Source organism: Colossoma macropomum, unplaced genomic scaffold, assembly GCF_904425465.1.
Source record: "Colossoma macropomum unplaced genomic scaffold, Colossoma_macropomum, whole genome shotgun sequence".
Taxonomy (NCBI): Eukaryota; Metazoa; Chordata; class Actinopteri; order Characiformes; family Serrasalmidae; genus Colossoma; species Colossoma macropomum.
In genome coordinates, this window is record NW_023494792.1 from 34,561,413 (window position 1) to 34,696,580 (window position 135,168).

General features: G+C 40.9%; 2 protein-coding genes across 2 annotated transcripts in view; one reads left to right on the top strand and one right to left on the bottom strand.

The window, feature by feature from the left end:
• Positions 1–83,840: 83,840 nt before the first annotated feature.
• cmah (cytidine monophospho-N-acetylneuraminic acid hydroxylase) lies at positions 83,841–120,456 on the bottom strand. Its single transcript, XM_036576963.1, is given in 16 exon segments — positions 83,841–84,341; positions 84,343–84,421; positions 85,569–85,684; positions 87,316–87,432; positions 89,004–89,178; positions 90,099–90,236; positions 91,548–91,683; positions 92,447–92,584; positions 99,920–100,001; positions 100,600–100,666; positions 101,154–101,234; positions 102,210–102,400; positions 104,237–104,346; positions 104,736–104,827; positions 109,062–109,268; positions 120,363–120,456. Coding segments are annotated over 15 exon segments (1,767 nt in total). The 5' UTR covers positions 109,262–109,268; positions 120,363–120,456; the 3' UTR covers positions 83,841–84,296.
• Positions 120,457–132,952: 12,496 nt separating this feature from the next.
• Positions 132,953–135,168, top strand: part of ccdc107 (coiled-coil domain containing 107) — a 13,666-nt gene continuing 11,450 nt past the window's right edge. Inside the window, exons 1-2 of the mRNA XM_036576965.1 lie at positions 132,953–133,208; positions 135,084–135,168. The exon at positions 135,084–135,168 is cut by the window's right edge and continues 121 nt beyond it. Of these exons, the coding sequence (XP_036432858.1) occupies positions 133,091–133,208; positions 135,084–135,168 (203 nt within the window). The 5' untranslated portion in view covers positions 132,953–133,090. The remainder of the gene's footprint in view (positions 133,209–135,083) is intronic.

Sequence of the window (135,168 nt, forward strand, 5' to 3'; positions counted from 1 at the left end):
GTTTACAAACAGGGCTAGTTTTAAGAATAACCCTAGGGTTAGGGTTGTTCATTAGGGTTAGGGTTAGGGTTAGGGTTAGGGTTAGGAAAATGATGACATGTAGGCCCAACATTAGGGTTGGGATTATGTTTGGGGCCCATTTCAAGAACATCACACGGGGTTAGAACTGGGACAAGGGTTATGTTTACAAACAGGGCTAGTTTTAAGAATAACCCTAGGGTTAGGGTTGTTCATTAGGGTTAGGGTTAGGGTTAGGGTTAGGGTTAGGAAAATGATGACATGTAGGCCCAACATTAGGGTTGGGATTATGTTTGGGGCCCATTTCAAGAACATCACACGGGGTTAGAACTGGGACAAGGGTTATGTTTACAAACAGGGCTAGTTTTAAGAATAACCCTAGGGTTAGGGTTGTTCATTAGGGTTAGGGTTAGGGTTAGGGTTAGGGTTAGGAAAATGATGACATGTAGGCCCAACATTAGGGTTGGGATTATGTTTGGGGCCCATTTCAAGAACATCACACGGGGTTAGAACTGGGACAAGGGTTATGTTTACAAACAGGGCTAGTTTTAAGAATAACCCTAGGGTTAGGGTTGTTCATTAGGGTTAGGGTTAGGGTTAGGGTTAGGGTTAGGAAAATGATGACATGTAGGCCCAACATTAGGGTTGGGATTATGTTTGGGGCCCATTTCAAGAACATCACACGGGGTTAGAACTGGGACAAGGGTTATGTTTACAAACAGGGCTAGTTTTAAGAATAACCCTAGGGTTAGGGTTGTTCATTAGGGTTAGGGTTAGGGTTAGGGTTAGGGTTAGGAAAATGATGACATGTAGGCCCAACATTAGGGTTGGGATTATGTTTGGGGCCCATTTCAAGAACATCACACGGGGTTAGAACTGGGACAAGGGTTATGTTTACAAACAGGGCTAGTTTTAAGAATAACCCTAGGGTTAGGGTTGTTCATTAGGGTTAGGGTTAGGGTTAGGGTTAGGGTTAGGAAAATGATGACATGTAGGCCCAACATTAGGGTTGGGATTATGTTTGGGGCCCATTTCAAGAACATCACACGGGGTTAGAACTGGGACAAGGGTTATGTTTACAAACAGGGCTAGTTTTAAGAATAACCCTAGGGTTAGGGTTGTTCATTAGGGTTAGGGTTAGGGTTAGGGTTAGGGTTAGGAAAATGATGACATGTAGGCCCAACATTAGGGTTGGGATTATGTTTGGGGCCCATTTCAAGAACATCACACGGGGTTAGAACTGGGACAAGGGTTATGTTTACAAACAGGGCTAGTTTTAAGAATAACCCTAGGGTTAGGGTTGTTCATTAGGGTTAGGGTTAGGGTTAGGGTTAGGGTTAGGAAAATGATGACATGTAGGCCCAACATTAGGGTTGGGATTATGTTTGGGGCCCATTTCAAGAACATCACACGGGGTTAGAACTGGGACAAGGGTTATGTTTACAAACAGGGCTAGTTTTAAGAATAACCCTAGGGTTAGGGTTGTTCATTAGGGTTAGGGTTAGGGTTAGGGTTAGGGTTAGGAAAATGATGACATGTAGGCCCAACATTAGGGTTGGGATTATGTTTGGGGCCCATTTCAAGAACATCACACGGGGTTAGAACTGGGACAAGGGTTATGTTTACAAACAGGGCTAGTTTTAAGAATAACCCTAGGGTTAGGGTTGTTCATTAGGGTTAGGGTTAGGGTTAGGGTTAGGGTTAGGAAAATGATGACATGTAGGCCCAACATTAGGGTTGGGATTATGTTTGGGGCCCATTTCAAGAACATCACACGGGGTTAGAACTGGGACAAGGGTTATGTTTACAAACAGGGCTAGTTTTAAGAATAACCCTAGGGTTAGGGTTGTTCATTAGGGTTAGGGTTAGGGTTAGGGTTAGGGTTAGGAAAATGATGACATGTAGGCCCAACATTAGGGTTGGGATTATGTTTGGGGCCCATTTCAAGAACATCACACGGGGTTAGAACTGGGACAAGGGTTATGTTTACAAACAGGGCTAGTTTTAAGAATAACCCTAGGGTTAGGGTTGTTCATTAGGGTTAGGGTTAGGGTTAGGGTTAGGGTTAGGAAAATGATGACATGTAGGCCCAACATTAGGGTTGGGATTATGTTTGGGGCCCATTTCAAGAACATCACACGGGGTTAGAACTGGGACAAGGGTTATGTTTACAAACAGGGCTAGTTTTAAGAATAACCCTAGGGTTAGGGTTGTTCATTAGGGTTAGGGTTAGGGTTAGGGTTAGGGTTAGGAAAATGATGACATGTAGGCCCAACATTAGGGTTGGGATTATGTTTGGGGCCCATTTCAAGAACATCACACGGGGTTAGAACTGGGACAAGGGTTATGTTTACAAACAGGGCTAGTTTTAAGAATAACCCTAGGGTTAGGGTTGTTCATTAGGGTTAGGGTTAGGGTTAGGGTTAGGGTTAGGAAAATGATGACATGTAGGCCCAACATTAGGGTTGGGATTATGTTTGGGGCCCATTTCAAGAACATCACACGGGGTTAGAACTGGGACAAGGGTTATGTTTACAAACAGGGCTAGTTTTAAGAATAACCCTAGGGTTAGGGTTGTTCATTAGGGTTAGGGTTAGGGTTAGGGTTAGGGTTAGGAAAATGATGACATGTAGGCCCAACATTAGGGTTGGGATTATGTTTGGGGCCCATTTCAAGAACATCACACGGGGTTAGAACTGGGACAAGGGTTATGTTTACAAACAGGGCTAGTTTTAAGAATAACCCTAGGGTTAGGGTTGTTCATTAGGGTTAGGGTTAGGGTTAGGGTTAGGGTTAGGAAAATGATGACATGTAGGCCCAACATTAGGGTTGGGATTATGTTTGGGGCCCATTTCAAGAACATCACACGGGGTTAGAACTGGGACAAGGGTTATGTTTACAAACAGGGCTAGTTTTAAGAATAACCCTAGGGTTAGGGTTGTTCATTAGGGTTAGGGTTAGGGTTAGGGTTAGGGTTAGGAAAATGATGACATGTAGGCCCAACATTAGGGTTGGGATTATGTTTGGGGCCCATTTCAAGAACATCACACGGGGTTAGAACTGGGACAAGGGTTATGTTTACAAACAGGGCTAGTTTTAAGAATAACCCTAGGGTTAGGGTTGTTCATTAGGGTTAGGGTTAGGGTTAGGGTTAGGGTTAGGAAAATGATGACATGTAGGCCCAACATTAGGGTTGGGATTATGTTTGGGGCCCATTTCAAGAACATCACACGGGGTTAGAACTGGGACAAGGGTTATGTTTACAAACAGGGCTAGTTTTAAGAATAACCCTAGGGTTAGGGTTGTTCATTAGGGTTAGGGTTAGGGTTAGGGTTAGGGTTAGGGTTAGGAAAATGATGACATGTAGGCCCAACATTAGGGTTGGGATTATGTTTGGGGCCCATTTCAAGAACATCACACGGGGTTAGAACTGGGACAAGGGTTATGTTTACAAACAGGGCTAGTTTTAAGAATAACCCTAGGGTTAGGGTTGTTCATTAGGGTTAGGGTTAGGGTTAGGGTTAGGGTTAGGAAAATGATGACATGTAGGCCCAACATTAGGGTTGGGATTATGTTTGGGGCCCATTTCAAGAACATCACACGGGGTTAGAACTGGGACAAGGGTTATGTTTACAAACAGGGCTAGTTTTAAGAATAACCCTAGGGTTAGGGTTGTTCATTAGGGTTAGGGTTAGGGTTAGGGTTAGGGTTAGGAAAATGATGACATGTAGGCCCAACATTAGGGTTGGGATTATGTTTGGGGCCCATTTCAAGAACATCACACGGGGTTAGAACTGGGACAAGGGTTATGTTTACAAACAGGGCTAGTTTTAAGAATAACCCTAGGGTTAGGGTTGTTCATTAGGGTTAGGGTTAGGGTTAGGGTTAGGGTTAGGAAAATGATGACATGTAGGCCCAACATTAGGGTTGGGATTATGTTTGGGGCCCATTTCAAGAACATCACACGGGGTTAGAACTGGGACAAGGGTTATGTTTACAAACAGGGCTAGTTTTAAGAATAACCCTAGGGTTAGGGTTGTTCATTAGGGTTAGGGTTAGGGTTAGGGTTAGGGTTAGGAAAATGATGACATGTAGGCCCAACATTAGGGTTGGGATTATGTTTGGGGCCCATTTCAAGAACATCACACGGGGTTAGAACTGGGACAAGGGTTATGTTTACAAACAGGGCTAGTTTTAAGAATAACCCTAGGGTTAGGGTTGTTCATTAGGGTTAGGGTTAGGGTTAGGGTTAGGGTTAGGAAAATGATGACATGTAGGCCCAACATTAGGGTTGGGATTATGTTTGGGGCCCATTTCAAGAACATCACACGGGGTTAGAACTGGGACAAGGGTTATGTTTACAAACAGGGCTAGTTTTAAGAATAACCCTAGGGTTAGGGTTGTTCATTAGGGTTAGGGTTAGGGTTAGGGTTAGGGTTAGGAAAATGATGACATGTAGGCCCAACATTAGGGTTGGGATTATGTTTGGGGCCCATTTCAAGAACATCACACGGGGTTAGAACTGGGACAAGGGTTATGTTTACAAACAGGGCTAGTTTTAAGAATAACCCTAGGGTTAGGGTTGTTCATTAGGGTTAGGGTTAGGGTTAGGGTTAGGGTTAGGAAAATGATGACATGTAGGCCCAACATTAGGGTTGGGATTATGTTTGGGGCCCATTTCAAGAACATCACACGGGGTTAGAACTGGGACAAGGGTTATGTTTACAAACAGGGCTAGTTTTAAGAATAACCCTAGGGTTAGGGTTGTTCATTAGGGTTAGGGTTAGGGTTAGGGTTAGGGTTAGGAAAATGATGACATGTAGGCCCAACATTAGGGTTGGGATTATGTTTGGGGCCCATTTCAAGAACATCACACGGGGTTAGAACTGGGACAAGGGTTATGTTTACAAACAGGGCTAGTTTTAAGAATAACCCTAGGGTTAGGGTTGTTCATTAGGGTTAGGGTTAGGGTTAGGGTTAGGGTTAGGAAAATGATGACATGTAGGCCCAACATTAGGGTTGGGATTATGTTTGGGGCCCATTTCAAGAACATCACACGGGGTTAGAACTGGGACAAGGGTTATGTTTACAAACAGGGCTAGTTTTAAGAATAACCCTAGGGTTAGGGTTGTTCATTAGGGTTAGGGTTAGGGTTAGGGTTAGGGTTAGGAAAATGATGACATGTAGGCCCAACATTAGGGTTGGGATTATGTTTGGGGCCCATTTCAAGAACATCACACGGGGTTAGAACTGGGACAAGGGTTATGTTTACAAACAGGGCTAGTTTTAAGAATAACCCTAGGGTTAGGGTTGTTCATTAGGGTTAGGGTTAGGGTTAGGGTTAGGGTTAGGAAAATGATGACATGTAGGCCCAACATTAGGGTTGGGATTATGTTTGGGGCCCATTTCAAGAACATCACACGGGGTTAGAACTGGGACAAGGGTTATGTTTACAAACAGGGCTAGTTTTAAGAATAACCCTAGGGTTAGGGTTGTTCATTAGGGTTAGGGTTAGGGTTAGGGTTAGGGTTAGGAAAATGATGACATGTAGGCCCAACATTAGGGTTGGGATTATGTTTGGGGCCCATTTCAAGAACATCACACGGGGTTAGAACTGGGACAAGGGTTATGTTTACAAACAGGGCTAGTTTTAAGAATAACCCTAGGGTTAGGGTTGTTCATTAGGGTTAGGGTTAGGGTTAGGGTTAGGGTTAGGAAAATGATGACATGTAGGCCCAACATTAGGGTTGGGATTATGTTTGGGGCCCATTTCAAGAACATCACACGGGGTTAGAACTGGGACAAGGGTTATGTTTACAAACAGGGCTAGTTTTAAGAATAACCCTAGGGTTAGGGTTGTTCATTAGGGTTAGGGTTAGGGTTAGGGTTAGGGTTAGGAAAATGATGACATGTAGGCCCAACATTAGGGTTGGGATTATGTTTGGGGCCCATTTCAAGAACATCACACGGGGTTAGAACTGGGACAAGGGTTATGTTTACAAACAGGGCTAGTTTTAAGAATAACCCTAGGGTTAGGGTTGTTCATTAGGGTTAGGGTTAGGGTTAGGGTTAGGGTTAGGAAAATGATGACATGTAGGCCCAACATTAGGGTTGGGATTATGTTTGGGGCCCATTTCAAGAACATCACACGGGGTTAGAACTGGGACAAGGGTTATGTTTACAAACAGGGCTAGTTTTAAGAATAACCCTAGGGTTAGGGTTGTTCATTAGGGTTAGGGTTAGGGTTAGGGTTAGGGTTAGGAAAATGATGACATGTAGGCCCAACATTAGGGTTGGGATTATGTTTGGGGCCCATTTCAAGAACATCACACGGGGTTAGAACTGGGACAAGGGTTATGTTTACAAACAGGGCTAGTTTTAAGAATAACCCTAGGGTTAGGGTTGTTCATTAGGGTTAGGGTTAGGGTTAGGGTTAGGGTTAGGAAAATGATGACATGTAGGCCCAACATTAGGGTTGGGATTATGTTTGGGGCCCATTTCAAGAACATCACACGGGGTTAGAACTGGGACAAGGGTTATGTTTACAAACAGGGCTAGTTTTAAGAATAACCCTAGGGTTAGGGTTGTTCATTAGGGTTAGGGTTAGGGTTAGGGTTAGGGTTAGGAAAATGATGACATGTAGGCCCAACATTAGGGTTGGGATTATGTTTGGGGCCCATTTCAAGAACATCACACGGGGTTAGAACTGGGACAAGGGTTATGTTTACAAACAGGGCTAGTTTTAAGAATAACCCTAGGGTTAGGGTTGTTCATTAGGGTTAGGGTTAGGGTTAGGGTTAGGGTTAGGAAAATGATGACATGTAGGCCCAACATTAGGGTTGGGATTATGTTTGGGGCCCATTTCAAGAACATCACACGGGGTTAGAACTGGGACAAGGGTTATGTTTACAAACAGGGCTAGTTTTAAGAATAACCCTAGGGTTAGGGTTGTTCATTAGGGTTAGGGTTAGGGTTAGGGTTAGGGTTAGGAAAATGATGACATGTAGGCCCAACATTAGGGTTGGGATTATGTTTGGGGCCCATTTCAAGAACATCACACGGGGTTAGAACTGGGACAAGGGTTATGTTTACAAACAGGGCTAGTTTTAAGAATAACCCTAGGGTTAGGGTTGTTCATTAGGGTTAGGGTTAGGGTTAGGGTTAGGGTTAGGAAAATGATGACATGTAGGCCCAACATTAGGGTTGGGATTATGTTTGGGGCCCATTTCAAGAACATCACACGGGGTTAGAACTGGGACAAGGGTTATGTTTACAAACAGGGCTAGTTTTAAGAATAACCCTAGGGTTAGGGTTGTTCATTAGGGTTAGGGTTAGGGTTAGGGTTAGGGTTAGGAAAATGATGACATGTAGGCCCAACATTAGGGTTGGGATTATGTTTGGGGCCCATTTCAAGAACATCACACGGGGTTAGAACTGGGACAAGGGTTATGTTTACAAACAGGGCTAGTTTTAAGAATAACCCTAGGGTTAGGGTTGTTCATTAGGGTTAGGGTTAGGGTTAGGGTTAGGGTTAGGAAAATGATGACATGTAGGCCCAACATTAGGGTTGGGATTATGTTTGGGGCCCATTTCAAGAACATCACACGGGGTTAGAACTGGGACAAGGGTTATGTTTACAAACAGGGCTAGTTTTAAGAATAACCCTAGGGTTAGGGTTGTTCATTAGGGTTAGGGTTAGGGTTAGGGTTAGGGTTAGGAAAATGATGACATGTAGGCCCAACATTAGGGTTGGGATTATGTTTGGGGCCCATTTCAAGAACATCACACGGGGTTAGAACTGGGACAAGGGTTATGTTTACAAACAGGGCTAGTTTTAAGAATAACCCTAGGGTTAGGGTTGTTCATTAGGGTTAGGGTTAGGGTTAGGGTTAGGGTTAGGAAAATGATGACATGTAGGCCCAACATTAGGGTTGGGATTATGTTTGGGGCCCATTTCAAGAACATCACACGGGGTTAGAACTGGGACAAGGGTTATGTTTACAAACAGGGCTAGTTTTAAGAATAACCCTAGGGTTAGGGTTGTTCATTAGGGTTAGGGTTAGGGTTAGGGTTAGGGTTAGGAAAATGATGACATGTAGGCCCAACATTAGGGTTGGGATTATGTTTGGGGCCCATTTCAAGAACATCACACGGGGTTAGAACTGGGACAAGGGTTATGTTTACAAACAGGGCTAGTTTTAAGAATAACCCTAGGGTTAGGGTTGTTCATTAGGGTTAGGGTTAGGGTTAGGGTTAGGGTTAGGAAAATGATGACATGTAGGCCCAACATTAGGGTTGGGATTATGTTTGGGGCCCATTTCAAGAACATCACACGGGGTTAGAACTGGGACAAGGGTTATGTTTACAAACAGGGCTAGTTTTAAGAATAACCCTAGGGTTAGGGTTGTTCATTAGGGTTAGGGTTAGGGTTAGGGTTAGGAAAATGATGACATGTAGGCCCAACATTAGGGTTGGGATTATGTTTGGGGCCCATTTCAAGAACATCACACGGGGTTAGAACTGGGACAAGGGTTATGTTTACAAACAGGGCTAGTTTTAAGAATAACCCTAGGGTTAGGGTTGTTCATTAGGGTTAGGGTTAGGGTTAGGGTTAGGGTTAGGAAAATGATGACATGTAGGCCCAACATTAGGGTTGGGATTATGTTTGGGGCCCATTTCAAGAACATCACACGGGGTTAGAACTGGGACAAGGGTTATGTTTACAAACAGGGCTAGTTTTAAGAATAACCCTAGGGTTAGGGTTGTTCATTAGGGTTAGGGTTAGGGTTAGGGTTAGGGTTAGGAAAATGATGACATGTAGGCCCAACATTAGGGTTGGGATTATGTTTGGGGCCCATTTCAAGAACATCACACGGGGTTAGAACTGGGACAAGGGTTATGTTTACAAACAGGGCTAGTTTTAAGAATAACCCTAGGGTTAGGGTTGTTCATTAGGGTTAGGGTTAGGGTTAGGGTTAGGGTTAGGAAAATGATGACATGTAGGCCCAACATTAGGGTTGGGATTATGTTTGGGGCCCATTTCAAGAACATCACACGGGGTTAGAACTGGGACAAGGGTTATGTTTACAAACAGGGCTAGTTTTAAGAATAACCCTAGGGTTAGGGTTGTTCATTAGGGTTAGGGTTAGGGTTAGGGTTAGGGTTAGGAAAATGATGACATGTAGGCCCAACATTAGGGTTGGGATTATGTTTGGGGCCCATTTCAAGAACATCACACGGGGTTAGAACTGGGACAAGGGTTATGTTTACAAACAGGGCTAGTTTTAAGAATAACCCTAGGGTTAGGGTTGTTCATTAGGGTTAGGGTTAGGGTTAGGGTTAGGGTTAGGAAAATGATGACATGTAGGCCCAACATTAGGGTTGGGATTATGTTTGGGGCCCATTTCAAGAACATCACACGGGGTTAGAACTGGGACAAGGGTTATGTTTACAAACAGGGCTAGTTTTAAGAATAACCCTAGGGTTAGGGTTGTTCATTAGGGTTAGGGTTAGGGTTAGGGTTAGGGTTAGGAAAATGATGACATGTAGGCCCAACATTAGGGTTGGGATTATGTTTGGGGCCCATTTCAAGAACATCACACGGGGTTAGAACTGGGACAAGGGTTATGTTTACAAACAGGGCTAGTTTTAAGAATAACCCTAGGGTTAGGGTTGTTCATTAGGGTTAGGGTTAGGGTTAGGGTTAGGGTTAGGAAAATGATGACATGTAGGCCCAACATTAGGGTTGGGATTATGTTTGGGGCCCATTTCAAGAACATCACACGGGGTTAGAACTGGGACAAGGGTTATGTTTACAAACAGGGCTAGTTTTAAGAATAACCCTAGGGTTAGGGTTGTTCATTAGGGTTAGGGTTAGGGTTAGGGTTAGGGTTAGGAAAATGATGACATGTAGGCCCAACATTAGGGTTGGGATTATGTTTGGGGCCCATTTCAAGAACATCACACGGGGTTAGAACTGGGACAAGGGTTATGTTTACAAACAGGGCTAGTTTTAAGAATAACCCTAGGGTTAGGGTTGTTCATTAGGGTTAGGGTTAGGGTTAGGGTTAGGGTTAGGAAAATGATGACATGTAGGCCCAACATTAGGGTTGGGATTATGTTTGGGGCCCATTTCAAGAACATCACACGGGGTTAGAACTGGGACAAGGGTTATGTTTACAAACAGGGCTAGTTTTAAGAATAACCCTAGGGTTAGGGTTGTTCATTAGGGTTAGGGTTAGGGTTAGGGTTAGGGTTAGGAAAATGATGACATGTAGGCCCAACATTAGGGTTGGGATTATGTTTGGGGCCCATTTCAAGAACATCACACGGGGTTAGAACTGGGACAAGGGTTATGTTTACAAACAGGGCTAGTTTTAAGAATAACCCTAGGGTTAGGGTTGTTCATTAGGGTTAGGGTTAGGGTTAGGGTTAGGGTTAGGAAAATGATGACATGTAGGCCCAACATTAGGGTTGGGATTATGTTTGGGGCCCATTTCAAGAACATCACACGGGGTTAGAACTGGGACAAGGGTTATGTTTACAAACAGGGCTAGTTTTAAGAATAACCCTAGGGTTAGGGTTGTTCATTAGGGTTAGGGTTAGGGTTAGGGTTAGGGTTAGGAAAATGATGACATGTAGGCCCAACATTAGGGTTGGGATTATGTTTGGGGCCCATTTCAAGAACATCACACGGGGTTAGAACTGGGACAAGGGTTATGTTTACAAACAGGGCTAGTTTTAAGAATAACCCTAGGGTTAGGGTTGTTCATTAGGGTTAGGGTTAGGGTTAGGGTTAGGGTTAGGAAAATGATGACATGTAGGCCCAACATTAGGGTTGGGATTATGTTTGGGGCCCATTTCAAGAACATCACACGGGGTTAGAACTGGGACAAGGGTTATGTTTACAAACAGGGCTAGTTTTAAGAATAACCCTAGGGTTAGGGTTGTTCATTAGGGTTAGGGTTAGGGTTAGGGTTAGGGTTAGGAAAATGATGACATGTAGGCCCAACATTAGGGTTGGGATTATGTTTGGGGCCCATTTCAAGAACATCACACGGGGTTAGAACTGGGACAAGGGTTATGTTTACAAACAGGGCTAGTTTTAAGAATAACCCTAGGGTTAGGGTTGTTCATTAGGGTTAGGGTTAGGGTTAGGGTTAGGGTTAGGAAAATGATGACATGTAGGCCCAACATTAGGGTTGGGATTATGTTTGGGGCCCATTTCAAGAACATCACACGGGGTTAGAACTGGGACAAGGGTTATGTTTACAAACAGGGCTAGTTTTAAGAATAACCCTAGGGTTAGGGTTGTTCATTAGGGTTAGGGTTAGGGTTAGGGTTAGGAAAATGATGACATGTAGGCCCAACATTAGGGTTGGGATTATGTTTGGGGCCCATTTCAAGAACATCACACGGGGTTAGAACTGGGACAAGGGTTATGTTTACAAACAGGGCTAGTTTTAAGAATAACCCTAGGGTTAGGGTTGTTCATTAGGGTTAGGGTTAGGGTTAGGGTTAGGGTTAGGAAAATGATGACATGTAGGCCCAACATTAGGGTTGGGATTATGTTTGGGGCCCATTTCAAGAACATCACACGGGGTTAGAACTGGGACAAGGGTTATGTTTACAAACAGGGCTAGTTTTAAGAATAACCCTAGGGTTAGGGTTGTTCATTAGGGTTAGGGTTAGGGTTAGGGTTAGGGTTAGGAAAATGATGACATGTAGGCCCAACATTAGGGTTGGGATTATGTTTGGGGCCCATTTCAAGAACATCACACGGGGTTAGAACTGGGACAAGGGTTATGTTTACAAACAGGGCTAGTTTTAAGAATAACCCTAGGGTTAGGGTTGTTCATTAGGGTTAGGGTTAGGGTTAGGGTTAGGGTTAGGAAAATGATGACATGTAGGCCCAACATTAGGGTTGGGATTATGTTTGGGGCCCATTTCAAGAACATCACACGGGGTTAGAACTGGGACAAGGGTTATGTTTACAAACAGGGCTAGTTTTAAGAATAACCCTAGGGTTAGGGTTGTTCATTAGGGTTAGGGTTAGGGTTAGGGTTAGGGTTAGGAAAATGATGACATGTAGGCCCAACATTAGGGTTGGGATTATGTTTGGGGCCCATTTCAAGAACATCACACGGGGTTAGAACTGGGACAAGGGTTATGTTTACAAACAGGGCTAGTTTTAAGAATAACCCTAGGGTTAGGGTTGTTCATTAGGGTTAGGGTTAGGGTTAGGGTTAGGGTTAGGAAAATGATGACATGTAGGCCCAACATTAGGGTTGGGATTATGTTTGGGGCCCATTTCAAGAACATCACACGGGGTTAGAACTGGGACAAGGGTTATGTTTACAAACAGGGCTAGTTTTAAGAATAACCCTAGGGTTAGGGTTGTTCATTAGGGTTAGGGTTAGGGTTAGGGTTAGGGTTAGGAAAATGATGACATGTAGGCCCAACATTAGGGTTGGGATTATGTTTGGGGCCCATTTCAAGAACATCACACGGGGTTAGAACTGGGACAAGGGTTATGTTTACAAACAGGGCTAGTTTTAAGAATAACCCTAGGGTTAGGGTTGTTCATTAGGGTTAGGGTTAGGGTTAGGGTTAGGGTTAGGAAAATGATGACATGTAGGCCCAACATTAGGGTTGGGATTATGTTTGGGGCCCATTTCAAGAACATCACACGGGGTTAGAACTGGGACAAGGGTTATGTTTACAAACAGGGCTAGTTTTAAGAATAACCCTAGGGTTAGGGTTGTTCATTAGGGTTAGGGTTAGGGTTAGGGTTAGGGTTAGGAAAATGATGACATGTAGGCCCAACATTAGGGTTGGGATTATGTTTGGGGCCCATTTCAAGAACATCACACGGGGTTAGAACTGGGACAAGGGTTATGTTTACAAACAGGGCTAGTTTTAAGAATAACCCTAGGGTTAGGGTTGTTCATTAGGGTTAGGGTTAGGGTTAGGGTTAGGGTTAGGAAAATGATGACATGTAGGCCCAACATTAGGGTTGGGATTATGTTTGGGGCCCATTTCAAGAACATCACACGGGGTTAGAACTGGGACAAGGGTTATGTTTACAAACAGGGCTAGTTTTAAGAATAACCCTAGGGTTAGGGTTGTTCATTAGGGTTAGGGTTAGGGTTAGGGTTAGGGTTAGGAAAATGATGACATGTAGGCCCAACATTAGGGTTGGGATTATGTTTGGGGCCCATTTCAAGAACATCACACGGGGTTAGAACTGGGACAAGGGTTATGTTTACAAACAGGGCTAGTTTTAAGAATAACCCTAGGGTTAGGGTTGTTCATTAGGGTTAGGGTTAGGGTTAGGGTTAGGGTTAGGAAAATGATGACATGTAGGCCCAACATTAGGGTTGGGATTATGTTTGGGGCCCATTTCAAGAACATCACACGGGGTTAGAACTGGGACAAGGGTTATGTTTACAAACAGGGCTAGTTTTAAGAATAACCCTAGGGTTAGGGTTGTTCATTAGGGTTAGGGTTAGGGTTAGGGTTAGGGTTAGGAAAATGATGACATGTAGGCCCAACATTAGGGTTGGGATTATGTTTGGGGCCCATTTCAAGAACATCACACGGGGTTAGAACTGGGACAAGGGTTATGTTTACAAACAGGGCTAGTTTTAAGAATAACCCTAGGGTTAGGGTTGTTCATTAGGGTTAGGGTTAGGGTTAGGGTTAGGGTTAGGAAAATGATGACATGTAGGCCCAACATTAGGGTTGGGATTATGTTTGGGGCCCATTTCAAGAACATCACACGGGGTTAGAACTGGGACAAGGGTTATGTTTACAAACAGGGCTAGTTTTAAGAATAACCCTAGGGTTAGGGTTGTTCATTAGGGTTAGGGTTAGGGTTAGGGTTAGGGTTAGGAAAATGATGACATGTAGGCCCAACATTAGGGTTGGGATTATGTTTGGGGCCCATTTCAAGAACATCACACGGGGTTAGAACTGGGACAAGGGTTATGTTTACAAACAGGGCTAGTTTTAAGAATAACCCTAGGGTTAGGGTTGTTCATTAGGGTTAGGGTTAGGGTTAGGGTTAGGGTTAGGAAAATGATGACATGTAGGCCCAACATTAGGGTTGGGATTATGTTTGGGGCCCATTTCAAGAACATCACACGGGGTTAGAACTGGGACAAGGGTTATGTTTACAAACAGGGCTAGTTTTAAGAATAACCCTAGGGTTAGGGTTGTTCATTAGGGTTAGGGTTAGGGTTAGGGTTAGGAAAATGATGACATGTAGGCCCAACATTAGGGTTGGGATTATGTTTGGGGCCCATTTCAAGAACATCACACGGGGTTAGAACTGGGACAAGGGTTATGTTTACAAACAGGGCTAGTTTTAAGAATAACCCTAGGGTTAGGGTTGTTCATTAGGGTTAGGGTTAGGGTTAGGGTTAGGGTTAGGAAAATGATGACATGTAGGCCCAACATTAGGGTTGGGATTATGTTTGGGGCCCATTTCAAGAACATCACACGGGGTTAGAACTGGGACAAGGGTTATGTTTACAAACAGGGCTAGTTTTAAGAATAACCCTAGGGTTAGGGTTGTTCATTAGGGTTAGGGTTAGGGTTAGGGTTAGGGTTAGGAAAATGATGACATGTAGGCCCAACATTAGGGTTGGGATTATGTTTGGGGCCCATTTCAAGAACATCACACGGGGTTAGAACTGGGACAAGGGTTATGTTTACAAACAGGGCTAGTTTTAAGAATAACCCTAGGGTTAGGGTTGTTCATTAGGGTTAGGGTTAGGGTTAGGGTTAGGGTTAGGAAAATGATGACATGTAGGCCCAACATTAGGGTTGGGATTATGTTTGGGGCCCATTTCAAGAACATCACACGGGGTTAGAACTGGGACAAGGGTTATGTTTACAAACAGGGCTAGTTTTAAGAATAACCCTAGGGTTAGGGTTGTTCATTAGGGTTAGGGTTAGGGTTAGGGTTAGGGTTAGGAAAATGATGACATGTAGGCCCAACATTAGGGTTGGGATTATGTTTGGGGCCCATTTCAAGAACATCACACGGGGTTAGAACTGGGACAAGGGTTATGTTTACAAACAGGGCTAGTTTTAAGAATAACCCTAGGGTTAGGGTTGTTCATTAGGGTTAGGGTTAGGGTTAGGGTTAGGGTTAGGAAAATGATGACATGTAGGCCCAACATTAGGGTTGGGATTATGTTTGGGGCCCATTTCAAGAACATCACACGGGGTTAGAACTGGGACAAGGGTTATGTTTACAAACAGGGCTAGTTTTAAGAATAACCCTAGGGTTAGGGTTGTTCATTAGGGTTAGGGTTAGGGTTAGGGTTAGGGTTAGGAAAATGATGACATGTAGGCCCAACATTAGGGTTGGGATTATGTTTGGGGCCCATTTCAAGAACATCACACGGGGTTAGAACTGGGACAAGGGTTATGTTTACAAACAGGGCTAGTTTTAAGAATAACCCTAGGGTTAGGGTTGTTCATTAGGGTTAGGGTTAGGGTTAGGGTTAGGAAAATGATGACATGTAGGCCCAACATTAGGGTTGGGATTATGTTTGGGGCCCATTTCAAGAACATCACACGGGGTTAGAACTGGGACAAGGGTTATGTTTACAAACAGGGCTAGTTTTAAGAATAACCCTAGGGTTAGGGTTGTTCATTAGGGTTAGGGTTAGGGTTAGGGTTAGGGTTAGGAAAATGATGACATGTAGGCCCAACATTAGGGTTGGGATTATGTTTGGGGCCCATTTCAAGAACATCACACGGGGTTAGAACTGGGACAAGGGTTATGTTTACAAACAGGGCTAGTTTTAAGAATAACCCTAGGGTTAGGGTTGTTCATTAGGGTTAGGGTTAGGGTTAGGGTTAGGGTTAGGAAAATGATGACATGTAGGCCCAACATTAGGGTTGGGATTATGTTTGGGGCCCATTTCAAGAACATCACACGGGGTTAGAACTGGGACAAGGGTTATGTTTACAAACAGGGCTAGTTTTAAGAATAACCCTAGGGTTAGGGTTGTTCATTAGGGTTAGGGTTAGGGTTAGGGTTAGGGTTAGGAAAATGATGACATGTAGGCCCAACATTAGGGTTGGGATTATGTTTGGGGCCCATTTCAAGAACATCACACGGGGTTAGAACTGGGACAAGGGTTATGTTTACAAACAGGGCTAGTTTTAAGAATAACCCTAGGGTTAGGGTTGTTCATTAGGGTTAGGGTTAGGGTTAGGGTTAGGGTTAGGAAAATGATGACATGTAGGCCCAACATTAGGGTTGGGATTATGTTTGGGGCCCATTTCAAGAACATCACACGGGGTTAGAACTGGGACAAGGGTTATGTTTACAAACAGGGCTAGTTTTAAGAATAACCCTAGGGTTAGGGTTGTTCATTAGGGTTAGGGTTAGGGTTAGGGTTAGGGTTAGGAAAATGATGACATGTAGGCCCAACATTAGGGTTGGGATTATGTTTGGGGCCCATTTCAAGAACATCACACGGGGTTAGAACTGGGACAAGGGTTATGTTTACAAACAGGGCTAGTTTTAAGAATAACCCTAGGGTTAGGGTTGTTCATTAGGGTTAGGGTTAGGGTTAGGGTTAGGGTTAGGAAAATGATGACATGTAGGCCCAACATTAGGGTTGGGATTATGTTTGGGGCCCATTTCAAGAACATCACACGGGGTTAGAACTGGGACAAGGGTTATGTTTACAAACAGGGCTAGTTTTAAGAATAACCCTAGGGTTAGGGTTGTTCATTAGGGTTAGGGTTAGGGTTAGGGTTAGGGTTAGGAAAATGATGACATGTAGGCCCAACATTAGGGTTGGGATTATGTTTGGGGCCCATTTCAAGAACATCACACGGGGTTAGAACTGGGACAAGGGTTATGTTTACAAACAGGGCTAGTTTTAAGAATAACCCTAGGGTTAGGGTTGTTCATTAGGGTTAGGGTTAGGGTTAGGGTTAGGGTTAGGAAAATGATGACATGTAGGCCCAACATTAGGGTTGGGATTATGTTTGGGGCCCATTTCAAGAACATCACACGGGGTTAGAACTGGGACAAGGGTTATGTTTACAAACAGGGCTAGTTTTAAGAATAACCCTAGGGTTAGGGTTGTTCATTAGGGTTAGGGTTAGGGTTAGGGTTAGGGTTAGGAAAATGATGACATGTAGGCCCAACATTAGGGTTGGGATTATGTTTGGGGCCCATTTCAAGAACATCACACGGGGTTAGAACTGGGACAAGGGTTATGTTTACAAACAGGGCTAGTTTTAAGAATAACCCTAGGGTTAGGGTTGTTCATTAGGGTTAGGGTTAGGGTTAGGGTTAGGGTTAGGAAAATGATGACATGTAGGCCCAACATTAGGGTTGGGATTATGTTTGGGGCCCATTTCAAGAACATCACACGGGGTTAGAACTGGGACAAGGGTTATGTTTACAAACAGGGCTAGTTTTAAGAATAACCCTAGGGTTAGGGTTGTTCATTAGGGTTAGGGTTAGGGTTAGGGTTAGGGTTAGGAAAATGATGACATGTAGGCCCAACATTAGGGTTGGGATTATGTTTGGGGCCCATTTCAAGAACATCACACGGGGTTAGAACTGGGACAAGGGTTATGTTTACAAACAGGGCTAGTTTTAAGAATAACCCTAGGGTTAGGGTTGTTCATTAGGGTTAGGGTTAGGGTTAGGGTTAGGGTTAGGAAAATGATGACATGTAGGCCCAACATTAGGGTTGGGATTATGTTTGGGGCCCATTTCAAGAACATCACACGGGGTTAGAACTGGGACAAGGGTTATGTTTACAAACAGGGCTAGTTTTAAGAATAACCCTAGGGTTAGGGTTGTTCATTAGGGTTAGGGTTAGGGTTAGGGTTAGGGTTAGGAAAATGATGACATGTAGGCCCAACATTAGGGTTGGGATTATGTTTGGGGCCCATTTCAAGAACATCACACGGGGTTAGAACTGGGACAAGGGTTATGTTTACAAACAGGGCTAGTTTTAAGAATAACCCTAGGGTTAGGGTTGTTCATTAGGGTTAGGGTTAGGGTTAGGGTTAGGGTTAGGAAAATGATGACATGTAGGCCCAACATTAGGGTTGGGATTATGTTTGGGGCCCATTTCAAGAACATCACACGGGGTTAGAACTGGGACAAGGGTTATGTTTACAAACAGGGCTAGTTTTAAGAATAACCCTAGGGTTAGGGTTGTTCATTAGGGTTAGGGTTAGGGTTAGGGTTAGGGTTAGGAAAATGATGACATGTAGGCCCAACATTAGGGTTGGGATTATGTTTGGGGCCCATTTCAAGAACATCACACGGGGTTAGAACTGGGACAAGGGTTATGTTTACAAACAGGGCTAGTTTTAAGAATAACCCTAGGGTTAGGGTTGTTCATTAGGGTTAGGGTTAGGGTTAGGGTTAGGGTTAGGAAAATGATGACATGTAGGCCCAACATTAGGGTTGGGATTATGTTTGGGGCCCATTTCAAGAACATCACACGGGGTTAGAACTGGGACAAGGGTTATGTTTACAAACAGGGCTAGTTTTAAGAATAACCCTAGGGTTAGGGTTGTTCATTAGGGTTAGGGTTAGGGTTAGGGTTAGGGTTAGGAAAATGATGACATGTAGGCCCAACATTAGGGTTGGGATTATGTTTGGGGCCCATTTCAAGAACATCACACGGGGTTAGAACTGGGACAAGGGTTATGTTTACAAACAGGGCTAGTTTTAAGAATAACCCTAGGGTTAGGGTTGTTCATTAGGGTTAGGGTTAGGGTTAGGGTTAGGGTTAGGAAAATGATGACATGTAGGCCCAACATTAGGGTTGGGATTATGTTTGGGGCCCATTTCAAGAACATCACACGGGGTTAGAACTGGGACAAGGGTTATGTTTACAAACAGGGCTAGTTTTAAGAATAACCCTAGGGTTAGGGTTGTTCATTAGGGTTAGGGTTAGGGTTAGGGTTAGGGTTAGGAAAATGATGACATGTAGGCCCAACATTAGGGTTGGGATTATGTTTGGGGCCCATTTCAAGAACATCACACGGGGTTAGAACTGGGACAAGGGTTATGTTTACAAACAGGGCTAGTTTTAAGAATAACCCTAGGGTTAGGGTTGTTCATTAGGGTTAGGGTTAGGGTTAGGGTTAGGGTTAGGAAAATGATGACATGTAGGCCCAACATTAGGGTTGGGATTATGTTTGGGGCCCATTTCAAGAACATCACACGGGGTTAGAACTGGGACAAGGGTTATGTTTACAAACAGGGCTAGTTTTAAGAATAACCCTAGGGTTAGGGTTGTTCATTAGGGTTAGGGTTAGGGTTAGGGTTAGGGTTAGGAAAATGATGACATGTAGGCCCAACATTAGGGTTGGGATTATGTTTGGGGCCCATTTCAAGAACATCACACGGGGTTAGAACTGGGACAAGGGTTATGTTTACAAACAGGGCTAGTTTTAAGAATAACCCTAGGGTTAGGGTTGTTCATTAGGGTTAGGGTTAGGGTTAGGGTTAGGGTTAGGAAAATGATGACATGTAGGCCCAACATTAGGGTTGGGATTATGTTTGGGGCCCATTTCAAGAACATCACACGGGGTTAGAACTGGGACAAGGGTTATGTTTACAAACAGGGCTAGTTTTAAGAATAACCCTAGGGTTAGGGTTGTTCATTAGGGTTAGGGTTAGGGTTAGGGTTAGGGTTAGGAAAATGATGACATGTAGGCCCAACATTAGGGTTGGGATTATGTTTGGGGCCCATTTCAAGAACATCACACGGGGTTAGAACTGGGACAAGGGTTATGTTTACAAACAGGGCTAGTTTTAAGAATAACCCTAGGGTTAGGGTTGTTCATTAGGGTTAGGGTTAGGGTTAGGGTTAGGGTTAGGAAAATGATGACATGTAGGCCCAACATTAGGGTTGGGATTATGTTTGGGGCCCATTTCAAGAACATCACACGGGGTTAGAACTGGGACAAGGGTTATGTTTACAAACAGGGCTAGTTTTAAGAATAACCCTAGGGTTAGGGTTGTTCATTAGGGTTAGGGTTAGGGTTAGGGTTAGGGTTAGGGTTAGGAAAATGATGACATGTAGGCCCAACATTAGGGTTGGGATTATGTTTGGGGCCCATTTCAAGAACATCACACGGGGTTAGAACTGGGACAAGGGTTATGTTTACAAACAGGGCTAGTTTTAAGAATAACCCTAGGGTTAGGGTTGTTCATTAGGGTTAGGGTTAGGGTTAGGGTTAGGGTTAGGAAAATGATGACATGTAGGCCCAACATTAGGGTTGGGATTATGTTTGGGGCCCATTTCAAGAACATCACACGGGGTTAGAACTGGGACAAGGGTTATGTTTACAAACAGGGCTAGTTTTAAGAATAACCCTAGGGTTAGGGTTGTTCATTAGGGTTAGGGTTAGGGTTAGGGTTAGGGTTAGGAAAATGATGACATGTAGGCCCAACATTAGGGTTGGGATTATGTTTGGGGCCCATTTCAAGAACATCACACGGGGTTAGAACTGGGACAAGGGTTATGTTTACAAACAGGGCTAGTTTTAAGAATAACCCTAGGGTTAGGGTTGTTCATTAGGGTTAGGGTTAGGGTTAGGGTTAGGAAAATGATGACATGTAGGCCCAACATTAGGGTTGGGATTATGTTTGGGGCCCATTTCAAGAACATCACACGGGGTTAGAACTGGGACAAGGGTTATGTTTACAAACAGGGCTAGTTTTAAGAATAACCCTAGGGTTAGGGTTGTTCATTAGGGTTAGGGTTAGGGTTAGGGTTAGGGTTAGGAAAATGATGACATGTAGGCCCAACATTAGGGTTGGGATTATGTTTGGGGCCCATTTCAAGAACATCACACGGGGTTAGAACTGGGACAAGGGTTATGTTTACAAACAGGGCTAGTTTTAAGAATAACCCTAGGGTTAGGGTTGTTCATTAGGGTTAGGGTTAGGGTTAGGGTTAGGGTTAGGAAAATGATGACATGTAGGCCCAACATTAGGGTTGGGATTATGTTTGGGGCCCATTTCAAGAACATCACACGGGGTTAGAACTGGGACAAGGGTTATGTTTACAAACAGGGCTAGTTTTAAGAATAACCCTAGGGTTAGGGTTGTTCATTAGGGTTAGGGTTAGGGTTAGGGTTAGGGTTAGGAAAATGATGACATGTAGGCCCAACATTAGGGTTGGGATTATGTTTGGGGCCCATTTCAAGAACATCACACGGGGTTAGAACTGGGACAAGGGTTATGTTTACAAACAGGGCTAGTTTTAAGAATAACCCTAGGGTTAGGGTTGTTCATTAGGGTTAGGGTTAGGGTTAGGGTTAGGGTTAGGAAAATGATGACATGTAGGCCCAACATTAGGGTTGGGATTATGTTTGGGGCCCATTTCAAGAACATCACACGGGGTTAGAACTGGGACAAGGGTTATGTTTACAAACAGGGCTAGTTTTAAGAATAACCCTAGGGTTAGGGTTGTTCATTAGGGTTAGGGTTAGGGTTAGGGTTAGGGTTAGGAAAATGATGACATGTAGGCCCAACATTAGGGTTGGGATTATGTTTGGGGCCCATTTCAAGAACATCACACGGGGTTAGAACTGGGACAAGGGTTATGTTTACAAACAGGGCTAGTTTTAAGAATAACCCTAGGGTTAGGGTTGTTCATTAGGGTTAGGGTTAGGGTTAGGGTTAGGGTTAGGAAAATGATGACATGTAGGCCCAACATTAGGGTTGGGATTATGTTTGGGGCCCATTTCAAGAACATCACACGGGGTTAGAACTGGGACAAGGGTTATGTTTACAAACAGGGCTAGTTTTAAGAATAACCCTAGGGTTAGGGTTGTTCATTAGGGTTAGGGTTAGGGTTAGGGTTAGGGTTAGGAAAATGATGACATGTAGGCCCAACATTAGGGTTGGGATTATGTTTGGGGCCCATTTCAAGAACATCACACGGGGTTAGAACTGGGACAAGGGTTATGTTTACAAACAGGGCTAGTTTTAAGAATAACCCTAGGGTTAGGGTTGTTCATTAGGGTTAGGGTTAGGGTTAGGGTTAGGGTTAGGAAAATGATGACATGTAGGCCCAACATTAGGGTTGGGATTATGTTTGGGGCCCATTTCAAGAACATCACACGGGGTTAGAACTGGGACAAGGGTTATGTTTACAAACAGGGCTAGTTTTAAGAATAACCCTAGGGTTAGGGTTGTTCATTAGGGTTAGGGTTAGGGTTAGGGTTAGGGTTAGGAAAATGATGACATGTAGGCCCAACATTAGGGTTGGGATTATGTTTGGGGCCCATTTCAAGAACATCACACGGGGTTAGAACTGGGACAAGGGTTATGTTTACAAACAGGGCTAGTTTTAAGAATAACCCTAGGGTTAGGGTTGTTCATTAGGGTTAGGGTTAGGGTTAGGGTTAGGGTTAGGAAAATGATGACATGTAGGCCCAACATTAGGGTTGGGATTATGTTTGGGGCCCATTTCAAGAACATCACACGGGGTTAGAACTGGGACAAGGGTTATGTTTACAAACAGGGCTAGTTTTAAGAATAACCCTAGGGTTAGGGTTGTTCATTAGGGTTAGGGTTAGGGTTAGGGTTAGGGTTAGGAAAATGATGACATGTAGGCCCAACATTAGGGTTGGGATTATGTTTGGGGCCCATTTCAAGAACATCACACGGGGTTAGAACTGGGACAAGGGTTATGTTTACAAACAGGGCTAGTTTTAAGAATAACCCTAGGGTTAGGGTTGTTCATTAGGGTTAGGGTTAGGGTTAGGGTTAGGGTTAGGAAAATGATGACATGTAGGCCCAACATTAGGGTTGGGATTATGTTTGGGGCCCATTTCAAGAACATCACACGGGGTTAGAACTGGGACAAGGGTTATGTTTACAAACAGGGCTAGTTTTAAGAATAACCCTAGGGTTAGGGTTGTTCATTAGGGTTAGGGTTAGGGTTAGGGTTAGGGTTAGGAAAATGATGACATGTAGGCCCAACATTAGGGTTGGGATTATGTTTGGGGCCCATTTCAAGAACATCACACGGGGTTAGAACTGGGACAAGGGTTATGTTTACAAACAGGGCTAGTTTTAAGAATAACCCTAGGGTTAGGGTTGTTCATTAGGGTTAGGGTTAGGGTTAGGGTTAGGGTTAGGAAAATGATGACATGTAGGCCCAACATTAGGGTTGGGATTATGTTTGGGGCCCATTTCAAGAACATCACACGGGGTTAGAACTGGGACAAGGGTTATGTTTACAAACAGGGCTAGTTTTAAGAATAACCCTAGGGTTAGGGTTGTTCATTAGGGTTAGGGTTAGGGTTAGGGTTAGGGTTAGGAAAATGATGACATGTAGGCCCAACATTAGGGTTGGGATTATGTTTGGGGCCCATTTCAAGAACATCACACGGGGTTAGAACTGGGACAAGGGTTATGTTTACAAACAGGGCTAGTTTTAAGAATAACCCTAGGGTTAGGGTTGTTCATTAGGGTTAGGGTTAGGGTTAGGGTTAGGGTTAGGAAAATGATGACATGTAGGCCCAACATTAGGGTTGGGATTATGTTTGGGGCCCATTTCAAGAACATCACACGGGGTTAGAACTGGGACAAGGGTTATGTTTACAAACAGGGCTAGTTTTAAGAATAACCCTAGGGTTAGGGTTGTTCATTAGGGTTAGGGTTAGGGTTAGGGTTAGGGTTAGGAAAATGATGACATGTAGGCCCAACATTAGGGTTGGGATTATGTTTGGGGCCCATTTCAAGAACATCACACGGGGTTAGAACTGGGACAAGGGTTATGTTTACAAACAGGGCTAGTTTTAAGAATAACCCTAGGGTTAGGGTTGTTCATTAGGGTTAGGGTTAGGGTTAGGGTTAGGGTTAGGAAAATGATGACATGTAGGCCCAACATTAGGGTTGGGATTATGTTTGGGGCCCATTTCAAGAACATCACACGGGGTTAGAACTGGGACAAGGGTTATGTTTACAAACAGGGCTAGTTTTAAGAATAACCCTAGGGTTAGGGTTGTTCATTAGGGTTAGGGTTAGGGTTAGGGTTAGGGTTAGGAAAATGATGACATGTAGGCCCAACATTAGGGTTGGGATTATGTTTGGGGCCCATTTCAAGAACATCACACGGGGTTAGAACTGGGACAAGGGTTATGTTTACAAACAGGGCTAGTTTTAAGAATAACCCTAGGGTTAGGGTTGTTCATTAGGGTTAGGGTTAGGGTTAGGGTTAGGGTTAGGAAAATGATGACATGTAGGCCCAACATTAGGGTTGGGATTATGTTTGGGGCCCATTTCAAGAACATCACACGGGGTTAGAACTGGGACAAGGGTTATGTTTACAAACAGGGCTAGTTTTAAGAATAACCCTAGGGTTAGGGTTGTTCATTAGGGTTAGGGTTAGGGTTAGGGTTAGGGTTAGGAAAATGATGACATGTAGGCCCAACATTAGGGTTGGGATTATGTTTGGGGCCCATTTCAAGAACATCACACGGGGTTAGAACTGGGACAAGGGTTATGTTTACAAACAGGGCTAGTTTTAAGAATAACCCTAGGGTTAGGGTTGTTCATTAGGGTTAGGGTTAGGGTTAGGGTTAGGGTTAGGAAAATGATGACATGTAGGCCCAACATTAGGGTTGGGATTATGTTTGGGGCCCATTTCAAGAACATCACACGGGGTTAGAACTGGGACAAGGGTTATGTTTACAAACAGGGCTAGTTTTAAGAATAACCCTAGGGTTAGGGTTGTTCATTAGGGTTAGGGTTAGGGTTAGGGTTAGGGTTAGGAAAATGATGACATGTAGGCCCAACATTAGGGTTGGGATTATGTTTGGGGCCCATTTCAAGAACATCACACGGGGTTAGAACTGGGACAAGGGTTATGTTTACAAACAGGGCTAGTTTTAAGAATAACCCTAGGGTTAGGGTTGTTCATTAGGGTTAGGGTTAGGGTTAGGGTTAGGGTTAGGAAAATGATGACATGTAGGCCCAACATTAGGGTTGGGATTATGTTTGGGGCCCATTTCAAGAACATCACACGGGGTTAGAACTGGGACAAGGGTTATGTTTACAAACAGGGCTAGTTTTAAGAATAACCCTAGGGTTAGGGTTGTTCATTAGGGTTAGGGTTAGGGTTAGGGTTAGGGTTAGGAAAATGATGACATGTAGGCCCAACATTAGGGTTGGGATTATGTTTGGGGCCCATTTCAAGAACATCACACGGGGTTAGAACTGGGACAAGGGTTATGTTTACAAACAGGGCTAGTTTTAAGAATAACCCTAGGGTTAGGGTTGTTCATTAGGGTTAGGGTTAGGGTTAGGGTTAGGGTTAGGAAAATGATGACATGTAGGCCCAACATTAGGGTTGGGATTATGTTTGGGGCCCATTTCAAGAACATCACACGGGGTTAGAACTGGGACAAGGGTTATGTTTACAAACAGGGCTAGTTTTAAGAATAACCCTAGGGTTAGGGTTGTTCATTAGGGTTAGGGTTAGGGTTAGGGTTAGGGTTAGGAAAATGATGACATGTAGGCCCAACATTAGGGTTGGGATTATGTTTGGGGCCCATTTCAAGAACATCACACGGGGTTAGAACTGGGACAAGGGTTATGTTTACAAACAGGGCTAGTTTTAAGAATAACCCTAGGGTTAGGGTTGTTCATTAGGGTTAGGGTTAGGGTTAGGGTTAGGGTTAGGAAAATGATGACATGTAGGCCCAACATTAGGGTTGGGATTATGTTTGGGGCCCATTTCAAGAACATCACACGGGGTTAGAACTGGGACAAGGGTTATGTTTACAAACAGGGCTAGTTTTAAGAATAACCCTAGGGTTAGGGTTGTTCATTAGGGTTAGGGTTAGGGTTAGGGTTAGGGTTAGGAAAATGATGACATGTAGGCCCAACATTAGGGTTGGGATTATGTTTGGGGCCCATTTCAAGAACATCACACGGGGTTAGAACTGGGACAAGGGTTATGTTTACAAACAGGGCTAGTTTTAAGAATAACCCTAGGGTTAGGGTTGTTCATTAGGGTTAGGGTTAGGGTTAGGGTTAGGGTTAGGAAAATGATGACATGTAGGCCCAACATTAGGGTTGGGATTATGTTTGGGGCCCATTTCAAGAACATCACACGGGGTTAGAACTGGGACAAGGGTTATGTTTACAAACAGGGCTAGTTTTAAGAATAACCCTAGGGTTAGGGTTGTTCATTAGGGTTAGGGTTAGGGTTAGGGTTAGGGTTAGGAAAATGATGACATGTAGGCCCAACATTAGGGTTGGGATTATGTTTGGGGCCCATTTCAAGAACATCACACGGGGTTAGAACTGGGACAAGGGTTATGTTTACAAACAGGGCTAGTTTTAAGAATAACCCTAGGGTTAGGGTTGTTCATTAGGGTTAGGGTTAGGGTTAGGGTTAGGGTTAGGAAAATGATGACATGTAGGCCCAACATTAGGGTTGGGATTATGTTTGGGGCCCATTTCAAGAACATCACACGGGGTTAGAACTGGGACAAGGGTTATGTTTACAAACAGGGCTAGTTTTAAGAATAACCCTAGGGTTAGGGTTGTTCATTAGGGTTAGGGTTAGGGTTAGGGTTAGGGTTAGGAAAATGATGACATGTAGGCCCAACATTAGGGTTGGGATTATGTTTGGGGCCCATTTCAAGAACATCACACGGGGTTAGAACTGGGACAAGGGTTATGTTTACAAACAGGGCTAGTTTTAAGAATAACCCTAGGGTTAGGGTTGTTCATTAGGGTTAGGGTTAGGGTTAGGGTTAGGAAAATGATGACATGTAGGCCCAACATTAGGGTTGGGATTATGTTTGGGGCCCATTTCAAGAACATCACACGGGGTTAGAACTGGGACAAGGGTTATGTTTACAAACAGGGCTAGTTTTAAGAATAACCCTAGGGTTAGGGTTGTTCATTAGGGTTAGGGTTAGGGTTAGGGTTAGGGTTAGGAAAATGATGACATGTAGGCCCAACATTAGGGTTGGGATTATGTTTGGGGCCCATTTCAAGAACATCACACGGGGTTAGAACTGGGACAAGGGTTATGTTTACAAACAGGGCTAGTTTTAAGAATAACCCTAGGGTTAGGGTTGTTCATTAGGGTTAGGGTTAGGGTTAGGGTTAGGGTTAGGGTTAGGAAAATGATGACATGTAGGCCCAACATTAGGGTTGGGATTATGTTTGGGGCCCATTTCAAGAACATCACACGGGGTTAGAACTGGGACAAGGGTTATGTTTACAAACAGGGCTAGTTTTAAGAATAACCCTAGGGTTAGGGTTGTTCATTAGGGTTTAGGGTTAGGGTAGGGTTAGGTTAGAAATGATGACATGTAGGCCCAACATTAGGGTTGGGATTATGTTTGGGGCCCATTTCAAGAACATCACACGGGTTAGAACTGGGACAAGGGTTATGGTTACAAACAGGCTAGTGATGTAGTTTTAAGCATACCCTAGGGTTAGGGTTGTTCATTAGAGGTTAGGGTTAGGGTTAGGGTTAGGTTAGGAAAATGATGACATGTAGGCCAACATTAGGGTTGGGATTATGTTTGGGGCCCATTTCAAGAACATCACACGGGGTTAGAACTGGGACAAGGGTTATGTTTTACAAACAGGGCTAGTTTTAAGAAAACCCTAGGGTTAGGTTGTTCATTAGGGTTAGGGTTAGGGTTAGGGTTAGGGTTAGGAAAATGATGACATGTAGGCCCAACATTAGGGTTGGGATTATGTTTGGGGCCCATTTCAAGAACATCACACGGGGTTAGAACTGGGACAAGGGTTATGTTTACAAACAGGGCTAGTTTTAAGAATAACCCTAGGGTTAGGGTTGTTCATTAGGGTTAGGGTTAGGGTTAGGGTTAGGGTTAGGAAAATGATGACATGTAGGCCCAACATTAGGGTTGGGATTATGTTTGGGGCCCATTTCAAGAACATCACACGGGGTTAGAACTGGGACAAGGGTTATGTTTACAAACAGGGCTAGTTTTAAGAATAACCCTAGGGTTAGGGTTGTTCATTAGGGTTAGGGTTAGGGTTAGGGTTAGGGTTAGGAAAATGATGACATGTAGGCCCAACATTAGGGTTGGGATTATGTTTGGGGCCCATTTCAAGAACATCACACGGGGTTAGAACTGGGACAAGGGTTATGTTTACAAACAGGGCTAGTTTTAAGAATAACCCTAGGGTTAGGGTTGTTCATTAGGGTTAGGGTTAGGGTTAGGGTTAGGGTTAGGAAAATGATGACATGTAGGCCCAACATTAGGGTTGGGATTATGTTTGGGGCCCATTTCAAGAACATCACACGGGGTTAGAACTGGGACAAGGGTTATGTTTACAAACAGGGCTAGTTTTAAGAATAACCCTAGGGTTAGGGTTGTTCATTAGGGTTAGGGTTAGGGTTAGGGTTAGGGTTAGGAAAATGATGACATGTAGGCCCAACATTAGGGTTGGGATTATGTTTGGGGCCCATTTCAAGAACATCACACGGGGTTAGAACTGGGACAAGGGTTATGTTTACAAACAGGGCTAGTTTTAAGAATAACCCTAGGGTTAGGGTTGTTCATTAGGGTTAGGGTTAGGGTTAGGGTTAGGGTTAGGAAAATGATGACATGTAGGCCCAACATTAGGGTTGGGATTATGTTTGGGGCCCATTTCAAGAACATCACACGGGGTTAGAACTGGGACAAGGGTTATGTTTACAAACAGGGCTAGTTTTAAGAATAACCCTAGGGTTAGGGTTGTTCATTAGGGTTAGGGTTAGGGTTAGGGTTAGGGTTAGGAAAATGATGACATGTAGGCCCAACATTAGGGTTGGGATTATGTTTGGGGCCCATTTCAAGAACATCACACGGGGTTAGAACTGGGACAAGGGTTATGTTTACAAACAGGGCTAGTTTTAAGAATAACCCTAGGGTTAGGGTTGTTCATTAGGGTTAGGGTTAGGGTTAGGGTTAGGGTTAGGAAAATGATGACATGTAGGCCCAACATTAGGGTTGGGATTATGTTTGGGGCCCATTTCAAGAACATCACACGGGGTTAGAACTGGGACAAGGGTTATGTTTACAAACAGGGCTAGTTTTAAGAATAACCCTAGGGTTAGGGTTGTTCATTAGGGTTAGGGTTAGGGTTAGGGTTAGGGTTAGGAAAATGATGACATGTAGGCCCAACATTAGGGTTGGGATTATGTTTGGGGCCCATTTCAAGAACATCACACGGGGTTAGAACTGGGACAAGGGTTATGTTTACAAACAGGGCTAGTTTTAAGAATAACCCTAGGGTTAGGGTTGTTCATTAGGGTTAGGGTTAGGGTTAGGGTTAGGGTTAGGAAAATGATGACATGTAGGCCCAACATTAGGGTTGGGATTATGTTTGGGGCCCATTTCAAGAACATCACACGGGGTTAGAACTGGGACAAGGGTTATGTTTACAAACAGGGCTAGTTTTAAGAATAACCCTAGGGTTAGGGTTGTTCATTAGGGTTAGGGTTAGGGTTAGGGTTAGGGTTAGGAAAATGATGACATGTAGGCCCAACATTAGGGTTGGGATTATGTTTGGGGCCCATTTCAAGAACATCACACGGGGTTAGAACTGGGACAAGGGTTATGTTTACAAACAGGGCTAGTTTTAAGAATAACCCTAGGGTTAGGGTTGTTCATTAGGGTTAGGGTTAGGGTTAGGGTTAGGGTTAGGAAAATGATGACATGTAGGCCCAACATTAGGGTTGGGATTATGTTTGGGGCCCATTTCAAGAACATCACACGGGGTTAGAACTGGGACAAGGGTTATGTTTACAAACAGGGCTAGTTTTAAGAATAACCCTAGGGTTAGGGTTGTTCATTAGGGTTAGGGTTAGGGTTAGGGTTAGGGTTAGGAAAATGATGACATGTAGGCCCAACATTAGGGTTGGGATTATGTTTGGGGCCCATTTCAAGAACATCACACGGGGTTAGAACTGGGACAAGGGTTATGTTTACAAACAGGGCTAGTTTTAAGAATAACCCTAGGGTTAGGGTTGTTCATTAGGGTTAGGGTTAGGGTTAGGGTTAGGGTTAGGAAAATGATGACATGTAGGCCCAACATTAGGGTTGGGATTATGTTTGGGGCCCATTTCAAGAACATCACACGGGGTTAGAACTGGGACAAGGGTTATGTTTACAAACAGGGCTAGTTTTAAGAATAACCCTAGGGTTAGGGTTGTTCATTAGGGTTAGGGTTAGGGTTAGGGTTAGGGTTAGGAAAATGATGACATGTAGGCCCAACATTAGGGTTGGGATTATGTTTGGGGCCCATTTCAAGAACATCACACGGGGTTAGAACTGGGACAAGGGTTATGTTTACAAACAGGGCTAGTTTTAAGAATAACCCTAGGGTTAGGGTTGTTCATTAGGGTTAGGGTTAGGGTTAGGGTTAGGGTTAGGAAAATGATGACATGTAGGCCCAACATTAGGGTTGGGATTATGTTTGGGGCCCATTTCAAGAACATCACACGGGGTTAGAACTGGGACAAGGGTTATGTTTACAAACAGGGCTAGTTTTAAGAATAACCCTAGGGTTAGGGTTGTTCATTAGGGTTAGGGTTAGGGTTAGGGTTAGGGTTAGGAAAATGATGACATGTAGGCCCAACATTAGGGTTGGGATTATGTTTGGGGCCCATTTCAAGAACATCACACGGGGTTAGAACTGGGACAAGGGTTATGTTTACAAACAGGGCTAGTTTTAAGAATAACCCTAGGGTTAGGGTTGTTCATTAGGGTTAGGGTTAGGGTTAGGGTTAGGGTTAGGAAAATGATGACATGTAGGCCCAACATTAGGGTTGGGATTATGTTTGGGGCCCATTTCAAGAACATCACACGGGGTTAGAACTGGGACAAGGGTTATGTTTACAAACAGGGCTAGTTTTAAGAATAACCCTAGGGTTAGGGTTGTTCATTAGGGTTAGGGTTAGGGTTAGGGTTAGGGTTAGGAAAATGATGACATGTAGGCCCAACATTAGGGTTGGGATTATGTTTGGGGCCCATTTCAAGAACATCACACGGGGTTAGAACTGGGACAAGGGTTATGTTTACAAACAGGGCTAGTTTTAAGAATAACCCTAGGGTTAGGGTTGTTCATTAGGGTTAGGGTTAGGGTTAGGGTTAGGGTTAGGAAAATGATGACATGTAGGCCCAACATTAGGGTTGGGATTATGTTTGGGGCCCATTTCAAGAACATCACACGGGGTTAGAACTGGGACAAGGGTTATGTTTACAAACAGGGCTAGTTTTAAGAATAACCCTAGGGTTAGGGTTGTTCATTAGGGTTAGGGTTAGGGTTAGGGTTAGGGTTAGGAAAATGATGACATGTAGGCCCAACATTAGGGTTGGGATTATGTTTGGGGCCCATTTCAAGAACATCACACGGGGTTAGAACTGGGACAAGGGTTATGTTTACAAACAGGGCTAGTTTTAAGAATAACCCTAGGGTTAGGGTTGTTCATTAGGGTTAGGGTTAGGGTTAGGGTTAGGGTTAGGAAAATGATGACATGTAGGCCCAACATTAGGGTTGGGATTATGTTTGGGGCCCATTTCAAGAACATCACACGGGGTTAGAACTGGGACAAGGGTTATGTTTACAAACAGGGCTAGTTTTAAGAATAACCCTAGGGTTAGGGTTGTTCATTAGGGTTAGGGTTAGGGTTAGGGTTAGGGTTAGGAAAATGATGACATGTAGGCCCAACATTAGGGTTGGGATTATGTTTGGGGCCCATTTCAAGAACATCACACGGGGTTAGAACTGGGACAAGGGTTATGTTTACAAACAGGGCTAGTTTTAAGAATAACCCTAGGGTTAGGGTTGTTCATTAGGGTTAGGGTTAGGGTTAGGGTTAGGGTTAGGAAAATGATGACATGTAGGCCCAACATTAGGGTTGGGATTATGTTTGGGGCCCATTTCAAGAACATCACACGGGGTTAGAACTGGGACAAGGGTTATGTTTACAAACAGGGCTAGTTTTAAGAATAACCCTAGGGTTAGGGTTGTTCATTAGGGTTAGGGTTAGGGTTAGGGTTAGGGTTAGGAAAATGATGACATGTAGGCCCAACATTAGGGTTGGGATTATGTTTGGGGCCCATTTCAAGAACATCACACGGGGTTAGAACTGGGACAAGGGTTATGTTTACAAACAGGGCTAGTTTTAAGAATAACCCTAGGGTTAGGGTTGTTCATTAGGGTTAGGGTTAGGGTTAGGGTTAGGGTTAGGAAAATGATGACATGTAGGCCCAACATTAGGGTTGGGATTATGTTTGGGGCCCATTTCAAGAACATCACACGGGGTTAGAACTGGGACAAGGGTTATGTTTACAAACAGGGCTAGTTTTAAGAATAACCCTAGGGTTAGGGTTGTTCATTAGGGTTAGGGTTAGGGTTAGGGTTAGGGTTAGGAAAATGATGACATGTAGGCCCAACATTAGGGTTGGGATTATGTTTGGGGCCCATTTCAAGAACATCACACGGGGTTAGAACTGGGACAAGGGTTATGTTTACAAACAGGGCTAGTTTTAAGAATAACCCTAGGGTTAGGGTTGTTCATTAGGGTTAGGGTTAGGGTTAGGGTTAGGGTTAGGAAAATGATGACATGTAGGCCCAACATTAGGGTTGGGATTATGTTTGGGGCCCATTTCAAGAACATCACACGGGGTTAGAACTGGGACAAGGGTTATGTTTACAAACAGGGCTAGTTTTAAGAATAACCCTAGGGTTAGGGTTGTTCATTAGGGTTAGGGTTAGGGTTAGGGTTAGGGTTAGGAAAATGATGACATGTAGGCCCAACATTAGGGTTGGGATTATGTTTGGGGCCCATTTCAAGAACATCACACGGGGTTAGAACTGGGACAAGGGTTATGTTTACAAACAGGGCTAGTTTTAAGAATAACCCTAGGGTTAGGGTTGTTCATTAGGGTTAGGGTTAGGGTTAGGGTTAGGGTTAGGAAAATGATGACATGTAGGCCCAACATTAGGGTTGGGATTATGTTTGGGGCCCATTTCAAGAACATCACACGGGGTTAGAACTGGGACAAGGGTTATGTTTACAAACAGGGCTAGTTTTAAGAATAACCCTAGGGTTAGGGTTGTTCATTAGGGTTAGGGTTAGGGTTAGGGTTAGGGTTAGGAAAATGATGACATGTAGGCCCAACATTAGGGTTGGGATTATGTTTGGGGCCCATTTCAAGAACATCACACGGGGTTAGAACTGGGACAAGGGTTATGTTTACAAACAGGGCTAGTTTTAAGAATAACCCTAGGGTTAGGGTTGTTCATTAGGGTTAGGGTTAGGGTTAGGGTTAGGGTTAGGAAAATGATGACATGTAGGCCCAACATTAGGGTTGGGATTATGTTTGGGGCCCATTTCAAGAACATCACACGGGGTTAGAACTGGGACAAGGGTTATGTTTACAAACAGGGCTAGTTTTAAGAATAACCCTAGGGTTAGGGTTGTTCATTAGGGTTAGGGTTAGGGTTAGGGTTAGGGTTAGGAAAATGATGACATGTAGGCCCAACATTAGGGTTGGGATTATGTTTGGGGCCCATTTCAAGAACATCACACGGGGTTAGAACTGGGACAAGGGTTATGTTTACAAACAGGGCTAGTTTTAAGAATAACCCTAGGGTTAGGGTTGTTCATTAGGGTTAGGGTTAGGGTTAGGGTTAGGGTTAGGAAAATGATGACATGTAGGCCCAACATTAGGGTTGGGATTATGTTTGGGGCCCATTTCAAGAACATCACACGGGGTTAGAACTGGGACAAGGGTTATGTTTACAAACAGGGCTAGTTTTAAGAATAACCCTAGGGTTAGGGTTGTTCATTAGGGTTAGGGTTAGGGTTAGGGTTAGGGTTAGGAAAATGATGACATGTAGGCCCAACATTAGGGTTGGGATTATGTTTGGGGCCCATTTCAAGAACATCACACGGGGTTAGAACTGGGACAAGGGTTATGTTTACAAACAGGGCTAGTTTTAAGAATAACCCTAGGGTTAGGGTTGTTCATTAGGGTTAGGGTTAGGGTTAGGGTTAGGGTTAGGAAAATGATGACATGTAGGCCCAACATTAGGGTTGGGATTATGTTTGGGGCCCATTTCAAGAACATCACACGGGGTTAGAACTGGGACAAGGGTTATGTTTACAAACAGGGCTAGTTTTAAGAATAACCCTAGGGTTAGGGTTGTTCATTAGGGTTAGGGTTAGGGTTAGGGTTAGGGTTAGGAAAATGATGACATGTAGGCCCAACATTAGGGTTGGGATTATGTTTGGGGCCCATTTCAAGAACATCACACGGGGTTAGAACTGGGACAAGGGTTATGTTTACAAACAGGGCTAGTTTTAAGAATAACCCTAGGGTTAGGGTTGTTCATTAGGGTTAGGGTTAGGGTTAGGGTTAGGGTTAGGAAAATGATGACATGTAGGCCCAACATTAGGGTTGGGATTATGTTTGGGGCCCATTTCAAGAACATCACACGGGGTTAGAACTGGGACAAGGGTTATGTTTACAAACAGGGCTAGTTTTAAGAATAACCCTAGGGTTAGGGTTGTTCATTAGGGTTAGGGTTAGGGTTAGGGTTAGGGTTAGGAAAATGATGACATGTAGGCCCAACATTAGGGTTGGGATTATGTTTGGGGCCCATTTCAAGAACATCACACGGGGTTAGAACTGGGACAAGGGTTATGTTTACAAACAGGGCTAGTTTTAAGAATAACCCTAGGGTTAGGGTTGTTCATTAGGGTTAGGGTTAGGGTTAGGGTTAGGGTTAGGAAAATGATGACATGTAGGCCCAACATTAGGGTTGGGATTATGTTTGGGGCCCATTTCAAGAACATCACACGGGGTTAGAACTGGGACAAGGGTTATGTTTACAAACAGGGCTAGTTTTAAGAATAACCCTAGGGTTAGGGTTGTTCATTAGGGTTAGGGTTAGGGTTAGGGTTAGGGTTAGGAAAATGATGACATGTAGGCCCAACATTAGGGTTGGGATTATGTTTGGGGCCCATTTCAAGAACATCACACGGGGTTAGAACTGGGACAAGGGTTATGTTTACAAACAGGGCTAGTTTTAAGAATAACCCTAGGGTTAGGGTTGTTCATTAGGGTTAGGGTTAGGGTTAGGGTTAGGGTTAGGAAAATGATGACATGTAGGCCCAACATTAGGGTTGGGATTATGTTTGGGGCCCATTTCAAGAACATCACACGGGGTTAGAACTGGGACAAGGGTTATGTTTACAAACAGGGCTAGTTTTAAGAATAACCCTAGGGTTAGGGTTGTTCATTAGGGTTAGGGTTAGGGTTAGGGTTAGGGTTAGGAAAATGATGACATGTAGGCCCAACATTAGGGTTGGGATTATGTTTGGGGCCCATTTCAAGAACATCACACGGGGTTAGAACTGGGACAAGGGTTATGTTTACAAACAGGGCTAGTTTTAAGAATAACCCTAGGGTTAGGGTTGTTCATTAGGGTTAGGGTTAGGGTTAGGGTTAGGGTTAGGAAAATGATGACATGTAGGCCCAACATTAGGGTTGGGATTATGTTTGGGGCCCATTTCAAGAACATCACACGGGGTTAGAACTGGGACAAGGGTTATGTTTACAAACAGGGCTAGTTTTAAGAATAACCCTAGGGTTAGGGTTGTTCATTAGGGTTAGGGTTAGGGTTAGGGTTAGGGTTAGGAAAATGATGACATGTAGGCCCAACATTAGGGTTGGGATTATGTTTGGGGCCCATTTCAAGAACATCACACGGGGTTAGAACTGGGACAAGGGTTATGTTTACAAACAGGGCTAGTTTTAAGAATAACCCTAGGGTTAGGGTTGTTCATTAGGGTTAGGGTTAGGGTTAGGGTTAGGGTTAGGAAAATGATGACATGTAGGCCCAACATTAGGGTTGGGATTATGTTTGGGGCCCATTTCAAGAACATCACACGGGGTTAGAACTGGGACAAGGGTTATGTTTACAAACAGGGCTAGTTTTAAGAATAACCCTAGGGTTAGGGTTGTTCATTAGGGTTAGGGTTAGGGTTAGGGTTAGGGTTAGGAAAATGATGACATGTAGGCCCAACATTAGGGTTGGGATTATGTTTGGGGCCCATTTCAAGAACATCACACGGGGTTAGAACTGGGACAAGGGTTATGTTTACAAACAGGGCTAGTTTTAAGAATAACCCTAGGGTTAGGGTTGTTCATTAGGGTTAGGGTTAGGGTTAGGGTTAGGGTTAGGAAAATGATGACATGTAGGCCCAACATTAGGGTTGGGATTATGTTTGGGGCCCATTTCAAGAACATCACACGGGGTTAGAACTGGGACAAGGGTTATGTTTACAAACAGGGCTAGTTTTAAGAATAACCCTAGGGTTAGGGTTGTTCATTAGGGTTAGGGTTAGGGTTAGGGTTAGGGTTAGGAAAATGATGACATGTAGGCCCAACATTAGGGTTGGGATTATGTTTGGGGCCCATTTCAAGAACATCACACGGGGTTAGAACTGGGACAAGGGTTATGTTTACAAACAGGGCTAGTTTTAAGAATAACCCTAGGGTTAGGGTTGTTCATTAGGGTTAGGGTTAGGGTTAGGGTTAGGGTTAGGAAAATGATGACATGTAGGCCCAACATTAGGGTTGGGATTATGTTTGGGGCCCATTTCAAGAACATCACACGGGGTTAGAACTGGGACAAGGGTTATGTTTACAAACAGGGCTAGTTTTAAGAATAACCCTAGGGTTAGGGTTGTTCATTAGGGTTAGGGTTAGGGTTAGGGTTAGGGTTAGGAAAATGATGACATGTAGGCCCAACATTAGGGTTGGGATTATGTTTGGGGCCCATTTCAAGAACATCACACGGGGTTAGAACTGGGACAAGGGTTATGTTTACAAACAGGGCTAGTTTTAAGAATAACCCTAGGGTTAGGGTTGTTCATTAGGGTTAGGGTTAGGGTTAGGGTTAGGGTTAGGAAAATGATGACATGTAGGCCCAACATTAGGGTTGGGATTATGTTTGGGGCCCATTTCAAGAACATCACACGGGGTTAGAACTGGGACAAGGGTTATGTTTACAAACAGGGCTAGTTTTAAGAATAACCCTAGGGTTAGGGTTGTTCATTAGGGTTAGGGTTAGGGTTAGGGTTAGGGTTAGGAAAATGATGACATGTAGGCCCAACATTAGGGTTGGGATTATGTTTGGGGCCCATTTCAAGAACATCACACGGGGTTAGAACTGGGACAAGGGTTATGTTTACAAACAGGGCTAGTTTTAAGAATAACCCTAGGGTTAGGGTTGTTCATTAGGGTTAGGGTTAGGGTTAGGGTTAGGGTTAGGAAAATGATGACATGTAGGCCCAACATTAGGGTTGGGATTATGTTTGGGGCCCATTTCAAGAACATCACACGGGGTTAGAACTGGGACAAGGGTTATGTTTACAAACAGGGCTAGTTTTAAGAATAACCCTAGGGTTAGGGTTGTTCATTAGGGTTAGGGTTAGGGTTAGGGTTAGGGTTAGGAAAATGATGACATGTAGGCCCAACATTAGGGTTGGGATTATGTTTGGGGCCCATTTCAAGAACATCACACGGGGTTAGAACTGGGACAAGGGTTATGTTTACAAACAGGGCTAGTTTTAAGAATAACCCTAGGGTTAGGGTTGTTCATTAGGGTTAGGGTTAGGGTTAGGGTTAGGGTTAGGAAAATGATGACATGTAGGCCCAACATTAGGGTTGGGATTATGTTTGGGGCCCATTTCAAGAACATCACACGGGGTTAGAACTGGGACAAGGGTTATGTTTACAAACAGGGCTAGTTTTAAGAATAACCCTAGGGTTAGGGTTGTTCATTAGGGTTAGGGTTAGGGTTAGGGTTAGGGTTAGGAAAATGATGACATGTAGGCCCAACATTAGGGTTGGGATTATGTTTGGGGCCCATTTCAAGAACATCACACGGGGTTAGAACTGGGACAAGGGTTATGTTTACAAACAGGGCTAGTTTTAAGAATAACCCTAGGGTTAGGGTTGTTCATTAGGGTTAGGGTTAGGGTTAGGGTTAGGGTTAGGAAAATGATGACATGTAGGCCCAACATTAGGGTTGGGATTATGTTTGGGGCCCATTTCAAGAACATCACACGGGGTTAGAACTGGGACAAGGGTTATGTTTACAAACAGGGCTAGTTTTAAGAATAACCCTAGGGTTAGGGTTGTTCATTAGGGTTAGGGTTAGGGTTAGGGTTAGGGTTAGGAAAATGATGACATGTAGGCCCAACATTAGGGTTGGGATTATGTTTGGGGCCCATTTCAAGAACATCACACGGGGTTAGAACTGGGACAAGGGTTATGTTTACAAACAGGGCTAGTTTTAAGAATAACCCTAGGGTTAGGGTTGTTCATTAGGGTTAGGGTTAGGGTTAGGGTTAGGGTTAGGAAAATGATGACATGTAGGCCCAACATTAGGGTTGGGATTATGTTTGGGGCCCATTTCAAGAACATCACACGGGGTTAGAACTGGGACAAGGGTTATGTTTACAAACAGGGCTAGTTTTAAGAATAACCCTAGGGTTAGGGTTGTTCATTAGGGTTAGGGTTAGGGTTAGGGTTAGGGTTAGGAAAATGATGACATGTAGGCCCAACATTAGGGTTGGGATTATGTTTGGGGCCCATTTCAAGAACATCACACGGGGTTAGAACTGGGACAAGGGTTATGTTTACAAACAGGGCTAGTTTTAAGAATAACCCTAGGGTTAGGGTTGTTCATTAGGGTTAGGGTTAGGGTTAGGGTTAGGGTTAGGAAAATGATGACATGTAGGCCCAACATTAGGGTTGGGATTATGTTTGGGGCCCATTTCAAGAACATCACACGGGGTTAGAACTGGGACAAGGGTTATGTTTACAAACAGGGCTAGTTTTAAGAATAACCCTAGGGTTAGGGTTGTTCATTAGGGTTAGGGTTAGGGTTAGGGTTAGGGTTAGGAAAATGATGACATGTAGGCCCAACATTAGGGTTGGGATTATGTTTGGGGCCCATTTCAAGAACATCACACGGGGTTAGAACTGGGACAAGGGTTATGTTTACAAACAGGGCTAGTTTTAAGAATAACCCTAGGGTTAGGGTTGTTCATTAGGGTTAGGGTTAGGGTTAGGGTTAGGGTTAGGAAAATGATGACATGTAGGCCCAACATTAGGGTTGGGATTATGTTTGGGGCCCATTTCAAGAACATCACACGGGGTTAGAACTGGGACAAGGGTTATGTTTACAAACAGGGCTAGTTTTAAGAATAACCCTAGGGTTAGGGTTGTTCATTAGGGTTAGGGTTAGGGTTAGGGTTAGGGTTAGGAAAATGATGACATGTAGGCCCAACATTAGGGTTGGGATTATGTTTGGGGCCCATTTCAAGAACATCACACGGGGTTAGAACTGGGACAAGGGTTATGTTTACAAACAGGGCTAGTTTTAAGAATAACCCTAGGGTTAGGGTTGTTCATTAGGGTTAGGGTTAGGGTTAGGGTTAGGGTTAGGAAAATGATGACATGTAGGCCCAACATTAGGGTTGGGATTATGTTTGGGGCCCATTTCAAGAACATCACACGGGGTTAGAACTGGGACAAGGGTTATGTTTACAAACAGGGCTAGTTTTAAGAATAACCCTAGGGTTAGGGTTGTTCATTAGGGTTAGGGTTAGGGTTAGGGTTAGGGTTAGGAAAATGATGACATGTAGGCCCAACATTAGGGTTGGGATTATGTTTGGGGCCCATTTCAAGAACATCACACGGGGTTAGAACTGGGACAAGGGTTATGTTTACAAACAGGGCTAGTTTTAAGAATAACCCTAGGGTTAGGGTTGTTCATTAGGGTTAGGGTTAGGGTTAGGGTTAGGGTTAGGAAAATGATGACATGTAGGCCCAACATTAGGGTTGGGATTATGTTTGGGGCCCATTTCAAGAACATCACACGGGGTTAGAACTGGGACAAGGGTTATGTTTACAAACAGGGCTAGTTTTAAGAATAACCCTAGGGTTAGGGTTGTTCATTAGGGTTAGGGTTAGGGTTAGGGTTAGGGTTAGGAAAATGATGACATGTAGGCCCAACATTAGGGTTGGGATTATGTTTGGGGCCCATTTCAAGAACATCACACGGGGTTAGAACTGGGACAAGGGTTATGTTTACAAACAGGGCTAGTTTTAAGAATAACCCTAGGGTTAGGGTTGTTCATTAGGGTTAGGGTTAGGGTTAGGGTTAGGGTTAGGAAAATGATGACATGTAGGCCCAACATTAGGGTTGGGATTATGTTTGGGGCCCATTTCAAGAACATCACACGGGGTTAGAACTGGGACAAGGGTTATGTTTACAAACAGGGCTAGTTTTAAGAATAACCCTAGGGTTAGGGTTGTTCATTAGGGTTAGGGTTAGGGTTAGGGTTAGGGTTAGGAAAATGATGACATGTAGGCCCAACATTAGGGTTGGGATTATGTTTGGGGCCCATTTCAAGAACATCACACGGGGTTAGAACTGGGACAAGGGTTATGTTTACAAACAGGGCTAGTTTTAAGAATAACCCTAGGGTTAGGGTTGTTCATTAGGGTTAGGGTTAGGGTTAGGGTTAGGGTTAGGAAAATGATGACATGTAGGCCCAACATTAGGGTTGGGATTATGTTTGGGGCCCATTTCAAGAACATCACACGGGGTTAGAACTGGGACAAGGGTTATGTTTACAAACAGGGCTAGTTTTAAGAATAACCCTAGGGTTAGGGTTGTTCATTAGGGTTAGGGTTAGGGTTAGGGTTAGGGTTAGGAAAATGATGACATGTAGGCCCAACATTAGGGTTGGGATTATGTTTGGGGCCCATTTCAAGAACATCACACGGGGTTAGAACTGGGACAAGGGTTATGTTTACAAACAGGGCTAGTTTTAAGAATAACCCTAGGGTTAGGGTTGTTCATTAGGGTTAGGGTTAGGGTTAGGGTTAGGGTTAGGAAAATGATGACATGTAGGCCCAACATTAGGGTTGGGATTATGTTTGGGGCCCATTTCAAGAACATCACACGGGGTTAGAACTGGGACAAGGGTTATGTTTACAAACAGGGCTAGTTTTAAGAATAACCCTAGGGTTAGGGTTGTTCATTAGGGTTAGGGTTAGGGTTAGGGTTAGGGTTAGGAAAATGATGACATGTAGGCCCAACATTAGGGTTGGGATTATGTTTGGGGCCCATTTCAAGAACATCACACGGGGTTAGAACTGGGACAAGGGTTATGTTTACAAACAGGGCTAGTTTTAAGAATAACCCTAGGGTTAGGGTTGTTCATTAGGGTTAGGGTTAGGGTTAGGGTTAGGGTTAGGAAAATGATGACATGTAGGCCCAACATTAGGGTTGGGATTATGTTTGGGGCCCATTTCAAGAACATCACACGGGGTTAGAACTGGGACAAGGGTTATGTTTACAAACAGGGCTAGTTTTAAGAATAACCCTAGGGTTAGGGTTGTTCATTAGGGTTAGGGTTAGGGTTAGGGTTAGGGTTAGGAAAATGATGACATGTAGGCCCAACATTAGGGTTGGGATTATGTTTGGGGCCCATTTCAAGAACATCACACGGGGTTAGAACTGGGACAAGGGTTATGTTTACAAACAGGGCTAGTTTTAAGAATAACCCTAGGGTTAGGGTTGTTCATTAGGGTTAGGGTTAGGGTTAGGGTTAGGGTTAGGAAAATGATGACATGTAGGCCCAACATTAGGGTTGGGATTATGTTTGGGGCCCATTTCAAGAACATCACACGGGGTTAGAACTGGGACAAGGGTTATGTTTACAAACAGGGCTAGTTTTAAGAATAACCCTAGGGTTAGGGTTGTTCATTAGGGTTAGGGTTAGGGTTAGGGTTAGGGTTAGGAAAATGATGACATGTAGGCCCAACATTAGGGTTGGGATTATGTTTGGGGCCCATTTCAAGAACATCACACGGGGTTAGAACTGGGACAAGGGTTATGTTTACAAACAGGGCTAGTTTTAAGAATAACCCTAGGGTTAGGGTTGTTCATTAGGGTTAGGGTTAGGGTTAGGGTTAGGGTTAGGAAAATGATGACATGTAGGCCCAACATTAGGGTTGGGATTATGTTTGGGGCCCATTTCAAGAACATCACACGGGGTTAGAACTGGGACAAGGGTTATGTTTACAAACAGGGCTAGTTTTAAGAATAACCCTAGGGTTAGGGTTGTTCATTAGGGTTAGGGTTAGGGTTAGGGTTAGGGTTAGGAAAATGATGACATGTAGGCCCAACATTAGGGTTGGGATTATGTTTGGGGCCCATTTCAAGAACATCACACGGGGTTAGAACTGGGACAAGGGTTATGTTTACAAACAGGGCTAGTTTTAAGAATAACCCTAGGGTTAGGGTTGTTCATTAGGGTTAGGGTTAGGGTTAGGGTTAGGGTTAGGAAAATGATGACATGTAGGCCCAACATTAGGGTTGGGATTATGTTTGGGGCCCATTTCAAGAACATCACACGGGGTTAGAACTGGGACAAGGGTTATGTTTACAAACAGGGCTAGTTTTAAGAATAACCCTAGGGTTAGGGTTGTTCATTAGGGTTAGGGTTAGGGTTAGGGTTAGGGTTAGGAAAATGATGACATGTAGGCCCAACATTAGGGTTGGGATTATGTTTGGGGCCCATTTCAAGAACATCACACGGGGTTAGAACTGGGACAAGGGTTATGTTTACAAACAGGGCTAGTTTTAAGAATAACCCTAGGGTTAGGGTTGTTCATTAGGGTTAGGGTTAGGGTTAGGGTTAGGGTTAGGAAAATGATGACATGTAGGCCCAACATTAGGGTTGGGATTATGTTTGGGGCCCATTTCAAGAACATCACACGGGGTTAGAACTGGGACAAGGGTTATGTTTACAAACAGGGCTAGTTTTAAGAATAACCCTAGGGTTAGGGTTGTTCATTAGGGTTAGGGTTAGGGTTAGGGTTAGGGTTAGGAAAATGATGACATGTAGGCCCAACATTAGGGTTGGGATTATGTTTGGGGCCCATTTCAAGAACATCACACGGGGTTAGAACTGGGACAAGGGTTATGTTTACAAACAGGGCTAGTTTTAAGAATAACCCTAGGGTTAGGGTTGTTCATTAGGGTTAGGGTTAGGGTTAGGGTTAGGGTTAGGAAAATGATGACATGTAGGCCCAACATTAGGGTTGGGATTATGTTTGGGGCCCATTTCAAGAACATCACACGGGGTTAGAACTGGGACAAGGGTTATGTTTACAAACAGGGCTAGTTTTAAGAATAACCCTAGGGTTAGGGTTGTTCATTAGGGTTAGGGTTAGGGTTAGGGTTAGGGTTAGGAAAATGATGACATGTAGGCCCAACATTAGGGTTGGGATTATGTTTGGGGCCCATTTCAAGAACATCACACGGGGTTAGAACTGGGACAAGGGTTATGTTTACAAACAGGGCTAGTTTTAAGAATAACCCTAGGGTTAGGGTTGTTCATTAGGGTTAGGGTTAGGGTTAGGGTTAGGGTTAGGAAAATGATGACATGTAGGCCCAACATTAGGGTTGGGATTATGTTTGGGGCCCATTTCAAGAACATCACACGGGGTTAGAACTGGGACAAGGGTTATGTTTACAAACAGGGCTAGTTTTAAGAATAACCCTAGGGTTAGGGTTGTTCATTAGGGTTAGGGTTAGGGTTAGGGTTAGGGTTAGGAAAATGATGACATGTAGGCCCAACATTAGGGTTGGGATTATGTTTGGGGCCCATTTCAAGAACATCACACGGGGTTAGAACTGGGACAAGGGTTATGTTTACAAACAGGGCTAGTTTTAAGAATAACCCTAGGGTTAGGGTTGTTCATTAGGGTTAGGGTTAGGGTTAGGGTTAGGGTTAGGAAAATGATGACATGTAGGCCCAACATTAGGGTTGGGATTATGTTTGGGGCCCATTTCAAGAACATCACACGGGGTTAGAACTGGGACAAGGGTTATGTTTACAAACAGGGCTAGTTTTAAGAATAACCCTAGGGTTAGGGTTGTTCATTAGGGTTAGGGTTAGGGTTAGGGTTAGGGTTAGGAAAATGATGACATGTAGGCCCAACATTAGGGTTGGGATTATGTTTGGGGCCCATTTCAAGAACATCACACGGGGTTAGAACTGGGACAAGGGTTATGTTTACAAACAGGGCTAGTTTTAAGAATAACCCTAGGGTTAGGGTTGTTCATTAGGGTTAGGGTTAGGGTTAGGGTTAGGGTTAGGAAAATGATGACATGTAGGCCCAACATTAGGGTTGGGATTATGTTTGGGGCCCATTTCAAGAACATCACACGGGGTTAGAACTGGGACAAGGGTTATGTTTACAAACAGGGCTAGTTTTAAGAATAACCCTAGGGTTAGGGTTGTTCATTAGGGTTAGGGTTAGGGTTAGGGTTAGGGTTAGGAAAATGATGACATGTAGGCCCAACATTAGGGTTGGGATTATGTTTGGGGCCCATTTCAAGAACATCACACGGGGTTAGAACTGGGACAAGGGTTATGTTTACAAACAGGGCTAGTTTTAAGAATAACCCTAGGGTTAGGGTTGTTCATTAGGGTTAGGGTTAGGGTTAGGGTTAGGGTTAGGAAAATGATGACATGTAGGCCCAACATTAGGGTTGGGATTATGTTTGGGGCCCATTTCAAGAACATCACACGGGGTTAGAACTGGGACAAGGGTTATGTTTACAAACAGGGCTAGTTTTAAGAATAACCCTAGGGTTAGGGTTGTTCATTAGGGTTAGGGTTAGGGTTAGGGTTAGGGTTAGGAAAATGATGACATGTAGGCCCAACATTAGGGTTGGGATTATGTTTGGGGCCCATTTCAAGAACATCACACGGGGTTAGAACTGGGACAAGGGTTATGTTTACAAACAGGGCTAGTTTTAAGAATAACCCTAGGGTTAGGGTTGTTCATTAGGGTTAGGGTTAGGGTTAGGGTTAGGGTTAGGAAAATGATGACATGTAGGCCCAACATTAGGGTTGGGATTATGTTTGGGGCCCATTTCAAGAACATCACACGGGGTTAGAACTGGGACAAGGGTTATGTTTACAAACAGGGCTAGTTTTAAGAATAACCCTAGGGTTAGGGTTGTTCATTAGGGTTAGGGTTAGGGTTAGGGTTAGGGTTAGGAAAATGATGACATGTAGGCCCAACATTAGGGTTGGGATTATGTTTGGGGCCCATTTCAAGAACATCACACGGGGTTAGAACTGGGACAAGGGTTATGTTTACAAACAGGGCTAGTTTTAAGAATAACCCTAGGGTTAGGGTTGTTCATTAGGGTTAGGGTTAGGGTTAGGGTTAGGGTTAGGAAAATGATGACATGTAGGCCCAACATTAGGGTTGGGATTATGTTTGGGGCCCATTTCAAGAACATCACACGGGGTTAGAACTGGGACAAGGGTTATGTTTACAAACAGGGCTAGTTTTAAGAATAACCCTAGGGTTAGGGTTGTTCATTAGGGTTAGGGTTAGGGTTAGGGTTAGGGTTAGGAAAATGATGACATGTAGGCCCAACATTAGGGTTGGGATTATGTTTGGGGCCCATTTCAAGAACATCACACGGGGTTAGAACTGGGACAAGGGTTATGTTTACAAACAGGGCTAGTTTTAAGAATAACCCTAGGGTTAGGGTTGTTCATTAGGGTTAGGGTTAGGGTTAGGGTTAGGGTTAGGAAAATGATGACATGTAGGCCCAACATTAGGGTTGGGATTATGTTTGGGGCCCATTTCAAGAACATCACACGGGGTTAGAACTGGGACAAGGGTTATGTTTACAAACAGGGCTAGTTTTAAGAATAACCCTAGGGTTAGGGTTGTTCATTAGGGTTAGGGTTAGGGTTAGGGTTAGGGTTAGGAAAATGATGACATGTAGGCCCAACATTAGGGTTGGGATTATGTTTGGGGCCCATTTCAAGAACATCACACGGGGTTAGAACTGGGACAAGGGTTATGTTTACAAACAGGGCTAGTTTTAAGAATAACCCTAGGGTTAGGGTTGTTCATTAGGGTTAGGGTTAGGGTTAGGGTTAGGGTTAGGAAAATGATGACATGTAGGCCCAACATTAGGGTTGGGATTATGTTTGGGGCCCATTTCAAGAACATCACACGGGGTTAGAACTGGGACAAGGGTTATGTTTACAAACAGGGCTAGTTTTAAGAATAACCCTAGGGTTAGGGTTGTTCATTAGGGTTAGGGTTAGGGTTAGGGTTAGGGTTAGGAAAATGATGACATGTAGGCCCAACATTAGGGTTGGGATTATGTTTGGGGCCCATTTCAAGAACATCACACGGGGTTAGAACTGGGACAAGGGTTATGTTTACAAACAGGGCTAGTTTTAAGAATAACCCTAGGGTTAGGGTTGTTCATTAGGGTTAGGGTTAGGGTTAGGGTTAGGGTTAGGAAAATGATGACATGTAGGCCCAACATTAGGGTTGGGATTATGTTTGGGGCCCATTTCAAGAACATCACACGGGGTTAGAACTGGGACAAGGGTTATGTTTACAAACAGGGCTAGTTTTAAGAATAACCCTAGGGTTAGGGTTGTTCATTAGGGTTAGGGTTAGGGTTAGGGTTAGGGTTAGGAAAATGATGACATGTAGGCCCAACATTAGGGTTGGGATTATGTTTGGGGCCCATTTCAAGAACATCACACGGGGTTAGAACTGGGACAAGGGTTATGTTTACAAACAGGGCTAGTTTTAAGAATAACCCTAGGGTTAGGGTTGTTCATTAGGGTTAGGGTTAGGGTTAGGGTTAGGGTTAGGAAAATGATGACATGTAGGCCCAACATTAGGGTTGGGATTATGTTTGGGGCCCATTTCAAGAACATCACACGGGGTTAGAACTGGGACAAGGGTTATGTTTACAAACAGGGCTAGTTTTAAGAATAACCCTAGGGTTAGGGTTGTTCATTAGGGTTAGGGTTAGGGTTAGGGTTAGGGTTAGGAAAATGATGACATGTAGGCCCAACATTAGGGTTGGGATTATGTTTGGGGCCCATTTCAAGAACATCACACGGGGTTAGAACTGGGACAAGGGTTATGTTTACAAACAGGGCTAGTTTTAAGAATAACCCTAGGGTTAGGGTTGTTCATTAGGGTTAGGGTTAGGGTTAGGGTTAGGGTTAGGAAAATGATGACATGTAGGCCCAACATTAGGGTTGGGATTATGTTTGGGGCCCATTTCAAGAACATCACACGGGGTTAGAACTGGGACAAGGGTTATGTTTACAAACAGGGCTAGTTTTAAGAATAACCCTAGGGTTAGGGTTGTTCATTAGGGTTAGGGTTAGGGTTAGGGTTAGGGTTAGGAAAATGATGACATGTAGGCCCAACATTAGGGTTGGGATTATGTTTGGGGCCCATTTCAAGAACATCACACGGGGTTAGAACTGGGACAAGGGTTATGTTTACAAACAGGGCTAGTTTTAAGAATAACCCTAGGGTTAGGGTTGTTCATTAGGGTTAGGGTTAGGGTTAGGGTTAGGGTTAGGAAAATGATGACATGTAGGCCCAACATTAGGGTTGGGATTATGTTTGGGGCCCATTTCAAGAACATCACACGGGGTTAGAACTGGGACAAGGGTTATGTTTACAAACAGGGCTAGTTTTAAGAATAACCCTAGGGTTAGGGTTGTTCATTAGGGTTAGGGTTAGGGTTAGGGTTAGGGTTAGGAAAATGATGACATGTAGGCCCAACATTAGGGTTGGGATTATGTTTGGGGCCCATTTCAAGAACATCACACGGGGTTAGAACTGGGACAAGGGTTATGTTTACAAACAGGGCTAGTTTTAAGAATAACCCTAGGGTTAGGGTTGTTCATTAGGGTTAGGGTTAGGGTTAGGGTTAGGGTTAGGAAAATGATGACATGTAGGCCCAACATTAGGGTTGGGATTATGTTTGGGGCCCATTTCAAGAACATCACACGGGGTTAGAACTGGGACAAGGGTTATGTTTACAAACAGGGCTAGTTTTAAGAATAACCCTAGGGTTAGGGTTGTTCATTAGGGTTAGGGTTAGGGTTAGGGTTAGGGTTAGGAAAATGATGACATGTAGGCCCAACATTAGGGTTGGGATTATGTTTGGGGCCCATTTCAAGAACATCACACGGGGTTAGAACTGGGACAAGGGTTATGTTTACAAACAGGGCTAGTTTTAAGAATAACCCTAGGGTTAGGGTTGTTCATTAGGGTTAGGGTTAGGGTTAGGGTTAGGGTTAGGAAAATGATGACATGTAGGCCCAACATTAGGGTTGGGATTATGTTTGGGGCCCATTTCAAGAACATCACACGGGGTTAGAACTGGGACAAGGGTTATGTTTACAAACAGGGCTAGTTTTAAGAATAACCCTAGGGTTAGGGTTGTTCATTAGGGTTAGGGTTAGGGTTAGGGTTAGGGTTAGGAAAATGATGACATGTAGGCCCAACATTAGGGTTGGGATTATGTTTGGGGCCCATTTCAAGAACATCACACGGGGTTAGAACTGGGACAAGGGTTATGTTTACAAACAGGGCTAGTTTTAAGAATAACCCTAGGGTTAGGGTTGTTCATTAGGGTTAGGGTTAGGGTTAGGGTTAGGGTTAGGAAAATGATGACATGTAGGCCCAACATTAGGGTTGGGATTATGTTTGGGGCCCATTTCAAGAACATCACACGGGGTTAGAACTGGGACAAGGGTTATGTTTACAAACAGGGCTAGTTTTAAGAATAACCCTAGGGTTAGGGTTGTTCATTAGGGTTAGGGTTAGGGTTAGGGTTAGGGTTAGGAAAATGATGACATGTAGGCCCAACATTAGGGTTGGGATTATGTTTGGGGCCCATTTCAAGAACATCACACGGGGTTAGAACTGGGACAAGGGTTATGTTTACAAACAGGGCTAGTTTTAAGAATAACCCTAGGGTTAGGGTTGTTCATTAGGGTTAGGGTTAGGGTTAGGGTTAGGGTTAGGAAAATGATGACATGTAGGCCCAACATTAGGGTTGGGATTATGTTTGGGGCCCATTTCAAGAACATCACACGGGGTTAGAACTGGGACAAGGGTTATGTTTACAAACAGGGCTAGTTTTAAGAATAACCCTAGGGTTAGGGTTGTTCATTAGGGTTAGGGTTAGGGTTAGGGTTAGGGTTAGGAAAATGATGACATGTAGGCCCAACATTAGGGTTGGGATTATGTTTGGGGCCCATTTCAAGAACATCACACGGGGTTAGAACTGGGACAAGGGTTATGTTTACAAACAGGGCTAGTTTTAAGAATAACCCTAGGGTTAGGGTTGTTCATTAGGGTTAGGGTTAGGGTTAGGGTTAGGGTTAGGAAAATGATGACATGTAGGCCCAACATTAGGGTTGGGATTATGTTTGGGGCCCATTTCAAGAACATCACACGGGGTTAGAACTGGGACAAGGGTTATGTTTACAAACAGGGCTAGTTTTAAGAATAACCCTAGGGTTAGGGTTGTTCATTAGGGTTAGGGTTAGGGTTAGGGTTAGGGTTAGGAAAATGATGACATGTAGGCCCAACATTAGGGTTGGGATTATGTTTGGGGCCCATTTCAAGAACATCACACGGGGTTAGAACTGGGACAAGGGTTATGTTTACAAACAGGGCTAGTTTTAAGAATAACCCTAGGGTTAGGGTTGTTCATTAGGGTTAGGGTTAGGGTTAGGGTTAGGGTTAGGAAAATGATGACATGTAGGCCCAACATTAGGGTTGGGATTATGTTTGGGGCCCATTTCAAGAACATCACACGGGGTTAGAACTGGGACAAGGGTTATGTTTACAAACAGGGCTAGTTTTAAGAATAACCCTAGGGTTAGGGTTGTTCATTAGGGTTAGGGTTAGGGTTAGGGTTAGGGTTAGGAAAATGATGACATGTAGGCCCAACATTAGGGTTGGGATTATGTTTGGGGCCCATTTCAAGAACATCACACGGGGTTAGAACTGGGACAAGGGTTATGTTTACAAACAGGGCTAGTTTTAAGAATAACCCTAGGGTTAGGGTTGTTCATTAGGGTTAGGGTTAGGGTTAGGGTTAGGGTTAGGAAAATGATGACATGTAGGCCCAACATTAGGGTTGGGATTATGTTTGGGGCCCATTTCAAGAACATCACACGGGGTTAGAACTGGGACAAGGGTTATGTTTACAAACAGGGCTAGTTTTAAGAATAACCCTAGGGTTAGGGTTGTTCATTAGGGTTAGGGTTAGGGTTAGGGTTAGGGTTAGGAAAATGATGACATGTAGGCCCAACATTAGGGTTGGGATTATGTTTGGGGCCCATTTCAAGAACATCACACGGGGTTAGAACTGGGACAAGGGTTATGTTTACAAACAGGGCTAGTTTTAAGAATAACCCTAGGGTTAGGGTTGTTCATTAGGGTTAGGGTTAGGGTTAGGGTTAGGGTTAGGAAAATGATGACATGTAGGCCCAACATTAGGGTTGGGATTATGTTTGGGGCCCATTTCAAGAACATCACACGGGGTTAGAACTGGGACAAGGGTTATGTTTACAAACAGGGCTAGTTTTAAGAATAACCCTAGGGTTAGGGTTGTTCATTAGGGTTAGGGTTAGGGTTAGGGTTAGGGTTAGGAAAATGATGACATGTAGGCCCAACATTAGGGTTGGGATTATGTTTGGGGCCCATTTCAAGAACATCACACGGGGTTAGAACTGGGACAAGGGTTATGTTTACAAACAGGGCTAGTTTTAAGAATAACCCTAGGGTTAGGGTTGTTCATTAGGGTTAGGGTTAGGGTTAGGGTTAGGGTTAGGAAAATGATGACATGTAGGCCCAACATTAGGGTTGGGATTATGTTTGGGGCCCATTTCAAGAACATCACACGGGGTTAGAACTGGGACAAGGGTTATGTTTACAAACAGGGCTAGTTTTAAGAATAACCCTAGGGTTAGGGTTGTTCATTAGGGTTAGGGTTAGGGTTAGGGTTAGGGTTAGGAAAATGATGACATGTAGGCCCAACATTAGGGTTGGGATTATGTTTGGGGCCCATTTCAAGAACATCACACGGGGTTAGAACTGGGACAAGGGTTATGTTTACAAACAGGGCTAGTTTTAAGAATAACCCTAGGGTTAGGGTTGTTCATTAGGGTTAGGGTTAGGGTTAGGGTTAGGGTTAGGAAAATGATGACATGTAGGCCCAACATTAGGGTTGGGATTATGTTTGGGGCCCATTTCAAGAACATCACACGGGGTTAGAACTGGGACAAGGGTTATGTTTACAAACAGGGCTAGTTTTAAGAATAACCCTAGGGTTAGGGTTGTTCATTAGGGTTAGGGTTAGGGTTAGGGTTAGGAAAATGATGACATGTAGGCCCAACATTAGGGTTGGGATTATGTTTGGGGCCCATTTCAAGAACATCACACGGGGTTAGAACTGGGACAAGGGTTATGTTTACAAACAGGGCTAGTTTTAAGAATAACCCTAGGGTTAGGGTTGTTCATTAGGGTTAGGGTTAGGGTTAGGGTTAGGGTTAGGAAAATGATGACATGTAGGCCCAACATTAGGGTTGGGATTATGTTTGGGGCCCATTTCAAGAACATCACACGGGGTTAGAACTGGGACAAGGGTTATGTTTACAAACAGGGCTAGTTTTAAGAATAACCCTAGGGTTAGGGTTGTTCATTAGGGTTAGGGTTAGGGTTAGGGTTAGGAAAATGATGACATGTAGGCCCAACATTAGGGTTGGGATTATGTTTGGGGCCCATTTCAAGAACATCACACGGGGTTAGAACTGGGACAAGGGTTATGTTTACAAACAGGGCTAGTTTTAAGAATAACCCTAGGGTTAGGGTTGTTCATTAGGGTTAGGGTTAGGGTTAGGGTTAGGGTTAGGAAAATGATGACATGTAGGCCCAACATTAGGGTTGGGATTATGTTTGGGGCCCATTTCAAGAACATCACACGGGGTTAGAACTGGGACAAGGGTTATGTTTACAAACAGGGCTAGTTTTAAGAATAACCCTAGGGTTAGGGTTGTTCATTAGGGTTAGGGTTAGGGTTAGGGTTAGGGTTAGGAAAATGATGACATGTAGGCCCAACATTAGGGTTGGGATTATGTTTGGGGCCCATTTCAAGAACATCACACGGGGTTAGAACTGGGACAAGGGTTATGTTTACAAACAGGGCTAGTTTTAAGAATAACCCTAGGGTTAGGGTTGTTCATTAGGGTTAGGGTTAGGGTTAGGGTTAGGGTTAGGAAAATGATGACATGTAGGCCCAACATTAGGGTTGGGATTATGTTTGGGGCCCATTTCAAGAACATCACACGGGGTTAGAACTGGGACAAGGGTTATGTTTACAAACAGGGCTAGTTTTAAGAATAACCCTAGGGTTAGGGTTGTTCATTAGGGTTAGGGTTAGGGTTAGGGTTAGGGTTAGGAAAATGATGACATGTAGGCCCAACATTAGGGTTGGGATTATGTTTGGGGCCCATTTCAAGAACATCACACGGGGTTAGAACTGGGACAAGGGTTATGTTTACAAACAGGGCTAGTTTTAAGAATAACCCTAGGGTTAGGGTTGTTCATTAGGGTTAGGGTTAGGGTTAGGGTTAGGGTTAGGAAAATGATGACATGTAGGCCCAACATTAGGGTTGGGATTATGTTTGGGGCCCATTTCAAGAACATCACACGGGGTTAGAACTGGGACAAGGGTTATGTTTACAAACAGGGCTAGTTTTAAGAATAACCCTAGGGTTAGGGTTGTTCATTAGGGTTAGGGTTAGGGTTAGGGTTAGGGTTAGGAAAATGATGACATGTAGGCCCAACATTAGGGTTGGGATTATGTTTGGGGCCCATTTCAAGAACATCACACGGGGTTAGAACTGGGACAAGGGTTATGTTTACAAACAGGGCTAGTTTTAAGAATAACCCTAGGGTTAGGGTTGTTCATTAGGGTTAGGGTTAGGGTTAGGGTTAGGGTTAGGAAAATGATGACATGTAGGCCCAACATTAGGGTTGGGATTATGTTTGGGGCCCATTTCAAGAACATCACACGGGGTTAGAACTGGGACAAGGGTTATGTTTACAAACAGGGCTAGTTTTAAGAATAACCCTAGGGTTAGGGTTGTTCATTAGGGTTAGGGTTAGGGTTAGGGTTAGGGTTAGGAAAATGATGACATGTAGGCCCAACATTAGGGTTGGGATTATGTTTGGGGCCCATTTCAAGAACATCACACGGGGTTAGAACTGGGACAAGGGTTATGTTTACAAACAGGGCTAGTTTTAAGAATAACCCTAGGGTTAGGGTTGTTCATTAGGGTTAGGGTTAGGGTTAGGGTTAGGGTTAGGAAAATGATGACATGTAGGCCCAACATTAGGGTTGGGATTATGTTTGGGGCCCATTTCAAGAACATCACACGGGGTTAGAACTGGGACAAGGGTTATGTTTACAAACAGGGCTAGTTTTAAGAATAACCCTAGGGTTAGGGTTGTTCATTAGGGTTAGGGTTAGGGTTAGGGTTAGGGTTAGGAAAATGATGACATGTAGGCCCAACATTAGGGTTGGGATTATGTTTGGGGCCCATTTCAAGAACATCACACGGGGTTAGAACTGGGACAAGGGTTATGTTTACAAACAGGGCTAGTTTTAAGAATAACCCTAGGGTTAGGGTTGTTCATTAGGGTTAGGGTTAGGGTTAGGGTTAGGGTTAGGAAAATGATGACATGTAGGCCCAACATTAGGGTTGGGATTATGTTTGGGGCCCATTTCAAGAACATCACACGGGGTTAGAACTGGGACAAGGGTTATGTTTACAAACAGGGCTAGTTTTAAGAATAACCCTAGGGTTAGGGTTGTTCATTAGGGTTAGGGTTAGGGTTAGGGTTAGGGTTAGGAAAATGATGACATGTAGGCCCAACATTAGGGTTGGGATTATGTTTGGGGCCCATTTCAAGAACATCACACGGGGTTAGAACTGGGACAAGGGTTATGTTTACAAACAGGGCTAGTTTTAAGAATAACCCTAGGGTTAGGGTTGTTCATTAGGGTTAGGGTTAGGGTTAGGGTTAGGGTTAGGAAAATGATGACATGTAGGCCCAACATTAGGGTTGGGATTATGTTTGGGGCCCATTTCAAGAACATCACACGGGGTTAGAACTGGGACAAGGGTTATGTTTACAAACAGGGCTAGTTTTAAGAATAACCCTAGGGTTAGGGTTGTTCATTAGGGTTAGGGTTAGGGTTAGGGTTAGGGTTAGGAAAATGATGACATGTAGGCCCAACATTAGGGTTGGGATTATGTTTGGGGCCCATTTCAAGAACATCACACGGGGTTAGAACTGGGACAAGGGTTATGTTTACAAACAGGGCTAGTTTTAAGAATAACCCTAGGGTTAGGGTTGTTCATTAGGGTTAGGGTTAGGGTTAGGGTTAGGGTTAGGAAAATGATGACATGTAGGCCCAACATTAGGGTTGGGATTATGTTTGGGGCCCATTTCAAGAACATCACACGGGGTTAGAACTGGGACAAGGGTTATGTTTACAAACAGGGCTAGTTTTAAGAATAACCCTAGGGTTAGGGTTGTTCATTAGGGTTAGGGTTAGGGTTAGGGTTAGGGTTAGGAAAATGATGACATGTAGGCCCAACATTAGGGTTGGGATTATGTTTGGGGCCCATTTCAAGAACATCACACGGGGTTAGAACTGGGACAAGGGTTATGTTTACAAACAGGGCTAGTTTTAAGAATAACCCTAGGGTTAGGGTTGTTCATTAGGGTTAGGGTTAGGGTTAGGGTTAGGGTTAGGAAAATGATGACATGTAGGCCCAACATTAGGGTTGGGATTATGTTTGGGGCCCATTTCAAGAACATCACACGGGGTTAGAACTGGGACAAGGGTTATGTTTACAAACAGGGCTAGTTTTAAGAATAACCCTAGGGTTAGGGTTGTTCATTAGGGTTAGGGTTAGGGTTAGGGTTAGGGTTAGGAAAATGATGACATGTAGGCCCAACATTAGGGTTGGGATTATGTTTGGGGCCCATTTCAAGAACATCACACGGGGTTAGAACTGGGACAAGGGTTATGTTTACAAACAGGGCTAGTTTTAAGAATAACCCTAGGGTTAGGGTTGTTCATTAGGGTTAGGGTTAGGGTTAGGGTTAGGGTTAGGAAAATGATGACATGTAGGCCCAACATTAGGGTTGGGATTATGTTTGGGGCCCATTTCAAGAACATCACACGGGGTTAGAACTGGGACAAGGGTTATGTTTACAAACAGGGCTAGTTTTAAGAATAACCCTAGGGTTAGGGTTGTTCATTAGGGTTAGGGTTAGGGTTAGGGTTAGGGTTAGGAAAATGATGACATGTAGGCCCAACATTAGGGTTGGGATTATGTTTGGGGCCCATTTCAAGAACATCACACGGGGTTAGAACTGGGACAAGGGTTATGTTTACAAACAGGGCTAGTTTTAAGAATAACCCTAGGGTTAGGGTTGTTCATTAGGGTTAGGGTTAGGGTTAGGGTTAGGGTTAGGAAAATGATGACATGTAGGCCCAACATTAGGGTTGGGATTATGTTTGGGGCCCATTTCAAGAACATCACACGGGGTTAGAACTGGGACAAGGGTTATGTTTACAAACAGGGCTAGTTTTAAGAATAACCCTAGGGTTAGGGTTGTTCATTAGGGTTAGGGTTAGGGTTAGGGTTAGGGTTAGGAAAATGATGACATGTAGGCCCAACATTAGGGTTGGGATTATGTTTGGGGCCCATTTCAAGAACATCACACGGGGTTAGAACTGGGACAAGGGTTATGTTTACAAACAGGGCTAGTTTTAAGAATAACCCTAGGGTTAGGGTTGTTCATTAGGGTTAGGGTTAGGGTTAGGGTTAGGGTTAGGAAAATGATGACATGTAGGCCCAACATTAGGGTTGGGATTATGTTTGGGGCCCATTTCAAGAACATCACACGGGGTTAGAACTGGGACAAGGGTTATGTTTACAAACAGGGCTAGTTTTAAGAATAACCCTAGGGTTAGGGTTGTTCATTAGGGTTAGGGTTAGGGTTAGGGTTAGGGTTAGGAAAATGATGACATGTAGGCCCAACATTAGGGTTGGGATTATGTTTGGGGCCCATTTCAAGAACATCACACGGGGTTAGAACTGGGACAAGGGTTATGTTTACAAACAGGGCTAGTTTTAAGAATAACCCTAGGGTTAGGGTTGTTCATTAGGGTTAGGGTTAGGGTTAGGGTTAGGGTTAGGAAAATGATGACATGTAGGCCCAACATTAGGGTTGGGATTATGTTTGGGGCCCATTTCAAGAACATCACACGGGGTTAGAACTGGGACAAGGGTTATGTTTACAAACAGGGCTAGTTTTAAGAATAACCCTAGGGTTAGGGTTGTTCATTAGGGTTAGGGTTAGGGTTAGGGTTAGGGTTAGGAAAATGATGACATGTAGGCCCAACATTAGGGTTGGGATTATGTTTGGGGCCCATTTCAAGAACATCACACGGGGTTAGAACTGGGACAAGGGTTATGTTTACAAACAGGGCTAGTTTTAAGAATAACCCTAGGGTTAGGGTTGTTCATTAGGGTTAGGGTTAGGGTTAGGGTTAGGGTTAGGAAAATGATGACATGTAGGCCCAACATTAGGGTTGGGATTATGTTTGGGGCCCATTTCAAGAACATCACACGGGGTTAGAACTGGGACAAGGGTTATGTTTACAAACAGGGCTAGTTTTAAGAATAACCCTAGGGTTAGGGTTGTTCATTAGGGTTAGGGTTAGGGTTAGGGTTAGGGTTAGGAAAATGATGACATGTAGGCCCAACATTAGGGTTGGGATTATGTTTGGGGCCCATTTCAAGAACATCACACGGGGTTAGAACTGGGACAAGGGTTATGTTTACAAACAGGGCTAGTTTTAAGAATAACCCTAGGGTTAGGGTTGTTCATTAGGGTTAGGGTTAGGGTTAGGGTTAGGGTTAGGAAAATGATGACATGTAGGCCCAACATTAGGGTTGGGATTATGTTTGGGGCCCATTTCAAGAACATCACACGGGGTTAGAACTGGGACAAGGGTTATGTTTACAAACAGGGCTAGTTTTAAGAATAACCCTAGGGTTAGGGTTGTTCATTAGGGTTAGGGTTAGGGTTAGGGTTAGGGTTAGGAAAATGATGACATGTAGGCCCAACATTAGGGTTGGGATTATGTTTGGGGCCCATTTCAAGAACATCACACGGGGTTAGAACTGGGACAAGGGTTATGTTTACAAACAGGGCTAGTTTTAAGAATAACCCTAGGGTTAGGGTTGTTCATTAGGGTTAGGGTTAGGGTTAGGGTTAGGGTTAGGAAAATGATGACATGTAGGCCCAACATTAGGGTTGGGATTATGTTTGGGGCCCATTTCAAGAACATCACACGGGGTTAGAACTGGGACAAGGGTTATGTTTACAAACAGGGCTAGTTTTAAGAATAACCCTAGGGTTAGGGTTGTTCATTAGGGTTAGGGTTAGGGTTAGGGTTAGGGTTAGGAAAATGATGACATGTAGGCCCAACATTAGGGTTGGGATTATGTTTGGGGCCCATTTCAAGAACATCACACGGGGTTAGAACTGGGACAAGGGTTATGTTTACAAACAGGGCTAGTTTTAAGAATAACCCTAGGGTTAGGGTTGTTCATTAGGGTTAGGGTTAGGGTTAGGGTTAGGGTTAGGAAAATGATGACATGTAGGCCCAACATTAGGGTTGGGATTATGTTTGGGGCCCATTTCAAGAACATCACACGGGGTTAGAACTGGGACAAGGGTTATGTTTACAAACAGGGCTAGTTTTAAGAATAACCCTAGGGTTAGGGTTGTTCATTAGGGTTAGGGTTAGGGTTAGGGTTAGGGTTAGGAAAATGATGACATGTAGGCCCAACATTAGGGTTGGGATTATGTTTGGGGCCCATTTCAAGAACATCACACGGGGTTAGAACTGGGACAAGGGTTATGTTTACAAACAGGGCTAGTTTTAAGAATAACCCTAGGGTTAGGGTTGTTCATTAGGGTTAGGGTTAGGGTTAGGGTTAGGGTTAGGAAAATGATGACATGTAGGCCCAACATTAGGGTTGGGATTATGTTTGGGGCCCATTTCAAGAACATCACACGGGGTTAGAACTGGGACAAGGGTTATGTTTACAAACAGGGCTAGTTTTAAGAATAACCCTAGGGTTAGGGTTGTTCATTAGGGTTAGGGTTAGGGTTAGGGTTAGGGTTAGGAAAATGATGACATGTAGGCCCAACATTAGGGTTGGGATTATGTTTGGGGCCCATTTCAAGAACATCACACGGGGTTAGAACTGGGACAAGGGTTATGTTTACAAACAGGGCTAGTTTTAAGAATAACCCTAGGGTTAGGGTTGTTCATTAGGGTTAGGGTTAGGGTTAGGGTTAGGGTTAGGAAAATGATGACATGTAGGCCCAACATTAGGGTTGGGATTATGTTTGGGGCCCATTTCAAGAACATCACACGGGGTTAGAACTGGGACAAGGGTTATGTTTACAAACAGGGCTAGTTTTAAGAATAACCCTAGGGTTAGGGTTGTTCATTAGGGTTAGGGTTAGGGTTAGGGTTAGGGTTAGGAAAATGATGACATGTAGGCCCAACATTAGGGTTGGGATTATGTTTGGGGCCCATTTCAAGAACATCACACGGGGTTAGAACTGGGACAAGGGTTATGTTTACAAACAGGGCTAGTTTTAAGAATAACCCTAGGGTTAGGGTTGTTCATTAGGGTTAGGGTTAGGGTTAGGGTTAGGGTTAGGAAAATGATGACATGTAGGCCCAACATTAGGGTTGGGATTATGTTTGGGGCCCATTTCAAGAACATCACACGGGGTTAGAACTGGGACAAGGGTTATGTTTACAAACAGGGCTAGTTTTAAGAATAACCCTAGGGTTAGGGTTGTTCATTAGGGTTAGGGTTAGGGTTAGGGTTAGGGTTAGGAAAATGATGACATGTAGGCCCAACATTAGGGTTGGGATTATGTTTGGGGCCCATTTCAAGAACATCACACGGGGTTAGAACTGGGACAAGGGTTATGTTTACAAACAGGGCTAGTTTTAAGAATAACCCTAGGGTTAGGGTTGTTCATTAGGGTTAGGGTTAGGGTTAGGGTTAGGGTTAGGAAAATGATGACATGTAGGCCCAACATTAGGGTTGGGATTATGTTTGGGGCCCATTTCAAGAACATCACACGGGGTTAGAACTGGGACAAGGGTTATGTTTACAAACAGGGCTAGTTTTAAGAATAACCCTAGGGTTAGGGTTGTTCATTAGGGTTAGGGTTAGGGTTAGGGTTAGGGTTAGGAAAATGATGACATGTAGGCCCAACATTAGGGTTGGGATTATGTTTGGGGCCCATTTCAAGAACATCACACGGGGTTAGAACTGGGACAAGGGTTATGTTTACAAACAGGGCTAGTTTTAAGAATAACCCTAGGGTTAGGGTTGTTCATTAGGGTTAGGGTTAGGGTTAGGGTTAGGGTTAGGAAAATGATGACATGTAGGCCCAACATTAGGGTTGGGATTATGTTTGGGGCCCATTTCAAGAACATCACACGGGGTTAGAACTGGGACAAGGGTTATGTTTACAAACAGGGCTAGTTTTAAGAATAACCCTAGGGTTAGGGTTGTTCATTAGGGTTAGGGTTAGGGTTAGGGTTAGGGTTAGGAAAATGATGACATGTAGGCCCAACATTAGGGTTGGGATTATGTTTGGGGCCCATTTCAAGAACATCACACGGGGTTAGAACTGGGACAAGGGTTATGTTTACAAACAGGGCTAGTTTTAAGAATAACCCTAGGGTTAGGGTTGTTCATTAGGGTTAGGGTTAGGGTTAGGGTTAGGGTTAGGAAAATGATGACATGTAGGCCCAACATTAGGGTTGGGATTATGTTTGGGGCCCATTTCAAGAACATCACACGGGGTTAGAACTGGGACAAGGGTTATGTTTACAAACAGGGCTAGTTTTAAGAATAACCCTAGGGTTAGGGTTGTTCATTAGGGTTAGGGTTAGGGTTAGGGTTAGGGTTAGGAAAATGATGACATGTAGGCCCAACATTAGGGTTGGGATTATGTTTGGGGCCCATTTCAAGAACATCACACGGGGTTAGAACTGGGACAAGGGTTATGTTTACAAACAGGGCTAGTTTTAAGAATAACCCTAGGGTTAGGGTTGTTCATTAGGGTTAGGGTTAGGGTTAGGGTTAGGGTTAGGAAAATGATGACATGTAGGCCCAACATTAGGGTTGGGATTATGTTTGGGGCCCATTTCAAGAACATCACACGGGGTTAGAACTGGGACAAGGGTTATGTTTACAAACAGGGCTAGTTTTAAGAATAACCCTAGGGTTAGGGTTGTTCATTAGGGTTAGGGTTAGGGTTAGGGTTAGGGTTAGGAAAATGATGACATGTAGGCCCAACATTAGGGTTGGGATTATGTTTGGGGCCCATTTCAAGAACATCACACGGGGTTAGAACTGGGACAAGGGTTATGTTTACAAACAGGGCTAGTTTTAAGAATAACCCTAGGGTTAGGGTTGTTCATTAGGGTTAGGGTTAGGGTTAGGGTTAGGGTTAGGAAAATGATGACATGTAGGCCCAACATTAGGGTTGGGATTATGTTTGGGGCCCATTTCAAGAACATCACACGGGGTTAGAACTGGGACAAGGGTTATGTTTACAAACAGGGCTAGTTTTAAGAATAACCCTAGGGTTAGGGTTGTTCATTAGGGTTAGGGTTAGGGTTAGGGTTAGGGTTAGGAAAATGATGACATGTAGGCCCAACATTAGGGTTGGGATTATGTTTGGGGCCCATTTCAAGAACATCACACGGGGTTAGAACTGGGACAAGGGTTATGTTTACAAACAGGGCTAGTTTTAAGAATAACCCTAGGGTTAGGGTTGTTCATTAGGGTTAGGGTTAGGGTTAGGGTTAGGGTTAGGAAAATGATGACATGTAGGCCCAACATTAGGGTTGGGATTATGTTTGGGGCCCATTTCAAGAACATCACACGGGGTTAGAACTGGGACAAGGGTTATGTTTACAAACAGGGCTAGTTTTAAGAATAACCCTAGGGTTAGGGTTGTTCATTAGGGTTAGGGTTAGGGTTAGGGTTAGGGTTAGGAAAATGATGACATGTAGGCCCAACATTAGGGTTGGGATTATGTTTGGGGCCCATTTCAAGAACATCACACGGGGTTAGAACTGGGACAAGGGTTATGTTTACAAACAGGGCTAGTTTTAAGAATAACCCTAGGGTTAGGGTTGTTCATTAGGGTTAGGGTTAGGGTTAGGGTTAGGGTTAGGAAAATGATGACATGTAGGCCCAACATTAGGGTTGGGATTATGTTTGGGGCCCATTTCAAGAACATCACACGGGGTTAGAACTGGGACAAGGGTTATGTTTACAAACAGGGCTAGTTTTAAGAATAACCCTAGGGTTAGGGTTGTTCATTAGGGTTAGGGTTAGGGTTAGGGTTAGGAAAATGATGACATGTAGGCCCAACATTAGGGTTGGGATTATGTTTGGGGCCCATTTCAAGAACATCACACGGGGTTAGAACTGGGACAAGGGTTATGTTTACAAACAGGGCTAGTTTTAAGAATAACCCTAGGGTTAGGGTTGTTCATTAGGGTTAGGGTTAGGGTTAGGGTTAGGGTTAGGAAAATGATGACATGTAGGCCCAACATTAGGGTTGGGATTATGTTTGGGGCCCATTTCAAGAACATCACACGGGGTTAGAACTGGGACAAGGGTTATGTTTACAAACAGGGCTAGTTTTAAGAATAACCCTAGGGTTAGGGTTGTTCATTAGGGTTAGGGTTAGGGTTAGGGTTAGGGTTAGGAAAATGATGACATGTAGGCCCAACATTAGGGTTGGGATTATGTTTGGGGCCCATTTCAAGAACATCACACGGGGTTAGAACTGGGACAAGGGTTATGTTTACAAACAGGGCTAGTTTTAAGAATAACCCTAGGGTTAGGGTTGTTCATTAGGGTTAGGGTTAGGGTTAGGGTTAGGGTTAGGAAAATGATGACATGTAGGCCCAACATTAGGGTTGGGATTATGTTTGGGGCCCATTTCAAGAACATCACACGGGGTTAGAACTGGGACAAGGGTTATGTTTACAAACAGGGCTAGTTTTAAGAATAACCCTAGGGTTAGGGTTGTTCATTAGGGTTAGGGTTAGGGTTAGGGTTAGGGTTAGGAAAATGATGACATGTAGGCCCAACATTAGGGTTGGGATTATGTTTGGGGCCCATTTCAAGAACATCACACGGGGTTAGAACTGGGACAAGGGTTATGTTTACAAACAGGGCTAGTTTTAAGAATAACCCTAGGGTTAGGGTTGTTCATTAGGGTTAGGGTTAGGGTTAGGGTTAGGGTTAGGAAAATGATGACATGTAGGCCCAACATTAGGGTTGGGATTATGTTTGGGGCCCATTTCAAGAACATCACACGGGGTTAGAACTGGGACAAGGGTTATGTTTACAAACAGGGCTAGTTTTAAGAATAACCCTAGGGTTAGGGTTGTTCATTAGGGTTAGGGTTAGGGTTAGGGTTAGGGTTAGGAAAATGATGACATGTAGGCCCAACATTAGGGTTGGGATTATGTTTGGGGCCCATTTCAAGAACATCACACGGGGTTAGAACTGGGACAAGGGTTATGTTTACAAACAGGGCTAGTTTTAAGAATAACCCTAGGGTTAGGGTTGTTCATTAGGGTTAGGGTTAGGGTTAGGGTTAGGGTTAGGAAAATGATGACATGTAGGCCCAACATTAGGGTTGGGATTATGTTTGGGGCCCATTTCAAGAACATCACACGGGGTTAGAACTGGGACAAGGGTTATGTTTACAAACAGGGCTAGTTTTAAGAATAACCCTAGGGTTAGGGTTGTTCATTAGGGTTAGGGTTAGGGTTAGGGTTAGGGTTAGGAAAATGATGACATGTAGGCCCAACATTAGGGTTGGGATTATGTTTGGGGCCCATTTCAAGAACATCACACGGGGTTAGAACTGGGACAAGGGTTATGTTTACAAACAGGGCTAGTTTTAAGAATAACCCTAGGGTTAGGGTTGTTCATTAGGGTTAGGGTTAGGGTTAGGGTTAGGGTTAGGAAAATGATGACATGTAGGCCCAACATTAGGGTTGGGATTATGTTTGGGGCCCATTTCAAGAACATCACACGGGGTTAGAACTGGGACAAGGGTTATGTTTACAAACAGGGCTAGTTTTAAGAATAACCCTAGGGTTAGGGTTGTTCATTAGGGTTAGGGTTAGGGTTAGGGTTAGGGTTAGGAAAATGATGACATGTAGGCCCAACATTAGGGTTGGGATTATGTTTGGGGCCCATTTCAAGAACATCACACGGGGTTAGAACTGGGACAAGGGTTATGTTTACAAACAGGGCTAGTTTTAAGAATAACCCTAGGGTTAGGGTTGTTCATTAGGGTTAGGGTTAGGGTTAGGGTTAGGGTTAGGAAAATGATGACATGTAGGCCCAACATTAGGGTTGGGATTATGTTTGGGGCCCATTTCAAGAACATCACACGGGGTTAGAACTGGGACAAGGGTTATGTTTACAAACAGGGCTAGTTTTAAGAATAACCCTAGGGTTAGGGTTGTTCATTAGGGTTAGGGTTAGGGTTAGGGTTAGGGTTAGGAAAATGATGACATGTAGGCCCAACATTAGGGTTGGGATTATGTTTGGGGCCCATTTCAAGAACATCACACGGGGTTAGAACTGGGACAAGGGTTATGTTTACAAACAGGGCTAGTTTTAAGAATAACCCTAGGGTTAGGGTTGTTCATTAGGGTTAGGGTTAGGGTTAGGGTTAGGGTTAGGAAAATGATGACATGTAGGCCCAACATTAGGGTTGGGATTATGTTTGGGGCCCATTTCAAGAACATCACACGGGGTTAGAACTGGGACAAGGGTTATGTTTACAAACAGGGCTAGTTTTAAGAATAACCCTAGGGTTAGGGTTGTTCATTAGGGTTAGGGTTAGGGTTAGGGTTAGGGTTAGGAAAATGATGACATGTAGGCCCAACATTAGGGTTGGGATTATGTTTGGGGCCCATTTCAAGAACATCACACGGGGTTAGAACTGGGACAAGGGTTATGTTTACAAACAGGGCTAGTTTTAAGAATAACCCTAGGGTTAGGGTTGTTCATTAGGGTTAGGGTTAGGGTTAGGGTTAGGGTTAGGAAAATGATGACATGTAGGCCCAACATTAGGGTTGGGATTATGTTTGGGGCCCATTTCAAGAACATCACACGGGGTTAGAACTGGGACAAGGGTTATGTTTACAAACAGGGCTAGTTTTAAGAATAACCCTAGGGTTAGGGTTGTTCATTAGGGTTAGGGTTAGGGTTAGGGTTAGGGTTAGGAAAATGATGACATGTAGGCCCAACATTAGGGTTGGGATTATGTTTGGGGCCCATTTCAAGAACATCACACGGGGTTAGAACTGGGACAAGGGTTATGTTTACAAACAGGGCTAGTTTTAAGAATAACCCTAGGGTTAGGGTTGTTCATTAGGGTTAGGGTTAGGGTTAGGGTTAGGGTTAGGAAAATGATGACATGTAGGCCCAACATTAGGGTTGGGATTATGTTTGGGGCCCATTTCAAGAACATCACACGGGGTTAGAACTGGGACAAGGGTTATGTTTACAAACAGGGCTAGTTTTAAGAATAACCCTAGGGTTAGGGTTGTTCATTAGGGTTAGGGTTAGGGTTAGGGTTAGGGTTAGGAAAATGATGACATGTAGGCCCAACATTAGGGTTGGGATTATGTTTGGGGCCCATTTCAAGAACATCACACGGGGTTAGAACTGGGACAAGGGTTATGTTTACAAACAGGGCTAGTTTTAAGAATAACCCTAGGGTTAGGGTTGTTCATTAGGGTTAGGGTTAGGGTTAGGGTTAGGGTTAGGAAAATGATGACATGTAGGCCCAACATTAGGGTTGGGATTATGTTTGGGGCCCATTTCAAGAACATCACACGGGGTTAGAACTGGGACAAGGGTTATGTTTACAAACAGGGCTAGTTTTAAGAATAACCCTAGGGTTAGGGTTGTTCATTAGGGTTAGGGTTAGGGTTAGGGTTAGGGTTAGGAAAATGATGACATGTAGGCCCAACATTAGGGTTGGGATTATGTTTGGGGCCCATTTCAAGAACATCACACGGGGTTAGAACTGGGACAAGGGTTATGTTTACAAACAGGGCTAGTTTTAAGAATAACCCTAGGGTTAGGGTTGTTCATTAGGGTTAGGGTTAGGGTTAGGGTTAGGGTTAGGAAAATGATGACATGTAGGCCCAACATTAGGGTTGGGATTATGTTTGGGGCCCATTTCAAGAACATCACACGGGGTTAGAACTGGGACAAGGGTTATGTTTACAAACAGGGCTAGTTTTAAGAATAACCCTAGGGTTAGGGTTGTTCATTAGGGTTAGGGTTAGGGTTAGGGTTAGGGTTAGGAAAATGATGACATGTAGGCCCAACATTAGGGTTGGGATTATGTTTGGGGCCCATTTCAAGAACATCACACGGGGTTAGAACTGGGACAAGGGTTATGTTTACAAACAGGGCTAGTTTTAAGAATAACCCTAGGGTTAGGGTTGTTCATTAGGGTTAGGGTTAGGGTTAGGGTTAGGGTTAGGAAAATGATGACATGTAGGCCCAACATTAGGGTTGGGATTATGTTTGGGGCCCATTTCAAGAACATCACACGGGGTTAGAACTGGGACAAGGGTTATGTTTACAAACAGGGCTAGTTTTAAGAATAACCCTAGGGTTAGGGTTGTTCATTAGGGTTAGGGTTAGGGTTAGGGTTAGGAAAATGATGACATGTAGGCCCAACATTAGGGTTGGGATTATGTTTGGGGCCCATTTCAAGAACATCACACGGGGTTAGAACTGGGACAAGGGTTATGTTTACAAACAGGGCTAGTTTTAAGAATAACCCTAGGGTTAGGGTTGTTCATTAGGGTTAGGGTTAGGGTTAGGAAAATGATGACATGTAGGCCCAACATTAGGGTTGGGATTATGTTTGGTTTAGGGTTAGGTTAGGGTTAGGTTTAAGGTTAAATCTGAACATAAAAAATATTAGACATTTTCCATTTCCACAGTAAACATCCTCAAACTTCTACAAACGTTAAAATATTTCAATTAAAATCCTTTGGCTGAAGTAGAGCTACTGTTTCCGTCAGTTACTGTTCTGCACAGATTCCTGATACTGATGCGACACAGTTGAGCCATACAGTGCAAGAGGAGACCCTGTTTCACAGATTCTTCACTGTCTAACCATTCTTCTCTCGGTGTAGAGCAGTTTACAGTCCCCCTGTCAGCTGGACAGGACTGCAGCTCTAGCGGGTCAGAGAGGCGGAGCTGGCAGTGACCCGTTTAATGAGGGCTGAAGTCACAGAACCGCACCGAGCAAACAGTGATGGGACGTTTGAAAGCCGCCGATTCTCACAGTGAATTAAAACCCGTGTCCGAGTTACTGTTATCATATTACTATGAAGTCTGAAGTTTCGGAACAGGATGGAGCTGTTCTGAAAGGTTTGGCACTGTGCCAAATGCCACATGCTATAAGAGAGTAGAGACCACCAATCATGTGTTCATCACACAGAATGACCAACTTAGAAATATACAGGTATTTATGGGCGTTGCTAGGTCAATTTTACGGTAGCGTTTAGCACCCTCTTCTTCAGTAAATGTACATCATTGGTCCAAATCATCTATAGTTTATTCTTATTCACAATACATTGTAATAGCACGGCACAACTTGGAATAGCCCTAATGCTGCGCTGCCTCTGCTGGACTAGCAAAGATTGGCTAATGTAACGTCCAATCATATCAGACCTTATACGTTTTTAGCCAATCATATCAAATCGGTTGTAGGGGCTCTGTGTATGCACTGCAATGTAACTGGTAACCGAGCTGAAGACAGGATTTTGGCTAGAAGCTCACTGAAATTAGACCTTATTCAAAGTCTATAATATACACAGAAAAAAATGAACTTGGCCCTTAGTGAATTTTACATAATAAAATTGTGCATGTTTTTCTCAAATTAAATGTGTTTTTGCTTCAACTAAATAATAATAAACAATGTTGAAAATCAGTACTCTACGCATATGAAACATGCTTAATGTGAATTAGAAATAATTATGTTGTGTCAAGGGGTAGAAACTGCGCATGCGCATGCACAACTTTTCCCGAGCTAACGGCAGCCATTTTTTACACCTCATCTCTGGGAAGGTTTGGCTGACCTGAGGAAATTCAGTCCTCTTATATTTACAAAGTAGGAGATTGTATATTGTCTATTGTTTGTCATTACGCATATTCAAAGTACACAACGTTATTTAGACAGTCAAATAATCACTAAACTTACTAAAACTGACTGCAGTGTTTTAACTGTGAAGGTCAGTGTTTTAATATAGTATGTGCTTCATAAGTATCTGTCATGTTGAGCTCCTCACTAAGTTTGCTCATCAACACAACCGTTAGCTAACATTACTGTTGACCTAGCCTGCTAGCTAGCTAGCTAAGTAATGGCACCATTTTCTGAAGTTCACTGCAGACGAGTGCGTTTAGCTGCTGTGTCATCATACACGGTAAAATATTGTTTTGAGGGTTGTAGGCGCGCATAACGCAATGTTGGATATAACAGTTGAAAATGTACAGTTAAGGGACGACTAGCATAGCATAAGTTTGTGAGGGGCTCAATTCAACACATATTTGAAGTAAACAGACCTAGTTGCATCTCCTTGACATGACCTGTAGGTTAATAATCTATGTTATGTCCTTCCACATGGTGAGATAAAACATTAAGGTAAAGCAATAAAACATTAAAGTTTATGTTTAAGATAAAATGTTAACATGGTTTTTCATTTAATTTTATTTAAATGCCATCTTTGTTTATAGGTTAAGGCTTACCAAGGTAGTTGAGTGCCATGTTTTAAAGGATTCTCTGGCATGTTCCATGTCTCTGGTAAGTGCATTTTTATGACCCAGATTTGATATTTGTATTTAACTATGAGGCTATTTGTTTCGTAAAGCTACTTTTTATTTATTTGTTTTATTGTTCAAATTAGTAATCCTTTTTCAGTCTCTAAGATGATCAGGATTTTGATGTTCATATGTTTTTTTATTTGTTCCTTGTATGCTTGTCAAGTTAATGTACCATTTTTTTTAAGCAGTTGAAGGTATATTCTAACAAGTGCAATCAATATGTGCAGGTGAAGGATGTCCACCGTAAAAGAGAAGCCATCATAAAAGCTCTTTGTCCACACCTGAACGATGATGATGGATTTCTTATCAAGGAGTACATGGTAAGTCAGTATGTGACCTAAGCACTTCACCATCATTTTAATTCACTTCTAATTTCTAACTAATGTAAATTCATCTTATTTCATATTTGAGCTCTTCTAAATACTGTCTGTCTTCCAGGCACCTCAGTTCTTATATCAATTGCTTATAACATTTGCTTAATAAAATCAGCCCCCTCCCATCTGTATAGTAAATCCAAATCAAAACGTGGCGTTGGTGTGTTAGTATGTTAGCACCAACCATAGATTGTAGGTGCTAGTGTGAGAAGGGTGAAATAGAACTATCCATTTTGTAATGTGTATTTTACCATTGAATGGGGTTTTGTGGAGATGGGGGCTGATTTTATTTAGATTCATCATAAAATAAGTATTTGATATTTAAAAAACAGTCAGAGGTGCCTGGAAGTATTTAGAAGAGCTCAAATGAGAAATAAACTGAACTTACTGTTTATGGAGCAAGAGTACAATGGAGTTTATTATTAATAACAAGATTTAATTTGTAGGACATTCATGTCCAGTTCAATTTCTTACACTGACAGTTTCCTACTGATTGTCATATTTCCATTGAATCTCATTCACACATAACTTTTTACTACAACACAAATGTGTTACACATATGATTTTCTATCTTATATTAACTATGGACAAAAATAATAAATACATTAAAATAATATTATAAAATAAAATAAATAATATTATTAATAATAATAATTAATAATAATGAATATATTATAACTTCCCAAGTAATGTAACATATACACACACACACACACACACACACACACACACACACACACATATCTCAAGTGATCCTCTGTTTAGCTGTTTAGTTCATTGGTTGTGGTGCATTACATTTCCAACAAATCAAGTGTTCTTTTTAGACTGTATAAATAAACAAAATAAAGAAAAACAAATAAAACGAATGAACATGTTCAGTAAAAGTTGATGGAGTTCAGCACTCTGGGCAGCTTCAGAAAGGTGACCCTGTTGGAATTGTAGATAAATTCATCATATTTAAACACAGTGAACAGCTCTGCTCAATAATCAGTACATCAACACACATAATGATCCAGAGCTGATCTGGAGACTCTCTCACTTCAACAATGTTCCCCAAACAATGAACAAATGCTGCTTTTAGGGACTTTTTAGGCGGAGTGATTCATTAAAACAATATTGACGTAATTGGTAGTTTTAGAGTAACTGGATCCAACACAGACCTTCACTCATATCTTCAATTATGGTTTATTTATTAAAGTTCATACAGATTTTAATTCTCTGATCCTCTCATCATTATGAATATTTCAAGGTTTAATTTCAAGTCATAATAGGCAACCTGTGATATGGCAACAGAATACAGACGCTCGCGGATGTAAAAACGACAAGTTTTAATATAATCGAGCAAACAAAGCAAAAAGGGCAGAGCTGAAGTCAGGGTCAAAAACAGGCAGTAAGGTTCAAAACACGGGTCAGTCCAAATCAGGCAACAGTACAAAAGGATCAGGCAAAAGACAAAGTCAAGAAGAACAAAATGTAGGTCAGCAAAACAGAATACAGGCAGTCAGAAAACAAATGCTCAGTAGGTCATAACGATACAATACTTCGCAATGAACCTAACTCAAGCCCAGGCTTATAAAGGAGACTAACTAGTCATATGATCAAGTGCATAGGTGTTCTCAATTAGTACTCTGGGGAGTTTGAGCGCTGATTGGAGCACGGGCGAGAGTCAGGAGTCATGTGATCTCCTCTTGAATTGTGGGCAATGGAGTCCATGTCTGAATCCGAGTCGGAGGGAAGTTGCTCGGTCACGTGCCTTCCCTGAGGATTCTGGGAAATGGAGTCCGTCTCCTTGTCAAAGTTTGCTGAATGCGTGACACAACCGAAATGCACTGTTTTCTCCGTCCACAAGATGGAGCTGAGAAGTCTTTTTTGCTCTTTGGTGAGAGCAAGGCATCAACATCAGGAGATTGTGAGTTTGAATCCCAGCAATACCATAGCTGTCCATTTCCAGAAGCCCAAGAGGAAAATATATCAAATTCAGTTTTGTTTATCTAACTGAGATGCAGACCTAGAAGCAGTAGATAGGCAAATTTTTGACTCAACTAAGAAGTTTAAGTTGGGTGAACTCTGGTTTCCTCAAGTTGAGTCAACACAAGAAAAGCCACAATCAGTTTCTATATCATTTTAAGTTCAGCAGACTTCTCATTTTTTACAGTGTGCTTATTTCTGTCCTGTGGGATAGCTGTTCAAAGATGTATTTGATTGGCTGTAGTATAAAAGTGGAGTTAATATTCTGTATCAACTCTGTAGAGTCACGATTAAAGTCTACACCAGCAGTGAATGTTTCATGACTTTGGGATTTGCTGATTTTAAGGTGTTCTCATGGTCCACTCATTTCTCTCAGTTCTCTCAATGTCCTCCATTGAGTGAAGGAGTATGTAGAGCATCCTTCCTCTGGTATCTGGACTCTCTCTGCCAGCACTGGGCAGCTCCTCTCCAGCCATACTTATCCATTCTGCATCCAACTAAACTGGTTCCTGTGTTTCTATGCTTGTCCACTGGTCTAGGATGGGTCTTTCTGCTTTTTTTCTGTGGCGCACTCTTTTCCTCAGGGGGGCTTGTTGAGGCTTTTGCAGATGTTCTCTTTTCTAATGGCATAGTTCTCTTCTACCCACCTTTCTCTTAGCCCTCCTCTGCTAATCAGGACCATTTTCAGGTGCTCTTTCACAGGTTTGTGAGTTCTCTGGCCGTGTTCTTCTCTTTCCAAATCCTTGTTGATGTCTCCACTGACCTACAGCTCCCACTCAGATGTTTTTTAAATATTTTTAAAGTAATATTTCTGTGATTGTTAGCTTGTTGTGATATTCATTTCTCACCAAGAGTTTTGGTCTCTGTCTCTCCAAGGTCAATGTGCATTAGCTCTTTAATGACCTCTGTTTCAGCTTCTGTGGCCATCATCTCAATAATCTCTTCTTCTGCTTTAACATGAATAAATATCAACATTCCAGTTGTGCATTTTCATTGTTTCTGGTATTCATTTCCTTTACTCACCCAGAGCTTTGCTGTTTGCTGCAACATCTTCCAGTAACATTTCCCTCAGTTCTTCATTGGCCTCAACCTCAGGTTCATGGTCACTAATTTTCAACAGCTGCTTTCCTGCTTCAAAGTAATTCCTTCACATGCCTAGCAACACTATTTCAACCACCTGGGATATCATAGCAGCTGCTTAGCAACATTTTGGCAACCACATGTGATGCTATACCAGCCACCTAGCAACACACTAGCAACCACCTCAGATACCATAGCAACCCCCTAGCAGCACCTTGGCAACTACTTGTGATACCATAGCAACCACCTAGCAAGTCCTTCCGGCAACAACCTAGCAACCAGCTGATTTTACATGATCTGGGTATCAGCAGCTGCCAGTTGTGTTATCATCATTCCATCTGTTCAGTTCCTGTACTTACCAAAATATTTCTCCATCGCTTATGTTTCTGACTGACCTGTTGCTCTTATGTGCTCTTAGGTTTGAGCACAATAATTTTTGGGCGCATTTCTCCACACCTCCAATCTGATGTCATGTACTACTGTTTATGACATACGTACCATTTAAAACGTGCTCAAGAATTAAATCCTGCAGGTTTAAGCAGCGTCCTTTGATTGTCGAACTTCTGAACGTGGACAAGTGAACCTTTAGCATGGGGCGTCCAATCTTATCCACAAAGGGCGGGTGTGGCTGCAGGTTTTTATTCAAATAAAGCGTGAGATCACCTGATCAACAGTTTAAAGACTGAAACCAACTGATTGAACAAGCGGAATCAGGTGTGCTCCAGCTTGTTTTGAGCGATAACCTGCAGCCACACCGGCCCTTGTGGAGAAGATTGGACACCCCTGCTATAGCAGGTAGGTACACCTATAAAAGTTCATTCATTTTCAAATCATATTATTTCTTTTGATCAGCTTAAAGAATCACTGAAATGTATAGATGATCAAACGTTACTTTTCTTTTAAAAAAGTCTGCTTAGTTTCTTTAACTCTTTCTACACAATGAATTATTACCCAGTGTTGAGTCGCAAAGCGAAAGAGGAACTCAGCATTTTCCCTCATCTTCTGTCCACCGCCCCCCCCCCACCACAGGGGACCCTGTTTAATGTTGCACTCTGTGCACGGCCTGTATGTTTAATCGCTTTGCTTAAGTAGCTGCATAGAGTGCTCAGCCTTGACTAGAATATGCCTGTGTTGTCTATATATTCATTCATGTATTCCCATTTTTTTGTATAAAAAAAAATTCTCTTGTCTTTGCCTCTTTGTTCACAGCTCATCTACTTGCTCCAGCTCCTTCAAGAGCATTTCCTTGCACAGCAACTTCGGCCCGACTGTCTCTACGGCTACAAAACGGCAGTCCAAATGTCGTCTTAGATACAACATATAGTGTGTATATGTGTGTGTGTGTGTGTGTGTGTGATAGGTTTTCTTTGTTTTCTAGGCAATTGTGCCAATGCTGTGAACCCCCAGACATACTCCTGGAAGGCTTGGTGAGGCGGAACAAAAGGACCATGTACCTGTGGACCGAGCAGAGCTGGTGCTGTCCTGTTACAGCCGACATCTGCAGCGAAGCAGTGTACAAGTAGTTATTGCTCATAGCAGTCATTACAATGCAGACTGTACAAACGCAAACCTATGTTTCATGCTTTGTAATTTGTCGCATTTTCCAGGGGAACCAGCTGGTGTCCAGCACAGCGAGGAGCTTATGAAGACGCTGGTTGTGATCTGGATGCTCCAGCTTTCAGTTAAGTATTCATCGTTATACACGTCGCTGTAATTACTTGCTTAGTATTTTTGCATTTTGCTGTACTCTTTTGTAGAGTGTTTTATTAGTTTTGCTGCACGTATGCAAGTATGTTTATCATATAGGTTCACTTTGTAGTTGTACAATTACGGACTGTAATCCATCTGTTTCTCTGCATAAATTGTTAGCCCCCTTTCACTCTGTTCTTCAGCAGTCAGAACCAACATACAGCAGGTATTTACTGGGTGGTGGATCATTCTCAGCACAGCACTGGTCAAAGGACGCTGCTCTCAGGGCACTGTTGCCAGGACAGGGCCGTATCTCGTTAGTGTTACATATATGGTTTGCATTATTTAAGGTAAATGCAGCTTTTGCTTTTTAAAAATGAAACAAAAAAAAATCTGACTACTAAAGTAGTTTTAGGTTTCCCTCAGTTGCATTGGCAAGTGAAATAAAGTACACATCCTGTACGAGGACAAACTGTGACCTGATCAGCAGTTTGAAGACTGAAACCAAGGAAGACTTAAGTTCCTAGACAGAACATAGGAAGTCTTCATGTACTCTGTTATATATTCTACTTTAGAAGGCCTGTATTGGCTACCAGCTTCAGCCAATGCATACAAATGTATGAGAACCCTTGGTCTGGTCTCATGTCAGAAACTAAGAAAGGTAGGGCTTGGTCAGGGCTTGTATTCAAAACTGACTGACATCAGAAATTGCAGTAAGGTTTTGAACCCTAACCTTCTAACCATTATTTGAAATAAAAATAACTTTGAATTGAATTAGTCATCCTCCACTGAGTTCTAATAGTGTGGTGGGATACTTTAAATGGCCAAAACTGGAAGCCTGCCTCAACTAGCAGCTCTGTGGGGTTCAGGACCCTTAGGGTTGACTAACCTGTGAAGCTAAGGGAGGCAGACCCTGGTTAGTGACTGGATGGGAGGCCATGCTGCCTTGCCATGAGTTCAAAGCTTTTCGACCAGTACTTTTATTTTGTAACTAAACTTTGGATACAGTAAAATTTGTTTATATTGTGTGGCTAAGCGGAAGACTGAAGACAGAACGTAGGAAGTCTGCATATACTCTGTTATATATTCTACTGAATTGCTTTAGAAGGCTTGTATTAGCTACCAGCTTCAGCCAGTATATAGACATCTATGAGAACTTTTGGTCTGGTCTCATGCCAGAAACTAAGCAGCCTGGGGCTTGGTCAGGGCTTGTATTGAAAACTAACTCACATTATTATAAGTTAATATCAGGTTTTGAACCTAACTTTTACTTTGAAATAAAAATAATTTTGATTCAAAAGTAAGTGTCAGTGAATGTAATCTGTTCACGCAATAGAAGGTTTAATTTGTTGTTTGCAGTCTTAGATCGCCACCTACTGGCTGCTACAGGTTATTGACTTTATAATATGTGGATTCACGTTCTCTTCTGGTTCTCAATGGGTGGGAGTTATAGTTTGCTCGTTGTCGTCTCATGTTCAAGTCAAAGTTAGAATCAGTTTGCTTTTAAAGGCATTCTTTTCACCATGTGGGCAATGCTCATAAGTATAACTTCAGTAAGAAATATAAATTCTGTAAGAATTTGCACTTCATTGAGATGTGTGAGCTAAACAGTATGTATTTGTATTTTTGCAGTTTTACAATAAAGGAATAGGAGAAAAGGAACTAAAGATCAAGTTCTGCATCCATGTTCTTTGTTCATCCTATAGCCTCATGTTTAGCTTGCTGGATAGCTAAGTAGCAGCAACACTTAGTGAGCCCAGTATGTTAAGAATGGGGCCTTTATTGAGCCCTAATAGAGTGGTGGGATACTTTAAATGGCCAATACTGGAAGCCAGCCACAATCAGTGGCTCTATGGGGCTGTAAACCCTTAGGCTTGACTGATCTATGAAGCTAAGCAAGGCTGGTCTTGGCCAATGACTTAGTGGGAGGCCATAATGACTTGGCAGGAGACTAAAGCTTTTCAACCATACATCATAGAGTCACTCAAGAAAAGAAAAACGATAATGCTTCAGACTTTTAATATCTCGCCTGCATTAAATGTTGTATATTTTAAGCTAATCGCTGTTGTTGTGTTGTTTTTCTTTTGGAAAAGACTAAAAAGTAGCATATACTGTGAACCTGAAAACGTTCCACATGTTTCTCGCATAATTATGTAGCCCTTTAACATTTGTAACTCTAGGTGGAAGGACAGATAGGAGTAAAAACAGAGCTTTGTGTTAAAATTGTGTTCTTGTCATATAAATGAGAAAAATGCAGTATTAAGTTCATGTTCTATGATGAGTAAAATGAATAAATAAATAAGGGGTGCTAAAATGTTTGTAATTTTGCATTATGTACAGTTGTATTTGAGCATTTGTTTGATGGTGTCTTTTTGAGGGGATGTTGAGCCTAGCGCAGGTTTTTGCTTAGATGGGAGTTTGTTTTTTTTCACTGTTCTGAGTTCAGTTCTGGGGTTTCCTGTGAAAGGGGGGGGCTAAAAAAGTTCGCGGGAGAGAAACTGTTTTGTTTTTGGAGAAGAGAGAAGGTGGAAAGAGGGGAGAACTAAACTTGGGAGATGAGAAGCCTGTGAAAAAGAGCCTTTGTGTGATAATTTTGAACCAGAAGAGAAGAACAGGGGTGATGCCGTGTATGTCTGTGATGACCGGATCTGAACTGAATCATGCTCTCTGCTAACCAGCGAAAAAGCACACTAATTAGTGCAGTTAGCCACAGCAACTCGGCCGGAGGACGGAGAGACTGCTGGCACTGACGGACGCTGGACCAGTGCTGTTAAAGTGGACATGCTGATACCATCCTGGTCGGAACTAAGTGCTTTTGTGCCTTTTTCTTTGGTTTATCTCCCATTAGAAAGCGCCATTTTGATGCTCATTTTGCCGGCTGCCCTGTAAGTAACCTCGGACCGAGTGCGTTTTTTCTCTCTGAGCTCCAGAGAGGGTAGCTCTCTCCTCTTTGAGACCTGGGGTTTTATAATGTCTTTTTTTTTCTTTCTGAAAACAAACTGAGTGCCCTGTAAAACCATTGTTTAAACCTGTGGGAAAGGGTGTTGGTTAAATTTAAGTCAAAGTCCCCTAACTGCAAAAACTGATTTCTAGTTTAAGTGAAAGACTAATTAATAATTCAAATACCAGATCAAAAGGAAATTAAAATAGTGTTTCAGACATATATAAATTGTGGTTTTATTGTCACAGCAAATTTTCATGTATTTATGCAGTTCATGGAAGGTTATAAGTGCATATACAACACCTGTATTAGGAGTTCATGCTTGTGTAGGGTGTAGGTGTTAAACAGAATTGCTCTGATCACTAGAATGAGTTTCGCAGCGTGCAGTGTATTCTCGTATCCCAATTTGGAAACTTTGAGTGTGATTGGGTGCTAAGAGGAAGTAGAATAAAAGTAAAGTATCTGTGCATGGGAGATTTGGGTAGCTTTAATTGACTGGCTACATTTCTGAACCTCCAGGGAGATATCACCCTAGCAAATAAGCCAGTTGCATTTCTATATTTGTAGGACCCACCCTGTACCTCCCATGCTACTAGTTCAGGGTTAAATGTTAAACACCTTTAGGCTCTTGTTGTTCAGTTAAGTACCTGGTGGGGGCACTACAGTTAAATGCTGTCTTCAGGTACCTGGAGGAATATAGAGCTGAAATAAATAAATAAATAAAGTCAAAGAGTAGTGTTATAAGTGGAGTTACAAGGTATGTAGTAGCTCTAAGCATTTAAGTCCCTTACCACATTAATAGCTTTTGGATTATGATGTGGCAACAGAATACAGATGCTCGCGGATGTAAAAATGACAAGTTTTAATATAGTGGAGCAAACAAAGCAAAAAGGGCAGAGCTGAAGTCAGGGTCAAAAACAGGCAGTAAGGTTCAAAACACGGGTCAGTCCAAATCAGGCAACAGTACAAAAGGATCAGGCAAAAGACAAAGTCAAGAAGAACAAAATGTAGGTCAGCAAAACAGAATACAGGCAGTCAGAAAATGACTGAATCCGAGTCGGAGGGAAGTTGCTCTGTCACGTGACTTCCCCGAGGATTCTGGGAAATGGAGTCCATCTCCTTGTCAAAGTTCGCTGAATGCGTGACATGGATCCACATCCTACATTTTTCTGGCATTTGTTCCCTTCCGGAGGTGCACTTGTGTACGTTTATGGACGTTTATGTACCAAAAACAGCCATAAATCATTTTTACATCAGCATTTTCCAAATTCTCTTTACCTCTCAGAATTAAACTGCCTGTTGGTATTTTGTAAGAGTGATATATGTAAATGTAACCTCTTTTATGATTGGCTGCCCTCTAGGGGTGGGAATCTTTAGGCACCTGACGATTCGATTCGATTACGATTCAGAGGGCTGCGATGCGATTATAAAACGATTATCGATGCATCTTTTTTTTCTATACAGGATTTCTAATTCCTGTAATAATTTCTAATTATTAATAAGATGGAAGTGATGTGGCCAGTGAACTGGAAGGCCCTCATTCACTGCTTTTGTTTGGAGCACATGAGACGCTGCTGCCACTCATCTGTGATAAAATGCGCAGTTACGGTGAAATAAGATCCAGTGGCAGTGGATGACCATGCAGCGCGTTACAGCCATCCTTCCCGTTTTCTTTAGTGATTTTACCACTTCAGTTTTGGTCTCGTTGTAGAGAGTGGGGGGTTGCTGTGTCAGTAAAATGTCTTCGAGACGGAGCGTGTGCAGCATAGCGCGAAAGCCCTGTGTTTCGCAACGACTGAGAACTGCAGGTCATCTAGCAACGATGCGTTATTCACATTCATAAGCACAGCAGTTGATTCCTGGCAAGTTAAATCTGCAAATAGAGACTGTCAAATACTAAACAGTTGCAAAGATGAAGTCGCTTCTCTTTCGAATTTTCCCTTAAATTCTGCCTGTGGCGCCGAATGTATATTTAAGGTGGAACGGGAAAATTCGAATAAGAAGCTGGAAAATAAGAAGCGACCTTAGCCTCGGAAAACAGTCGTACGCTGAGAGGCATTTTACGAGAAACTGATCTACTTCTGGAGAAAAGTTTTCTGGCGGAAAGTGGCTATAGCTAAAGCTTAAAGCAGAGTAAAGTAAATCCGTGTTTTCATTTATATTTTTAGCCCATACTAGGACATCAGCACATACTGAGACATACTGGACATTAAATGTTGTGGCTCCCAAGGTGGTTTGATTTTTGGTGAAAGGACAAAATGGCTCTTCTTATCATTTGGGTTGTGACTCCTGACCTAACCTGGCTTTTAATGCAGAGGGAGATGGTCAGATTTCTCGCTCATCCATGTGTGTTTTTGTTATGTGCAGAGTTTTTGCAACTCAGTTTTAGTTACAAGAGAGTGAATGGAACATTTTAAAACTGTAACACTGTGTACATACTATGTCAAACTCTTATTTTCAGAGTTACCACTATTTTACCATTATCAACAGTAGGGAGAACAGGGTGTATTGAGCCAGTGGGTAAAATTAACCACCCTTTGTATTTAGGCAACCAGACACAGAAATAACCATGTAATCACATGTTTAAGGAGAATAGTTCATTCCACATGAATTGTGATTGGAGACAAGCATATGAAGAGCAACTATTGATTTTTATCATTTCAAGCAAAACTGTAAAGGTTAAGATGTTATCAGTCTTGCCTGCTAAAAGAAACAGACACAGGTATTTTCTTTGAGCCAATAGCTCAAATTACCTCAATTAAAAGGAAATGAATTATATTTAAGCAAATACATTCATGCATATTGTTTTGTAGTGAAGTTGCAGAATTTCCATCTTGCCAAGAACCCACAAATGTAAAACCAATAGGGGCTGAACTCCATTGAAAGATCTGAGGAGAGCAGCCAGTCAGTGTCAAATGGGAAATGTGTTCAGTCTGCTGCAGCGGAGAAAAAATGTATATCAAGAAACTTGATCAAGGAGAAATTCTCAGGACAGGTTATCACAGGCAAAGTCTCAAAGATTTTTGATGATAAGATGTAAAGTGAACTTGTCAACCACATTAAGAGACTAACATGCTGGAAAAAATCGTAGAGAGCCATTGAAAGGATCTTTTGGTTCCTGGTGGTGTCCAGTAGTCATTAGTGGTGTTTTTGGGTTGAAATCACAGTGTAGGTGTTCTGGGACTGATACCAGATGCATTGAATGGTAGAAAAACTAGAAAACTATTGGACTGGCGTTTCTGTTCCTGAGAACTGCACGGAGCAAGAACGAGCAAGTTTGTGAGTCACTTTGTTCTCTATTAATCATAACTATAAATTATATTGCAAACACAACAACCCTTCTTTGAACCCCACTTCTTTGATTAAATTCTTTGAATTATTCTTTATGTAGGTATCTTATTTAAGTGTGGCACGTCACCCTCACTGGGCTTAACTTTCCCCCTCCCTATGCTCAATTTACTCCTGTCTGGGGGCATGTTGTGCCAAAGGACCAATTTTTTTTTTTTTTGATGGGTCACCATTCTAAAAGTGTAATAGCTGAATGTAATGTTTTGATTTTTATGGATGAACAACAACAGTAAATACACAACAACTATTGTCTGGAATAAATACACATTTATTTTTCTGTAAATTTATGTTTATGTACCAAAAACAGCCATAAATCATTTTTCCATCACCATTTTCCAAACTCTCTTTACCTCTCAGAATTAAACTGCCTGTTGGTATTTTGTAAGAGTGATATATGTCCAGTCTGGGGGCATGTTGTGCCAAAGAGCCAATTTTTTTTGATGGGTCACAATTCTAAAAATGTAATAGCTGAACTTAATGTTTTGATTTCTATGGATGAACAACAGCTGTAAATACACAACAACTATTGTCTGGAATAAATATACATTTATTTTAAATTCATGATATATAAAAATTCATGATATATAAAAAGTGTTCATGACAGCCCGTTCTCCCCTGTGAAACTATAGGCTATAACTGTATTTGTATTTACATGAAGCCTATAACTGTATTTGTGTTGTAACGTCACAACCCCTGGTTCCTGTCACCACCACTAAAGAAATCAAAGTTTTGCTGTAATAAACCCTTTCAAATTAAACCATTTAATAACTTACTACTCATCACTTGACTTGGCAAAAATTGAGAAAAATCGGTTCTCTTTCCCCTTCAACTTCATATAAAGTCCAAGCTCTATAATCTTCCTAACACAAGCCCAATTATATCTTTGCCTGACAGCCACTAAACTGCATCCACTAAACTGCATCCACTCATTCAGGGCAGGTCTTCAAACTCTAATTCACAGCCATACTGCCCTGCGCTACTCTCTGTGTTGTTTTTCATCCCTCGTTCCTCCTGTACAATCACATTCATTTTTACCCACACACCAGTCCTATTGTTTTCTTAGCCCAACAGCCACCAAACTGCATGTACTCACTCATGGCAGGTCCCCAAGCCCTAATCCACAGTCATACTGACCAGCACTCGTCCTACCCCCATCCTATTCATTTTCGTCTCAACCCAAACCCTAATCTTTCTTTTTAGCCTGACAGCAACCAAACTACATGCATTCACTAGGGGAAGGAGCTCAAGGTCTAATCCGCAGCCATACTGACCCATACTCCTCTATGTGTTGGTTTTCATCCCTCATTCCTCCTATAGAGTCCAATTCATTTTTTAATAACTATCAACCACTAGGCAACCCCCTAACGACCACAGTATACACGCCTTTTGCCATAGCAACTGCTTAGAAATGCCTTAGCAACTGCCTAGCAACAAGCTTCAGCTGCGCAATCACTCTGCATCTCTCTGAATGTAAAAATGAGTTTGCAGTTACAGGTAAGAGTGTTTGTTTTTGTGTCCCCACAGCCATAACAAATTCAAAAAGGGCAGTTTTGCAGTTTAGTTTCCTTCTAAGGACCATCTGGACTGAGTACATTAACATTAACAAAAACTCCTACTCAGAATACAACTAAAAACTTTATTTCAAAAACTGATGTGCACAATATATCAAGTCTTTTATTAACAGCAATGATAAAGATTTTTCAGACTCACTGTTTTAATTCATGGAACACATAAATAATCGGATGCAGCAAAATGTTTTTCAATTAAGTAAGTACGCAATGGAGATTATTGTGTTTGGCAACAAAGATAAGAGACTACGTATTAGTGCTCGCCTTGATTCCTGGGCTCTAAAAACCAAAGATCAAGTCTGACATTTTGGCATTCGAGTAGACTCAGATATCACCTTCATTAGTGATATAAAAAGAATTACCACAACAGTCTTCTGTCACTTTAAAAACAAGAATCAAAGGTTTGGTGTCCCAATAAGACTTAGAGAAGCTCATTCATGCTTTTGTCTCTAGCAGGGTGGATTACTATAATGGTCTCTTAACTGGACTTCCCAAAATACCATTAAATAACTACAGCTCATCAAGAAGGCTCCTGCTCCAACCAGAACCAAGAGAACCGAGCACATTACTCCAGTTCTAAAATCTTTACAGTCTTCTGGTTGGAGACATAATAGATTTTAAAGTGCTGCTACTAGTCTAATGGTCACTAAATGATTTCAACCCAGAATACATCTCTAATATGCAGGGCTGGCTATAGCTTTTTGGGGCCCCTCATCTTGCAAGCTGATATGTTGTGAAACTTGAAGCTAAATATTAAGAATAACAATGCCAAGCTGTCGTAATTATATATATTTTTACCAGCTAATTTGTGCATTTCTGATGAGTCGATGCTCATTTGGTGTTCCAATTAAATTAAAGTTAAATCTAATCAAATTCGAGTTAAATTACTGGTATCTTCGCAATCTCTATACACTGCTCTTAATGCAATATTTCTTGCTTACTAAGCTTATTTTAAGCATAGTTTGATCTAACCCTGGAGGCAGTGGCAACATTTTTGCTTTTTTCGGCTATAAATGGTTTATTCTCTACAAATTTAGATAGTATCATTTATTTTTCTCTCTTTGGCAACTCCTCTTCATGTTTCATGCAACTGGCTGTTTATCATAAACGTCATGCTTTCATGCAAGACCATGCAGAGACACTTAGAGGGGCAGACACTCAAAGTTAATTATTAGAATTATAAAACAGCAACTAGAGCATAATTTTAAATATAGCAACAACCCATATTAAAATAAAAAACACATAACAAAGAATATTATATTGTACCATATTACACCTTTAGATTGTCTTCTATCAAAATAATGTTATTACAATTATCCCGAGATACCATCAATCAACCTTGTAATATAAATAAATAACATTACTGTCAAATAAAATGAGCTAAATATCTTGATAGTGAATGAAGCTGTTCAAACTAACTTTTACAGGAAAAGTGTGTGCCTCCAACTGGTTACTCTTGATTCTTGTAGCAGCTGGCAGCCAATAAAATATGATTTTAAGAAGAACACAATGAACACATGGATTAACATAAACCTGCTACCACAAGATATAGCCATGTATAGATATATTCTATAAAAGCTCTGCTCTCAATGTAAAATTGAGAGGCGTTAAGAAGGCCATTTATCAGCTCTCCCTGTTGGCTTAAGTTTGATCAGCTAATTTACTTTATGCACCTAATGAAGTAACTGAACAGCAGCAAGGTAAAAGTGATTGATACCTCATTGAGCATTTCAAGTGAATAAGTGAAGACTAACCTTTTTTAGGATGTCACTTAAAATTACACCGGGGTTCTAAATAGCGAGAGTGGTTTTACAGTAGTTTTTTTGTTAACATGGATTATTTTTCAGTCGAACCAACTCATTATCAACTAACCAGAAACAACTCATGTTAAGCAAATGATAGATTTACATTCAAAATCTGGTGCACCGGCTGAGCTGAAGACTTGACTGAAATAATGGCAGATGGATCAGACACAGCAGTGCTGCTAGAGTATTTACATTGAGTGGACTGGTGTGTCTGACCCACTCGTACCAGCGCAACACACGCTAACACACCACCACCATGTCAATGCCACTGCAGAGCTGAGAATGATCCACTACCTAAATAATACCTGCTCTGTGGTGATCCTCTGGGGAGCCTGACCATTGAAGAACAGAGTAAAAAGTGCTAACAAAGTATGCAAAGATACAGACAAACTACAGTCTGTAACTACAAAGTACACCTAAGTGGCTGATAAAATGGACAAAGAGTGTAGATGCTGGTGATGTAGATGGAGGTGCTGGTCGGGCATATTTTACAGTTGTCTCCTATATCTTTACCAATGTTCATTTATTTCTGCATTTACTGTTATTTGTCAGCTCTTATTCCTTAAAATTCACAGCTCTGTTCGAACTAGAGCTTCATTTGATATGGGTTTTTAATATGTATTACCTCATTTACATGTTGATTTTGACTGGCTCTTGCCTATGACACAGGTGAAAATACCACAGCATTAAAAGGCACCAGTGTGTTAATCACTGCCAGTGACTTTATGACCAGCTCTTTTTTACCGTGCTGCTGCATTTTTAAAAAAGATGGTTCATTAAGGGTTCTTTAGCAAAGATGGTTCTACATAGAACCATGAACACTCAAACAGCCATTTGCATGCTTAAAGGAGTCTTTGCATCTTAAAATAGTTCTTCAGATTGATAGAGAATGTGTTGTAGATGGTTCTATATACAATCTTTTTAAAAAGGGTTCTATATAGCACCAAAAAGGGCTCTTCTTTTGTTACAAGTTTGACACAGTGGAAGAACCCTTTATGGTGCTATATGGAACTTTTTCACAATGGTACTAAGAACCCTTAAAGAACCTTTTTTTAAGAGTGACAGATAAATAAACCTGCCTTGCTTTTGCTTAGCTTGATATAGGCCCTTTAATTATGTAAATTAAGGACTGTTCTCGCTGTATGAGAGCTTGTATAGTAAAAGTTGTTCTCTCAGTGTTTTCTGTGGTTTGATGGCTGTTCCAAAAACATCAGTCTAATGTTCAGATCTACTATAGTGATCGATAGTAGAAAAATGAGTACTGCTTATAAGTGGTTTAGATGAATCAAGCTGAATCACCTGCATCCCACCAGACTGGGTAAAGTATAAACAGCACTTGTGCTAATACAAATGACTCTACCAAAAGTAGCGGAACACTCTTTGTAATAGTGAATAAAAGTTCAGCCAAAAGTAAGAGGTCACAGAACGGAAATCCCAGAGGATGAGGTGTGTTTTTGTGCTTCGTGGCGTGGAAGAGTTTCTGAGGAAGCTGTCCCAGTCCGGTGCTGACAGTGGCAACTCTGACTGGAAGTGTTTCCAAAACCTGTGAGACAAAATCAGACAAAATTACAGCCTTGGATTCACTGACTGGAGGCTAAACAGATACAGAGACAGGCAGGTGGTAAAGTCTGTGTATGTGCATGTACAGAAATTTAATACACAAAAATTCAGGCTTTTAGATATCGTTACTACTGTTTTTAGCTGTGCTCGGTGCTTTAGTCCTTGTTATAAGTAACAATGCATCATACAGTGTCAAAAACCAATAAACAGGCAGCACTTGCATTTTTATTCAGCAGAAGTGAATAAATATGTAATAATAATAATAATAATAAAATAAACCAGCTAATCATGCTGGGTGACCACCCTGCTGAAAAAGGACCATTAGAATCGATTAGGATTAAACCCTTTTGCTTTCTAATGGAAATTGACTTAATGGTTTCCAGTAGAGACCACTAGTTTCCTGTAGAACACCTTAAGATCCCATCAGGAAACCATCAAATACAAAACATTGTTGCCTGGTCGCCTGTTAAACCATTAGGATCCTTTACATTGTGAAATCAACCAATCAAAAAGCCAAAACACATTAAAAAAACATCAACAACCAACAGATACACATCATGGATTCTAATGTTTAATGAGATCACACAAATTAAATTTATGCTGCGCAATCATTCTGTACACAATGTCATTCTGTTGCTCTCTTGACCATTATTCAGCAGCCTCACCTCAGCTGAACACTGTCTTTTTTAAAAATAAGAACAAACATCTTTGTAAAAAAATACTTATTAGTTGTCAGATAAGTACCAATGTTTTATTTCTGATAACATTTCTGACAACATTTAAAAAAAATGTTCCTGCCATGACGCATGATAAGCAAGTATATTTAAAATTACTGAAAAACTCAGCATGATTTTAGACAAATGTGTAATGATCTAAACATGCAGTTAGCACCATGCGAATAGGTGGGGTAAGCTTCCATTACTCGTTGGCTACATTAGTGTTATAGCACCAGTGTAAAACTGAAGAAGCAAACTTCAATCACCAAAATGTCTTGGCTAATCATCTACGTATCGACTGCGTATCGCTTTAAAAGCAAGGGTCAGGAATAGACTGGGTTCAGGTGTGTATTGTGTGTGTGTATATATTATGTGTGAGTACTGTGTGCGGGTCTGTATTGTGTGTGTGTGTACCTGTGGTGGTAGATATCTGGATCTCGGCTGATTCTGTTGTTGAAGCCAATATACAGATCGTCCCACAGCAGGCCATTCAAAACCACATGCCTTATCACCCCCACTCTGTTCTGGATCTAAATAAACAGTGAAAACATAACCAGATCAATTAGTTCAGTGGTGAAATTCATGCATGTGGCCATTTTGGTGCCTGTGATGTCTTTATTGTGAAATGTGATTGCTAATTAGCATAAAAAGACAAAGAAACATGTTTATAAATGTTTAACAAAGTATAGCCAAAATTTGATCAGATTTGCTATGATAAGTGAAAGGCCCCATTCCATACGGTGTCCTTTAGATCCTTAAAGCTGTGGCTTTAGTTTTTAACATTAGCTAATAAACACTTGCTGGGCTAAGATAGCCTAGTTAGCTATAGAAGCCTTATTAGATTGATGACGGTGATAAATAAAGCAGCATGCCATTAGACCACAATGAAGAAACCTTATTTTGTAGTTCCACTTTTTTTCTCATATATCGGAAAAAAAGTTAAACTGCAACTGCAATGTAGGCTAATAACAATTATTTTTGAAAACATCTAGCTCATATTTGTGGCAGACCACGATAATTATTCAGAAAACAATGTTAAATAAAACATAGATTATCAAAGAAAATATATGTTAATATCAAAACCCATAAAGTGTCATATGAAACACTCATTTAGTAAGGGTATCACAATACATGTTATTTCTCAGTGTTTATGATATGGGAGTTGAGAGACAATGCGCCCTGGGATTTTAGATTAATTTAATTGTTATAAAATGCATGATAACGAGAATGATTTCTGTAGTTCTATTCAACACAATTGACACAACGCTCACACCAAGGATGCTGCAATCGAAAGGAAATTTACTGGCTGAATATCAAACCACATTTGAATTACTTTCAATGATTTAAAAGGTAAAAGAAAAGCATACAGCTCAAATAATATAATTCACAACTTACAAAATAGCAAAATAGCATGAGACAGTATGGTTTAATATCAAATACCCATACTAAGGCCTCAACTATGCTAGCTCATCTAAATGTATCGATTACTGGAGTGTGGAGAAAAAACAAGTCACAGAAAATACTTCTCCACACAGGTTTCAAGCAGCTGCCAAATGCCAAAACAAATGACTCCACAGGGAAGCTTTTAAACTCTGATTTGCACCATTTGGTCACTTGTAGAGAATCTTGGAATCCACAGTTTGCTAAGCCATGTTAGAATTTCAGCTATATATACAAACACAAGATAACAGTAATAAAAATAAAAATAACAAGAAAATCAGAGATCAGGTTGTAAACAGATGTAATTAACGTCATAATGATGTTGCACATGTTGTGCATGTATTTTTACCAAATACACATGTAAAACATGTACATCTTCCACTTCTTCCACATCTTCCAGCCAGTTTTCCCTTCAACAAACACTGTTGGCTTTTTATTCTTAAAAATGATAGATTCATTCACCTAACTAAAGTTTTTAGTTCTCTCATTGAGCATTGATTTTAACACAATTTAAAGACAGAAGGTCGGTTTTCAGTGAAGGTAATATTTTTGTACTGAGAGAATAATATATAGCATAAGAATACCAATAAATAAATAAATAAATATGATAATTCTGTTAGCATTTCTTTACTAATTCTTTATCCAAGAAGTGTCATATCGTGATGCAAGTATGGCATGCTATAAACATGTAACAGTGTGAAAATCTGATGTTATTGGTTACCTCCAGATAGGCATGCTCTCTCTGCGGTCTGGCGGAGGGAAAGGAAAGATCCAGGAAGTCTACTAGATAATCATAACCACCATCCAGCGGCTGAAAATCATCATCCGTCTCAATCATCTGATAGACATTCAACAGTGAAAACAGCAGGTGAGTATTTTACAACTGAAGAGTCCAGATTATTTCAGATTAGCTTACAAAGAGCAGTGCGTTCTGACACAGTTTTGGCTTGCCTGATTAAAAACAGCCTACAGAAATGTTTGGATTTCTGGAAAATAAAATCTTAATATAAAGGTTGCATTATTACTGTTCTGACAGCATAATTTCCTTAGAAAAAATACATTAATTTAATTGGAAATCACTGTGATCGAGAATGTTGCATTGTAGACCTTATAAAAATGAAAAATCGCAATTGAATCTTCTCTGGAAATCCAACTTTGTCACTTGAATTTGCATTGTCGACCAATAGCGCTACTGCTTTGGCTGTACTGAGCTCTTCATAGGCGGGGCTTCATATAGCAACACGGATAATCACTGATTTCACCTTGCACCTTAAGCACCTTAAGCCAAATGCCAAAAAACTGATTGATTCTCAGATAAAAAGGTTGACTCGTGAATGCATCAATGAAGCATACAGTTGATCTGTATTGGTAAACTGAGATTAACCTTTCCTTATATATATAACAAATTTGAATGTTATTGCGCCACCATATCACTTCTGTTCTTTCCCAGTGTATTTGCCCGATGTTATGAGGTTGTGTTGAGTGTGAGAGTTCTCCCCTTGTACTAGAGACAGGTTCATTCACATTTTATGTTTTCGATCATTTCATCGTTATAATCTTGGATCTATGAAGAGTTTGTGCTATTATATCAGGTCATTGTGATTTGTGTCTCAGTTTAATAGGGGCACAAGAGCTCTGCATAGGGGCCTGGAGGAGACTTGTTTACCCAAAACCCAACTATAAATTAATACACAAAAGAGATGCAGCATGGTATGCAGTCAGCCAGGAGCTGGATTACATGATAATCTTGTGTTTACTTTTCTGTTTTTGCTGTCTATAGTTAGCTAGCTTGCTAGCAACCAACTAAGACAATTTGCTCCCAGATAGCAAGAGGATAGCAGGCCACTGTTGACCTGCTAGTGGCAAAGCTGGTGGCTTTTTGGTCAGCTTTTCTTGGGTAGATAAGCAGTGTATTAGACAAAATGCCACTTTTCAGCACTCTTTTTCCAGTCACAGTCCAATTTACTTATTATCACTTCATTTCTTTCTTTCATTATTCTTTGCATGTTAGCTAAGTAAATAATTAGTTAAGTAAAAAAAATTAACAGCAGTGATGCCAGTTATGCAGCTGTAACCAATCTAGCACAGTGTCAGCAACAACATTTTGGCAGTGGCATACAGTCAGTCAGGTGCCAACATTATTAAGCCAGGGCACCTCTATATGCTTGCTTTCTGGGCTCATTCTCACTACAGTATCACTATCCATTAGAAATGCTAAATCACTGCTAAACTGCTAAAAGAATACATAAGAACATAATAGTAACGTAATAGGAAATGTACAAGAAACCTTTTCTAAATGTAGCGACGTTGATATCAGAAAGCTAGCCATGGTATTATTTCGTTGTATTGTTTTGGTATTATCTGTCCTCCATACTGTGAATAAAGCTGACAGCAGTAAACATGATTTACCCGAATCACCAGATTGTAGTTCTGAAATCCTGCCCAGTTATAATAAAAATGGATCCAGCTTTTGTGTTCAAAGATTTCTGATGAAATGGCCGTGTTTAGTTTATCCACATACACATCAAAATCCCAGCTGTCCTTAAACACCTGAGTACCACTCGGGGGCTCTGTGATCGCATCCCTGTAGATGGAAGGCTAGGGTTAAAAAATACTGCTATGACATTTTTACTATATTAGATATGAAAATGCTGATAAATGTCATTATTTAGAAAAAAAAAAAGATTACTGATATTGTTCAGTTTGAAAAATAATAGTGAAAATGTAATTTCTTTTAATAAAATTAATATCTAGAATAAAGTTCTAATAATAAAAAAAATGTAGAATGTTGTTCTAATAAATTAATTTCTTGATTGATGTTGTAATAGTATTAATATTCAGGGTGAAGTTAAAATCAATATCTAGAGTGAAGTTCTAAGAACATTCATTTCCAGATGGAAGCACTAATGAAATGAATATCCAGATTTAAGTTATAATAAAATTAATATTTAGAAAATCTAGAATTAGGCTTTAATACATGAATCTCTAGAACAGTTTTATCTTTAACGAAGTTCTAATAAATTTAATTTTCCAGAATAAAGCCCAAATACTGTTAATATCCTGGATGAAATTCAAATCCAAGTAATATCTAAAATTAAGTTCTAATAAAATTGATATCCAGAATGAGATACCAATAAAATTAACATCAAGAATGCCTCATATTTCAAAAGTAGCTATCAAGTCTTGAGGCAGATAACTTGACAGGAAATTACTATAAATAAGTAATTACAATATATCATTAATAACACAATAATTATATATATATATATATATATATATATATATATATATATATATATATATATATATGTATATGTGTGTAACAAACAAACCTGAATTCTTAATCTCAAATTATTTATTGTTTCTCAGTTATATATTATCAGTTCATAATATTTCAGTTTACCAAATATGGTTATTATAGAAAATAATAGGAATACTTATGAACTGATCATGAGAAGTGATTTTGTACTTAATAGTAGTGTGTGTGTGCATGTGTAAGCTGACTTGTGATGTGTTAGAGCTTTGGCAAGGTCCAGTGTGGATCCGGGCAGTGGTGTCCAGGTGATTATATTGGGGCAACGTTCCTTTATCAGTGCATTCAGGTCCGCTGGGCTGTTCTTAATGTTGATGTCTTTAATGTACCTGTGGGTCGTATTTACATGCGGCAGTACATCCTCATTAGTACGTACAGAATTAGTGTGAATTTATTTTACTGTTCTATTTTTGACTTCTTAAACTGTAAGGGTCTGAACGTGGGTCCACACTTTAATTCCTCACTTTCATAGCTACAGAACTTGCACAGCTTTATAGTAGCACCTGAAAAATTCATAGTAGATACAACATAATTAATAGTAGATACTGACATAATAATACTATTTACTGAATACCTAAAGCAATGTAAGTCACTCTGAATAAGAGTGTCAGCTAAATACCATAAATGATGTCCTGCTCAGACATCGTAGCATTACATTTGAGAGCAGCTTCACAACTACAGCAATGACTTAATGAGCTATCTAGCTAACTAAACAAATGTTTAAATGTTGCTGAGTGCTATTACTTAATGGCTATTGCAAGTTAACGCAGTAGTCACACTACATTTTACAGCATTTGGACTTTTTTAACTACCACATGAGCAGAATTTCACAAGATTTATGTTCAAATCTTTTGTGAAGGACAACAGCAATATACAAAGTAAACCTGAATGTCTGTTAGAAGCTCTTTCATATGTCCATGTTATAAGCACCAAATGTCCAAGTATAACTGCTTTTACACTACTATTAGCATGATGCTAGCATAATACTATGATTTCCATAAGGGCACTAAAAGAAACTAGCATTATTGCAGTGGTGTTAAAATTTGATAAATGCAGGCTTTTTATGAAGCATTTTAAAATGTTTCTTCATTAAATAAAGCCATATAATGGCATGTTCACAATTTGACTATCTGACTTTCGGTGTAAAGAACCTTTTACAGTGATGTCAAGCATGTCTAAGCAATCAGATTTTGGAATCAAACTTACCCACCCCAACATGTACTGACTGCAGATTGCAGGAGGGTGAAGGAAAGCATAGTGGGTATAAATAAATCAGCCCATAAAGATAATAAATCTAGTGAGTGTTTCAATCTGTGTAATACATCACAACACATTTGACAAAGAATCACATATTAGCTTTATATATTGTGAATCTACAGTTTGGGCTCAATTAGCCCCATTTGAACCAGTTCTTATTTTGTATTACCTTTCTCTGGTGCTGTTGTTCTTGGATCCACAGAATTCTAGTTATTTGTTAACAGCAAGTGGAACAATGTGGGTGCCTTATTCTGGTGCCTTATTCTGGTGCTTTTTTTCATTGATAGAGTAAGAGAGCTTAGCCCTATTAGCTCATTCATACCAGACACCGCTGGTCAAAAGTAAATGTAAAAGGTAGGTGTAAAGTGTAAATGTAAATTAACCTGTCTGCTGGGTGGGCTTCAATGAAGTAGCCAGCGAATGGGCAGTAAACTTTGGGCTGAAGAGAATCCACCAGCTGGGCTTTATAATTTAGCAGCTTCTTCCTCTCAGCCTTGATATAAACAGCCTTCCAGCATTCTGCAGGACAAACATAGACTCTTATTGACACAGACTCTTACAGTCCTGCTGTGAATCCTGCTGTAGGCTGGTAATCGGGAAAGTCAGGAGCATTCCTGGTGTAGAGTTTTGGGCCATTTACCATGAGATAATGTAAAAACTCACATATATAAGCACAGGAGCACTGAGTCAGTTTAAAAGTCAGTTTTCATTTTATGACTAGTCAGCAACCTTGGTCATCTCAGAGTAGCATATAAATAATAAATACGTGTAAGAAATGAAGAAAATAAAATAGGCACTGATTTTAGAAAAAGTGGTTAAAAAGTCAAGGTTGTGTGTGTGTGTGTGTGTGTGTGTGTGTAGCAGGAGAAATACAGTTAGAATCTGGAGTGGGCTGGTCTGCATTTTGTAACTCCCAATCAGGAAACAGTGCAGAACTGGTAACTCATGTCTGCAGGGTCACTGCGGTCTGAGCTCTGCTTCATACAGGGATGAATTACAGATTGAGCACCCTTCCTGGCCACTAGGGGGCACTTGATCAGCATAGATTTACAATAGGCTAGTCAGTACACTAGTCAGACACAACCCACACAACATATCAAGACACCAACTAGTTGTTATAACAGGAGCCACAGATAATTAGCTTATGCTAATGCATGTAATGTAGAGGTTTCTATTTAAAATAGTGGTAAGAAGCAATAAAATTCATGACAAAACTGGTGAGAGTAGAACATAGAAACTATGTTAGAATCATGATAGGAGCAATGAATCACAAAATAATCACCAGTGTATTTTCCTTTGTGGAAGGTCATAGGGAAGCCAGAAGCTCCTCCAGCGAAGTCACTCATCATCACGTCCACATTCCGAGGGAGACGGCCGTTATTCGGCCGCGTGCAGTCCACAGTGTTCAAGATCATGTGACCTGGGGGCATGTTCAGGGGCAGTTTTAATGCTTTTAAGAGACATTGACAGCACTGAACATAAGTGCTCTCAGGCAAATAACCTTTGTGTATTTTATATTTTGACATAGGTTCTGTAACATTAGTACATATATCTACTTTAGTTTTTATTGGCTATCGGGTGGTCTGGGCAGTCTATCTATCTATCTATCTATCTATCTATCTATAAACATGCTCAAACTTGTCAAACTTGCTCGTCTCTGAAAATGAAAATAAACACCTAAACGAGGACATCAAAATATGTGAGTCCTCTACATTCTGATTCCTAAGCACTGCTATAATGTTTTCCCTACTATGGCAACTTTAGCTGTGCCATCTGGAAGCGTGAAAAGTGTTTACAAGGCCACGTTAAGCTCTTTCCCTGGGTGTTTCTAAGGAAAATGCATAATGCACAACTTTATGCTTTATTATTTTAACATTACAGGGTCATCCTTTTGGCAGTAGACAGTGTCTGTTAACAATAAAATGTGAGAGATTTGCTGTTCCTAGGTATTTTTCTAAAAATATAATGGGTTTCAATGGTAAGAAAAAAGCTTACATAAAAATAATTTCTTTGTCTTTGGATTGCAGTTTTGGCAGTAGACAGGGGTTTTCTATCCACCTGCTTTTTGTGAATTTTGAAAATGTGCAAAAACTTGGATAGGAAAGGCTAAATATTGCAAACAGAGGTTTTATGCTTGGATGAGGTGGAAAAGTTGAAGGTAGGTAAAAAACATGATGGATTTTGTAGAATAAGTGCTGCCATAGTGCAAATGTGCTAATAAGTCAGAGTAAGTGTTGATCTGTTTGGCATTATATGGTATGTACTATGATACGTTCTATCAGAACTGTTTGCCCTGGTAGTGTTTCTAGGGGTTCAGTGGGTGATGGCGAAGTGGAAGTGACTGAAAGTGAGTGAGACTTTGGGTGCACTCCGGTATCCACCTGGCATTTGTGCCAATTGGGCCAGGTAGCCACAGTTTCCAGTCCATTAAAAACAGCACATGATCCGACATATGCTGCTTTTGCCTCCTGAAAGCTCCGGCCAAGGCAGGGTAGTGGCTTTATATCATAACAAACTTCATGTGGAAAACCTCTGTATGTTTGTGTTATTTTTTTTTTAAATCATATCTGTATAAATAGTCATGGTGCACAAGATGTTATTTTAACCACTCCTTTTTCTTCCATTTCTTATGTGGAACTGAAACCTAGTACTGAGGCATGAAAGAAGTTTTGACCTCTTCTTTGACCCCGAAGTTGTTTTACAATGCAACATTGGTGGAAACATTGTGGAAAGCTGTATGTAAGACCAAATGACCCAAGTCTTTATTTACCCCTTAATGTTTATACAAAAGTGCCTATTTCTGCTTTGAAATCTACTCTTTAGGGCTGTAATCAAGACCACTGTAATCTTATAAAATTCTCGCCTCCAAGACGAGTCCAAGACCATGACTAGTCGAGATCGAGTCAAGTCTGACTAAAGTCTGTCTAAAGGGGGCTGAGACCACCTAGGAACGAGACTAGGTCAAGACCAAAACCCAAAAAATCAAGCCCTTATCAACACCAGACCTTAATTGATCTTTATTTTTATTTTATTAGGATTTTTATTTTGCAAATCAAAATTATATGTACAAAATAACTCAATCAAATTCAAATCATACACTCTCAAAAAGATGGTTCTTCAAGGTAGTCCCTTTTAGTAAAGGGAATGATTCCGTTTAGAACCATGAGTTCACCACCAAATCATTTCATGCTTAAATGGTTCTTTGCATGGTGAAAAGTTCTTTGGACTGGTGCAGAATGTGTTGTTTATGGTTCTGTATAGAACCGTTTTTAAAATGGTTCTATATAGCACCAGAAGGGTTCTTCTATTACAGCGTCAAGCTTGTTTTTGTGTAACTGTTTCAAGATTATTTCTCATCTAATAGACAAATAGATTTTGACAAAATTACTAAATGATTTACATTTTCATCAAATGACTGCGCTGGAGCTCAGCTCTGAACTAAAGCTGCTGAAACTCTGCTCTGGTTTGCTCCAGCCCAGTTTAACCCCTGAGCTGCTTGAGTGCAAGTAAATGTGCATTAGTGGCAGTTAAAAGAAAGAAAACAATTTTTAAATGGTAGACCAGGAAATAAATTTGGCCAGATGACCAAGACTGAGACAAGTCCGAGCACAAATGTTACTGAGTCCAAGACAATAAACAAAAGTCTTCAGTATGGACTCGAGTACTACGGACCTACTACTCTTCTCCTTTAATTAGTAGCAAGTAAATTCAAAAATAGCAAGGCTTTGGTAACACATTGCTTACTGACAGAAAGCTTCCTGATATTGTAGTCAGCTGTTAGACATTTAGTCGTATTATCGCGCATGTTGGAAAGCACAATATTCAAAGGGAGCAACCTGTGCTCTTAAAAAATGACTTTACTGAACTTTTTAACACACCTGAAAGATTAAACTTAGAAACATTCGGCAGTAGACCACTTCCAGCTTAAGGCACCAGCATGTTCTCCTGTCTTTTATTTCTCAGCACTTGGGTCAATGTGGTCTGCATCCTACAAGAGCTTAATTATGTGGAGAATTTTCTATATCTCTTTTGGGGACAGAGAGAGCTATTCAATCTAAATGGCCCCACCCTAAACAGGGCTGGCGTGCGAGTGCTAACAGATCACCACCCTTTCACTCCCAATGATGACTCCCAATGTGCCAACATAGAACAACGAGATGGCACCTGAGGACCGACTTAACATACATCAGCCTGATCGTGAGCAGCCTAATCTCTTGTCATGTCACATGAAGACCCACGGCAGTCTCACAGTGATTCATCACAACCAAGACACTATGCGCCTCAGGACATGATCAACTCTGCACTTTAACTCAGTGGGCTGATAATAAAGAGTTAGCCCTCATACTGCAAACACTATCACTCTCCAAGACATAAATGTCAGTCCCACGATAAGGAGCAACGATGATGTTCTCCAGCCTATATGGACACCAGAGCTACCCTCACCATCCTCACTCTTTGTTTCAACTCTGATGTCACAGCTGCTAGGATTTTCAGAGAAAATAGAAGAACTGGTGTACACAGGAAGTAAGATGCTTTCCCAGTCAATAGCACAGAGCCCACAGGTTTCACTTTAGTAAACTTTGCACTTCCACTTCCTGAAAACTGCTCCCTAGCTCAACCACCCTGGCCATGCAACAATATGCAAATCATTTAAACCCTATATTTAATTGAAAATAGTACAAAGACAACATATCAAATGTTGAAACTGAGACCTTTAACTGTTTTTTAAAAATATATGCCCATTTTGAATTTGATGCCAACAACACGCTCCCAAAAAGTTGGAACGGGGCAACAAAAGGCTGGTAAAGTTGTGTAATGCTAAAAAAACAGCTGGTGGTTGATTGACAATATGTCAGTAACATGATCGGGTATAAAAAAGCATCCCAGAGAGGCGGAGTCTTTCAGAAGTAAAGATGAGGAGGAGTTCACCACTCTGTGAAAGACTGCACGACAATTCAAGAATGATGTTTCTTAACATAAAGTAGCAAATAACATCTGTTTTTTATCATCTACAGTACATAATTATCATTACAGTACATAATGTCATTAAAAGATTCAGAGAATCTGGAGAAATCTCTGTATGCAAGGGGCGAGGCCAAAAACCAATATTTTCTGGCTAAGATCTTTGGGCCCTCAGGTGGCACTGCATTAAAAACAGACATGATTCTGTAGTGGAAATCACTGCATGGGCTCAGAAACACTTCTGAAAACCACTGTCTGTGAAAACAGTTTTCAGGCAAGGCCTTGATTATTTCAGCGAAACAAGACCATTCTGCATGTATTACAACAGCATGGCTCCATAGTAAAAAGGGTCAGGGTGCTAAACTGGCCTGTCTGCAGTCCAGACCTGTCATCACTGATAACATTTGGCGCATTATGTAATGACAAAGCACACCCTGAACTGTTGAGCAGCTGAAATCATTCAAACAAGAATGAGAAAACATTTTACTTTACCGCTGTGATGATACACAGTGGTAAACATGCCCCCGTCCCAAGGTTTTTGGAATGCATTGTTGGCATCAAATTCAAAATAATCATATATTTTTCAAAAAACAGTAAGATTCCTCAATTTCAACATTTGATATGTTGTCTTTGTAGCATTATAAAAATATGGTTTACTTGGTTTGCATGTCATTGCATTCTATTTTTATTTACATTCTGCACAGCGTCCCAACTTTTCTAGAAATGGGGTTGTATTTAGACAATAGGAGCTACTTTATTGCCATCAATAACCAAAAATCTAAACAGAGAATGTTGACCAGGATCCATTCCTGGGCCCTTACTGTTTCATTTTTATATGCTATCACTGGGCCAAGTCCTTAAAAATAATAAAATATATTGATTCAGGTCGGAATTTCAGCCATGTAAAAGCAATAAAGAAAGCAGCCTTTTACCATCTTGGATCCAAATACGTTGCTGATTTGAAGTAAATGAACCCAGTAGGCCTTGCTAATCACTAGGGACTGGTCAGTTAGTGGTGCACAGAATCAGAACCAAACAAGGTGAGGCAGCATTCAGTTATTATGCTGCCAACTGCTGGAACAAATTCCCAGATGAGATCAGATATGGTCCAAATGTAGCCATCTTTAAGTCCACTTTAAAGACATTGTTGTTTTCTTGTGCCTTTGTTTAGCACTGCACATTATCTTAGCACTGTTTTAATTTCTTTTAATCCTTTATTTTCTACTGTCTTTTTTTTCTATTGCTATTTTTAGCACTATCTTTGCAAATGCCTTTCTGAGGTGCTGGAGCTCAAATTGTCATACACTTTATTATTTAATATTATTTAATGTTTTTATTTTTCTGTATTTGTGTGAAGCACGATCCACTGCTCTTGGGTCATGTGTCCTGTTCCAACTCTTATTTTCTCAGTTCCTTGTTTTCTGTATTTAGTTGTTGTTTATGCCTTATCTTTCAGTTTCATTTTTGGCTGAGGGTTTTTGGTTTATCTTCTTGTGTTTTTCTTTGTATTCAGAGTCTTAGTCTCAGGTCATATTTTATTCATGTGTTATCTGTATCGCTTGTGTTCCTGTTCATTCCATGGATCCTCATACCTGACGTCCATATTATTCTAATAAAGACTCCAGAAAACATTGCTCACACCTGTACCTCGTCTCCTTGTCTCAAATGTTACAATTTGGAGTTGGTCCCCTTTGCAGCTATAACAGCTTCCACTCTTCTGAGAAGCTTTCTACAAGATTTTTGGAGTACATCTGTGGAAATTTTTGCCTATTCATTCAGAGGAGCATTTGTGAGGTTCTTGGACGGCTCACAAGCTCCGCATAGTTTATCCCAAAGGTGTTTGATGGGGTTGAGATCAGGGCTCTGTGAAGGCCAGTTAAGTTCTACCACACCAAACTCACCCCACCATTCCTTTATGGACCTTGCTTTGGGTCTCAGTCATGCTGGAACAGAAAACAGTCTTCCCCAAACTGTTCAAACAAAGATGGAAGCTTACAATTGTCCAAAATGTATGGTATGCTGAAGCACTAAGATTCCCTTCACTGGAACTAATAGTAGGCAGGTAACAATCTCCTGGCATTCACCAAACTCAGACTCATCCATCAGAATGCCAGATAGAGAAGCGTGATTCATCACTCCACAGAATACGTTTCCACTGCTTCCGTCCAGTGCCGGCGTGCTTTACACCACTCCATCCAACACTACTAACGTTACATGCACAGACTGAAAAAGAAGGTCTGGCTCAATGTTTAGGTCTCACATGCAAAATCAAAGTTATATATTAATAAAGATAGGATCACAATAGTAGATAATTCATTTACATCCTCGGAAGACACGCCATTAACCATAAAAAGTTTTGACTGAGTTCTCTTTGAAAACTCTTTCATCATGTTCACAATCATCTGATTCATCTGCTTGTGGCAGTCAGAAGCACAGCTAACATAACGAAACATTCTTCCACACATTGTGTACAATTCCACATTTCCCCCAGGGAAGTCTCTAAATTCCCAAATCTCCAAAACTGACATAGTGTAGCTTTAAACTGGACAAACGGGTGTAACAAAACAAGCATACATTGTGAATCTATGAGTTCATCAACACATAAAACTTGGTTTTTAAAGCACTTTGCAAAGACACCCCTTCGTTTTTGTGGTCAAAAGATGAAAGATGAAAGTGATTATTTTGTTGTTTTCATTCAAGCAGAGCTAAATAACCCTTTATTAACATTTATTTAGCCTCAAACCGAATTTTGGTGGAGTTTGTTGTGAATTTATAAATGTGAAATTAGAATGTCTATGCTGCATGTGACCCTAAATACTGTAAAAAAGATTTGTTGTTGTAACTTTTTAAAGTAACTTGGCTGCCTTAAAATTGTTAACTGATAGAAGCTCTAACAGTAAGAAGAGTAATTTGCGTGATACGTTTTTCATTTTATTATTCAATGAAATCTCAGTTCAGTAAAGCTGACATTTTAAGGCAGTCAGACTATATGTTTACTGACTTTTTAGGTTAAAATTTTGATACATTATATGTCATGTTTACATTGTTTTATAGTGTATTGCATCATGTCATCATTGTAACATTTGATATTGTGAAATACAAAATCATTACCTCACAAGCAGACTGTGAAATACAGAACAAATATTCAACATTTTTCAGCATTGCAGAACCAGGACCCTTGAACTGCAGACTGTACTTCTTCACTTTAAAGCTGAAGGTCCATTCCTTATAATAAACTCAGTTACTGTAATACATTTATATACTATCCTACAAAAATGAAACAAATAAATCCATTTGCACTTTAAGTGCTTCATTGCTTAATATTGAGTAAATTTGACTGAACTACCATTTTTTAATTATACATTTTGCTTTAAAAATATCAAGAATATTTACATATATATTTAAAAAAATATCAAGAATATTTGATTTAGATTTGACAAGAAGAAATAACAATTATAACATTATAATTTTACACCCAAAAGTATCAGACAGCCCTTCTAATGAATGTTCTCTGGGGTGATTGAGCTCCATCCAGTACCTTTGGCATATGTTGGAGTGGTGATTGTAATCCAGAACTAATTATCCAATATCAGTACCTGACCTCACTAATGCTGTAGTGGCTGAATGCAGTCGCACCCTCACAGTAATGTTCTAACATCTAGTGTAAAGCCTTCCTAGAAAAGTAAAAGCTGTTACTGCAGAAAAGGGGTTAAACTCACGACTAGCCCCCTTGATTCAGAGGAAACACTGGTATCCACAAACATGACATATAGGCCTGGGCTACTGAGCTTACCTTTATATTCTACTATTAAGCAGGTGTCCATCTCTGGGTGAACTCCATCCATCAGGATCATAAACCGCAAGTGTTCATCAACCTTAAACAGGAGACAAAAGGAGAAGGCTTATTTTTAGACTTAATGGTGATTCTCCTAAAATTCATGCATGTGTTTAATGATATAGGGGTGTTATAAGACCAGTGCTACATTTATTGCTTATGACATTGCATCCTGTAGCAAATAAAAAGATATAAAAATATGTTAGTAAACACATCAACATACTTGTTCATCTTTAAATTCTGGGGCGCTTTTTGGTATTGCAAAAGTGCTTAGTGACTTAGTAAAGAATTCACTAAAATTGCACAAATATGTAAGTACCATTAAGTCAAACTGGGACCTTCAGTACTGGACTGATGAATGGAAAAAGCACAGTTCTGGAGCTGAAGATTCTGGCACTTTGTGCAGTGGAAAAAAAGTGCTTTAAGTGATTCAGCACTAAACAATGTATCGAATGTCACAATGTGTAATTTTCTGCTTTGGTCTGGACCACAATTCTTTTCTTCCGCCCTTCTCCTTTCTTTATGAACTAATTCCACACCCCTACACATACACTGCAATAAATCTGGACTTATGTGTAGTTTTACTGGTCATAGCAGATCCAAACTGGAGAGCAGATAAAGAAGAAAAGGACTCTTACGTTCTGCCAGACACCAAAAGGGACGACATTAATGTTGGTGAGATTTACTCCACTTCTGTTCAGATACCTGCAGTGCACATATACACAAACACACCTGAGCACCTTCACCTATAACCTCCAACTTCATCAACACATCTGAGGAACTCATTATTAAAGGAATACGCCATTGGTTTTAACCTAATATCTGCTGCATCTGTACTGTGTGCTTCCCTGGGCTTAGAAAACAACGGTGAACCAACTGACTCGAAACTCATTTATAACAGAAGTCAATGGATAGATGCTGAATTCTGTGAAACTCTGAAAGGACAAGATATACAGATTTACAGCTTCATTTACAAACAACTTTAAATGGCTCTACAAGAAATTTTGCATAAACGTTTACTGACAGAATTCAGCAACAGCCCATCGCTACTACTGTAAGTGAGTTTTAGAGTGGGTTTTTTGTTCTGTTGTCTGTCCTTGTTGTCAGAGATGTCTGATACAAATACAGCAGGGATTATAGTGTAAAACGCTGGAGTATTTAAGGTATATTATTCTTTTAAGCTATAGTATACCAGAATACAGGCCGCGAGGTGTCTCCCACATATATAGGAATGTCAGGTCGCTTCTCTGAAAGGAGCTGCAGAGTTGGAAAACTGCACAAACATGAGATATTCCAGTGAAAAAATAAGAACATTTCCTTCTTTTAAATACAATATTAAATATAATAAAACTAAAAAAATTTTTTATTTTAAAAGCGATAAAATAAAATACAAAAAACTCCAAAAAACAGGTTATAGTAATGGACATGGATAATAGAAGCTTCCATGGCAAGGAATTAGTGACAAAGTCATTAGAAAGTCATGAAAACAAACCACATGGATGACTTTATTCCATTTCAACTTGCGTTTTAACATGAATTCTGCATTCAATGGTGATTTAATTCTGTTATTGATAGGGATGCATCAACACCATTTTTTTTTTCGGGCCAAGTACGAGTGCATGTTTTTTGGCCTCTAGTGATGCCACACTACATATAAGTAATTATTAGTGTAAATGAGTGCAATGTAACTTAATAGTGAAACCATTAAAATCTGGCTGATTTTAAAGCATGTGCATTAGCTGTCTATGTTATATGAATTACCTTGGATCAAGAAGCGTTTCAGTAGAAAATTGCTTCTGTACAGCTGTAAGTAAACTGTGTTTCATAGTATGGATCCCTGCTCCTCATCTGTCTCTTTCAACAACAGTCGCTGTAGCACAGTGACAGGAAGAATCACATCTGAGGCTAAGGCATCTGAAGTGTGGCTGGTAAAGCTGTAGCTGAATGTCTATTGTGTGCGGGTTGACTATGCATCCGAGTGCCACGGCTTTAGCAACACTTCCCCATCTGAGCAGCATGCTTTTCTTTTTACAAGGCAACGTTTAAACAGCTGCATCCTGTACCGTTACCTATGCTACCACGAGGCATGGAACTGGCAGTTTTGCAAAAGCAATGTGAGAACACTGCAGGATTTAGAGTTTTATCAAACTAATAACTTTAACATAAACAATATTAACTGGTGATTGACCCTGTTAGCGTGCTACTGCTGTGACACTAGTGCTGCTGTTGTTTTAGAGGATAAGCTGACCTGAGGTGGTCTGAGTGCATGTGGCTGATATAGATGAGGTCAGCTTGACACAATTGCTCCATGGCACCTTTTGGAGGCTCATGCAGTAGCCACCAGCCCCGGGCAAATGCTGGTCCAGTCAGCCAGGGGTCAAACATCATGCTTTTACTTCCTGCCTTCAGCTTCATACATGCATGAGTTATGTAGGTCAGCTATGCAAGACACAAACACACACCAGAGATATGCTGAGTGAATTTATTAGAAACTGCTATCTTGTATTTCCTTTACTGGCCACTTTGTTAGAACTTCTACCATGTACTTCCACCAACTGACCACTTTATTAGAAACACCTACCGGTACTACCACTTACTGGCCACTTTATTAGAAATACCTACCTTGTATTTCCGCCAGCTGACATTATTAGATACACCTACAATGCTCTCCACAAATATTGGCACCCCTGGTAAACATGAGCAAAACATGCTGTACAAAACATTTTTTTATTGCTTATCATTTTGTCAATCTTTTCAGGAAATATTTTTTCCTCAAATCTGCGTGTGCCACAATTATTGGCAATTATTATACAATTATTGTACTTTTGCAAAGATAACCTAATGCTTAATGAGAACGTAGAATCCATGGCGAAGGATCTGAGACCATTCCTCCATAAAGAACCATTTTTCAGAACCTTCAGATTCCAAGGTCCACATTGGGGACTCAACTCTTCAGCTCATCCCACAGGTTTTCTATGAGGTTTAGGTCAGGGGACGGGTTGGCCATTGCAAAACCTTAATTCTGTGGTCATGAACCATTTTTGTGTTGATTTTGAAGTGCGCTTTGGACCATTTTTGTGCTGGGAGATTCAATCTGTGGCCCAGTTTAAGTTTCCTGGCTGTGGCAGTCAGGTTTTGATTTATTTCTGCTGGAGTTTGATGGATTCTGTGATACCATGTATACGATTAAATTGTCCCGGGCCTTAGAACGAAAAATAGTCCCACAGCATCACAGATCCACCACCATACTTCACAGTGGGGATGAGGTCCTTTTCTTCATGCCTATCTTACCTCTGGTGTTTGTTGTCAAAAACCTCTATTTTGCTCTCCTCTGACCATAGAACACGGTGCCACTGAAAGTTTCGGTAACATTTGGCAAACTGTAGGTGCTTGAGTTTGTTGGTCCTTGACAGCAGAAGGTTTCTTCTGGCAATCTCTCCAAATGACTGTGGTTATAAAGGTGGTGTTTAATTGTAGTTTGGGAGTCGTTGTGACCCCAAGATATAACTAATATCTGCAGTTCCCCAACTGTGATCTTTGGAGATTCCTTGTCTACTCAAACCATTCTCTTCACTATGCATGGGATCAGTATAGACATTCATCCTCTCCCCAGCAGATTCTTAACATCTCCAGTTGTTTTAAGTTTCTTATTTATTACCCTGATGGTGGAAATATGCACTTTCAACTGTTTAGGTATTTTCTTGAAGTCATTTTCTAGTTTGTGCAGATTAGTGCAGCTCAACAAGCTTTTGTCGTTTCGTGTTTTTAGATATATATTTTTTATTTGTTTATTTTTCCTTGTATTACACTATGCTTTGTTATGAAGATCTCTGTTGCCTCAGTTTAATGTGCTGTATAAATACAAACTGCTAGAGAAGCAGCGTTTAGCTACTATGCTGCTCTTATATGGAACCCGTTGACAGAGAGCATCAGAAGAGCCGCAAAACTGGACACCTTTAAATCCAGGCTCAAACCGTTCCTGTTTGAGCAGGCTTTCAAGCTCAGTTTAAACACTGTTAGCATTTCTAGCCTCTTTTTCCTCTGTAAACGCACTTTTCTCCAATCCTAATCTAACTTTTAGTTTTTATTAATTTTAAGTATCCGAATTTAATTTCTAATTTGATTTTTAATTTAATAATTTTCTCTTTTACAATTATTGTTTTAATCATGTTTTTATTGTTTTTAATGTTGATTTATTTGTTTTTTTATTTGTGCTTAATTTACTTTTTTTTTCTTACATGATCTTCACAGATATATATAAACTGTGTGCACTACCGTAATCTCTCCAGGTTGCAGTTCCTCTGCTGGTCTGGGATCAGTGGCCCAGGGGTCTGGAGGGTCCAACTCCAGCAGCTTCAGACCTCCATCTACAGACTGCACCACCTCTACATGCAAACACACACACATGCTCACACACAGACAAACACTGGTGTGTTTTTCTACTGCTGAAGAGAGCTAAGAGTGCTCAAGAGTGACATTAACACTGCTAGACAGGGAATTCACTTACAAACCACATTTCATTCTAAACTGCTTCTGATGTAGCTGAGTAGGTAACATTAATGTTAACTCAGATGGTGTGGTCTAGGTAGCAATGTGCATATGCTTTAGGGTTTGAGCTTTGTAGGAAACAGCCTAGAGAGGTGCTGCATTTGTTTAGGCATGAGGCTTCAGTCAAATTCAGTGTGTGTCTTTTGCCATTCTTTGAGTGATAAATAAAAGCGATCAATATCATTGTGATAGACAACTACAAATTCACAACAAGCATATTTCTCACCCAATTCATCCTGCAGGAAGCTGTCTGGAGGATTCACATACTGCATGGTGGCCACATTAAGCTTCCAGTAGTGTTTAGTGCAGCGTACTGTCCTACACACAGACACACACAACACACATCAACACAGTTACATCAGTTTGTAAAACACCTGATAGAGGACTTAAATATGAATGACAAGTGAAATACTTCATTTCCTGCGCAGAAACACCTGCAAATATGTCTCAAATGACCAAAAACCACTGCTGAGTTTCCGCTAGTTACTCAATGTTCACTTACTTTTATCATCAAAGACCTCCACTGCTTAATCCATTTGTTCAGTAAAGATAGTTTATAAAGGTGTGTGTTATTTGCTCAGTCAGTTTTTTTTTTTTAATGTTTAACTTTTACAGTCTGTACAAACGCCCTCTCTCTAAGTGTGTGTATAATTGAATTTTTATATGCATATATATATATATATATATATATATATATATATATACACACACACAGTTAAAGTCATAAGTTTACATACACCTTAGCCACATTCATTTAAATTCAGTTTTCAATTCAATTCAATGGGTCAGAAGTTTACATACTCATCAGTATTTGGCAGCACTGCCTTTAAACTGTTTAACTAGGGTCAAACGTTTCAGGTAGCCTTCCACAAGCTTCTCACAATAAGTTGCTGAGATTTTGGCCCATTTCTCCTGACAGACCTGGTGTATTTGAGTCAGGTTTGTATACCTCCTCACTTGCATGCCCTTTTCAGTTCCGCCCATTAATTTTCTATGGGATTGAGGTCAGGGCTTTGTGATGGCCACTCCATTACCTTCACTTTGTTGTCTTTAAGCCATTTTGCCACAACTTTGGAAGTATGCTGGGGGTCACTGCTTGGGGTCACTGTCCATTTTGTGCATTAGTGTCTCCTGTCGCAAAGCACCCCCACAACACGATGCTGCCACACCCATGCTTTATGGTTAGGATGGTGTTCTTTGGCTTGCAATCCTCCCCCTCTTTCCTTCATATAAAATGATGGTCATTATGGCCAAATAGTTCCATTTTTGTTTCATCAGACCAGAGGACATTTCTCCAAAAAGTAAAATCTTTGTCCCCATGTGCAGCTGCAAACTGTAACCTGGCTTTTTTATGGCGGTTTTGGAGCAATGGCTTCTTCCTTGCTGAGTGGCCTTTTAGGTCATGTCGATATAGGACAAATTTTATTGTTAATATAGATAGTTTTTACCTAGCTTGTTTTATAGCTTGTTTATAGCTATAATAGCTTGTTTTGCTATTTTTGGGCTTGACCCATTTTATTGTATGGAAGTGTACAACAACTTTGATTTTAAAAATGTAAATTTATTGTGTACACTTGCTTTTTTATAAAGAAAATACATATAGATTATAGTCTACTTGATGTAACTGATATTTTTGGTGATTCATGTGTTTCTTGTTAAAAAATGTCCATCAGTGAGCTCAGCTCAAAATGTCAATATTAAACACAGTAAAGCCAGGTCAATGAATCATCCATTGAATATGTATCTGAATATGTATTACTTAAGCAATTCTACTGTTCTTGCTTTTTAAGCTTTTTTTTGAGATTTGAATTGTTTTCTGTAATTTCTTCTCTGTAGATTTTTTCAGCGAGTCATGGCTAACGTCACTTTGGATGGCTTCCAGCTCATACAGGCAGACAGGACAGCGAAGCGTGGTAAGAGGAAAGGAGGAGGGCTGGCAGTATTTGTAAATGATAGATGGTGTAACTCTGAGCACATCACTATTAAGGAGCAAATCTACTGTAAGGACATTGAACTGTTAGCCGTTAGAATGAGGCTGTTCTACATACCAAGGGAATTCTTGCACATTATCATGATAGCTGCATGCGCTCCCCCCTGGGCTAACGCTAATGCCGCCTGTGACGCCCTGCACGTGGCTGTGAGCAGGCTGCAGACACAGCACTCGCAGGCCCTCGTTCTGATCTCTGGGTCTTTAACTATGTTTCTCCATCCTCCACTCTGACGAACTTCACCTAGCATGTAACCGCCACACCAGAGACAATAAAATACTGGACCTGTTTTATGCCAGCACTAAGGAGGCATATAACTATATATTTATATAACTATAAAGGCATATGACCCCTCCCTTCCCTCGGAAGATCAGATCACTACTCATCTTCGTGTGTACTTCATATATCCATGTGCAATTTGGATAAAACATCCTTACAGTGTAAATGTAACAACATGGTAACAAGTAACAAACTGTAACCTTGTTAATTACTTGCTTATTAATTCTCTTCATGTTACTTATTTCCTTGAGTGCCTTGCTATCCCTTTGCTGCTATAGCACTGTAAACCTCCCCATTGTGAGACTAATAAAGGATTATCTTATCTTATCTATCACACAGGGTACACAGGGAACCAACTGTCACCTGCACTGCATGGTCTGAGGAGACTAAAGATTGGATTAGATTATATTCAACAACAAGTACAATGAAATGCAGTCAGCATCTAACCAGAAGTGCAGAATACATTATTTACATATAAAGTGCAAAAAAGTAACAACAACTGACAGTTATAGTATGTACAATTAAGGACGGTTAAAAAAAAGGAGTGGTAAAAAAATATAGATGTTGCAAGTATAAATATAATATGCATATTTACAGAGTGAGTGGAGAGAATGCAAATGTAGGTAGTATATACTGTCAGAGCAGCATATGTAATATGATAATTGCGCAGAGTAAAAAGATGCACAGTAACTATGAATAGTGTGTGGATCGGCTGTGTGGAACTGTTGTGGAGCCTGAAGCTGGGGAGAGTATCACAACTGTGGAAAACATCTTGTGTCGTACCAGCACCCGAAGTCCCTCACCTCCTCCATAGAGCTCTTCCTTACCTGGAGAAGCCTGGGAGCACTGTGAGAATCATTTTCTTTGACTTCTCCAGGGCCACACCTGTCTGGGCTGAAGAACATAGGGGTGGATCACCACCTATTAAACTAGATTCTGGACTGCCTGACTAACCACCACACGAGGGCACAGGACTGTGTGGCACAGGGAACAGTTCTGGCACTGTTTCTCTTCACCCTCTGCACTGCAGCTATCATCTACAGAATTTCTCTGATGATTCAGTGATCATTGGCCTCTGTCCTGGGAGCCCTAAACCCAGTGCAAGTGGTGGGAGACAGGATGTTGTTAGCAAAGCTAAGAGCTCCCAGAAGAAGAAAAATGGCTCCCACCCCATGCATGAGACTCTGGCAGCACAGACAGTGACAGGCTGCTTCATCTGAAGTGTGTGAAGGAGGGTTATTGCAGGTCCTTCCTTCCTGCTCACCTCACACATTCACAGGATATTTTACACAAATTTAACATGGAGTATTGCCCAACATGGATATTTTACACATATGTGCAATACGTGTAAAATATCATTATAGTATAAAGATTTTTTGCTTTTCAATATCAAATGTTTATATTGTTAATTCATTACCATTCCCATGTGCAGTGTAATCCATACTCCATGTGCAGTACTCCATGTGAAATATTCCATGGCAATTATGTGTAAAATATTCTTTTAGTGTAGAGATTTTTTTGCTTTTCTATTTATAATGCTCATATTGTTAATTATGTGAAAATAAAAGTTTTTTTAATAAAATTTTTTTTTATTTTAAGCAATATATATGTTTGCTTTGCTGTCCCTTTGCTGTGGTAGCACTGTGAGTTTCCGTGTGTGGGACTAATAAAGGATTGTCTTATCTTATCTTGTCCTCTCCATGTCCTGGTAAACTTAGCTGTGTGTTATCTGATGAAACAGAAACACTTACACAGTTTTGATTTCTTGTGACTCTGTGATGTATCACATTAAGCTATTCTTAGTAGATCTGTGAAGAACCAAAAGCCACTGTGCACTCAGAAACAAACTGCTATAATGTCTGTCAAAAAGCATAGTTTTAAAAGTAAAACTACAAAGTTTTTCTTTTTCTTCTTGACAGTTTTGAATGTTTCAAACTCATTTCAAATTTACTTGCTTTTTCATCTTCACTGCAAGAGCATTCAGTCAGTAAAGGTTTGTGACTTCTCACATCTTATAGCTCATCCTATTTCACCAAAACCAGTTACCACTGACATGTCATGTAGCCACAGAAAGTCTTTCTGGATGTAGTGTAATTCATGGAAATGGGTGTAGCGTAACAATGGAGGTGCAAGTGTGTACTGTGTCCAGTGGTGTAGCTGTACTTCAAAATGGATGCTTATCAATCAGACCATGTTCTAATTCTTTTTGTCATCTAAATAATGACAGCTGGGCAGTAAGAGTAGAACTGCACTATTAACACCCACACACACCCACACACACACACCTGCCATCCATGTCCTCAATGTCTTTAATGAAGCGGCCCCCCTGGTGCTTGCACTGGTTTCTGCAAGCTTTGATAGTGTCCTGATGTTTATAGATGATGAAGCATTTTCCATCCGAACTCTTGGTGAAGTTTATTCCTTCCTTAAGGTTCCGAGCATTTGGAGCATCCAGAGTCAGCACGGTCCGGCAAACCTGAGCCATCCTGAACCTGCAGGACACAGAAAATTATTACAGTTCAGTCAGGACCACTTTTCAAAGAAATATCTTTAAATTATATTTGGCAGTGTGGCTCTGTTTTGGAACCTCCCTGCTCTTCCATGTGCGTGCATGGAAATCTTAAGGCAGGGAGAGCAGCAGAAAGATCCCCCATGGAGAACAGAACTGGCATCAATGACAACAAACATGACATTGAACAAGTCAGATACAGCAGGGAGGAGATGGGGTGGAGGTGGGTTTGAAAGTGGCAATGGAGAAAGCGTAAAGAATGGACAGGCTAAAGCAGCTTAAACAAGCGCGCTGACGAATTCAGCTAATTTTATACCTAGCAAGTGATTTTGCCTGAGCTTGACTTCATGGCCTGCCTGAATTAACGCTCTGCTTAATTTGAAAAAACACAGTGTAGGCCAGAATAAGGGCAGGACACTATGATGAGATTAATTTAGTCATAATTTGCTTTTCTGAGTACTTGATGCGTAACCTGGCTTTCTTAAAATACTCATTCTATCAAAATAAAAAAATTTCTAAGAATAAATTAACAGAATGTAAGACAAAGACAGTTGTTCTGTAAACTTACTATAAGAGTCTTAAACAACTCTACAATTTAATAAAACCAGATTGACATTTTTAACTTACAACAACAAATCTTTTTACAGTGTGACCCGCTGCATATTTAAAAAAAGAGCTTTTAAAGATTTACTGGCTTTCACTGTAAGTTGGAGGTTTGAATCCTAATGATGCTGAGAGATATATGCAGTACAGGAAATGTTGAATAATAAAGAAATTGTAACTGTAGAAACTGTATTCATTGTTTTTTGATTGCATTTTTAAAATGTGGCGCTGCTAGTGCTTAGCAGACCTGAATATCATGATACATTAGCTAGAACGGTAACACAAACAGGGAAACAGAAAATTAATATAGTACTCAATTCTTCATTAAGTCTTCGAGTTTTACTTGTCATTACATTTTCAGCTTATATTCCCATTAACTGTCTAATAACTATCATGTGCAAGTTTGGTCAAATGGCATGTTTTTGATTTTGATTCAAGTGAAAATAATTAATGCATCTTCTACAGAGAACACACCTAAATATGACATTTTTTCTGCTGATTTTAGTGCTCATTCTACTTTTAAAGTTAGTTTAATGTATTGCAAAAAATAAAGCACCAATGTGCTATAACGTTTGCACAGCCCACATTTTATGTTTTATTTTTTTTCCAATATGTTCAATTCAGCAAATAAAAAGTAATTTTGCACTAAATTGTGCAAATGTGTTTCTCTGTAGATCTGAAAGCAGATGATATATCTATTTATTTATTATATTTTTTTATTTATTTAATTTTTTAGTCATTTGTATATATTCAAGGGCTATTTGTTCATCTGATGTTTATATCTGCCATAGATTGTCCCAAGTATTTAAACCCCCTCAGGTATTGTGATCTTTGTTAGATCATGTTCTTTACATATTAAAATAAATGCACCAGCAGTACTACGGAATCAGGTATTAAAGGAGATGAAAAAGCAGAAATACAGCTGGTCAAATTACACGCTTTGTTGATTTTTGTGAGATGAAAACAAAAGAGAAAAACAAAAGAGAACAAAAGAGAACAAACTCAAATATGACATTGTTCTACTAACATAGCAGACATTGTTCTGCTAATTTCAGAGCACAATTTTAATTCATGTGCTGGGTTTAATGAATTGGGAAACACTAAATGTAAATGAACTATAACTTTAGTACAGTAACAGAATTAAAATGTGCAGAAGTGTGTTTGCTGTAGAGGACGTGTTCACTTATTTTCACTCATAAAATCAACAAAACATGGAATTTGACTGGGTGTTCAAACTTCAGCATTGGACTGTAGGTTCATTTTTTTGTATTTTGGGATAAGGGAACTTGTGAAATGTTATGGATGGGGTCATGGGTGTCACCAAAGGTCATACTTCAAAACAGGAGGAATGCATAGAGGGGGGATACATAAAGCACTGAAAACTGTTTAACACGATTTATCAGAGCATTAGGTGTGGTTTTGTCAACAACAAAACTATATTACCTTTGAATAAATGTAAATAAACATAAACACAGTACAAATAAGCATGTGTTATTTTCAGTAAAGTTATGAATATTTTGTTTAGAAGAATACATTTAGAAGAACACAGGTTTGGTTCCTGCACTCCAGTTATTGCATGGATTTGTTCAATGTAGTTTGTATGTATTGTATGTTTGTTTGCGTTTTTTATTCTTTATTCTTTATTTACAAGGTAACAGAATACAAATAATAATATGTCAGTATGGAATGCCAACGGCTATGGAATGAGCTGGTAAAGAAGCAAGGTGTAACTAATAAAAAATTAAAAATAATTAATAAAATAAAAAGTCATTGTCCACTTCATCAGCTCCACTTACTATATAGGAGCACTATACAGTTCTACAGTTCTAGAACTATACTGTTCTACAGTTACAGACTGTAGTCCATCTGTTTCTCTGCATACTTTATTATCTCTCTTCTACACTGTTCTTCCATGGTCAGGACCCCCACAGGACCACCACCAAGCAGGTATAATGTGGGTGGTGGATCATTCTCAGCACTGCAGTAACACTGATGTGGTGGTGGTGTGTTAGTGTGTGTTGCGCTGGTATGAGTGGATCAGACACAGCAGTACTGCTGGAATTTTTAAACACTGTGTCCACTCACTGTCCACTCTATTAGACACTCCTACCTTATTGGTTCACTTTGTAGATTTAAAATCAGAGACAACAGCTCATCTTTTGCTGCATTGTTTGTGTTGGTCATCCTCTAGTCCTTCATCAGTGCTCACAGGTTGCTGGCCACAGGACGCTGTTGGCTAGATATTTTTGGTTGGTGAACTATTCTCCTGCACTGCTGTGTCTGATACACTCGTACAAGCACAGCACACACTAACACACCACCACCACGTCAGTGTCACTGCAGCGCTGAGAATGATCCACCTCCCAAATAATACCTGCTCTGGGGTGGTCCAGTGGGGGTCTTGATGAAAACAAATTATGCAAAGATACAGATGAGGTATGATCTGTATTTATCAAACTATGATACATTGTCACAAAAAAACCTGACACCAGCTCAAAATGAAGAGCAAACATATCTCTGTATCCCCAAACTAGATGTACCCTTATATGATTAAACATTAACTTGTAAAACATGTTAGGAGCAACAGTATGTTTAATCATTTACTTATTTCCATTTTTCAGTTGAGCACCTTTAGTTGAGTGCTTTCTTGGTTTTATGGCTTTTGCCCATTTGCACATTTGGGTCAGTTTAAGTTTCTGGTGGGCTCAGTAAATTTTCAGCTGTTCTGTTTAACACTGCGGGCGCAAGAGTTGCGCTGTGAATGTTACAGCTTGCATGGGCAGGTGATTCACATATACAGCATTTGCACTGCTGAGCAGAGCAGTAACAAACATCTACAGATATTCTTTATCCAAACTAATATATTCAAATCAGACACTCTGCTCGATAAAAAATTTAATTTAAAAGAGCACGGTACATTTGTTTACTCTCGACAGCATTCTCGCTTGTGATTGGGTACTAATTTCAAGTTCGGTGGACCAACTGGGGAATCTGTTTGTAAAATGGGATGTTATTGATGAGAAAATTTGCATTTTTAAAAGTTTTGTTTGGTTTTTGATTAATTTTTATTTATTCTTATGGCTTATTTCACTGTATTTTGCTGCATGATGCATGAAGGTCCTTGTCTGTTATGTAAATACTGTGCTTCATTGCCACCCTGCACACAATGACATGAACAAGAGGTAATGTTTTAAATTTTAAATATTTTCACCTAATAATGATATAAATTAATATTATGAGCAGATCATATTCCATTTTCTCAGTGTGTGATCTGCTGATAATATTATAAGACCACAGCAGTGCAATATTATCTATTTCATCACAAAAGTGTATGATGATGAAAACAAAATAAATGAAACTTTACATGGATTCACCTATGATCCCTACTCTTACTTCAGTGTCCTTCTCCCAAATTAAATATCATCAGATTAGGTCGTAAATTCAAAATTCATATTTGCCCCCTCCCCCAGTATTTAACCCAAATTGCCAGCCAAATGTGTGTATGTGTGGGTGAGAGGGGGAGAGAGAAAGAAAGAGAGAGATCCTCATTTCTAAGCTTTCCTATACCAATAGCATAGGCAGAAATAAATTATTGGGCCCATAAAAACGTGACTAGGCCAGCTTAGTAGTTACTGTAGATAATGTAGTAGATAATGTCTTGCAATATCATTAAATCAGTCTATAGTCTATTCCTGACCGCCATGCAGTCATCACTCTCCACATACAAAACATTATCAATCAACCAGAAAGTTGGACTCACATAAACACATCTAACCCTTATCTATAAAGGCTATAGCATGCATCTACTCACTACAGGTGTGTTTTCCAGAAGGAAGACAACAGCACAAAATTAAAATCAGACAGCTGAGATATACAAAGATGAAGAAAAAAAAAAACACAGCAAACTCAAAAACTAAAACCAAATTCCTGTAGGCAAAAGTATACTGTAAATCTGTCACCAGAACAAGAAATAGGAAACACGGGGGTGTATGTGCTTTGTGCAAGGGAAATGGGTGTTATGAACAAGGTTTCCATGCCCTATTGATACATATGTCCTTTTGAACATTTGGGGAAGTGGTTAGAAAGAGAAGTAGTAAGCATTTGTGCTCCGGAAGGCAAAAATGTAAAAGTAGGCAAGAAATAAATTACCAGATTTAATTTTAAATCTTGCTGACTTTCCAGTTATACCTGGTTCAGCAGCAAAAAACCTTGGCATCATAATTGATCCAGATTTATCATTTGATCAACACATAGGCAGCATCACTAGGACAGCTTTTTTACATCTTCGCAACATTGCCAGAATAAGAAATGCCTTATCGCTGCGTGATGCAGAAACATTAGTACATGCCTTTATTACCTCAAGGCTAGACTATTGTTACGCACTACTGTCAGGATGCACCAGCAGGAATTTAAGTAAACTTCAACTAGTTCAAAATGCTGCAGCCAGGGTTCTCACTAAAACTAGAAAATTTGATCATATCAGTCCAGTTCTATCATCACTTCACTGGCTGCCTGTTAAATTCCGTATCGATTACAAAATTCTTTTATTGACGTATAAAGCCCTACGTGGGCTCGCTCCTGAGTACCTGCAAGACCTTATTTCCCATTATGAGCCACCACGATTACTCAGATCACAGAGTGCTGGCTTTTTAACAGTTCCCAAAATTCAAAAGGTTTCAGCTGGGGGAAGAGCCTTTTCTTATAAAGCCCCCAAACTCTGGAATGATCTTCCAGAAAATGTTCGGGACTCAGACTCAGTCGCAATCTTCAAATCTAGGCTGAAAACTCACTTGTTTAGTTTAGCTTTTGGTAGTTAATGTTCCCCCTTAGATAAAGGCAGCAGATCCAGGGGTCCATGGACACAGGGAATTATAGTAAACTGAGACGCTGGTGCTGTCGTCCCGCCGCTCGCACGCGATCACTCAGGTTTGTGGACGGTGGAGCGGAGGGATGCCAGATTGTCTCAGGGTGCTCCCGTGTCTGTGTGCCCTTTTGGTTCTCTCCTTTTAGTTAAGCTGTTATAGTCAGATTTACCGGAGTCATTAGCCTCACTCTGGAAATGTTCACATTCTCTGTTTTACATACACTCAAACAAAATAAAACTAATTCCATCTCCCTTCCTTTTTCCGAGTAAACGACTGCCCACCTGCCGGACGGACACTGATGGATGATTGTCTGTGGAGCTCTCCTGCTATCCGCTTCAGACCAGTTGCCCACGCCCCAGTCGCCGCCACTTGCCCAGCTACCGCCACTTGACTTGGACTAGCTGCCCACTCCCACTCTACACTGAAGTTTTTCATAGACTCCTAACTACTACTACTACTACTATTAATATTAGGAGTATAATAATTTTGTAGGTAGTTTGACCAGAGGAGGATGGGTCCCCCCATGTGAGCCTTGGTTCCTCCCAAGGTTTCTTCCTCAGCTCTGAGGGAGTTTTTCCTTGCCGGTGTCGCCCCTGACTCGCTCACCTGGAGGATTTACATTTCATGTTAAAACTTTGTCTTTAATGGATTTCTGTGAAGCTGCTTTGTGACAACATCAGTTGTAAAAAGCGCTATACAAATAAATTTGATTTGATGATTTGATTTGTGTGTCTTGATTGAGTCCTGCTCTCCTTGAGCCTCAAGTTGAGTCGGTTTTCCTGACTAAGCTTTATAGCGAAAAGAATATAAATTGCCATAGCAGTTTTTGGCTTTGGATAGAAGGAAATGACAAAGCCTCACTTTGAAACTTCTCATGCTACATCTTTTAACCACAACTAGAGCTTCGAATTCAAACACCGGCATGCTGATGACAAACTGAATTGAGGCACTGGTGGATAGCAATGGCTGCTAAGCAGTGACCGGAGGGCTGAGAAAGGAGGAGCTTAGGGGGAGTGTAATGATTTGATTAGCCTTAATACAGTGGCAGCACTCACAGTAAACAAAACAAAATTCTTTATCCTAAAAAATTCAGCTCAATAAACATTCAGGCCTCTATTCCACTGTAGAGCCAGAGCCACTGGCTCCCAGTGACATGTGCTGTTCTGTGCTTGTGTGGACTCATGAGACCATTTTCAATTTTTTTTCCACCTGCTGTGCTGCTAAATCAGAGCCACAGAAATACTGAAGAAAGCTCCACACAAGAATGGCTCAGTAATGACAGGCTAAATGCTACAGAACATGTTCGAATTTTGATGTCAATCCAACACCAGTCACTCGATTTTGTGCTTTTGGAATCTTTAACCTCTAAGCGGGAGTTATTTGAGCATTTATCAGCTGGAACTGAGCCTGTACTGCTGCGGGTCTAACCTTTAGCCTGCTAACCAACATTAAAATAGAGTTAGCCTAGCCCAGCACGCTACAGGTCAGAACACTACAGAAGATGTTCAGTTATGGGTTTCTGACACTCCAACACCAGTCATTCAGCTTTGCTTTCTCAGACATGAGTATTTATTGTTTATCTTGTTGAAGCAGAGCATTAGTTATACAGAATAAAACCTGTACTGTGGTGTTTGGAGCTGTAAACCACTAGATAAGCTAGCTAGAGTAGAGGAGCCTGTTAGCATTAGCCTAGGTAATGAGGCTACAGATCCAAACACCACCAAACAAGTTTAAATTTGAAAATAAAAGCACACATTAAAGTTTGTATACTTCGTAAACTTTGTATAGATTTTGTCTTTATCTTTTTGCTTGAATAGATACTGATGCATTTTCAGAATCCTAACAGTTTTTTTGTGGGAAAACTTGTAACTTTATTTTAAATAAACTTGTACATTTATACAGGGAGATTCACTCAAAAGAGGCCCCGAATATTCTGTTGTATCTCCTGTTAGGATGAAGCGATCTGAACCAAAAAATACGCTACATACCTTGACATATGTGTAACTGATTGCACTACATGTGATGCTGCAAGTGATCTCTGTTTTCTGCCAGACGCATGAAGGGGTACAGGGGGACACACCCAGAAGTTGCAAACGGAGGATAAACTGGATTTTTCCGTACAACCGTATACCTGGGTGAAAGGTAACTATACAGGGAACTTTAAGGCCACAGGCCTGACTGAGAGTCGTTAAGAATGTAGTTAAGATGTGCACTATTGACATTATCTTTGTTGACTGAATCTCACCAATGACCAATGTTTTGTGTCTGAGCCCATCTACATCTGCATTATAATAGCTTTGATTTGTAATGATGACACAGCAATTGTGTATGTAGGCTGGCTAAATCACACAGGTTATGTGTGTTCATGTCAACCTATTGATCTGTTGTATTCAATGTATGGTCTTCTTTTTTTAGTTTTTGGGTATATTGTATTACCAAAATTATGAATAGTTGTTTTTCATACATTTCTACATTTTATTTAGAAATTACCCACAGTAGCCAAAAAGTATGTGTAGTTTTGAATAAAAAAAATAATAAAGTAATATATAATAAATGTATTATGTGATTTTTAAATCACTTTTGATAGAAGTCACAAACTGCCTGTATATGAAGCAAAATGTTAGAAACCATGACAAAAAGATACCTTGTTTAAAAGTATGGTTTTCTTCAACTAGTCTTCGACTGACCAGCTTAGCAGAGAGCTCAGGTAGCTAACAGGTTAAAAGTTAGATGATGACAGGGGCTACATTGTGTTTTAGAAAAGTGAAAGAAGCACAGAGAGTTGCACTACCTCGTTCAGCTGCTGAAACATTATGAGAACTTTCACATGTAGCTCACATCTCTGTAACTCTGTTTATGCCCTGTTTGAGCTGCTTTTGGAGACTTTTGAAAAGGAATGAGGACAAAGACAAAAACTGAGAACCCCAGTTTAGATACTTGTACTTGGGGAACACCACAAAGGGAGAGTACCGTCTGTGGCTGTCTCATTCTTTTTTATTCTTGACTTTATCTGTACAGGAAGGTTTGGCACGGCCTAACTGTCACAGGGGCTTTTTATGTAGAACATGCTTTTGATCATCTCATTTCCACAGCAACATACTGCACTGCTTTGAAGGTTAAAGTAGGCTAAAGTACACCCTCCATATGGCTTGGTTGGTTTACACACTGTTACAACCAAGACCTCCCAAAGAAAACAGTGAGAGTATTCTATATCCATTTAAAACTGTCTCCCATAAACATTTAAAACTGTTCAACAATCTTCCCTGCTGGTCACAACATCACCCAAACCACAATCAAACCCCACTTATATAGCCACGAGTTGTTTGGGGGTTTACCAGAAGAAAGCCTCTGCTGTCAAGAACTAACTCAAGTGCCTACAGTTTGCCAGACGTTACTGGAACTTTCAGTGGGACCATGCTCTATGACCAGAATAGAGGTTTTTGGCAAAAAAACCACAGGTGAGTTTGGTGTGGACACAAATATAACCATACAGAAAAGCACCTCATCCCCACTGTGAAGTATGGTGGTGTTAGGCTGTTTTCTTCCAAAGGCACTGGACAATCTATTCTGACACATTGTATCACAGACTCCATCAAGTACCAGCAGAAATAAAATCAGGAGGATAAACGTGGTGACGGCTGTCCGGTGCTCAGTCAGGAACCTTTAACGGGGCCATAGTTTGCATCTTCCAGCAGGACAGTGATCCAAGGCACACCTCAAAATCAGATCTAGCTTATGTTAACTTGGCCAACTCTTTATGAAATGATACTTCAGACAAACATCTACAATCATCCAGAATCGTGTGCATTTTCTCTTGAGAGTGTAAAAGTATTAGCAAAAAGTACTCATTCTCCAGCTGCTACGACATGCTACATAAATACCGTTACTATAGCTTCCAAGCTAGATGACATTGGCAAACTTTTTACAAAGTGATGATTCATACAAATACCTACAGTTACCCAGAATCATACTGGCTAAAGTTATGCTCAAAAGTAGTTAGAATTACTAAAACATTTGGTGAAGTGTCAGTAGTGATATGATGGTTTTGTTTGTGACAAAATGGAATGTTCAATCATTTGTTTTAATAAAATAATTAAGATATAGAGTCATTTAAAGCAAAAGCATTTTAGTCTTAAGTCCAAATCAGTTGTTTTGAACAGTGACTCTGAAACAATTCCACAAAATGATTTATATCCTACTTTAGCTGACCGCCATTTCTACTAAGTAAACTAAATACTTTTTAAAAATCTCTCTTTAAAACTTTTCTATAATACATTTGCTCAGGCAGACATATTTTTGTTTTGTTTAAACACAGAAAAATGAAAGAAGCTATAAAGCCATGGATAGGCCTGAATGGGTCAGTAATTGTAGAGCTACAAAGTTCAAGATTCAAGAGTTTTATTTTCATGTGCACAGTAAAACAGGAAGTTACACTGCACAGTGACCTTCTGTTCACAGAAAAAGATTACAGAGCATAAAAGCTCATAAATGACATGGTCAAAGGTAATAAAGTGGGACAGGGCAGTGTGTGCTGTACATTGTTGCAAAAAACAAGTGTACCTATGTGGTAAGTAGAGCTGATAAAATGGACAAAGAGTGTAGATTCAAGAAGCTGTATGTAATAAAGTGGCCGGTCTTTGTAGTTTGAGTGCCATATCACTTTTAACAAGAACATGCTGATATTAATACATGTAAATAGTTTAAATACATTAATTGTTATTTTTTTTGTTGTTAACTGGCAGAAAATTTAATTCAACATACATGCCATCGTCAGTACAGCATGTATGCGTGTGTACACCTGTGCATGGATGATAATGATTTAAACAGTGACCCAGAATTCAAAATTTATTTATTCTAAAGTTAATTTTTACATTTTCAACCCTGCCTAGATAGCTGTTACTCTTCAAAGTAGTTGTCATCACACAACATTTGCCAAATTGACCCAACTTAATTTTAACCCGCCATTTTTTTTTGTGTATTATTTTTATTATTATTATTCAGTCATGAAAATATAATACCAGCTATTTAAGCAAAAAGATCTGCAGTAACGAAAACAAAACAAAAGCAATTATATTTAATAAAGTGGAATAGTGTGAACACGCTGTAGTGAATTTCCATCGACATCAGATTATACACACGTTTAAACACTGTGGCAGAAACTTTTCATGTGCAAGCTGTTTTTTTCCTATTTTCTACCAAAAAAAAAACAAAACATGTTTAATGGAGGCTACATATTCTTATCTGTCCTAAACAGCATTTTTCTCAGCATTTTTCTCTTCTCATTTTTCTCTCACACACAAACTATACTTTTCATTCAGTTCATGTCTAACCCCACTGCCAGACTTCAAACAGATGCCCTGAGATGATGCATTAAAAAAAAGGAAATAATACATTTAATACACAATTAAAGGTGTAAGGAGAACTAAGGTTCAGTTAAAGAACACACTATGGTTTTTGAACTAAAATTGTCTTTTCACTACAAACTGACTTTTAATCAAATTAGTCTGACTGTGAGTAATTATAATATTATCAGTAATAAACAGCATTACTGAATAAACTAAAGCCTGGGATGAGTTTGATAAACTTATAAAAAGCTTAAAAGCCCTTACCTCACTCAGTGCTGCGTTCAAGGAAATGAAATCTTCTCACACTTACTGAGCCTTCAGCATGTGTGTAGATGGGTGTGACAGCTGTTTGTTAAACACCAACCTTTACGGTAAAGAGAAAATAGAATATGGAACAGCACGACAGACAGCATTATTTTAATAACATGCAAATGATAAACAAAGCAAAATGCTAATAGAAAAACATGAAATGATGTCTAAAATTGTCTTATATTACATTTCTGCTTGCTAAAACACTATATATCATTAGAATAAACAAGCAAATACAGTCTCAGAAATAAAAATACAAATCTGTCACTGGTGCAGTTCCCTCAAGGGTACATCTCAGTACCTTTAGTCAGGGAACATAATTGTCCCATAATCCATTGAAATTATATTTTGTAAGTTGTATTGAGTCCACACACCCCGTCTCATCTCCAGGCTTTTTATTTTTATTGCTCTGTTTTAACACATCAGGTTATGAAAAGGTACAAATATGTACTTTTCACCTGGAAAAAATTTATTTAAGGCATGCAAGTGGACCTTAAAACCACTGTTGTACCTTTGAGGGAACATTTACATTGTTTGTACCTTGATGAATGAAAATATATATATATATACACATATATATATATATATATATATGTATGTGTGTGTGTGTGTGTGTGTATTGTGTATATATACATATACAGTGCCCTACGCAAATATTAAATAAATCCTAACTAACATTTGTCTAGACAGCTGTTTAAGGACAGAAAGCCAGTAAGTTATTTGAAGATGATTTTGTCTTACAGCAACACCATGTGGCCAATTTAGAGAACTGCACAATGGACTACTTGAACTCTTGTTTCTGTGGACAAAACAATATGCAAGAGCACATGAGGATTTTACATGCTTAGCCGCACAAAGTATGTACCATCGCTTACCTCAACAATTCTTGGACAAAAAAAAATAAAAAATTGCAGACCCCATAAGTGTAATAAAGGCAAGAGACTTTGTTGGAAGAAAGCAATACAACTCAGAAATAAGCCTTGTGGATTGATATCAGGATTTTTGAACATGGCTGAGGATGCAGTGACAACCCATACTGTACATTTCAAAACTGTTTTGCCATCAGATTTCACTGGAGATGGCAATGAAACTTTTTCTCAGTGGGCTTGATGATTACAAGTGTGCTGCAAGACCGCAGGTATGGATAAAACTCAGCTTGCCGGATTACTTTCTTCTAGACTGGCACTAGCGAAACTTTTGAGCATTTTGTGACTGAGCTAAAATTGCTTGGGAAGGACTGTGCTTATGCAAATAGTGATGAAATGGTCAGAGACCGTATTGTGCTCAGGCGCGCAGGTGAATGTCATTCCTGTCCACAAGTATAATAAGTATAATAGTACACTTAATCCTACCCCTCACTGCCTAACTGATTATGGAGGACTGCAGCTTAAAGTAAAACTTAAAGTAAAAGGCACATGTTCACTTAGATTTAAATACATAGAGAATGAAATGCTCATGGAATTTTACATAGTTGACACTCAGGCCCCAACACTGTTAGGTCTAAAAGCATGCCTGGACCTAGACTTAATTAAACTAGTGCTATTAGAGACAACACCAAAGGAGGACCACAAGCCCACTGTGGAGGAGCTTGCTGATGTTTTTTAAAGAGATCCCAACAAAGAAAGGCACTCAGTTTGTTCTGCTGTCCAATGTCATACATGAAGTCTGTCCTGATGAACGAAAAAAAATGTCTTCAAAGCATAGCAGAATTCTGGAATCACTGCTGCTGGACCTTTTATCACTTTTTAAACACGTTTTTTACAGTATGGTTCTGTGGTTCCTGAGCCATGCTGTTATAATTAGCTAACATAACTGACGTATGTTAGAGAAGCTGGGTTCCAGGCCTGGAGCTGAAACACTGCGTCAGAGCAGGGAAAAAACTAAAAAAGTGCAGGGCAGTGGTGTAGGTGGAGTCCTGTGGGGAGTGTAAAGGGGATGCACTGTACCCCCTACTGGCCAGTAGTGAAATTGGTCCACTGTGTTAAAATTAACAGGATTGAAAAAAATTAAATGTGAAAAGACTTATTTTTGTATTTAAGCTGGCAGAATGGCGTAATTGTATATGCAGCTTGTTGGTGTTATATTACTGCTTTTTTAGCTCATTTAAAACCCAGTGAATATTGGTTGCGCCATGATGGCTATGTTTAAAATTGCATACTGTGTACTGTATACTGCATACTCTTCATAGTAGCATACTGTACAGTGTCCAGTATAGGAGAAAAGCCATACTACATGGCAGAGGTGCAACTAACTAGAGTCAATCAGACCAATCTTAAGACCTGTCCCATTTTCCATAGCCTTAACTGCTTAACAGGGATGGATTACTGACTGGGCTAGTTGGGCCAGTGCCCAGGGGCCTCTGACTGCCAGGGGCTTCAGAGGGCCTCAGACCACAAGGCCTGAGGGGGCTCAAATACTCTGGACAATCTACTGCAGATGTAAGCATTAGAAGAACGAATAGCTATTAAATATGTACAAATGACTAAAGAAATGAAATAAAATCAGAAATGTCATCTGTTCTCAGGTCCCTCAGGTTTTATATTATCATTTATTTTGTTGCTGCCGTTCAAATGGAACGTTTTATCCTTCAATGTGTGTTGAAATACTTCTATATCTGCATTATGACTCAATTTTGCTTAAAAAAAATCTTGATTCAAATTTGTCTTTAGATATACAAATATTACACTAAAAGCACAAACTATAACAATGTGAACACAAAGATTGAACATTAATAATTAATAAGGCTAATTTTGTTCTCATGTTATGACTTTTGAGGTATTAATTAATAAAGGAATTAATTCAGTTTTATTGATAGAGTTTGGAACCTCCTAAGATGTTGGTGCCCAGGGGTCTCGCAAAAGTTCTTTCATTTCACCATCGTTAATGTATGGAAAGGCTGAATCCAGGGCTATTATTAAAACGGTTATGTCCTCCTGAAATGACTGCGTTGTATTTTGGAATGTAGTATATCATGAAAATAACTCGTACTGGAAAATTAGGCCTGAACAGTTTGATATTTTATATACGATGTCTTTGTTGTACTGGAGAAATTCATGTTGGTCACATACTGTATTCTACTTACTACGTTTGGGCACAATCAGTACTAGCGCAGTACATAGTAGGCTCTTTGTAACATAGCTAATGTCTCACCCCCAGGGAAACTCTTTGGACCTGCCCAATCTGGAATGATTCATTACAGCTCTTGTGCTCTGACCTTTGCTTTACTGGTTTTTGCTAAATTAATTTGCCTAGTGCGTATCTGCTTGATTTTAGACCCCTGTCTGTCATGACTGTGAGTCTTGGATTGCTACTGCTAGCTGCTATGCACACACAGCCTGCTTACAAGCCATTAAGGAGATCCATGTGACAGCAAACCTGTTAGAAAAACAGAGTTAGCTGTTTATTTTTGCACGAGTCTCCTTAAAAGACACTGTACTTTTGTACTTTAACTCAAGTAGAGATATAGAACTGATAAATGGTGATGTTAACTAGGCCTCTGCCTCATCATTTCTACTACTTGAGAATGATGCTTCATAACAGAGTCAAACACAGAGCAAATGTCTGTTACTTCAGTTTGTTACGTCAATACAATGTAATTTACGTCACTTGCATGTGCTTATGAGGACCCAGAGGCTGTAGGGTGTTCCATTTTTTATTTGAACTCATGAGCTCACTGATGCTAACTAATGCTAAAATGTGTTTACTATCAAACATAAATCAACTCTAATCAGTTGTACATGTGTGCACTCAAAAAAGCAGCTTCTAAGATACTTGATGGAATAACATGTACTCAGTATATTTGAGTAAATCACAGTAGAAAAGAAGTTAACATTTAAAGTTAAATATACAGAATTCCATGATGTTGTTGCTGTTTAACTGATCTGTTTTAAAATTTAAGCAGCATTCTGCAAGCATTGGTATTGTTGCTCTTGGTCTCCCCCTACAGTTGCGGAGTTCACTTCTACACCACTGTCGTAAATACAAATTCCACTCTGAGCCCTCCTAATGTACATGTGCATTTGTTGACCAGCTGAAGGACACAGAACCCGACTCCACTCTTGTGTGCACACACGTCACACAGGCATACAGACGCTACAGATTACACTCGCCATTTCTATGTTTCTAGGTGTAAATAACAGAAATAGTGAGTGTACTCTGTAACGTCCATATGCTTGTGCGACATGCATGCATGCAAAAGGAAGCCTGATTCTGCTGAGGAGTCGGAAGTAGGCACAACACCTGGAAAGAAGATCAGAAAAGAAAAAAAACATGTCGAGTAGAGTAATATTACATTATTTTATTACAGGAGGCTGGCAACTTTCAAGGCTTATGTGGTGTGAGATTGGCAAAGACTGACTGAGGTTTGGCTGGAGATGAATTTATTTTGTTGCATGCTAGCCTGTGTTGTTTATCAAGTAGCAATGATGTGAAGATGATGAAGGAAAACTCTGCTGACACTGTCTTGCCAGTATAAGATGTTTATTACAAAGTAAAACACTATCATATCAAGCACTATAAAGTACCTAAGAGATGATCCGTGCCAATTCTAAGTGTCCCCCCAGAACAGAATAGCAAACAGCTTATATATTGGACTTGTTGTTGAAACAGAAGACAGAACATATGGTTCTTTTTAAAATGATCTCATCTATTTGAAACTAAGAGAAGAAGGGAGAAAGTGAGAGGCCTACTCCCTATGGGGCTTTGGACCAGGGGGCCCCTTAATTTAAACATTCCAGACCTGCAAAAACAGAGCACACAGAGAACTCCTAGATACTACAACATCAACCTATACTAAAAGTTAAGAGTGTTGTTGCCTTCGTTTATAAAAATGTTCCTTTTAAATATACTTCACCTGAAACAGCACTGAGGTTAGATGACTTTTGGCATCTGGAAAACTACAAAACTCTGTGAGACAGAGATGACACAGGTAAAATTACAGCTTATTGCAATCTTTCATGAATAACATTGGCAGGGATACACTCTGCTGTCAGATTGTTTTCCTCTTAGCCATGAGACTGTCTTGCATCCTTATACACTGTAAAACCTAATGAGTTCAGTGAACTTAAATGGTTTAAGGAAACTGATTGCCTTAAACCAGTTAAGTGTAAGTAACTCAAATCATATGAGTTAAGCAAACTCTTAAACCACTTTAGTTTAGGTTACTCAAATCATTTGACCATAAGTAATTTCCTGAACTGAGTATGAACAACACATTTGTTTATTATTGTACGCACCTAAGTAAATTGAGTAAATCACTCCTTTGATCTAACTCAATACAATTAAGTAATTCTAACTTATATTTACTGCCTTTACACAATTCTAGCCACTCAAATTCAGCTAACTCAATTTCTTCCATCAAAAGCTAAACTAGGCTTTAATTTTAACAAATTTATCCAGAATGGCAAAACATTTTAACAAGAATGTCAAACAGTTTAACTTACTACTGCTCTGGACCATCTCGCCCAATACTCACAGTTCAGCCCAGAATGCAGAAGTGGTCTGAAGTGTTCAGAACCACACTCAGCAGGTGGGGTCATGGCAGCTCAGCTTACTCAGAACTAATCTACAATCAGTACTGACTGAGATTAGATGAGACCCCATAATTTAGAAAATAAGTAAGTGCCCAAGGGAAGGCAGGCTGGGGAGAATGACTACACAGAGACATGCCTAATATGCAACACAGCCAATAGGAATGATACAAGTTTACTCAAGGTTGCACTGACCAAGCTTTCATCAAGTAAAGCTGAGAAGACTTACAAACTAAACTAAACTGCAAGAGGCTGATTCAACTCAAAGATCCCATTTGAATGTCCAAAGTTGTCAAAAGTTACATGAAAAGCACGAGAAGTCCGAATCATTTGAATGTAAACCCAACCCTGTCTGTACCCACCTGTAAAGTCAACTTACATAAAAATAGTGAACATAAAACACTTGAATAGAGTGACCTTAACTCAAAATATGCTAACAAATGATTTTACTCAAAATGACTGAGTTACTATCGCAACGATTCATTTTTGGGTTGGTTTGAATTTGTCAGATTAAGTTACTCCACCTTTCTGAAGTGTTTAAGTTGTGTTAACTTAGGCAAAATACTCTTCAGTCTGTAGGACTTATGCAAATTAATTGATCTCAACTAACTTTACCTAAGTAATCAAGGATTATACAAGAAATACTATGTGTTAATAGATTTGCATTAGTAAGTGTAACAGATGACTAAAGTAAACCCAAAATTAAGTTAGTGCAATTGTTACATTTTACAGTGAATCTCGTTTAGCTCTCACTGACGAGTAAAAGCCTACTCTTGTCTGGTTTCTTGCTTGTTCACTCGCTCTTTGTCTCTTCTTCGCTTCCTCAGAAAACATCTTCTTCAGTCTTTTGGCAGTCTCTGCCATGATGTCCATGCTGGGAATACCGAGTTAGCTTCTGCTTATAGCTAAATGAAACACAGTTGTTGGTGTATGACAAGATGTTGTAAAGCATTATGTAGTTCTCGTGAGAGGTTTCATGCTCCTCTAAAGGTACATGGAGCTACAGCAGGTGTTCCAGGCCCAAAGTGGCAATGACAGAGACACCATTGTCTCTATTATAAATTTATGTACCATCATAATGATTTTGAAGCTGTTGTTTTAATGCAAAACTGTTACATGATGTTGCTTCAAGCTCAGCAGCAAGTTACATGATAAATTGCACTTACGGCCAACAAAGCAGCTAGGCAGATAACCATGGAGTATAAGAGATAAGCTCACTGACAGAAAGGTAGGGCAGGGTTAGAGACAACACGACGAGGGTGAGTAAACTTACTGTGTGTTTAAGCATATAGAGGTGTAATAAGACCAGTTCTACATTTCTTGTTTATAACATTGTGGAAGCGTCCTGTTGCAAATAAGCCATTATTTTAACATAATCAGCCAAAATCCTGAGAAAATAAACCATTTATTTGACATAATTAGCCAAAAAAAACCAAGAAAATTATTATTTCAGCATAATCAGTCAAAATCTCAACAAAATATCCATTATTTGAACATAATCAAAATCTTGGAAAATCATTGTTCTGAGATGAAAAGTCAAAAGTCAAGAAACAGAGAGGAAAAAAAATAGGTGGCGCCATACACCAAATTAAAAGAACAAGGTTGGTGCTTGCAAACTCATACCCCAAATGCAGGGATAACATAGAAATGATGGAAGAAAGCAAGAAACACGTCAAATGTCTGACATTATGGGTATTTTAAAAACAACAAAAGCTGTTGGCCCATTGATGGCAAAGATGAGCCCACTGGCCACTGCTTTTTCAGTCCACTAACAGGTGCACAGATTTTTATACAAAATGCTGGTTTATCAACATTTATCTTCCGGCAAAATTCAATTTACTTATTTTTCCTTTCTTTTTTTATTCATTCCTTGTAAATTGCTTTAAGTGGATAATTTTAACAGTAATATCATAAACAAAGTCAGTTACATTCAAAATGCACAAGACCATCTGATTAAGCTGCATGACTAATCTTAAAATCTAATTAAAAATAACAGCAAATATGCTAAAATGAATGTACTGTGGCATCAGAGCCTGCTGTGGTTCCCAAAATGCATTGTGCATGCTTAGCTGGACTGTATTTAGTTAGTAAACATTTTGTTCAGTATGCATATTAACATTTACAGGTTATGTAAACTGCTGAGGAGGATGGGGAGGTACAGCGGGAGTGTGAGTTATCGCCACAGATTTGCTTCCTAATTAATAACCCCAGGTGGGATTCTGTGACTAAACACGGCTGTGCTAGAGATTTAAAGAGCTTATTTCTTGGACATATGAGTGATTTTCTTCTCTTGTTCTCTTGTACTACTTGGCTGCCAAGTTGAAATAAAGCTGCGTTATGGGCACAAGCTCCAAGCTGTCTACGCTACTTCTGTAACCCCCCCACACTACAGTACATACGATAAACATCAAAATAAAACCTGAACACACGTATACATTCCACATTTGTTTCTCAGCTTCAGTACTTTTCAGAATATTCCTTAACATTTGTTGACTCTTTGATGAGTTCTGTGTCGCAAGGTCTCCCCCAGGTGACCAGATCTTTCAGATTGTAGTTCCTGGTAGTTTACAATGTGAGGTTTTTGAGAGTTTGCATGGACATTCACTCACTGGCCATTTCAGTGCACAGAAGACTTTGCAGCGTGCACTACGTCAATGCTACTGGCCACATATGTCAAGAGACATTATATAGTGGTGCTTCCAGTGCGCTGCTTGTGGGATGATGCCTGATTTGTGACTTAAGGATATTACAATGAAACAAGGAACCTGTAGTAGTCAAGACAATGCAGGGATACATTTATTACACCCCCTCACACACACACAAGTGCACAAAAAGGACATGTTAAAAGAAATGTCAAAGTAATGTTGCGATTGTTGAAACTGCAAAATGTGTTTATTGTTTATGGCGATGTTATCACTATAGTAAGGATTGTTCTTCTATATGCTTTGGGTTCAGGATTCAGTTAATGGATCACAGAAGTTTTGAAACGTGGACACTTCTTTTTACAACAGGGGAAGTAGTGTAAGAATGAAACTGATAGTCATTTGTTTTTGGACATTATAAGTTGAAATTTACTTCAGTACAAAACCTCACATTGATATGTGTTAGAGAGGATGATGTTTGACTCTCTGTACTGATTAGCTGAGACTTGGTGAAAAAAAAGGGAAGAGTGAGCGAGGGCTGTTGTTGTTACTGCATCCGGGCAATATAAAAGTATTAAGAAAGAACTTATTTGTGTACTTGAGTTTAGTTCATCCACGCCAACACTACCTACATACCAAACCCAACATCAAATATTACAATAATAACCTACATTATGTGATGTGTTGCCAAGCTTATTTCAGGCCTAATGTTTCTAGCTAACAAATCACCTAACTACATAATAGCAAACCAGTTGAGCAGACGGAGTCTTCTGTATCAGTGAATTTATCTGATAGACACTAGAAATGTTTCAACTTCAATAAATAACACCACATTAAATATGAATGTATCCTACACAGTACTTAACTGTTTTGTTGAACTTTTTTGACGATTTCATTCATATAGGATCTTAAGTTGAGTAATACGTTCACAAGAAACTTAAACTGTTTCAGTTTCCTTAAAACATTTGAGTTTACTTAAATCATCAAGTTTATGCTCCAGTACCTACACTACAAACTGAAAAGATCGGAAGCAACACATACTTTGTACAATTAAACAAATGTTTGAGAAGGGGGTGATAATTAGCTAATAATATAACTGAAGTGTGTTAGAGAAGCTGGATTCCAGGCCTGGACCTGAAACACTGCGTCAGAGCAAGGAAAACACTAAAAAGTGCCTGGCAGTAGTGTAGGTGGAGTCCTGTGGGGAGTGAAAAGGCGATGCACTGTAACGCCTACTGGCCAGAAGTGAAATTGATCCATTGTGTTAAAATGAGAAAGATTGATTATTGGTGTTATATTACAGCTTTTTTAGCTCATTTAAAACACTGAATATTAGTTGTCATGATGGCTGTGTTTAAAATTGCATACTGTGTACTGTATACTGCATGCTACTCTTCAGTCCTCCATAGGACAAAAGCCAAGTGCCATACTAAATGGCCAACATCAGGCACTGAGCCAATCAGACCAATCTCAAGATCTGTCCCAAGATTTTCCTTCCAGTCACTGCTTCTCAGAGAAGGATTACTGACTGGCTAGTTCAGCCAGTGTCCAGGGGGCTCTGAAGAAAACTTGATTCATGTTCTTACACTAAAAGCATATGTATTTACAATGTAAACACAATAGATTAGGATTAGGCCTCAGTAACTAATAAGGCTAATCTTGTTCATTCCCAAGACAAAAAAGCTAAAAAAAAATATGTGTTGCTGATAGTGCACATAAACAAAAATTAATTAAGGTATTAATTGATTTAATTAATTGATAAAATGTTATTTACAGAGTTTGGGGAGCCTCCTAAGATGTTGGTGCTCAGGGGCCTCGCAAAACCATGATTCATCCCTGCTGTTTAGTCATCGTTGCAGGTCGCTTTTCAGTGTGTAATTTGTATTTTGACCAATATACTGTATGTAGGATGTGGAAAAATACCACATACAATGACAGAGGGCAAGATGATCTCTACAGCCACAGTGAACTATTAAAAATCTTAGCTTTGGATTTGTCTGTGTAGTAAACCTGTGTGGTGTGACTGAATAATGAGCAGTATGACTCCACATGACAGCCTGAAAAGGTGATGGTGTGAGAAGAGAACATCTTTAATAAGACACTGTTTTAACCACGTTATTTATGCAGTAAATTAACTTTATTAAAGAGATGAAGTCTGAAATCATATCTCAAGACTAGCAGAGAAAACAGATGGGGCAACAGCATTTGGAAAAAAAAACTTTTCATTTCACTATTATTACTGTATGGAAATGCTGAATCTAGGGCTATTAAAAATTATCCAGATGGTTATGTCTGTGGTAACGTCCTCCTGACTCCATGACTGTGTTGTATTTTGGGATGCAGTATATCATGAAATGTACTCATGAGCTCACTGATGCTAACTGATGCATAAATGAGTTGACTATCAAACATTAGTCAACTCTAATCGTTTGTACATGTGCACTCAAAAAAAATTAAACACTGTGGACGCTACAGACTACACTCATGATTTCTACGTTTCTATGTGTAAACAACAGAAATAGTAAGTGGAATCTGTAGCATCCATAAGCCTGTGTGACACGTGCACGCAAAAGTGGAGTTGGATTCTACCAGGGAGTCGGAATTCAGGCCACCTGCAAAGAACATCAGAAAAGAAAAAACATTTGATTCTTTTCTGTAGCGTCTCTGCAGTGAAATTCTTCCTTCTGTTTTAAAAAAAGTATTGTGTTACATCACTAAAAAAGACTGAATTTGAGGGTATTTGAGCTCATATTTCAAGATAAATCTTTAGCATAAACGCTAAAAGACACTACGCTTTTGAAAATCTAGCTAGCTAATCTTACTGTGTCAAGTCAAGTCAAAGTTTATTTTACATCAGGTGTTGTCACAAAGCAGCCTCACAAAAAAATCCAGGTCCAAGCCCCCATGAGCGTCGCCAATGGCGACAGTGGCAAGGAAAAACTCCCTAAGAGAAACAGGAAGAAACCTTGAGAGGAACCAAGACTCAGAAGGGGAACCAATCCTCCTCTGGACGACACCGGATAGTAAAACATTGTTAGTATAAAGTATTATAGTACAAAATGGGGAAAACAGGTGGAGCAATGGTTATTTAGACAGTTTGAGTTTATGCAGCAGCAGCAGGGTCAGTTCATGAAGGTGAGGTTTGCACAGCTTTGTACAGCATGAAACTTCATGGTGGTCAAAACAGTGCAGATCAGCCAACGGAGATGGAGATGGAGCTCTGGTGGCTCCCATTTGGCAACTCAGGCAAAACGTCGCTCAGGGGCTCAAATAAAGGGAAAGAGTGAGAGGGAGAGAGAAAATGATTGACAGGACAGGTCTGTTTATGGAGAGATGTTAGAGAGTAATAGAGCAAACAACTGATATTTGCAAAATGCTTGTGCAAACAGATAGGTTTTGAGTCTAGTTTTAAATGTAGAGAGTGTGTCTGAGTCCCGAACAGAGGTCAGAAGATGATTCCACAATTTTGGGGCTAGGAGTTTTAGTATCTGTCCATTGACTATTGAATGTCTTCACCCAGAGTAGCTGGTGCTCTGGCTTTTCTCAGCGGTTCATCAGCTTTTAGATAGCAGTGAGCTATCGGTGCTTCAGAGCCAGTTATACAAGCAAGACAGCTGTAATGAATCCAGTACAGTGTCAGCACCAATATTTTCAACACTCTTTTCTATTATGCCTTGTCTTAATTACATATTAATAGTTTATAATGCTTGTCTTAGTTTATTTTTTAATAAAAGGCTATGTGCAATTAAAAACTGTCTGAGCAGATTTAAAAAATAGTTTTTACATGCAGGACAATAATCTGGGTGGCGACTAGCAGTGTCATACAGTCATACAGGCATTGAGCCAGAGGAACGATGTATGCTTGCTATCTCGGTTATTATCATCATTAACATCATTAGTAGTAGTATCAGTAGCAGCGGTATGTCATGACGTCAGTGAGCGCGAACTGCTTCACCCAGACAATAAGCCGATCAGCTCACCAACCAATCAGCACTCAGCAGCAGTAATGTCAACTAATCAGCATATGGTAGCCATAATTGTAGTCAACCAATCAGCACTCAGTAGCAGTAACGCTAGAATTCTACGGCCCAAGTCCTGTACTGTAGACTGCTAGATGCGACTACTAGTACTAGATACTGGTGGGTTTTCTTATATTCTTATATTTTTTAATGTAATACATACAAATTAAAGGAAGGTCCTAGACAAGTAGTTAGAAAGTGTTTAATTTTGCGTTTTTACCCGTTTAACACCATTCACCCCCATTCATCGAGTCCTCGCTCGCGGGCGCCCTCTGGCGTTTTTATTGTAACGGGAGAAATAGGAAGTGGTACAACTCTGTGGTCCTCCACTAGGTGGCGGAAATGCTGCTCAGAGGGAGCTGCTGTTCACAACAAATAGAAGAAGAGCTCAAGCTGCTGCTGGGTCGCGGAGCACTCAGATAGATCCGCGCACTCGTTCCTTCGTACCCCTCGAGTTGCCCACCTCTTGCTCTTATTGCCTCATCTCGTGTCTCATGGTGTCCCCCGCGCAGCAGCTCGTGCTGGCCTTTACCGCCGCGCTCTGCCTTTTCATCGTGATTCCCCGGATGTTCGGCGGCGGCGGAGTGAGAGAGGAGCGAGCACCGAGGAGAGGTATAGACCGAGTGACCGAGCTCGCGATAGAGCACGGAAAACCGACTCCACTCTATTCAACTCAGAAAGAGTGCGCGTGCGTTGCTGTTCTGCACGAGCTCCTTTCTCTGCGTTTGTCCTTATAAACCTGCTGTGTTTTGTGTGTGTTTATCGTTCTCTGGCTGTGTTTAAAATGTGCGCGCATATTCTTGACTTTACGGTAACAGTAACTGGACCCTGCCGAACACAGCGCACCGCACTCCTGCGAATGTTCTGATTCCATATTATTACTCCAATGAACGCAGAACGCGTTTGATGAAACTTAAAGGGCAGTTCCATCGGTTTTATAAAGGAGCTGCAGAATGAGAGGGTCAAGATGTAGGCAAAGTCAGATTGGTTTGATGTGAAATGCTCAATTTTATAAAAACTATATAAAAAAAGAGTCCGAATTGTTCACAGTGGTGGTGATCGGAACCAGACGTCTGAAGAGTAATGCCTCTAAAAGCTCCCTCACAAAAAGTTATTACATGAAACGAATAGGCTGCCTGATTCCTGAGAGTTTGTTTTATGATAGCTTTGAGAAGATTTAGAGCTAAAATTTATTTTTAACATACATACATGATGGCAGGATATGTATGAGGCAAAGGCAAAATCCCTAAAAGAAAACGTTTTTTTTCTGATTTACCACAATTTTACTACTGCTAACATTACATATAAATACTCAGACACGTGAAGGTTCACTGGTGGTTTTGGATAGTAAATAAATAAAATGATATTTGTAACATATATATCGTGACTTCTTTTTCTTATCACCACTAAGACAAAGTCAGTAAGGGTCTCTACAGAGAACTACTTCACATCAAACCACTCTGAATGACTTTGTGTTGGGTGCATCTCAGTTAGGGGAACATTTTGGAAAATAAGTGGAATTCACCTTTAAAGATAGGGCCTATTACAGTGAGCAAGGTTTGTTTGTGAAGAAGCTCTGGGCGAACCAGCGCTCATATGTAAACAGTGTTGTTTATTAGCTGTATTCATAGTATTCGATTGTGTCATGAGGAGGAACTCGGTGCGATGTCGGTAGGTAAGCTGTAACTCTGACTGTGCTCTGATAGAGCTCGTCTCGTCACTGTTACCACAGTTACAACCCTGCAGGTGCATGAAGACCAAAAGCAGAATTGCAAAATAGATGTGAATGACCATGATATGTGGACACTTTAGATGCAGTCTCCAGAAAACACAACAAGGAGAAGATTAGCTAGATTGGTGGACTGGATACACATCTCCAGAGTTCAGGAAATTCCAGTCTATGAGATTTTACAAATCTCATAGACTGAGATTAAAAGTGGCTACCAAAGCTGCCAAAACTCTAAAATAGTTTAATAAACTCATAACCATATGTAAAGGTGAAGTCAACTTCTTATTCGCCAGCTTCTCATTTAAATTTTCCATTCCACATTAAATGGTGCTGCAGTTACACTGAGGTGCCTTAAACACAGAACAAATTACGAAAGTTGGCAATTACAACTCCAACATCAGTGTACCTCAGTGAATGCATTAATTTAGCTCTATAAATGCATCCCTAATTAATAAACACCACAGCACAGCAAAGCAGCTGTTGAACGCGTTCCAAATTACACACTTCTGTATTCTACCTAATTCACTAGTGAGTGCACTTCTAATACTATATGTACTATTTTCAGACACTATATAGTGTGCTAGTATCCTGTTTGAGCCAGGGTACTTAATTCCCCGTACACTACAGAGACAGCAGATGGAGGTGGAGTTAAAACACGCTGGAATATTCCTTTAATATCCACGATTGGATCGGTATTGGCAAGTTCTGCATGCAAAGTTGGAAACTGAATTCATCTCACAGAACTTTCGGTGCTGCAGGTCCCCCTTTGGCCCCCGGGGCTCTGAAGGGCCCCCAGCCACAGCAGGCATTCAGCAGTGCAGAGAACATGCAGCAGATGAAGAA